Source organism: Poeciliopsis prolifica, unplaced genomic scaffold (assembly GCF_027474105.1).
Source record: "Poeciliopsis prolifica strain line A6 unplaced genomic scaffold, Auburn_PproV2 SCAFFOLD015, whole genome shotgun sequence".
NCBI classification, from domain to species: Eukaryota; Metazoa; Chordata; class Actinopteri; order Cyprinodontiformes; family Poeciliidae; genus Poeciliopsis; species Poeciliopsis prolifica.
In genome coordinates, this window is record NW_026562390.1 from 7162331 (window position 1) to 7306509 (window position 144179).

Here is a 144179-nt window from a genome sequence, read left to right on the forward strand (position 1 = left end):
AAGTAATGTGGAGTATTGGAGTATTGTGGTTAAACATTTTCAGTACATGGTGTAATCAGTATTTTCTCCAATATGCCATGAGGCTGGAGTTTCTTCTTTCTTTGAAAACAAATATTGTGGTTGGGAAGCGACTTTGTGAATTACTGTCAGCTTGTGGTATCAATATCTTATGACCAGATCCTGGTGATCTAAATACATTGTTACAAAAGCCATTTAGATTTATTTAGTTAGTATTTAAAAATCATTGCTTAATTCTGGTATTGAATGATGTTTTTTTATTTCTTTTTAATAGGGCAGACTTACTTTATACTGGCAAACATTGCAGACTGTGAATTATTTACTTAATTCTATATGAATATGTACAGTACATGGCTATGAAGCTATGTGAAAATTTCCAGACACAGTATATTGAAAGCATTATTTCTTGCAAGTTTTGTTTTTTCTGGTCACACTAAAACTTATCACAGATTTTCTGGGTATTTTTTGTACAGATCTGGATTGAATCCAAGCATTTAGGACAGACTCTTGGAATTGTGCATTACATTACATCATTGAATTTTCTTTCCAAACCTATAACTTCCATCAGTGGGTTGAAGCAGACAAACACAAATCTTGCATTTAATTGCTTTGGGATGCTTGTCTTTGTAAAATGTATGTTTTCAGATGAAAATAGAAAAAAACTGCAAAGCAAGAACAAAACAGAAAGTTGGCAGCACAGCAAATGATAACACCTTCAACCTTTCCAGCGTTTCCTTGCAGACCCCCAAAAACTCCCAGATCCCGAGCAGATAAAAGGATACACAATAAAACCACGTTCCAGGATTACCCTTTTCCTTTTTGTGACTTCATACTGTATGTGGAAATTTATGGTCTCAGTGTGCGATTGGGAAGAGAACGTGTGCATCTGAGACTTCTGCTGGCTCAGCTGCCTCACTTCCTGCAGATTACTCACACACATGAAAGAGGAATAAAATCATCAGGACCCATATGGATGCTTTTGACTTTCCAAGTGAAAAAAGAACTGTGCAAATTAGAATAACTAAACCTGGGATTTATTAGCTGTACACTCAGAAATTTGAATTCAAGTTGCCTGTTTCAGACAGTTTTTAGGACATGAAGAAAATATTTCCAAACAACCAAATTAGTAAATGTTTCTGCCAGCTGATTCCCAGCATGTAGCAGGAGATGTGGAAGGAATTGTTCTGTTGCTTCCCTGGCTGATAATTAAAAATATTTTGTACTTTTAAAGTACTTTGTACTTTTAATTATCAGATGTTTTATAATTTTAAAGGTCTTGAAATGGTAATTTCTTAAAACCTTGGTGTCCCTTGATCCTATTAACCATTCGATGAAAAGTTCATGTGTATGAACTTGTTACGGTTCGTAATCAATTATAATTAATAGTTAACGTCGATTATGAATCAACCATTCACAAATCATTTGTTTATATGTTTGTTTCTTATTAACAAATATTTGTTCATATTTGCTAATATGAACTCATTTGTTCATATAAACAACTGAATACACATTTGTTTATATGAAAATCAGACCATCCCAAGACCAAAATTATTGTTCTTGCACATATTCTTGCAAATTTTGGGGAATGAAAAAAATCTTTCAAAATATCAGTCATTTGCATCGGGGTGTGGAGTTAGCCTTTCAAGCGCTTAGAGGATATTTCATATCCAAACATAGACTTGCTGTTTGCCTATAATAACTTCCTCAGAAGTAAAGGCAGCTCACTCTTGAGCTTTTAAGACCAGAAAGCGTTTAAGGACAGGGGCTTTTCCTTTCTTCAAACTCTCCCTCCCTCCTTACCTTCTTTCACTTCTCTTAGTCATTAATAAAATGATATTGCCCCATATTTTTGGGGGGGGGGGAGTTGGTGCAGAGCACGTGTTTCTATTTAGGCTCATCAGAACCTGATGTGCAGAGGTCGGAGCAAATCAGAAACAGGGAAGCCTGCCCTTGAGTTGCAAAGAAAATGTAATTAAATCACAGGGTATTTCTGCGCATAGGTATACACTTACATGATCATTTGTAAAAATCCTTTACATATTAAATCAACCATTAACATAATAGATAAAACAATATATATATGTTGTCTTTTTGCCAAGGTTTCCCATTACTGGTTTCAAATTATAGGCATATTTGGTTGAAGTTTCAGTGAAGGACAGGAGCAGGAAGAAAGGCTGATCAGCTGGCTGATGCTGCTTACTGATGTCACTTCTCCTCCAGACTATGTTGGAGCAATCATTCAGTGCCAAATAAGATTCAGAAATAAACATATCAAAGCATTGGATTTGTGGCCAAAGACTCTTTCACATCAAGGATCTCTTTCAACTATTTTGCGTTCATTACAGAAGAAAATATTCTTGATCTGTGATGCAGGACTTTGATTCTATATTACTGGCTGGCAGTCTCAAACTTTTTCCCATTCCTAAGTGGTCCGTGACATACGTCCTCAAAGACTTTGTTGAGATTACATCAAAATAGGTCTTATGCCCTTTTTTGCAGTTTTTCTGGTGCTATCTTTATTGTGATGTTTTGGAGTTCTCCAAAGTCATAAGTGAAAAGAACACTTCTGGCCTTTGACAGCCACACATTGAACCAGTTAAATCCTGCCAGGTTTCACTTTTTAACAAAGGAAGTTTGTGATTTTTCCTTTGTAAAATTTTTTTATTGAAATTTCTATGAGAGGAAATGAGTGGACACCCCACACTAAAGCAGTGCAAGAATGGCTTTTATTGACAGCAGCTGGATTTCAAAATCTCAGTTTTATTCTAAATCAGCAGTCTGAATAGGTTCAAATTCTGTAATCTACTGCAGCAATAAATAGGAAATAGAGGATGTGCAGAAAGGTTTTGCAGTCCATGGTGTGGAGTCTAATAAACACCATAAAAACAACCACCAGGCATTAAAAATGATCTTTAAATGACCTCGTTTAAGGTTATTAAAAGCAATGACCTCATTGTTTGACTCTACTTTTTGTTGCAAAGGCACATCAGAAAGTTGCAGGACACTCGAGTTCTGGATTTGAATATCTCTGGTCTAGATGCTCAATAACTTTATTTATAAGTTTGTCAAATGTCACTTTTGAATCTAATCAAACTGTGTTTGACACCTGGTCTAGCATTTGGGATTTTTCCATTAATCGTATGTCCCACTGCGACACCAATGCAGAGGTATGTCTCAATAACCGATTTATTTATTTCTGCACATCCCCAATAAGTTTCAAGTAACCTTTGAACCTGCCCTTCATATTCCCCTCTGTGTTAGTCATTTTCTAGTTTCTAATGGCTTTATCCAACATCTTAACTGTTTAGTGTCCTGCCTTTGGTTTTCTTGCTCAGTGCGTCTTGTGGGTAGCAGTGTCCTTTTCTAGGACAAAGTTACAAATAGAACAATTTGATGGACTGCTTTGTGGCATGGTGTGGGAACAATCGTCTCATCTTGAATGTGAACAAAACAAAAAGATGATTGTGGATTTGAGTAGAAGGGTTTCTTTCCATTCTCACCTAATGCTTGCTTATGAAGTGGGATTGCTGCAAACTCAACATCTTGAGTTTGCAGCAATCCCAAAAAGTGGTCGGATCTCAAACCACTTTTTGAGATCCGATCTCAAAAAGATCCAATCAGATGAGCTTCCTTAGATAACTTTGTTCTAAACCCAATAACAAGATGACATTAATTTTATTTTCATATGGAATGAGATTAATTGACGTTGAATCTGATTGTATGATTTCATTGTATTTGAATAAGTTTGATTTAATTGGACAGGGACCAAATTAATTGGACTCTTCATTACCTTAAGGCTCTTACAATTAAAACTTATACATTTTGAATCGGCTTGATTTTGTATGACACCATTTTCTTCAAAGACCGACTTTTACATATTTCCATCAAATTAGAGACTTGTGGTAAGAAAATAAGATCTTGTTTTTCACCAATAAACAAACAAAAATAGATCTGAAAATCATCCAACCATGCTTTAATTTAGTAACACACTGGGAAAACTCTGTTTTCTTTTCTGTGCGCAATATGTGTTCACAAGTTGGTTCATTTGCACCCATTTGAAGTGTATGCATGTGCACGTGGAAATTCGTCTGCCGACCACAGCCGGCCGCAGGCGGCGTTACATCTTGCAGCAATTAAACTGCATGCGTCTCTTACGCCCCTCCGTTCGTCTACTGCAGGCTCTTATTTCAAGGCCCGCCAGCATTAGACAAACTGAGAACATTTGATGGCTTGGTGGCTGAACAGAACAACAACATGTTGCACTCATCAGTTAATTACTCGACAATAAAATGTGGTTGCTCTGGAGTGGAATGTGAGCATGTTTACAATGTTGACAAACCAAAAAGATCTACATGAGAAGAGAAAATGGAGCATAATATAGAAGATGTACAAGGGAGATAAAGTAAGATCAATTTGTCCATATTTAAGTCATCTTTTATTTCAGAAATCTCAATAAAATACATTTCTGAACCCCCACGTGGTCTGAAGCGCAACCAAATAGAAAGCAGCAGATAAAAATTCTCAATGATGACAACAGGAGATTAGAACATGCATGAAGTCATTAGTTGATATGTCAATAAGATCCAGGACTTTAAAAAAAATCATTTTTGGAATAGTTGAGAGGCTACGACTGTACATGACTAGACATCGAAAATATTTCTTACAGTAAATCAAAAGAGAAAGTGGCCCTTTTTTGCTAATAAAATGCAGGTGAAACAATATTTAACAATTTCTGCTCTTTCTCAAAATGTAAGTGTTGTAGATTAGACCTATTCACTCATCAAGCAACAGCTTCAGTTTTGCTTTAATTTTAATCATCTTAAAATCAGATAGACTAAAAAAATTTCTGACCAAAATATGTCAGCGTATTTATATATATATTCAGTACACAGCAAAACAAAAATATCATCTCAGCTAGTTTATAAAGCAAATTTATGTCCTGTCCTTTTTTCAATACAATTCAGCCAAAATTCAGTTCAGATTGATTCAGATAATTACACTGGAACCAAAACCAAATACAGATTAATTTCTAAGCACAAACACTTAATTTCAGTCCAAAATATAACACAGTACATTTAAGCTGAGTTGATTATTTCATGCCTGTTGAGGCAGAAATGAGGAACATTGGACTCCCACCATCTCCAGGTGGTAGGTACCATGATCGCATAATTAGCTGAAATCTGTGAATAATTACTACTTCTAAAAATGCATACAACTGCCTGTGTTAATAGTCCAAACCTATACCCTGTTTTGCATCAATGTGCGGTGTAAATCATCTTTGCACTACCACAAAATCAAATTTCTACAGTCTTCTTTATTTCCACTCATGGTGGTACAGTCAAACATCGCCAAGGAAAAAGGAATGGTCCTCCTGCATTGGCTGCTTTGTAAACGTCAGCCAGTGGCATGTCAGGCAGTATTTCAACTTCCCATCCTCCATAAAATATTTTTGATATGCTGTGTGGTGTCAAGAAAAGAGATGGTGAACTGTGAAGTTTACACGGTTGCCTATATCAAAACGTACCAACTAAAATGATCAATCCACCACTCTAACAAATGCACCCTGTGATTTATTTCTTCCCATTAGGAATATAATCAATTATTGCTAAAGTTGAAAAATTTACTTTGTAAAAATGTACGTCAGTTGTGCTTTTCTGGTTAACGATGACTGATGACTAATCAGAGCAGCTGCACCAAATCTGAAAGGCAAGACAGAAAAAAAAGAGCAATCACTTAAAATAATCAGATAAAGACACCAAAACTTTGACATAGTAAAACAATTATTCATTTTAATAATTGAAAACATACAGTTAAGATTTAAAGGATCATGTTCTTAATTTTTTTATATTACATGCAAAATGCCCAAATGTTTGCATTTGACTACAGCATCAGAAGTTGGTTTCAAGCATTAAATATATTCTCTTCATTTATATATTAAATATATTTCTCATGTTCTTATTACTATGAAGAGTGAAGACTTCGCCATTCAACTCCTTTAACTTTTCCACTTCAGCTTGTGTTGCACTAGAGAGTCAAATAAAACTATCTCATAGATTTTGTTTCTGTGGATATTTTCAAGGCAGCATCAAGGGGGGTTCTTTGGGATCTGACAAACAGAAGAGTGGAGGTGACAGCAGCGTGTATCTGGGTTAAGGTGAGTGTTCCGGGTCACTAAAACGTTTTGGTCAAAAGTTAGTAAAGGTTTTATTCACAGCATACAAAAAAATTGGCAAAATTCAAAATATTCTCACATAGTTTTTATTTACTCAATAAATAACTTTAAAATCTAGACTACTTTCAAAAATTATGAACAAAAAATATCCTGAAAGACAATGAGTCTGGCCTATTTAGACACTCAACATCATGGCTTGAAAGCTACCTTATAATTTCAAGGAGGGGTACCCTATAAGTTCTGGAAAGGTAACCTCTTATTTTCAGAGGGTAAACTTTAAATTCAATGAAAACAGCAAATGGCTTCCTCCACGATTTGAAACCAGTAACTTGCAAATTCTGGTAGGTCATTTTGAGGTTAGGAAAAATTTACCAATAAGCTTTAAAAGTGACCTTTAACTTAATCAAAGTTCTGGGATAGGAGGAACCTTCAGTGTCTCAGAGATGTTTCAGAGAACATTAACAAACAATAATTCCAGCTTTCAAAATAAAAAAACAAAATAGAAGGATTGTTTCACAACTCTAAATCTAGCAGAACAAGGATGCCCACCTAGGGAGAGAATTAATGAGAGAAGCAATCACGAGGCTAATTGTAGCAAGAGGAGCTACAGTGATGCAGAGCTCAGATGGTTGGACCACAAAATTGGAAGATTTGCAAGAAGAAAATCATTATTAAGTTTGCTAAAGACGATGAAAGGGAAATGGCAAAAACCTGAAGGTGAATCAACTCTCGAAGACTCAAAGTAACATGGAAAAATGTTGTAAAGTTGAAGAGATATGAATACTTTTATCAGACACAGTGAGTCGACTGTTCAGTAAACCAATAATGTAATTCTGAATGAGATCTCTGCTAAGTAATTGTCAGGTTAGATTTCTAAATATGCGGTAAAAATATTCAGAAATGCTTAATTAACCTGAGCCATAAAATGTAACCACACAAGTAGCAAATGTAAATACCAGCCCTTAAATAGGTTTTTTAAGCCAACAGCACACATGGAGCAAGCACAAGGCCTATGACGCACGTTAGCAGGAGACTATTCAACAATATTTACCAAGCACACAAACCATAATCAGTCAGAGATATATGGCTTGCTAAAGTGTGCAAAAAGTAAAGAAAAGAATGTTTTCTAACAAGTGGCAGCTGGACAGCTTCTCTTCCTGCTGCTAATTTAACTCACTCCAAAGCCATAGGTTCTCCACTTTGTTGTTGTCCCCACATAATCCTGGAAACAGGAGCATGTTTACATACGCAGCTTCAAGAGTGTGTCAGTGGGGAATTAGTCACCCACGCAGTAATTTTAACCTATGCACTCTCTCTTCTCTTCTCATCAGCTACTTACGTTTCGATGTAGTATTTCTCTTGGCAACAACATTATCTCATGCTATGTAGGTCTTCTTTCCTTTGACTTAATCATTACGTCTTTGTCTTGTGTTTATGCTACTGATGTCTGACTATCGCATGTTCAGATGTTCAGATTACAAAGGAAGGGAATTCTCTCTTTGCACCCATTTAATTTATTTTTACTGGTGGGTCTGGCTTAATCCAGCCTATGATCTGCAGTTCTACAAATTATTTAGCTCATTGATTGGCAGTCATCATTAGTCATTATAAGACCAAAATCCAATAATATTCTAAACACTAAGAGAAGTAAGACATGTTTCATCTCAAATACTAAAAAGAAGGAAAGCATTGTATCTTTTTTTGATCATCTCTTAATTGTTTTTAAGAAGTAATAGATTAAAAAAAAAATTATACCTAACAAGTTGTGAGTTATTTAGACTGACCGTCTTGACACTCAGAATCCAGAATTGGATTTTTCTTTTAACCTCAGGATGTTTAGCAAATGTGGGCTGTTTCTGGATTATGATCACAGCATTGGTTTACCCTCCACTCGCCCCAGAGGTCCGAGGGCAGAATGTGGGAGAAAGCAAAGGTGGACAGGAAGTGGTTGACTAAAGGCTATCTGTGTTCTTGTGTGAATATCTGTATGTGTGTATTTGCCCAGCAGGCAAAACACACACAGCCAAGACAGGAAACAACGTGGTTGTGCCACTGGTTAGCAGGAAGCAGAGCGGAAGATAAATGACTCAAAACCAAGTTGGCAGCACTTCTGAGAGGCAACGCTGAGTGGACGCAGAGGGAGAACCAAGTGCTGACATGCGCTACGGTGAGCCTAACCAAACAGGAAAACAAACAATGCATGTGATTAGTTTTCTATCCAGAGTGTTTGAAACTCAGAAGGGCACATTTCTTCATTTCTTCCATCGCTTTTGGAAGATGATCAAGAAAATGTATGGGCAAAGGGACACATTTTTAAAAAACAGAGCGATGTTTACCTACCATGAGCTGCCAAAGCAAAATCACTGGAGTTTTTTATAAATCCGACATATTCTTATTTGGTGGTAATACAAATATCATCAAGTATTTTCTGACAGTTAAAGGTTTGCATCCAAAAGTCAGAGGTCACATTCATAGAACATGATGCTTAGTACCTAGAGATTATAAACTACTTGAAGCATTACTGGTCACTTTATGCTAGGATACTTTTCAAAACTTGCAAATTAATATTCCACAAATTGTAAAGTTACTCTCCTGGAACCTCCATTTGAAATTTAAAGAGTGCTATTTTTACTTTAGGGTACTTATAAGTTCACCCTTTAACACCCTTTACGTTGCAGAAATTATGAAGTTCCAATGTTACATCGTCTTTTTGCAACATAAAAGGTATCACAGAATGTAAATAGATTTATAGGTTTTATTCCCAGAAGGTAAATGTCCTTCCATAAGTTACAAGCTCTGATGACAGGACTTTGAAGAACTTCAAGGCTGATTTTGTGGATTTTAAAGTTTATTTTTATGGTTTTTACAGATTATTTTACAAGAAATTAAATGTAAACTTACTTCTTTTTACTTACATGTAACGTCTGGAAAAGTAATCAGGTAACCTCTAAGTTGTAGAAAGTGTTGAGATCACAGGTCACAAAATACAGCAATCTTATTTTATGCTGTGATTTGCAGAAAGTAACATAAATTTTGTACAATATATTTTTAATAAACTTCCTGAGGGAAGGAAATTCTACAACTCCAAGAATTATCACCCTATATTGTGTCTTACAGGCCATCTTTTCTCTGTTTTTTCAAGTCCATGAGCACAAACCTCATCATAAAGATCCATCCTGGTGTGTGCTGCCATCTGGTGGCATTTTACAGGCTGGGGCATTCTGCTGTATCAGGTTTAAGGTTTCATATACAGGGTACCACTCTGGACTAAAAGTGTTGTGAGTCCTTCAGTTTTGCTTAAGATTAATTTCACTTTGACTAAACTGAAAAGGCGGGTATCAATCTCTTCATTCTGATCTACAGACAGAATGAAGAATGTGGCAATCGTGGTAACGTTTCACTCAGAAAGCATCTCAAACTACTGAAAGACCACTTTGACAAGATTATTTTGCCTTTTAGAAAGACGTGTGTAGTAACCAGTTACATGTACTTAAGCAATTTATGGGGGTGGGGAGAAATCTACATGTATGAGAAGCTTTCCTGCAACGTAGTTTTAATTTTATTGAAGACACATAATTAGGAAATATTGCTAATCTTAGAGAGAAAGTGCTGTCTACTCAATCCACAGCAAATAATTTCACAAAATGATGATCATTCAGTGACAAACCAGCAAATTATCTTAAAGGAAGATTTCTGGTTTGTGTACAAGCTTTTGTGTTCTGTCTATTTTTATCTACTATTACTGGAAGTCCCTTACCCTGAAATATATTACCTACCGAAAGAATAAATTTCATAGGCATTAATTAATAAAAAACAATTTCATCTAAAAAAGTTTCTTCTCCCTGAATTTTATATCTTGTAGTAATGATGATATTATTATTTTTTATTTGTCTTTAAAACACCAATATTTGCACATAACTTTGTAATTTCTTTCTGTCGAGTTGTTACCATGTAGTTTCAAAAAAATGCATCACAATTCCAAGATTTAAATTCAGGATGAATGTTTAAGTTAATCACCTGTTCTTATATTTCTTTATATCAAGGTGTTGCTTTTTCAAACATTTATCCTTCTTCATCTTCTTCATGGGTGTAGCTATGACTACTTACAACTAATAAATGAAGAATATAGGTGGGAAATTAATTTATTTTCCACACGACCTAGTGCAGGGGTGCTACTGGATGTGGATGGCTTTTTGCCCCTTTATCAATGAAAGATTTTTTTTTCAATTCAGTATTTGCACTTTTAAATCTTTCAAAAAAGAATTAAGAGTGACAAAAAAAATAAAGAACAGAACAAATCTGAAAGGGAAATATCTAAATTTTCTTAAAATGTTATATATTTTAAGAAAGGGACACACACGGAGGGGTTTGTGTGTCGACAGTACACAAATGTTTTCATGTTTGAGAAAGTAATGACAGTGACTCAAAAAGTAGCCATGGTAATATAAGCTACATTTAGCTTGTATTAAATCCTGCATGTTCATGTTGCTTCCAAGTATCAGTTGACTAATCTGAACCATGACAGGTGGCAAATATAACAGACACAGAAAAATAACTCGGCTTATCTTTAAAATTTAATAAAGTGGATGGTAAACAATTTTTTTCTTGTCACTACAAAACCGTTAGTAAACCAAACAACAAAGTTTCTCGGATTTCCCTTTCCTGGTACAAAACGTGAGGGATAAAGCCAAGAAGTTTGTCTCCTACAATCTCAGATATAAGATCTGTCAAACATCTCAGTCAGGTGTAAAAGGTTACCTGAGAGACTCACCCAAACAAAATCATGTCAGTGCTAATCGGTCACTGAACAGACAAAACGCTTTTCAGTAGAAATGTGGCCTCCCTAAGATCAGTGCTAAGGCAAAGGAGTGCAGAATGAAAACAATGAACTTAATGTGTACCTACAGATGATCGTTGGTTCAAACAAGGGAACTGCAAAATAAAATTGGGTGAATGTCAATAAATAATTGAGATGTTAAAAAGAAGTTTGATGATTTACAGGCACATGGCAGAACTCAGCCAATCATTTCCAGCCAACATGCTTTCAATGGTTTTCAAGTAAAAAAAAAAAAGTCTGCAAACAAGACAAAACAGTATGGAAACTAAACCAAGATAAAAACATATAAATATCAAATGCGCAGTTGAGCATTTGTCACAAGTGAAATGTTTTTCTTTCCTACAACAGTTAAAGTCTATTATATGAATGACAATAGAAAGATCTACAGTTTAGAAACAACTACAACAAATAGTGCTTTGTTACAAATAAAATCAGTCACGTGAAAAACTCATAAGTACAACCCTCATACAGTTACAGTACAGTAACTTGGGAAGTATTTCATTTTTTTGTCACTATTTTGGGAAGAATTGAGCTTTTTCTGTAGGTAAGTACTGAAACAGGGTACACATGCTTTCATTTTCACTCTTTTCAGTGTAGCTCCATTAATTGTTCAGGCTGCCTAATAATGTAAATTCTGCAATTTGGACAGATATGAGCAAATTATTTTATAAAAACGTGGGACTTCTGATAGTAAAAATGTCAGTGAGGCTGTTTCTACATTCTAGCATTGTTTGTGTCACACTGAAGACACATTTAAAAACCCAAATCGATGGTTTTAGCACAACCAGACCCTTTCTGTATCTATTATTATTGCTCAAAATCCTTATTCATGCTTTTATTTGGCAGCTTTGAAGATCAGTTTGTAAACAGCAGTTTACACAGTTTTTCTTCCACATCTGTGTTTACAACCTTAATGCTACTATTTGCACCTGCTTTGAACCGGTCTGCATATGGGGGCTGCTCCATCCAGTTTTACTTTTGTATACAATTGGGATTCAAAAGAAATCTTTCTAAATGCGGGAACCTGGCAGAATAAATTTTAAAAGACATCAAGGGTTGCTTGGAAAAAATAGTTGAATACTTTATTTTTGCAACTGATGCCTATTCTTTACAGACTAACACCTGGCTGAATTCCTTTCACATGTGGCTTCTGATGGGTGTGCTTTCCCAGGCGAGTCATCCATTGACAGAAAAAACTTTCATGTATGTGGAGCAGAGGGCTTTAAAGGTTCAAAATGACCTTAGCAAAGGCAATAAACACATACTTGTAAACCAACTCCTTATAAGCAAATACTCTGGGCTTATAAACAGGCACAATGTGTGTTCAAACTAAAAATAAATGTGCTTTTGTGGAGACTCCCAGCTGACTCTTAGCAGGCCTCCTTGGCTTGACTTGGCGCCTTGCACATCTTCAATATCTGCTTCAAAGCTTTCTGGACGTCCTCGTCCATCTGACCCTGAGAGAGACAGCACAAGCTCCGTTGTTAACTGGTTAACTTATTTTAAAGTTTTAAAGTATCAAAACTCCAAAGAATCGTGTGACCTTTTCTACAATACTGCAGCTTAACAACCTTTTGAGGTCTAAATGTTACCACAAATATTTCTTCACAGTTTTCATGTAAAAAATTCCAGGTTAAAATTTCTCAATGCCTTTTCCCTAACTATTAATTTAAATAAATTATGGATGTAAGTAAGCTAAGTAGCCAACTAATTTCCATACTCAAATGCATTTCAATATTTCAATCAAATTCTACATTATGCCAAAATGTCAACATTGTTTAATGGATATTGAATAATCCAGATTTTTGAAAACTGATTTGAAAGATTGCAGGCACTGGGTGCAATTATTAAAAATTAAAAATATTAACTGATTTACCTGAACCGCATAGAGAAGATGCATCCTGTAGACTGACACTATTTCATCATGCTGCTTCTTTGATTCCTTCAGAGGCAACACAAGGTAAAAACGTAGGTCAGCTACGCCACAGGAACAAATATTAGGATTGATGGTGACTTGATACGTATGATTTAAAATGAATCTTACAGCTAGCTGGTACTGAAGTTGCTTTAGCTGTTGCTGAAGCGTCTCCATCTGCTGGTTTTGCTGTTGCCTCTTGGACGGGGAGCAGGAAGTGTAGGAGAGCTGTGATAGGCTGTTCAGGGCTTCCTTTAGTTTGCCTACTTCACGAGACAAGTCATCTATCTGAAGATGGAAAAAAAGCAAAAACTTATATAACAATAAACATTATAAAGCAACAAAGAAGCTAAAAAGTGTTCTGATTGAGCTTTGTTTAACTACATATGCAGCTAAAGGAAATCTAGCATAAGATAACAGAAACTTCCAATAGTTAATTCTTACTTTTATAGTTTCTGATTAAGCTTTCTTTGAACTGATTTTCTGAAGCAGATGGTTCAGATAAACAGATAATTACTGACCCTCTTGTTCTTTTCTCTTTCTGATGCCACGTGATTTTCTACCAGCTGCTTGAGTTGACACACCGCATCCTGTGCCTCAGCAAGTTTGGAGGTCAGAGTCTGGTTCTCTTTCTCCCGTGACATCAAGAGCTCCTGCAGAGCTTCCCTCTCTGCACGATTATCTCGGGCCTAAAGGATGGAAGAAAGGGACAAGTTCAACATGAGAAGTTATATCAGGAAAGCATGGAGGCACAATGAATGCTCTCATGTGGATGTCTTTGTTTCTTTTCCTGCTACCTTCTGCCAGGCGTCCGCTGCTTCCAGAGCCATCTCATCCTGCTTCCTTAAGGCTGCCTGAAGGAGCTGTGTCAGATGGTTCACCTCACTCTCCAGCTGCTCCCGCATGGTCTCATGTTCCAGGCGGGGAACTGCATCTTCCGAAGTAACGTCTTGCTCTGCATTCAGCCTGTGTGACACAGAAATACAAGAAAATTAATCAGGCTTCATGTGCTTCTTCAGTTGGTAGATTATGCATAGCAATCAAAACCTTGTTTTGGAAGACCATCTTAAAGGGATAGTCTGATGTATTTCTAACTGGTTAGTGTGGCGCATAGCAGTTAAAATAATTTTTTACCTCCCCTCCTTTTTTTTAACGTTTCTCTCCGTACCTCTTTTGAAAAGCCTCCACTTGTGTTGTCTTTTGATGCAGCTGTTCTCTGAGGGTTTCCAAGTCACTTTCCAGCTCCTTGATGGCATTTCCCAGAGATGACACAACCTGTGTGTGGTCGGTGAGGGTCACAGAGCTCTGTGTCTGAGCCTCGGCCTCCTGCCTCAGCCGTGTGATGTCCTCTTGAGCAGCAGAAAGCTTCCTCTCAGTCTCAGCGAGCAAAGTCTGCAGCTCCTCCACTTTACTGCTCAGCATCTGGACTTGTTGCTCTGAAGAGTCGGCTGAGGCTGAGGGTTTCTCAGCTCGGGCTTCGGCCAGTTCTTTCTGAGCGGCAATCAGCTGGCTTTTGGTTTCACTGTAGGAGTGTGACAGCTCCAGCAAGCGCTGTTGCTGGCCAGCAATGACCTCATTTAAATCAGACTTCATCTCCTCAAAGTCTTTGGCTGCGGCTTCGACGGGGACCGTTCCCTTCAGGGCCTCCTATGCAACAGCAATTAGGAGATTGCAAACTGAGATAATGGCACAGTTTATGTAACTTGAAAAAAATTACATTAAAAATTAAAATAAGACAATTGACCTCTTTCTTTTTTCTACTTTGTAGATCTTGTTTTTACCTGGAGCACTCTGACTTCCTCTTGTGCCTCCTTGTAAAGCTCTTCGATCTGCGCCGATCTCTGTTCTTTTTCCTTTGCTGTCCGCCTCTCCTCCTCCGTCCTCTGCAGCGCTTCTTCCATCGGTCTGATTCGCTGAGCCGTTTCATCTTTTTCTGACTCCAACTGGACAAGCCGCCCTTCAGTTGTTTTATCTCGTGTTCCAGTTTCTTCACCTCTAGTTTCTCTGTGAACTCTTCTTCTCCCCTTCCCATCTGTGCTTTCAGATCCTCCACTTCCTCCATAGCTTGATGGTATCTCTCTTGAGTGTCTGTCAGTTTTGCCTGCAGCTCTGCTAAACTTTCCATCAACTCTTCCTCCCTTTTTTTCTCTCCAACACTTCCATCCTCATCTCTTTGTCTCTGTCTGTCAGAGTTCAGCTGAGCCTGAAGCAAGCAGTATTCTTTCTTGGTTTCAAGCAGCTTTATTTGAAGGCTTTCAAGTGCTTGTTTCAAAATCCTGATTTCCTCCTGGCTCCCACCTTCACCCCCCTCTTCCTGTAGTTTAATGGGATGCTCTCCCTCTTCCACCTGAGTTGTAGAGGCTACTTGTGCCGGTGAATGAAACTCATCCTGTGTGGAATGGAAGGAGGAGTTGGAGGCCATGCTGTCCGGACGACTGTTCTCCGTTAGCTCATTTCCTGGTAGGGAAGGAAGTCTCTGTGTGTTGAGAGAACATAAGAGTAAAAAGTTATGATTATTATTTATTCTAATCTCTTTGGGGAATTTTTTTTAATTATTATCATGGATTTTTAGATATATTGTTTTGTAAACTGAAAAGGAAAGTTAATAATTGTATTGCAAGTATTATCTGAAGCATTTTCAGGAATTACTTATTTATTTTGTATAACCAAAACTGTTAAACTTTAAGCAGAAAAGTTTGATTTTTGATTCAAATCAAAGTATATTGTAAAATAAAATGGCAAATGAATAAAATTTTAAAAAGTAAAAAAAACAAATAAACTAATAAATACTAATGCATAATGCATTGTTAAATGAACACATTACATGTTATGTAAAGCATTAAAAACAGTAGTGAAACCTGATTTGCTGAGTCTTCTCATGTTCAGAAGCAACACCAGGCTCGTGTAAACCATTAAAGTGTCTTTCAAAACCCATGCTAAAAAGACTAGATGGTGTTTTTTTATTTTTATTTTTAATGAACATCATTTCAAATTTCTTTAAAAATCTCCTTCAAATCACTCAGGTGAAGCACAGATCAAACTGTGCAGTTTCTTTGGGGGGATTTCAGTGACTGTGGAGTATTCAGATTCACCTCGGGTGTGCAACATTTTACTGTTTATCCCTTCTGAACAGTTTTTCCACAAACTCAAAAGAGTTTGTGGTTGTGGACTTTAGAGAATCACCAAATTGTGAAGTGGAAGGAAAATAATACATCTGCAGTGTAGATTTTATAATCAGCTCTTGTTGCTCATCAGGCTGAGTATCTAGTTGGTAAAATTCCACTCTGCATAATGTAAAATCAGAAACAATAGAGATGTTCAGTGAAAGCTATGGGGTTTTGCTGGGGAACATCAACGAACAAACAGAATCATTAACAAATTTCACACATTCAGCAGAACGTGGAGCTGTTTATGGGTTAGGTTACAATATCCAAAGCTTTGGACATCTACCAGAAATGTGTTCAATTCACCATCCAACACAGGAAAGATTATTGCAAGCCTAAACATGGCAACCTATTTAGAGTGACAAAGCAGACAAAGAAGCAGCCAAAAGGCCTAAGATAACTCTTGAAGAGATGTGAAACCATCAGGTGGGAGAATCTGTCAACAGGATATCTCCTAGTTTTACCCTTGGGCCTATGTGTGACAGAACAACAACACTGCACATCATCCTGATGAATAGAAATCCTGTAAGAAAATCTGTATGGCCAGAAAAACCTGACATATAGCCAAAACTACAATGGAATGGTTGTGTAGAGTAGAGTCTGAGTTTAGTGGTTCTAAATTGTATTAAACTCAGAAGGATCAATACAAATGCACAAAATGCTTTTTGAATATTCGGTTTTGTCAAAAACATTGAAAGTCTTGAGAAAGAAAAATTATACAAGACTTTTAATGTTATACATGTTTTTTTTTCCAAACTGGAAAGGTTCGATAAACATAAATAATTGAGTAGGGAAAAGTTTGAAAACACTTTTCAGAAATTGGGAAAAATAACTTGTTCAAACATTTCTTTCTAAGATGAACAAGCTGGGCAGTTTGCAAAAATGACAGAAGAAATTCCAGTTATTTCATAAATTTATTCAGAGAATAATTCAGAAAATGTGTCTCTCTTGAGGCCATCAAAAGTTATCAAAGTTTCCCTTTCAATTTAAATGTTTACCAACAAATGCTTACCTTAATCCTTACCCTAACTTTAAAGATATTTTGGCTCCATACATATACATATCCATTGCTTTTGATGGATTTAACATTTTTTCTATAACCTATAGGTATTTTAACAACCAAATCTTTCATGTTACAAAATTCCTTTTTAGGGCTGGTTTGAAGGATCTTGAGCAATTCGTTTGGTTATGCTACTTTGTGGCTGCTTTCGTTATTCTCTACCTATAAATACAGTGACATCATACACTTTAAAACTGAGTAAATTTGGTGAATCTATTCAGGCTTTACCACTTAAACATGGAAGTAAGCAACAAAGACACACATACCTTCAGTTTGTTTGCAAGCTCCTGGTTTTCCAAAGTAAGCGCAGTAATCCTGGCTTGCAGAGCAGAAACCAGAGCTGCAGACGCTGTGTGCTCGACCTGCCAACAAACACATATATTCACATGCCAAAGAGACGCATAAAGGTAGCATTAGGGACCTCCAGGTATCGTCAGGAAAACAACACAAGTTGTGACATGTTGTAAGCTTAGCTTAGACCTCCTTTTAAGAAGGCGGATAAGTCGGAAACATACTAAACTTAGAACAATAACTTCAAATGAAACAAAAATGACAAAAACAAATTAACTAGGATTGTTTTTTGAAGGTTATCTTTAAAACAGTTTATGTCAAAAAGTCATTTGATGTGGTGAATAATGTCAAAATATTCTTAAAACTCAATGAAAATTCTTGATCCAGTTAGAAGGCATTACGAGATATAGCTGCCAAGTGTATGGTTTAATAAACATTCAGTGTGTGTTTGTAGTTCTCTACACTGTGTATTATTGGAGCTGCAATGATGTCATTCTTTGTTTAGCTCTTACAGTCTCATTCACCCAACAAGCTGCCCAGAAGCAAAGTAAACTCGCCCCACACAGTCCGTTTGTTAATCATTATTACCCTCACCTCCATTTGAGGAACGGTCACCGTCTCCACCGTTTGCTTCAGGTCTTTGATTGTCTCCAGCAACATGTTTCTCTCTTCATGGAGCTTCTCAACCTCTTTCAGTGGTAATCCTGTAAACTCGTCCTCCTTTGCAATGTGGGGAGGAGACAGAAGTGAAGGGTTGTGGCAAAGAAGGGGAACAGACAAATGGAAAAACTTTTGCCAGGCTTAATTTCCTCCTGCTTCACAGATATCTGATACTTGGTGTTGATTTTTTACATAAATTTCAAATCAAATAGACTGAGAAAATGTGAAATGTTGAAGAGGTACAAATAACTTTGATGGCATTAAACAATAAATTAAAAAAACAGAAAGTTCTTAGCACAACCTTTTCAGTTTAGCCCTACCTTGTAGTTAAATCTCTTTGGAGTGTCACCTTTGTTGGAAGCAGGAGTGCTGGTAGGAGTAACAGCAGAAGGAGAGGAGGGTCCAGAACTCTGAAGGACGATCAGATACATACATTTAGGATTCATTTCTACTAACTGTATAAAACCATCTGAGTTTTAGAGAAGCTCTAAGCTGGGCTGAAAATTAATTTTCATCATTAATAACTAGTTTTTCTAATATGATGGGCAGTAGCAACACAAATAAAACAACAACAAGCTGGATTGCTTTGAGAAAACAGAAAGGGGGACAGAACAGGAAACACAACAACAAATCAATGACAGTAATTCATTATTTATTTTATTAATTCACTTCAGACATGCACAGAAAGACATGCATTTACCTGCAGTGGGCTATTAGGAGGTGGAGGTGCTTTTCGTTTTTTGGGAGTTGTGATCCGCTCATCACTTAGCTTAGCTACCTGATCATGCTAAGAAGCCAGTAGGAGAATCAGACAGATATTGACAAAAGGAGAAAGAAAAATCAGAGGTGGGATTCAGTGCTGGTTAGTAGAAGAATGGTCAAACACGTTTTAAGTTTCATTCTGAAAAATCAGGAGGCGATGCATTTTTTTTGTCACTCATTTCAGAAAGTGAAACTTACATATTTATAGGCGTAACTTCCTGAAGGACAGGTGTGGACATACCCACCAACCTTAGCCTGATGGGGGCAGTCCCCACCAATATTTCCTTCTTTTTATTCTTTATGTGTCTGCATCTGTGTGCAGACAGTAACTCGGCAGCAGCTGTGCGCTGTATTCAAAGCATTAACAAGCAGTTAATGCTTTGTAAAACGTAAATGGCAAGTTCGCTCACTGATCTAGTGGATTGGACTTACTGTGAGCGGCAGTGCCTTACATGCGCCATTGTTTTACATTCAATCAGGAATATCAGTGAGGTGGAAATGACACAATCAAGCAAAGAATCTGAAAAAGGAACGAGTAGTTTTGATATTGTCAATCCTGCTAGATAACGAGGTCCAAAGGGATCACATTTGACAGGTCAGTAAAAAGATTTAATTATAAAGGAAGTGGGGAGTCGGTTATCTATGCTAGCTTAACATGTGCTGCTGCTGTGCAGTTCGGAGTATTTCGGTTCAATTAACACAAAAATAAGGTAACCTACATTTTCTGGCACTGCAGGTATTTAAGTTAACTTTTCAACCATTGTGAGTGTTCCTTCCTAATGATCGCAAAATGAAAATTAAAAAACATAAATCTCTGTTTGGTGCTTTTACTTTTTTTGTGTGGGAAATGTTTTTGTGTTGTTTTTTTTTTTAGTTTTAATTCCTCGTGCACTTGAACGTAATCTTTGCTCTGGGCTTACAGGGCTGTGTATTGGCTGCCATGGCAACGGGTTATGCACGGTGACCTTAACATTAAGCTCACCTTAATGACTGAGAAGAAAAATAATGGAGCCGCCTGTTTTTCTACATTTTCCCAGAACATCATTGCATCATTTCTTTGTAGAACATGGCAATATTCAGAGCAATCATCAAATAGGAAGTAGCATAACCATTAGAAACCTCCACGCTCCTCCTCCTCCCCACCAGCTTGCAACACAAAGTTACACCCTTAATTCAGATGTAAATATAAGCTCTACAATCGCACAACAATTCTGTAAGCTTTAAAATTTCATTTATAAGAAAGTCATAATCAGTGTAGCACTGAAGTGTTTCGAGGTAGGTTAGAGCAAGCAGATTATCACTTGTGCTTGATAATTATGCACGTTCAAATATTTTAGTAGCTTTGTAGTGTAGCTGAGCAGACGTTAAATGTCACAGATATTTTACCTGAGGACTTCTTGGAGACTTGGAATCTGTCAGGGGGGTCAATAAAAACAACAAATGAGCATTTTGAAAACATGAGCAGAAAGTGCAGTATGTAGAGAAGTCACAAAGCATAGGACAGTGAGATCCTCTACAGATGAGGATGTTTTTGTCGACATTATGCCCATGTATACTTGGCTTATTAAAAATGCTTATTTGCGTAACCAGGGGCTGGGGTCAAAAATTTCAGAGTTCTGGCATCCAGAGCTAAAAGTTTAAGCGAACACTTCAATAAATCATACTAGAAACACTAACAGTAACAACAGTATAACAGTAGATGGCAGTGTTACTATATTGTTGAAACCTTTGCAAAAATCTGTTTCCTGATCTTGCTTGAAACCTAAATTTTGGTTTTATTTAAAGTAAAATACCAATTAAGGCAGGTTAAATTAAAAATTGTAGTTGAAATACTGTATTTACACTGCCTGTGTATTTTTCTGTGAAAAGTCGATTTAATTTTAAGTCTTACCCAAAAGTGGATGTCTGTTCAGAGCAGCCAAGAGGGCAGTCTTGGCTTCAGAGCTGCCCAACATCTTGGTATAGTGTACAACATCATGGCCATCTGAATCTACAGCGGACAGGTCTGCTCCCTTCTGAGCTAAAACCTCTACCGCAGCTACTGCGTTGGATTCAGCTGCAAGCATCAAAGCAGTCCTACAACATGGACAGACCTTGTAAATACAAATGAAAACATCCAGCTATGTCCAAGAAAATGGACATAGCTGCTTCCAAGTGAGTGTTATTATTTCTTTACCTGCCACAGTTGTCAGGAGTGTTGATTTCAGCACCACAGTCTACCAGAGTGCTGCACACCTCAGGATGACCGTGTTTGGCTGACAGCATCAAGGGAGTGAGGCCATCCTTCGATACAGACAAACATTGTAAACATTGAACCTTGTTGTACTCAACATATTATAGATTTCAACTGCTAAACACAGACATCTATAAACCACTGTGCACAACGCAAAGCTGTGATCTTTGTCATGAGCATGTCAACTGTCTGTGTGGTGAGAAAACTTAGAGCTATGTGAAAAAGAATCAATGTGACCTATTGTTGTAAATGAATATCACAGAAATTGCATGTCAAATGTTCTGTTTTCTTTAATGGTCTGGACATTGTTCAACCTTAAATTTTGACACCTTAAACTTTTGTGTTATTATTTGAATTAGCATATCCTGAAATTATTAGAACAAAGACTAGTTCATAAGCTCAGGAATGTACATATTTTTCACAAAACAAAGAGTAATTTTTCTATTATTTTGTCTAGCAAAGGACAGAAAAGAGTTGTACTAAATAGTAAATAGTTAGGTGTATTAAACTTTTAATTAGTCCTCTATGTGGTTGTATAGAAATAGTAATTTAGTCATTAGCTGCTGGGTATTTTTCAATGAATACCATATGTCTCTCAATAACATGTCAATCCTTGTAGGGAGAAACTTCCAAAATGGCAAAGCTGCAACTTTAATGAGTGGGTTCTGCAGAATTTAACACACAGCTGTCAGAGCTGACTAACAGCAGCAGTATTTCATAAATTGTAGCACCTTTTTCACCTGGACTGACAGATTCTAACCCCAATCTACCATTTAAATATAGCCCTGTGCTGAATGGTTGTTTTTACTCACACGTAGAGGCCAACATGGTTAAAAGAGGCAAGATTTCTGACATATTTGAATATCTCAACAATTTTTTCTGGCTATCTTCAACAGACTAGATTGTGGAAGATAGCGCCCACTTTGGATTGGATACATATTTTATTTATCAACACTACAAAATTTGAAGAAAGCTGGTTTCCTATGTTTGTAAAATGGAGTCTAGAATCACAAATGTTTCACCAAGTTCTATTTAAAAACAACAACAAAAAAAAAACTCTTATCCACACATGAAGAGTTCCAAAACCAAAATATCTGAATAACTATCCTTCCAATGGCAATTTCTAATAACCCTGAAACATGATTTTCAAAAAGAGGCCCAGACCAACAAGCAAAGGAACTACATGAAACAGCAAACCACGTCAGCATAGTTGGGTGTTTTATATTACAAGGCTGCTGCTGTTTCCACAAACCAAAGAGGACAAAACTATGTTCGGGTTTTTTTGGAGCTCTGTTAAAGACTTTAGCAGGCCTGTCGGCTCTGCCCAGATTGTGTTGCAGCTACTTTGGAAACCAAACGGCAAAAATTATTTTGTCCTTTTCTGGGCAACAGATTAAGTGTGTGTGTGTGCGTGTGTGTGTGTATGACTATACAGGTGTGTTATTTGGCCTAGATGTGTAAGTTTAGTTATGTTCATAACTTGGAGGCATTCTCTCTGACAAATTACCCACATTTGGGCAAAAGTGTAAAGCTTAAGGAAGCCGATGAGAGAAATAGAGGCAGTAACTGAACACTGGATCAGTTTCTGAGGCTTTAAAAATGCTTACCTCAAAGCTTAACTTGATCTGGATTCAGGACAACTATTAAAATGATTTTTATGCTGTGCTATTCCCTCAAGAAATGCTATGAACATTTTGGCGTTTGATCATTTTAACGGAATCTAATTTGTAAGAGTTTCAGACTTCTTAAAAGGTTTCTTTTTTCTGTTTCTCACATGAAGTTAGGCTTTCATAAATCCAGTAAGAGATAATCTGTTTTTTTTAAATTGCAGAATATCCCTTTAACATATTTCCATAAGTCAGTAATGTTTTATTTAGTTTGCCACTCTGTCATTCAACCCCCAAATTGACAAGACCTTTAACCTCACACTGAATCATTGCTAGATAGTAAATACCAATAAACTACAAAGTACTGGCAGTAAAAAAACATTCTGCACTATTCCACGAGGAATATCATTTACAATACTGACCATGTGACACATGATTAGCATACATTAAATGAGTACTCCATATGTTTCTAATTAGAAACTATAGGTTCCTATCCTATGAACAGCAATTATACCTGAAAAAGGGTTTTGGATGAGAGGAAAAATGTCTTCAAGAAACACAAAAACATAGGCCATCATACATAAAAACTAGTTGTGCAAATGAAGGTAGTACAGCTTAGTGCAGGTGCAACATAAAATCCCAAACACAGATTGCGTTTTTCATACTAATGCTGAGGTTTATAAATTACCTCTAAAGGCAAACTAGATGTTATTATACACTCTATTAAAAAGCTATAAAGCTAAAGAAGCCTTAAAATATAGTTTCATCAACTGAATTTGACAAAGAACGATTAATGTTTCTGTTTGTTTAACTTATGCAGTTGCTTTTCAAATATGTATGACTGGCCAGATGTTTCTCTGTTTCATTTCACTTTGCACTGTGTGTTCATTAAAGTCAAATCCAGGTACAGCAATATGATACAGCTGTGACGTATGCCCCAGGCCAAAGAGCTGGCATGTTCTGTTCAGCATTAAAAACTTTGTATTCCAGATGACCGGTTCACCAGCACTAACAGCAGACAGGGAGGCTCAAACTGCTCATACACATTTGCAGATAATTATGGCTGGAAAAGTAAATGATCTTCAGCGAACATGACGTTATGATTTCTCTTGGTTTTTAACAGAAGACAGAAGTAGAAATATGGCTGCCTTCGAAAAACAAATTTTAGTGAAGGCTAATGATTAATTGCTAGCAGTTTTACTAGACTTACGTCTGCATGTAATCCTTATAGCAAGATTACAGTTCTATTTAAAAATACCTGCTATGAATTCACCTCAAAGTCCTGAATCGTTGTGACAAAGAGAGGAACTATGTTTTTTTTATAAAACTTAGAACTTTTATGTATAAAACCATGGCTAACATCTGCTTTAACCGGACATAAATGATCAAATTTACATTTAAATTCAATGACAGATAAGTGGGTGTCATAATATACTATGAGTTTATGTCAAACAAACCAGAAAAGAGCATAATAAAATGGAAATCAACTTGTTTTCCCCCCATCTCTCATTTAAACACATACACAAACACACATGCCATTTCATGGTTTCACTTCCCAGCTGGATAAAAACCACAGACATGGTCTGTCACTGCAATGGAGACCACATGTCTGCACCATAAGTTCCCACAGAACTCTGACCTTCTACCTTAAGCACACACACAGAAATTAATCTTCAAACAGATGACAAATGAGAGGAAATGTTGGCTGACGAGGCTCCCTTCTAGTGAAGCACACTGCAGCTAATTTACATATGTCAATGTTTTCTTTCTCTGAACATAGTCTAGAAATGAACAAAGAGGCGCACCGTAGGAGAGCGCCTGTTAGCACTACCGAGGTATGCACCAAAGTTTTTCACCAGTTGCAGTTTCAGAACTATGCATTTTCCTGCCCCGTCACATTGCCCCTAGGGATCCAATTCCTTTGATGAGACACAAAGCAAAGATGGATTTCCATTTTTTGGTTTGATCAACTGTTAAAATACAAATATGTTCTAGGTTTTCCAGACCTATTTTCATTTAATTAAAGGGAATTGGATCCAATGCACTTACTAAGATCTTAAACCATTCTCTAGCTAGAAAGTAGCAAATGTGATGACAGTGTCACATCACATTTTAATTCTGTTGGAAAGAAAAAGAAAGTGAGGGTTAGATAGAGCAGAGGAGGTCATAAAATACATACTATATCTTTTTGGTTGATGGAGGTTTTGAGTTCACACAGCAGCTGAACAATCTGGACGTTCCCACCAGCAGCTGAGGATCAAATGAAAAGAAACTCTGTATCATTTAATTCCAATTATGGAGGATGAATTTTATCCAAATGAAATTACAGCTTAAAGTTAATCCTCCAAGAAACATTCCCACATTCAGACCAAGTCTATATAAAGGTTCCTCTGTATAATTAACTCTCAGGCTGCTGAGTTACCTACCAGCATGATGCAGAGCAGTTCTTCCTGAGTTATCCACTGGATCAACAGGACATTTACTCTGGAGTGAGAAGAGGGAGCCATTTAGCAAATGCAAAATTTCAAAGTGGACATGCTGCGTTTTTAGCTATTGTTTCTTCCTAAAACACTGAAAAATATCAACAACAAAAAAATGTGCCTTGTTTTTTGTTACATTTGGCCTTTCATTTAGTTAACTGTTTTTATAAATTGTGAACAGCAAGTAGTTGGTAGTTTACAAAATCTGACAGAAAGAGCATTCAAGACATCTGCTATGCAGCAGACTCTAGTTTGAGCAAGGAGGCAGGGTAGTGTGTGCTGAGGTGATGCTGCAGACTGTCATGAGGTAGTCAAGTCAGCAGATGAGAGTGGGAATAATGTGTGTTACTGCCTTTCTGTCCTCCTGACCTACTGATCTGTACACACATTCAGCAGGATAAAGAAATTAAGCCCTGAAACTGTCTGGTTTCAAGCACCATGGCAGCAAAATGACAATTCAGACAAAAGGCTTCATTTGGTTCAGATCTTTCATACATTTTGTTATGTTCTTAGACTGCAATGCAGAATTGATGTTAGAAAATGTCAGATGATGCTTATATTTGCTGACATTAAACCTAGAATTAACAGTGCATTCAGAAGTATTCATCACACTCAAATTCTCTAACATTACAATTAGAAAATGCATGCACTTTTGGGTATTTTATGTGATGGACCAACTAAAAAATAGCATAAGTAGAAGGAAAATTATGATACTTTGTCTACAGCTTTTCTGTAACATATATATATATATTAGCTGGTTCAAAGTGTTGTTTTGGTCTGAATGCAAATACATGCAACCTTATTTTTTGTTGTACAAATAGTTGTAAAACCATGCTTCACTTATTATACTTTATAAATATGCACCACTTTGTGTTGAAAATTTGAATAAAATAAACAGAAATTTGATTCTATAATATGAAAAAAGGGTAAACAGTTGGTTCGAATACTTTTGCAAAGTGTTATAAAGCTCAATTTGTTTTTAAGCACACACCAAACACCCATTGACAAATCTGAAATTGTTCTGACACAATGTTTTAAAGGGTTTATTACATAAATTTAGTCTAGGTCATAAACATTATTATTCTACGACAAACTATGTTTTCTTAAAAGCAAAAAAAAACCTTGGCTTTTAAACATTACCTGAATAAGCCTCCTGCAACATTCCAGATGATTGTTTTTGGCAACCAGGTGTAAGGGAGTAAAACCTTAACAAAGAGTCATGAAAATGTTTTAGTTAAGACAGAATTAATTAATTATAGAGATAATAATGTGAATTCTTTCTAAGAGTTTTCTTCTACAGTTACAAGAATGTAACTTGTGACTACAGTACATACCAGCAGCATCTGTGACTGAGAGGTCAGCTCCATGAGCCAACATCACAGCGAGGCATTCTGTTAGGCCACGAGCAGCTGCTACATGAAGTCTGTTCACAAATCCAACGCGAGGAACAAATTAGTTACAGAATTACAACAAGTATGTTTACATGACACCTCATTTGTAACACAAAAGTCTGATGTTCCGTAAGGAACATTGCGATTTTTATTTCTATTCGCGTCTAACAGAATCTACAGCAGCTGCACGTCTCAGCCACGGTACGGACCACATTACAGCCACGTGCCGGTGAGCAATGCAGCTTGGTGCCGGTTTTACACACATGAGGTAAGCGTCAGGGAAGCGGCTGTCAGTAGAAACAGAACCAAAACATTTCTCAGTCATCATATGGAAATCATATCGACTGCAGTACTCTGGTTACTGTAGATTCAGTGTAAAGAGAATAAGGAATTCTTAAAAACATGCATATTGCCTGACTTAATTTAAAAATATACAAATTGTAATTAGTTTTATATATATATATATATATATGACATCTTGTCTTCAGTCTGTGGCTTTATTTGATAGAGAAAATGAATCAGTAATTCTTTGAACTTTAAAGTATCATCTTGCTTTTTCCAACTTGTCTAAATTAGAAACCCACTCTTTAGCTTTTAGAACAAAGATTTTTCATCCTGTTTCTTACAATAAGATATCTTATTGCTAGTCCATGAAGCCATGAAGCCAAATTTAATAAATTAAGATACTGACATTTACTAAAAAACACAACAACAAAAACAAGAGAAAAACACAATTATTGAATGGTTTCTTGAAATCAAGGTAATGAGGAATACCCAAATAATAGCATTCATTCAGAATGTATTGAGAATTTATGCTGAGATGCAACATGTTTTTTATGAAAAGAACGTTAACACAGTTGTGTGGCTGTAAGGATGAGCCACAGATCAGGGACGCTAATACACCTAGCAACGTCACAATACAGTGGATGGAGAAGACACCGTGAATGGATTTTAACCAGTAAAAAAAATACTGTCATGTATGGCTCTTTGTTATGAAAAATGTTGGCCTAAAAGGAATAGATTTGGTAGGTCTGTTCATTTTCTATGCGAAGTGATTAATAGAAGCCTATGAAATAGGGATCTCTATGGTGATTGCTCTTACTGCTGGAAAAGTCTTATTTTGTGCCACCCTGGACAAAACTGCAGATGTTCAGTGTTTTTAACTGACATTGGAAACAATGGTGTGTTGAAGATAAAAGATGTCTCAATATGGAGGAGGCGGAGTCACCTGGCCAGCTGCTGCAGGTTTATTTATGATGTGTCACTGGCTGGGCCATGCAACTCCTAGCAGATTTCACAACAAACTCGCTCCAACCTAATTCCTGTTTATTTTTGTTTCATTGACAGCAGCATAGATCGTTCACAACTGCCAGCTCATACAAACCAAGTAGACCCATAAGTGGGACAAAGCTGGGCTTCTGCTTTTGACAGACTAGAAAGAAACCTCACTAGCTCAGTACACAGATAAGCAGGCTGGCAGTCCTGGCAGCAAAGATAAAATGATAAAGCAGTGGCTCAGCTGCATTAATGTCTTAGAAGAGCTCAGTTAACAAGAAAAGCCTAAAATCATCAGCGCTTAATGCCTCTCAGATGTTATGCCATTTTCTCCATGTTAACAGACGTGAATACCCCTCTGATGAATCTCCAGTGCATTTTCCTCAACTTTAGAGATTTTGTAGAACACCTTCAAGAACCAGATTTCATTTTTTAATTGAAGGTTATTTAAAAGAAAACACATGTGAGTACCTCTCACATTACAACATTAAATCTTTAGGTTTAAATAAGTGGATTAAGTTTCACTAGTGTGTTGCATCAATAAGTACTTTCACTGTTTTAGGAAATACAAAGGAGAGGTATTTGTAACAATATGGAAACATTCTACTAACAATTTCTGTGTACCTACAGTTTTGACGGTCTGGTTCCACTGGGTTTCTTTGGACCAATGATAGTTTTAAAATACTGCCTCGTGCCCATGAATGATAACTGTCAAGCAATATGTGAGGCATACATATGCAGAGGTCAATCAATACAATTCCCTTCCACCTCTGTGAGCAAAATGAAATAAACAACCAGTGTGCATGCCCTGCCTCGCCTTAGGATGTGCACACACACAAAGAAGCACACAACAAGCTCTGCTTGCCTTACAAATAGGTTCTATTACCATAGAGATGCTGTTTATGTGATCTGTAAAGAAGTTCAGTTCAAAACCATCGCAATCAATGTTGATGTATCAAAATTGTGAGTGTACATCCGTTTGAGCGGATATAGACAAAAGGTCAAGGATTAGTGCTGGCCATGAAATGAAAAGGCTGTGTGTTTGCAGCGGCTCATGAAAATCTGCATATTTGTTTCTCACTGCATCTGATCCTGTTTCCATGCACCTAGCTCTGTGTGAACTGCTCAGCACGCTGCAGGAAAGAAAAAAAAAAGAGGTCAAATATGAACACCTCGGCTCTGTGTCATCAACAAACTCAAGTGCCGAGGCAACAAGCTTCCCTGATACTGCAATGTAAGCTGGATGAAGGCCGATGTTTCAAGACATATTTTTAGAGATGCTCATTCATTTTTCATGTTGTGTGTTGGAGCATGAAAGCGGTTTCATAAGCTAGTGACCTTGGAAATGCAGATTTCTGTTGACTCCTTAATTAAAAAGAAAAACACACAAAAAAAAAAAAAAAAAAACAGACTGAGAGTCTTGAGTCCAAAGGACTTCCAGATAGTTCTTCGAGGCTGAGTTCAGCATTGTATGCTCATTCTTCACAAATCCCTCCCTGTCTTTTATTATGTAAATGATTCCCTCTGAAGAATTCCTTTCTATGAGAAAAAAAATAGAATGGGATTCTTGTGCATTAATTAGACAGTCATTAAAACATAGCGGTATGTTTTTCCTGGTATAATGAGATTCCTGAGTTGATTTCTTAAAAGGACAAACAAAATCAAACCTAAGCAAATGATCAAAAGAAAGCTTACGCTGATTTCCCCTCGCCGTCCAGCTTCGCAGCATTGGCACCTTTCTTAGTGAGAAGGGACACAACTTTGTCCACCTCGCCATGCTCCACAGCAGCAAGCAGGCGCTCGTCGTTTTTGTTCCACTCGTTTACCTAAAGGACAATTTGAAAGAAAGACGATAAGCCACCAGAATAATACATAAAAATACAGTATTTACAAAATAAAATAAAAATACAAAAAACAGAATGTATTAAGTGGAAGAGAAAATGATGTAGGACTCCACATGACTAAGTTTGAGAAAACAAGAATTTCACAAAATAGGTCATGTTGACCTGGGAAATGAACAAGGATCAAAGTTGCTCAGAAAGTTTTTCAGAAGCTCATGTCACACTGTCGTTTATATTGCAGAAGAGCTTCCCAATTATTATTTTCACACAAATATTTTACCGTATATTTTCTACCTCAAATATCAACAAACATATGCCAATATTGAATGACATCTTTTCTTGTATTTTAAATAGGGTTAATGTTAAAGTTGGGAAATTCTGAACTTTATACTCTGATAAACTTTAAGAACTTCAATAAAAAAATGCTTCAGTTACAAGGAATGCTAATAACTGTGGCACTATCAAAACAATCTACAATTTAATTCCAATTCAAAATATTGCTTATGCATAAAATGCTATTATTATATGCCACTGTATTGAGAATTCATTAATTTGCAGGTTTTTAAGAAATAATGAGTAGGTTGCTGTATGACAATTGGGTTCTTTAATTCATTGGTTTTTTCCTACCTCTATTTTAACTTCCTTGGAAGCTCTGACAATCTGTCACTGTGATTTAAACATCTGAAAATCTAAATAAATCTGAAGAACATCTGAAAGGCTAAGAAATCCAAAACCCGAGGAATCATTCTTTGAGAGAACAAAATGTTATTTCGCTCTGCTTTTGCATGTACACACAAATACACACAATTTGTTTTCATATCGTGAGCACACACTAGGAAAAGTTCCAGAAAGAATGAGCTCTGAGCAACAACATACACAAACCAAATGGCCACATAATGCGTCACTGACAGGCCATTAACACTAAAACAAGTCATCGACTGGAAAGCTTTAAGAATGACCTCATTCACATCTCACACTCAAATGAAGTTTGTTGGAATAAAATACTACAGAGCAGAGATTTGGCATAGAAAACAGTATACAAAATAATTTGGAGACCTAAGTGAATAAAAGAGAAACTCAATTTGAAGTACTTTATGAAAGCAGGTTGGAAAAGAAGGAAAACTGAACCCTTGGCCCACACTGACTTGGCAACATAAGTTCATTAGTCAGCTCTCCCTGCAGCCACCTGTGCGTATTAGTCTGCAGTCCAGTCTTAGTATCTGACCTGATAGCCCACTGACCTACACATGGAAGCTGGTGGAGCTCTGGCTCCATTGATGCATGTGCTAAAGCTCATTTTAGAAATAGCAAAATGTAAAGTTATCACGAGAGGGTGTAACTAGCCTGTAGGGCAAACACCCAAGTGCGATCACTGCAGTACATTTTGCATAGCTGGTGGAAACTGGAGGGCTATAAAAATCCCCTCAATCACTGGGACAGCTGGGGTGACCACCACTGACCTCTGCTGCCAAAGACACAAAGTCACTAACATGGAAAAGTGACATGAATACTGGAATTAAAAATATGGCTTGCAGAGGAGAATTTTCAAGTTTTGAATATAAGAGTCTCAAGTTTAGAGAGCTATACAGCAACAATGGATATGGTGTAAAAAAAAAAAAAAAAAAAAAGCATAGATATATGGAAAAGTGTCCCATATCCACAGAGGAGGATCTGTGATGCTGTGGGCTTGTTTCTCCCAACAGTCTGTGTGAGCAAGCATCATTCTTCTCAAATTACAAAGGAAAACAGATACTTGAGTACATTTTCATAATCAATGAAAATGACTGCAGCTTTATCGCAATGACAAGCTGACTGGCCTCTCCCCAGGAAAAATCTCCACCAAAATAAAAGCATGAATTTCCATGCACAAATTAATCTGATAAATTTAGTATTTAGAGAGAAAGCAAGTGAACAGATGTAGCTTTTTTAAGGTCAATTGTCATTTTACGTATTACACTTAAATTAAAAGTGGGTATTCACTGTGTTTTTCATGTTGATGAACAACTTGACATAGAAATTATTTATTAGATATAAAAACAATCTTCTTCTGTCCTCATCTCAGTTTCTACACCTAAATGATACAGAAAATATGTGGGGTGAGTTTGAGGGAATAAAATACAGGAGGTGGCTGAGAAATCCAAAGAGATTTTGTACAAAGCTTTTTCTCTCTGTATGCTCTAACTTTGTGAAATTACACTAAAAGAGTAGACTGGTTGACGCCCTGTTGGCAAAAGCGGAGTTTCAATACCACCAAAAAACTAAGCTAGACCTCAACAGAAAAAAAACTTGCACTTTTCTAAATAACCCCCCCCCCAAAAGAAGGATCTGTAACAATGAATGGCAGGCAATGAAATGCAACACAGTGGGAAACATCCTTGCTACACCTCCTTAAGGAGTACAGGTTTCTTTTCTTCTTATTTTCTTACTCTGTCTGCTTGTAAAAATAAATAAATAAATAAATAAAGAGCCCCGTGATTTTTTCAGTCATGTGTTTTTCATTTACTACAGAGGGCATGTTTCACTAAAATAGTGAAAGTTTCTATAAGAATAAAGAAATCTGAATGAAATGTGGACATCTGAAGTATATCCTGTGGGACATAAATAAAGAAACATCAAAGGGACTTTGTTTACAATATTCATTTGCTCAAAATGAAAAATATGCAGCCTTTGTTCAACAGAAATCAACACCCCCTTATCTTGTTTTGTGGATACCAGGAAGGGCAGATCCAACGGCTGTAATTGAGTGGCTTTATGATCCGGAAATGGTGTCAAAATAAACACACCCCCATAAGCGACAGACTAATTAACACAGGGAGTTACATTAGGCATTGTCAATTTATACTCATTATTCCCTCAACCTAAAACTTGTCTAACATTTATTCCTTAATCCTAACTGGTGTGTGCCTTCATGGCTCAAACCAATAAACTGTACTGATATCCTTTAATACTACATCTGATCCTGTAATGTTTGCATAACCCTGTCAGGAATAAATCAATCTTAATCTTCTCATTTCCACAAGCGATCCCTTAAAATAAACTTTTCTTGCTTGTGAAGTTGATTTCAACCAATAAGTCATAAATCGTCAGCGCCCCTAGAGGTCCTCTGCTCAAATGGTCATTTTTGGGAAAAATTCAGTCATGCCTATTGAATTTCAAGTGATGTGAATTATATCGATTATGTTTAACAAGTAAAAATGGAGCTAAGTATGCCATTAGAACTTTAGTCTTATTATTTAAATCTCTTAAGCAGCAAAAATTGCTAACATAAAACAGTGATAATACTCTGACTTATTAATTTAAAGAGTGAGCCAAACACAAAATTGTGCAAGTACTTCAATGTTAATTAAAATCCAGTCTATTAGCAATACTACACTGGAAATATTACTTCATACATAAATAACACTAGCAGTACTATGTTCCTCAGCAACATTTGCTACCGTTTGCTGTCCATTCATAAGAATACACCTCTTCCAAACATCCATGATGACTTATATGGGGAGGTAGCAGTCCCTTTTTTTATGAAATTGATTTTTAATATCTACAAACAGTGTAAGATAATCTATAGAAAGGAAAACCAGCCTAATTTCCTAATGTGTGCTCTACAGTTCTACTTTTTATGTCATGTTTATATCGCATGTTTTCTCTTTCTATATTTTTAAGTATTAGTTTATTAGAAGCTGTGATAAATCAGAATAAGGTTTGGGCATCAAATTTATTTCCTTTAAAACTAGTTTGACATAAAAGTCAAAACCCTGATGAAATCCTCAACAGAAGCACTTACAGGGAAAAACTGAAGAACACAGTTGTATGACCACGTGACCTTCCTGAACAAAAGAAATAACGGACAGTCAGGTCGGAGCAGAATGACGTTGACAGCACCCAGCTACATTGCAGTGGACAGTTTTAAGTGGAGCGGAATGCACTGCTCCACTTTCGGCCACATACAAAGCAAGTGTCATCGCTGGGAGGCTGATGAAAAAATATATAATATGCTGGCACAGTTTTCAACTAAAAAAATGGGATTTAACAATAGTTATTTCTCAGTTGTCTATCCTTTAAACCTCATATCCTTAGAAGCTAACTTCAGATCAGAGTTTACCAGAAGGAAGTAAAATCCCCTTCCTCTGCTGCTGTCAGTTCTGTTTCCTCTTGTTCTTTCTTTCCCTCCTCGTGCCTCTATTTCAAGTTTATCCCTGTCTTTCTCCTTTTTGTACTCCAGAGTTTGTTTACATTAGAATCGGGTGTGTGTTCCCTTTCTGTCCTTAGCCTGATGCTCATTAGGACACACAAAGCGTGAGCTGATAACACTAAGTGTTTCCTGTTTGTCCAGGCCTGAGGGCTGTCTGCAAGGACAAGCGAGTGCAGAGCCACTGTGTAGAAGGAGTAAAAAGGCAGTTCAAGGGTTTGGAAAGACATACTGAGAGAGAAAGAGATAGCAGAGGGCTTTAATTCCCACTATTTGCAGTCTGTTTATTCTTCCTTAGCCTTCTTCTTCCTGTTTTGCACTGACCCTTTTAATTAGAAAATTAGCAATTCTTGGAAGATAAATAGAATTATGAAGTGGAACGAGAAAAAAATACATGTTTACATTTATTATATTACAAGAAAAATATGAGAAGTGTGGTGTACATTTTTATTCACAAAACCCAGTCAAATCAGAAGCCACCGAATTAATGCATTCATGACGTGTGTGATTTAATATCTGTATAATTAGAGCAGTTCTGTGAAGAGCTTTGAGGTTTGTTATTGATGAATAAACAAAATAACAAGCAGGTCATGGAACAAGCAGTTCAGAGAAAAAATGTGAAGATGTTAGATACGTAATATCCCAAGCTATAAATGCCTCAAGGTGCAATGTCCAGTCCATCATCGAAATCAAAAAGAGTAAGACGAACCTAACAAGACACAAACAGGCCGAGCAAGCAGTTGAACTGAACAAATCCACGCTCAGATTGGAAAATCTGTCAGCAGGACAATTATTAGTCGTTTACTTCACAAATCAGACATTTATGGAAAAAAGGTAGGGACCACAGCATGCATTATGTGGAAGATGAAGTTCAAACACCTTTCACACTGTGACACAATGTTGGCAGCTTTGTGGTGTTTCTTTCACAGATATAGGAAAGGTGAGAGGTGATGAGACACCTTTCAGTAGATATTAAATCACACAGCCAGAACTGCAACTCTGTGTCTTAGAACAAAGCCAGAATTAGAATGTCCCAGTCAAAGTCCAGCCCGAAATCCAACTTAAAAATTTATGTTTGCATAGGTTCTACAGCTATTTACATTGAAAGGTGTTTATGAATGACTTACTTTCAAGGTTATTTCTGAAAAGAAAATCTGGAAGTCATGTAACATTTTACTTCAATACTAAGAACAAAAACATTAGAAAGCATTCAGTGACTGAAAGAAAGAAACTATTCAGTGCTTTTAATGTGGGATAGTTATTAAGTAATATGACAAAAAAAAATAATTCTAATAATTAATTTAAGTCAAGTTAAGTCAAGCTTATTTTCCCCAATGGATTTATGTCCAGAAAATAAAACTAACACACAAAGCAAAGAAACTGGAGGGTTGATTTATAACTTATAAAAACATAAATTTTTGCTTGGGTAAAACTAAACTTCAAATTCTGAAAATTGTTTCTTGAAGGATAAAATAATTGGTCACCATGGCATTCGGTTTGTCTGTGTGTGTGTCTCTAACCAGACATAGCTTAGGAATAAAGAAGTATTAGCATAAAATTCAGAAAAAAGACTGCCTGGGTTAAAAAGAAAGAATGTCAAAAAAAAAGACTAACAGACCTCCCTAGATAAGAGCAAGAAAGTCAAAGCCATCCCAAATTACTTTGATAAATCCTTTCATCTTTTATCAGACGGTAGGAAAACAAAACACCATCCCTTTTTCTAAATCGTACACTAACCCACATTTGTCTTTTAGAGAAGTAAGAATTATGCAGTCTATGGGATTTAATGAGAATGTAAAGTAGGTTAGACAGGAGTTAAGACGCAGCCTTAAAAAGATTTACTTCCACAGAGGAGGAACATGGATGCAGGTTGAAAAAGCCTAAGAGACCAAGGAGTGAAGTACTAAGGGAAAACAGAAGTGAACAAAAAAATGTGAAAGCCATAAAGAATAAAACGGGAAAGTGATAAGAAGCCAGAGACTGACACATGTACAGTATCCCCCAGCCCCTCCCTTCATCAGTGGTTGCTGTTCACTTCAAACCCCTTATCTGCTGCAAAGCTGATGCTCAAATCTCCTGGAACAAAACATCCTTTCTGTCGGGCTACAGCTGAAACTCCTTACTGCTCTGTGTACTACAAACACCCACCCACCCACTCACACACACACACACACACACACACCGCGACAGTTTAGAGTCTGAAACCAAGAATAAAAGAGTAAGCACTCTGAAAAGTTAAACAAAGACCAGATGGTTGCTCTTAGAATGAAAGATGTTGCCATCTACTTCACAATGCTGGTCGATGCAGGCCTCACAGTTAGATGATGAAACAAATTCAGATCCTGGGAACATTGTTCCCCAGCTGAGAAATGGACAGTATGCCTACCTGAGGCTTCCTCATAAGTTGAACTAGTGAACCTCACATGAAACAACTCAAGGCTGTTTCTACTGTGGAATTCCCGATTGACAGCAAATAAAAAGAAGAAGCTGAAAAATCAATGCAGCCAAACCAAATAAGCTCTGGTTTTCATTCCAAGCATTCCCTCTCCTTGCCAGAACTTGGTCCTCACGTTACCCAAACTGCAACTCAACCACTAATAATCAGGTTAGCCATCTGAACGTGTCACACTCAATGCGGTTGTTGTAGCCACAAACCACTAGAATAAAGCTGATACAAGGAAAAATGATCACTTTTTTTTTTAAAGCTAATACATTCTTTTTCTACTAAATCGTGACTATTAACTTATGTAATTCACAGAACCATATTTCATCCTCTGTGTTTTGAAGCCAGCATCCAAATGATTGTTTGATTGTTTTCCAGAACAGCACTCATCTTTGCCAAGTGTGTTTACCTGAAACTTCCAAATAGAATATTTAGGGTTGTTTTCCCACTGTACTGAAAATTACATTAGTCTAAAAATGTATTTCTTTTTTGCAAAGTAATTTCAGTCTCTTACTATTTCATTTGACAGTCTCAACAAAAACATTTATTTAACAATAACTTCTTACACTGACAACACACACAAAGGAGGCTGTAAATTAAAGATTCAGCATATAATCACATTACATATTCATGTGAAGGTCTTTGCTCATTTGGAAATAGTACCAAAAATACATAAAGGCAAAAAAAAAAAAAAACATTTTGCAACAATAAAAAGATCTGTGTCATGAGGATCTCCCCTTCATTATAGAGTAAGTGTGCATATTCAGTGATGCATCGATCAGACTTTCTTCCTGGTCTATACTGATTTATACTTTTTTTTTGTCATTTGATCTGACAATTTCTATTTGAACAGTTCAAATAAGTTTTTTGGGTTTTTTTTCAAAGACAAAAAAAAACAAAGAAAAAAAGGTAGCAATTTTTTTCAGAACAAATATTCAGGAATTACTTATTAAAACCCACCAAGGGTTTTAATACAATCAGGCTGCGTTTTTGTGAAGCAGAAGATGCGTTTTTATGGGGGTTTTTTAATGTTCAACTCCCCAACTCCACCCCTCAAAAAAAAAAAAAATTTTTTGGGAACATGTCTCTAAAAACATGTTCCCTGTTCATGTTTTTAGAGACTAACAATGGCAGGAGATCTTAGCAGAAAGTCCTGTTTAACGAACAGAGGGGGGGAAAAATATTTTTCAGTATTTCAGTTGTTGATGCAAAAAAATTTTAAACAGAAAAGGTATCTAAAGAAAATGATGACTGAAAATGATTTTAAAAAACAGCAGGGCAGCTGTATACAGTCCTTTGTAATTAGATGCAGATAGGTATTTTATTTGAAACAGAAAACATCTCCCTCTGGATTTGTTCTGATGGATTATTCATCCATTCCTGCATACTTCCATCCATCCATCTGCGTAATCCTGTTAGGTTTTTGTCAGTAGGGACCAGAAAACATTTCCAGCAGTCAACATGCAAAAGTAAACCCCAGTCAGGTTGCCAGCCCATCACAGATACAACAGAGGAGAGGAAACATTAAAATCAAGCCACTATCCCTCAGCTAATTCTCTCAACTAAATAAATAACTCTTGAGAAACTCATAAATAAGATTTGTTGAGGGCTTGTAATACGTTTTACTCTTCTCACATATATTTGAGGTAGTGATTGTGCATAAATTATACATTCAACGTTGTCACTTCCATAGAAAATGGCAAAAGAGGCTTATAAATTACCTGCCTCGTAATTCCAGCCCACAGCTGAAGGATGCACATGTCCAATGTTACCATTAGGAGTGCGGTTAAAAAATAGCCACACACAAAACTTCCTCAAGATACAAATAGCCTTCCCGGCTCTATAAATAAACACTGCTGGGCTTGGAAAGCAACCAGTTTCATTATACTCGAGGGTTGATTATAAAGTCACTGGAGAAGGGGGAAAAAACGCTGCAGCGCTCATTTAAGTCAAGATAAGGCAGGAACTTTGAAAACACACACACACACGTACACACATACACACACACACACACACACACACACACACACACACACACACACACAGAGACATAGCAAAGCACTGGAGTCCAATTAAAACAAAGCACGTACAGACTCATTGGTCCTTGTGTCAATCTGAAAGGAAAACATTCAAAGAAAAATGAACTTGGCTTGCTAAACAGTTCCTGAGTTGTTTCCATAAACCTGCCTGTCACCTCTTACACCACAAAGAACTGAAAACTCCACTTTTAAGCATTTTCTGATAGTGTGTTTTACATAAAGAAAAGCTTTAGTTCTTCCAGTTGAAATGGGTCTCAGCATCCATCAATCCATCCCTCCCTTAATGTGACTGCAGGCTATGTTGCTCAAAACGCTCAAAGTCAGTCACCATCAGTAAATCGAACTTTGGCCTTTGAGTCTCACTGCTTTGCTTAGTTCAACAAGGTGTCTTGTTTATAGCCTTTCTTTCTTCATCATATTCATGTTCTCCACTGTTACAACTCTATAATAGGTTTTCATGTTACCCTCTAGAGCAGGGGTGTCAAACTCCAGTCCAATGAAAATTTGGCAAAATGTTAATAATCTGTTATGTTAGTCTTTCTTGGTTGCTTTAGTGCTGATCTTTCATTTTACTTTGGGTTAAAATGAATAAGCAATATGTCTCCCCTGCATCACCCCATGAAGTCGTTACAAATCTGTAACCACAATGAAAGGCAAATGGCAGCACCGAGTCTTTCGCTACCTTGCTCAAATAACTACATTGACGGCAGTGCTAGTATAAAGACATTGTACGTTTTGTACCATAAAATAAATCTTAGCAGACAAGTAATCTCGAAATAATTCTTCCACAAGTTAGCACAGTGGACTCTCAAGAAACACCCACAAACAAATCGACATGCAAATATAAGCAGACAGCAGCGGTACACCCATTTCCCACAGCATTGGCTATGTTTGCTGATGAGCAGGTTTCCTGGTTGAAGCTTTGGAGCTCATATAAATAGCTGATAAAAAAGATGTGCCACAGGCAGTTCCTGCTTTAATTGGATCCATGTTCAAGGACTCCCTGAGTCATTTTTACCATGTCTCCCCTTCCATTTCATTTAACATACAACTCACATCTGTATTTACAACATTCTTCAGGGATGTTAAAAGGGTAAATTCAAGTGAGTCCTTTGCATGTTAAGCAATTAATAAATTGGATCTACAAAGTGCAACATATTACAATACAAAACTAAGGCTTTCAACTTTTAAAAAAGGAAGGTACAAAAATGTTTGAAACCATGTCCCCTGTCAGATGTGGGAAAGACTAAAAGCACATTCCAAGGTTTTCCACCCTTTTCAAAGACTGTGCAGGAATCCTGACTGAATGAATCAAGGGTCATAAATATCCGTTGGGCTGCTGTATTTCTGTTGACGATTGATGATGACATGGACACACACCCTTCCTCCACTTCCTCTACCAGATTAATACAATGTTGCACCAGAGGTTTCACTGTCACTAATGCCCTTCCAATGCCCCGAGACAGAATAAATCATTTCATGCCAACTGAAGTCAGATTTGGCCAACCAAGCACACTTATGTCAGAACAATACAAGTTGAACGCGCAAGAAAAAGAAAAATCTAACTAGATGAATCTGAAATTGTAATGGATGGTGTTTCCCCACCCCCCATGTTTTGCTTTATCTCAGTTTTGAGTTAAAGCAGATTGAAACATTTTTCTCTCATGATTCCTTGATGTGCCGAACAGAGAATCCTGAGAAACTGAGGCTCAATGTTTTTTATCCAAACATTACACAAGGCGCTGTATTTTTTTCTTTTGAGAAATGTTTTCAGATGATCAGCATGTGATGTTCTCCTCTGTTCTGCTCCAGTTCACAACAGACACATTTCATAACTCCTGATAAGGAGGACTCCATTCCTCAGATGTTCACATAAACACATCGATAGCCTTTACAATTTTAAGATGCCTGAAATTGAGCTACACAGTGAATACACAGTTTAGGGTTTATTGTCTTGATTAACTGAAACCATAAAGCAGCTGTGGGGCGTGAGAGGAGACAGCATAATCCACACATCGATTAGACACAGAGGAGGTGATAAAGGGGAGGGTGTGTGTGTGTGTCTGCTGTGGTTACTAATCTTTGCATGAGTGTGTCTGTATGTAAGCCTTGAGTAATCCTGCTAAGTCTAGCAGCTGGGGGAGCAGGTTCAGCAGTATGATAGGATGGACTGCAGGTTGAGTATGTATACAAACCACAATGCAGACAAAAGCAAAATGACGATTCAGTAGATTTCTAGTGTGGACATGTTTCTTCTCATCAGCACAGCTAATCATGTTTACATAATGGCCACAAGGGAATGGAATAAGAATGTTGTATCACATTTTTTAGCTCATCACACTTAAGTCATTCAGCAAACAGTTGTGAAACAGATTTTGGTAAGATTACCATGATTTTTTAAATTAAAATCCACAAATTCTACACACTAAAAATGATGTGTAAAAAGCATGAAAATAGCTTCCTTTTTTTTATAAAATGGCATTTTTAATTTCAGTACATTTGTAGTGTGTAATGTTGCCAATAAAATATATGCAACAATAGAGTTTTGCTCTAATTTATACATATTTTACATTTCTAGAAGTGGTTTTCGAAAACCAGGGTACAAAATGTAATTTTTCTATAAATAATGCAATGTGTGTGTGTGTGTGTGTGTGGTGTGTGTGTGTGTGTGTGTGTGTGTGTGGTGTGTGTGTGTGTGTGTGTGTGTGTGTGTGTGTGTGTGTGTGTGTGTGTGTGCATGTGTGGGTGTGTGTGTGTGTTTTGTTGATTATCAGTAACAGGAGCAGGATATGGGTCACTTGATCTAGCAGCAAAACTTGCTTGGATGTTTGGAATTCCCCTCACTATGAAATTAAAATTAAATCTAAAAACGTGATTAATGAAAGATGTCCATTTTGTGTTGAAATTAACATTTTCAAGAAGATTTTAGTTTATCAGAGAAAATCTGGCATTTCAATTGAAGCAAATGTGTGTATCTTCAATGGTCAAGAAATGGCTACAAAAAAATAGATATTTTGCCAGAGCAAAATATGAACTGGAACAACAAACATGCTAAAACATAACTTAACTGTGGTTTATCACTCCTGAGTTCACTTTCTCACTCATTCCTGGGTGTGACTACTGCCACACCTGATCTCAATCAAAACACTTCTTAAATGGGACTTTTTTTACACTTTTTCACTAAGTTATCCATCTTGTACAATTGTGTTCAAATGAAAAAACTTAATGCTGACTAAACTGTTAATCATTTATAAGTTCACATTCCATAGTGATTTAAAAAAATAAACCTTAGAAAAAAAGTTACATGCACCCCTGCAAAAAGTTTGTCTGAACCACTGAGGCAATATTTATTACTGCTCCTAAACTGCAACAAGATGCAGGAAACTGTAGAGGGTCCATAAGAGAGGGTCTTTTATATGCATAACCATACTACTTGATTTCCGACTGTGGTCACTCTTGCAGTTCCAAGAATAAGAGAGTCGTGAAAGTGCAGGTCATATTACTTTCATTACTTTTGATTGAAGCAGCAGATAAAATATACTGTAATGTAGGACTGGAATAAATTTTCATTTTGTTTGCAAAGGGATATCTTTTAATACAAATGTACTTAATTATTCTTCCACTCTTCAGATAATTTATGGATAAATTCTGTGCTGGACAGAGCAAGAATGTCTGCAAGTCTCACTATGGCTATTTGCCAAACTGATTCCCAGAGTCCAGATTATACTGTCTGTGTCTGTTAAACACTGCTCCATTTCCACCAGACTCACAGAGGCAGACACAAACAGAGAAGCTCATTTCACTGTTTGTTTGCCTTTGTATAGTAATCCAAAATAACACACAAATCTACAAACGAGAGCAAATTCAGAACAACGAAAAATGTAACAAAAAAAAAAACACTTTTGTATGGAAATTACTTAACAGAACTGACTAACAGAAGACATTCACTGAGACACACTGAAGAATTCCTCTGATCCACTTTGCCCTTGCATAACAACACACCTGCTCAAAGTTTCTGATAAACCAACCTCCCTAATAGTTCTGGTATGCACAGACTTGGGAAAATACGTTTAGTCAAAGGTCAGTCCACAAGCCCACAAGATGTGTATGATGGCTGTGGGACCGTGCTCACACAGCCAGCTGTCTTCTCACTTAATCTGGGCAGAAAAAAAAATTAATTGGACAATGCTGCCTACCTAAAGCGTAGGCAGCCTTTTCACACTCTGTAACTGAACAGCACAGAGTCCAGCATTAGTGAAAGCTGATTTACTAATTCTGCTCAATGTTTACAGCAACTGTGCATTGTTTTTACATTAAATGTACTATCTCAAAATCAAACATATTGCTAGGCAGAAATATGAAATTTATAACATTAATGCAGGTAAATTGAAAATTGAGAAAACAATAAAATATAATTTTGTTTTTCTCTTAAGCTTGTTCAACCTTGACAAGGTATAAAAAGTAAAATCTTTTATCATTACTGATACACTCCACCTGCTGTGGAAGTTAAAGCCAGAGTTGGAGTTAGCCATTTTCGCCATCAGTGAGAAGTCATTAAAGTGAAATCAGAGGAAACCCAGAGATTTTAAAAGGCACATAAAAACCAAAGCTGTATTTTCTCTAATATGTTGTGAGAAACAGAGAGGGAGAGAGAGACTCATAGAAAGAGAAGGGCAGGGAGCGAGAGAGAAGCTGCATTTTCAAATTCTGCTAAATCTTTGTCTAGAATTTTGCAATTGCTGTATTTACATTAAATAAGAAATCTGATTAAAATTATGTGTTCACACTTTACGTCATTAAAGTCATCAGGTTTTCCTCCAGTGCTTAGTAAGCCTGGTGTTCCAATCGACCAAATACCAAGCAAGTCATATTTCACTGATGATTGCAATTAAATATATTTTGCAGCTTTATTGGTATATGGGTGTGGACAACAGCCGTAGAGATTTTGCATGATGCACTAATAATGTCCCCAATGTGGAGGTAAAACAACAAAATTAATTGAAATTAAATGTTTAATATCAATATACATCTATTTAAAAAACCTTAAAAGATAAGTCTATTCCATAATACAAGTCTATCAGTTCATGTTTTGAACCCCAAATGTGCAAAAAATCAATTGGTTTATTTAGGCCTCCAAAAAAATATGGTCTTCATGACGTTAAAATAGCAAAACTCTTAATTTTTAATGCAAAACATGTGATATGCATCAATAAAAAGTTTTGTTTGCGCTTTTGTAGCAATTTACATTTTCCACTGAAAAACTCATTTGACTGAAATCACCAGGCCTCTGGCTTTATAGCTGCCTGGACCCGGAGTCGTCCAACTGTGAATTAATGAATGACTCCAGAACATTTGCTGATACAAGTAGAAATCTATTCTAATCAGTCGTCTGATATGCAAGTAGTCTTGAATTATGTTGTGCTCTCCCTGGTAGTCATTTAAAAAAAAACAATGTTATTTTCTACTGTTATCGCTGCGCCCTTATCCGTCCATATCGCTTACAAAAATAACACATTTTGTTCTCTCCCACAGTCTCCTGCTTTCTAAATGTCTGCTCCGCTTGGACCTCATGTTGTGGAGGTGTTCAAGTGAAGCCTTGAAAGCTTGTTTGACTCAGTTCACTGTGTTGGAGTGAAACATTTCATTAATTTCTAAATCTCAGCTACAGACTCCAGCGCCAGTTATCTAGCTGGGAATAGTGTTTACTTAATCAAAAGGCTATTTACAGTGGTACTGGGTTTCTATTATTTAGAAAAAGGAAATAAATAAAGGGATTGTTTTAGGTGGTAGTGGAGGTCGGGAGAGGGATAAATTCCTAAGTAATCTGTCATTGACACACAAAACCTAAAATAGAACCCATGGGATGTTTTCTTTCTATTAAAGTGGCTCTGGTTCTCTATAAAAAGCTGTGGAATGACTATTGGCTAGGATAAACACATTACCCTGTAAAACCTTTTTGTCTCTATAAATACCCAGTCATTTAAATTATGCAAGAGTGGACCACATAACTGGCAAGATTTTACTCCAATAAAAAGATTGATCTTCGATGAAAAACAATGTCTTCTTTGATGTTTTATCTAAAAACTGATGACTGGATGTTTGTCAGTGTAGAAGCAGATGGATGTATTTTCTGAACATCAAGTGGATTTTGAAAGTTTACAGACAACTGCTGCAAGACAATTTTATTTTTTTTTTATTTTTTTTTTTACATAACTCACGTTGAAGCAATTCTTTTGTTGATTTAAAATATGCTTGGACTCACAATGTATGAAAAATTTAACCCCTTTTCATTTTTAACAGGCAGTTGCAAATTTCATCCCTTTTACAAAATTCCCAGTTCCAGCACCAGAAAAGTAACCCAGAGCAAGAAGCTGCCATCACCGTGTTTCAGTGAGGGTATAATCTGCACCGTGATGTTTTTGTCAAAAAATACCTTTTGGGGAGAGGGGAAATAAAATCATCTTGGGTTGAATCAACACATTTCCCTCTGGGTTTTGAAAGATTTTCAGACCTGGATGTTTTTTTTTAGAGAAAATACACACTGGTTGAAATTTTATTTCTTAGTTCAGACAAAGGGGCATTCAACCAGTATATGAGGAAATCCTGCAGCTCCTCCAGAGTTGCTGTAGCCATGCTGGCCACCTTTCTGACTAAGGTCTAACAGATGTTTTGATATAATGGCCTTCTCCTGACAGATAGGATAGGAAAACTCCATTGTTTCTCTGTGACCTATAAAAAGCTAAGTCTCTAGGTAAAGGATGTAAATGTGAAAGAAATCCTACCAGGACAGCTGAATTTTACTTCCTTTCATCAAGTTCTCTTCTTTTTTTATTTCTTGTATTATTCTGACCTTATGAGTTACTTCATTTTTAAGTCGCATAATGTAACTTATGTGAACTATTGCATAAACACAGTGAAAACCATCACCATGCTTAACCTGAAATCACAACACTGACTTGTTTTTTTTCCTTAAAAGATTAAAATATGCTCCAATAAACCTATCGAAACACCACAGGTTCTATTTTAGTTTTCTCTGGCAACTACTATCCGCATTGTATCATGTTAATGGTTGGATATAAAAATGATATGTTACAAAAAGCAGCATCAACAATTCTCTGAGCAAATGCGACAATGTACAAGTGGGTGGTCTGCAAAGGCATGCCTAACGTGGCATCAGTTTCCAAGCAACATCAACATCCACAGGTCTTCCTGTTCGCCTCTTCTGCCGCCTACGACTGACTGCTTTCATGAGGACGAGTGTTTTGCTTCAGCATCAGCTCAGCCTACTGAGAACTGCAACCCAGATTATAGCAGTAAAACGGTTAAGTAGTAAAAGTGGAAGAATTAATTTTACTGGTTCAGAGGGAACTATTTGACCTTGCCATCATGCATTCGACATTTGTGAAAACAATGGCCACTATTGTACTCCTCCGCAAAGCTGACTCGATTTGCAAAAAGTTTACAAATTTCAAGCAGTGGCTGCACAGTGATTCCAACACGTGGAGCCGCAGGCTTTTTCCCTCAAACAGCAATCAAGGCTCTACTAATGCTTTGCTGTGTGTTTTGGGGATAACTATGAAAGGAAGGGTGTACTCCATCTAATTCCTGTTCTGAACAGTTTCTCCCACATGCCATTTAACCAGAGCGCCCCACACACTTCTAATCTCCTGGAAACTGTCTACATAAACCAAATGTGCCATTTACTCCTCGACAACTGACACACCTTCCATCCCCCACAATAATTTTTTTTTTATTTTTTATTTTTTTTCTGTCAGGATCACAGACTTTTCCTGTTGGCTGTTTGGCTCTGTGTCATGAGGGGTCAACATGACAACAGATGATTCAGACGGTGTGGAGACGCCTCACTTCCTGTGGCTGTAAGAGCATGTCAAACCCAGACCAAATGAATGACTGTACCGACAGGGAGAAATTCCTCCCTAAAGACTGATTCATAGCGTACGGGATAAGATCCTGGCCTGGAATAGTGAGCAGTTTTAAGGAGTTGTTGTGAACTTTGTGGGACAAGCCTGATGTATAAGTCTGTATCCTGCACCATAAATAATAGCTTTGCCTTGCCAGGATATCAAAACTTCTAATGACATGCACCGTATGAACTGAAAAGCTGCTACACAAAAAAGAAATCAATCATAGCAAACTTTCTTCGGTTTATAAAAGCTCTACAGGGAGCTCCAAATGAAATACACAGACTTCATCAATAAAGAGTATTTATTTCCCCTTCTACCTCAGTTTGCTTTTTCTACCAATAAGCCATAGGTTGCTGTTGGCCTTAAAGCTGAGAGATTCTGCCAGAAAAATTCTTCACGATTTTCTTCAGCCAAACATACACAGACAGTGAGTCAAACAAGTCACAGACTTATACATGTGCACACACACGCACAGTATATACAGTCAGGAACATATGTCTGAATACTTACATCAGTTTTTCTAAACTTGGCTTTAAGGCTCTTCATGTTAAGTCTGATCCATGCAGTCAGTCACTCAAATTGTTTCGCTGATCTCCTGCAAAGAACAAAACACAGATGTTTAAACACAGCCTCAGTGACGTTTCCTCCTATTTTAACTGTGACGCTGAAGATTTCTGACTCAATGTGCTTTGGATGTTTCTTGCACAAGGTAACGGTGAATATGAGTTGAAAGTATAACATGCTTCAGCGGTGAGCCATGAGTTTCACATTGTGAGTAAATCAACACAGTTTTTACAACATTACAATGTCTAAAAACGACAGTTTCATTAACAAAAAGCTCAGCAGGCATTAAACCTGTTTAATATCCAACTATTTCACCTCAGTTAATAAGAAACTGTGGCTGAAAATGCCATTTGTTCCAAAAAGGATGTTATAAATCACAAAAGAATCCCCAGGGAACCAAAGTTTTGTTTCCTAAGTGCCTCAAGCAGTTTTCAGTTCTTTAAGCATCCAAGCATGTTAATTACTTCAGCAACACAGTTTATTTCTACTACGTAGCAAAAATGCAGTGCAAAAGCACTCTAACTCCTTGTGCTTTTCCTTATTTAAAAAAGCACATTAAAAACCAAAAACATCGACTTCAGTATAGGGCACATTGAAGTCTATTCTGAATAGACTTCAATATATTTTAAATGGATGTTTTGTTTTGAAACAACATTACAAAATAATCCATAATTATACAATGGATCAAAGGAGGGGGTTTTTTTGTTCTTGTTTTTTTATGTTTTCTGAAAAAAAAATATTCAAAAAGTGTGGCATGCATGCACACCACTCAAGACATGTTTGCCAATTTCTCTTTGCAAAAAAGCACAAGTTTAGTCGGGGTTGAAGGAGAGTGTGTGTGAGCATCACTTTGAAAGTCTTGTCCCAGATTCTTAACTGGACTTAGATCTGAACTTTGACTGGATCACTCAGACATAAATATGATTTACTAAATCATTCCACTGAGAGTCTTCCATCAGACTCTCAAGGTTTTTCCTGTCCTGTACTGAACTGCACCATCCATATTCCCATCAACCTGTCTCTGCTAATGAACAGGATGCCCACAGCATGATACTGCCACCACTGTAACTCACTGTGAAGGCTTAGCAGGCTAAAGGTATTGTGCTGCAGGGTCACCTTTTCCACATGTTTTGTGTGTAGGACAAGAAGACCATATCACTGCACCTTTCTCTATACTTTCCATGTCTCATTTATATCTATATGCATGTCATAAAGAGTGAAAGTCTTGTTGAACAAGAAAGAGCAAATCTATCCACCAACACAACTCATATCAAGAACAGGCAGCAGAATAAACGCAAAACATAACAGACTTGAGGTCAAATGTGTCAAGAAGGGAGAAATGTGGCTCTCTTATCAAAGTTTAAGAGACAACAAGCAACGAGGATTACAGTGTTCAAAGCTGCAACTCGTCTCCCTCTGCACACATCAATATATCCTCATGCAGCCAGTGTATGAGGCGTGCATCCCTGTACAGCACCGAGCTAGATCAGGTTAAACGCCGTGGGATTGAACAGGAGCTTCTTTAAGGCTCCGCTGAGATTTACTTGCAATTAGTTATGAGCGGTTTGGTGAAAGCAATGTCCGCAACTCCAACTAAATCACCCAACGTGATTAGGAAGCTATTAGACACTTACCGTACTGTGTTGGACTCGCACGGGCAAATAAAAAGAGACAACAGCTTTCTCTCTTTCTTTCTTCCTTCCTTTCTTTTCTCTTTTCAGGGCAAAAACTGATCATCTATTGAACAACACAGACAGCAAGCAGCGAGCAGCGGTGAAGCCAAATCAACGCGGAAGACGCATTTAAAAGCTACAAAGAAATAGTCCGAGACAACACGGCGGTTCGCCTCGGCCCGCATACATTAAAAGTTGGGTCGTTGGTGGACTCCGTCCCTCCTCTGGCTCCGGACTGAACTCAAAGGCTGCCTCAGCCTGAAGCCCGGTTTAGGAAAGTGACGTCACGCCCCTGGTCTCCATTGTGCCCCATTCATTGCTGTTAAAGGAGCATTCCGCCAATTTTTTTTTTTGAAAAATCCCACATGACCAATAAAGGCGACAAATTCAATTCCTGCAGGACAATAGCGATTTACAAGACTTATGTATTTTTTTTCCCAAGCTGTTAGTTTAGATATTATTCAGTTTCAACAACACATAAAAATAGTGCAGTATATTTGTAGGATCACCATTTTCTTTCTCTTTCTCTTAAACTTTTTTCTAAAAATTGTCTTTGTTACAGTTTCTTTTAGTCCAGTCACTGTTTAATTGTTTCCTGTTCACCAGGGCTAGAAAGTTGTCAAATGGGTGACCAGATGGACACCACTATTAATTTGGTGATGTAAAATAAAATAAAATAAAGAGAGAGAGAAAAAAAAAAGATCAATGTTAGAGATTGTTCACTTAGGGCAAGCAAATTCAAACATAGGATGGATATCCCTCTTTTCACTTATCCTTTTACCACTGGAAGTTCATCCAAACAAACTTATTCTCACTCTTTTCTATAATTGTTTTCTTAGATCAGTTTGGTGACTTTTTAGTTAATGCCCTGAATCTGATGGTTTGGAATTACAATTCGGCTTGGGTCCAACTGTACTTTGTTTTTGGATTAAATCTGACCAGGTCTAATTGAATAAATGTCACAAGGTTTGTAGAATATCCAAAGTTATACAGATTTCAATTGTTATTTAGCATTGACCAAACATGCATTCCCAACATGGGCCAATTTCTATTTATTGTCTGTTCACATTTTGTGCAATGTGTCACATGACTGAGCTTGTTCATCCATAAAAAAATAAATATATTGTGCTTTTTGGCTTTTGCAGTGTAATATGTCTCAACGTGTAAGCTGAAAAGCTTTCCTATTTGCACAAGTCACAGTCATTTTACAGCCCCCTGTTGAAACAGTACTGCACTGAAACTTAATAATGCAAGCACAAACATGTTAGTACTGTTAGTCAACATTACAAAAATGTTGTTATCGTCTGGAAAGATGAGATAATGTATCCAAGGTAACTCAGTAACTGAGCATTACATCAAAGTCAACACCAAAGAAATAACATCTGTGAACTCATATTTGTATGTGCTGGAAGTTTAACTTTTTTTTTTTTACAAGCGTGAATTGTGTCGATCCAAAAAATTTTGTTATAATCAGTGAAAGCAAGTGAAAGACATTGTCAGACTAAGATGGATGGAACAATTCCTCATTGGTTAAACTGATTACCTGATGTGGTGTCAGTTTCATAAGGAACCTTGATTTAAAAAACTACAATAATTCCAGTAAACTAACAAACTAGAAACAAAGAAAGAAGGTCGAGAAAAAAATGGGACAGTGACATCTAGTGGAGGGATGGTTTAATGTTGCTTATTAGCTGGTAAAGATGACATCAAAGCTGTTCATTCCTTATTTCAGTCATTTACTGTTTATGTACTAGTTTGTATTTTTTTACAAATCAAAAAATGAAAAGAATTTGTCTTCTTTCTCAACATTGTATTGTGCCTTGAACATTTTCACACCTTCTCAGCTACACAGTTGTTCATCAACTTAGAATAGAATAGAATAGAATAGAATAGAATAGAATAGAATAGAATAGAATAGAATGAATAGAATAGAATAGAATAGCATTTATTGTCATTGAACAGGATTCAACGAAATTTCTATTGCAACTCCCGTGCAAAAAGTCAAAATATACAATATTAAATAAACAAACAGACAATAATAATAAATATACAACTAAAATTAACTAAAGGCACTCAACCACACCAAAGAAGAAGCAGCAGGTCTAATTATGGTAAAGTGCAGATGATGTGACAAAGGTCAAAGTGCAGAACAATATGGCTGTGTGGGGTGGGGGGTATGTGAGGTTATGATATGTGTGGGAGGGGGCGGCAGGGAGTAATGGCTCTGACGGCTGTGGGGAAGAAACTGTTTTCTCAGTCTGTTTGTTGTAGTCCGTATATTCCTGTACCGCTTGCCTGATGGCAGCGGCACAAACAGTCTGTGGCCCGGGTGGCTGGAATCCATGGCTATGGATCCAGCTCTCTTCTTGACCCGGCCCATGTAAATAGAGTCCAGGTCCGGGAGGGGGCATCCCACAATGCCTTGTGCTGTTCTCACCACCCGTGTCAGTTGTTTCCTCTCCAGTGCTGTGCAGCCACCATACCACACAGTCACGTTGTGGCAGAGGACGCTCTAGATCGTCGCCCTGTAAAAGTTCACGAGCAGCCGTGAGGAAAGTCCAGCCCGTCTCAGTTTCCTGAGGAAGAAGAGCCTTTGTTTGTGCTTTCTTCACCAGGTGGGAGGTGTTGGTATTCCAGGAGAGGTCAGACGTGATGTGGAGGCCCAGGAACTTGATGTTGTCCACACGCTCCACCTCTTCTCCATCTATGAGAAGGGGAGTGACCCGTCCTCCTGGACCTTCTGTAGTCCACAATGACCTCCTTGGTCTTCCCTGTGTTCAGCACCAAGTTATTGGCTGAACACCACTGAGTGAGCTGCTGAATTTCCTCTCTGTAGTGGTCTCGTTGTTGTCTGAAATGAGACCCACTACTGTTGTGTCGTCCGCGAACTTGACGACTGTGTTGGTGGGGTGGATGGCAACGCAGTCGTGTGTGAACAGGGTGAAGAGAGCTGGGCTGAGCACACAGCCCTGCGGTGTGCCTGTGTTGAGGACCAGTGGGGACGATGTTGATCCACCTATTCTCACCACCTGAGGCCTGTTGGTGAGGAAGTCTCTGATCCAGTGGCACAGTGAAGCAGGCAGCCCCACCTTGAGTAGCTTCAGCACCAGCTTGTCTGGGATGACGGTGTTAAATGCTGAGCTGAAGTCTACAAATAGCATCCTGACGTAGGTGTTGGGATGCTGCAGATGGGTCAGGGCTGTGTGCAGAGTGATGGAGACAGCATCCTCTGTTGACCGGTTCGCTCTGTAGGCGAACTGGAGGCTGTCCAGGTCTGCAGGGATGAAGTGTCTGATGTACCTCAGAAGAATCCTCTCAAAGCACTTCATGATCACCGGGGTCAGAGCGATGGGCCGGTCGTTCAGGCTGGTGATGGTCGTCTTCTTCGGTACAGGGATGATGGTGGAAGACTTGAGACACTCAGGAACCATGGTGAACTGCAGGGACAAATTGAAAATGTCCAGAAACACTCCTGCCAGCTGGTCGGCGCACGTTTTCAGCGTCTGGCCTGACACCTTGTCCGGTCCTGTAGCTTTGCGGGTGTTGATCCTCCTCAGGGTGGACGTCACCTGGTGCTGCTGCAGGACGAGAGGCTGGTACTGCTCTTCCAGTCGGGGTAGATGTACAGCTTCTCTGCTGCCCACCGTGTCAAAGCGGGCAAAGAAGCTGTTTAAGGTGTCAGGCAGGGTGGGTCGCGGCTGGTCAGCTGAATGCTGTGTTTGTAGTCTGTCATGGTCCTGATGCCTCTCCACATGCTTCGGGGGTTGTTGTTGATGAAGTCAACTCTCAATTAATTTGTGCAGGATATTATGTGATAGGCCAACATAAAATGTTTAGTCGTTGCAAATAATATGCTTTTGTAACATAAAAAGCTGAAAAACGTGGCAAAATGTACTGCTACACAAAAAAATCTTTCAGAAGTCACCATGTACTCCTGAAGTCCTTTTAAAAAGGTTTAAGTTTATTTTCAAAGAACATGAAGCTTTGTCTCAGGGAATGCTGCACAATCCAAACTTTTACCACCGTTAAGGCGCAACAGTGGAAAAATAGCCTTCCGGCTAACATGGCATTTTTGCAGAAATGTTATTAATATAACCCTGTAATAAAAATAAACAAATAAAAAAAATCATCTAAAATTAGAAAGTGTGGCTCAATGCAATGTATGGAATTGGAGTCAAATACAGGACAGTTTAGGGGGAATGCATGTTAGAGGTTTTTTTTTGCCATAAAACATGACAAATGTCATTAAACATGTCAAATCGAAGAATAAAGGTGTGGTCGGGATTGGAAACAAAGAGTGCTCGTACTCAAGATGGTTACTGACCTTCTGTTTTGTTTCTACAGTCAGCAATTACTTAGAAAGGATAAAGTTTTTTCCTTCCCTAAAAACCTCAACAAATATTACATCTTTTGTTAAAATGTGCAATCAATGGATCAAACACATTTAATGGAGTTGCTGCAGTGCGTTAATGATGAATGATTAAAAGGAACGAGCGACTGTCGACGAAACCGGAAATGGTAATCGGAACAACTTTCATTCCGGATGTGAAGCTGTGCTTGATCGAGCAAGTTCCTACTGGGAAAGGAGCTCGTTCCGAGCCAAAACAAAAACAGCTCCGTCACCGGCTTCTCTTCTCCCTTTCTGATCAGTCGCTGCCGCAATATGCCGCTGAAACCATGTTTCACCTACATCATCGGGGCATCCTCTTTACTGATGCTGATCGTGGGGATATCTTTAGTTTTATCCAATGTGTTTCCAAATTTTCTACAGTCCAAGGTTAAAACGGTAAGGAGTTGAAATAGGCTAAATGACTAATGTTAATTTTTAGCTTAACATTAGACCGGGGGTTGACTAAATCCCGCATGTTTTTGACTAAATCACGCATGTCTTTGTAAACAGTAGATTTGCGAGCATGACTGTTAGTTTTTTTGTGCTTTAGCTCATTTATACCGCAATACTTTTAAAAACTAAGGTTAGATGTGTTACGGCTAATGCTGCACGCACTTCGTCAGTTTTATTTAGTAGCGTGTAAACTTTGTTAATAAGACTGATTATGTAAGCCGTTCTAATGTTGGTGAACGACAGCATCGCAGCTCACGTGAATAACCGCAACAATTCACGTGCAGTTTCAACAGGATTCAGTATTTCTCGCCATGCTACTCTGCTTGCAGACTTGATTGACTCCACAACTGATGGTGATAAGGATACTTTCACTCTTTCCTGGTCATGTGACGAGAGACAATTCATCATGTGCAGATGATTCATCCGTAGTCTGATCATTTAATCCACTGCCCTTTGTCCCGCTTAGGAAGTAGTCCTGAGAAATGGGACAGAGGCTTTTGAGGTTTGGCTTGATCCCCCTGCTCCGATCTACATGCAGTTTTACTTCTTCAATCTGACGAACCCAGAGGAGGTCTTGATTGGGGAAAGACCAGCTGTGATGGAGATTGGACCTTACACATATAGGTGCGAAGATGGCTCATTTTCGTTATTTATTTTACCAGGGTATGGTATAAATGTTGAGAAACGGTAATAAAACATTAAACACAAATACCCAAAGCAGAGTTTTATCTCTAGCTATAGATGGAGGAAATGGAGCAATGATTTTATAAGTCCCTTGTTAAACTGGAAAATAAGTTCTATTTGATTTGTTGACCAAAATGAAAGTCTTTTATAAGCAGGTGCTTTCCACGAAGACAAGTTGAAAGCAAAGAGGTGCCAGAAAACGGAAAGCAACAAGCGATTAAGTGAAAGAAAGTTCACTGCAGTCTGTAACCTTTTGTTTCACTTCCTTTAGATTCAGTAATGCCTACCAATCGCTGCAGCAAAATTCAAAGAAACCTATCAAGGGAAACAGTGTTTACTTCCAGTCAGTGTTTTATTTGCTTTCTAAGTGTGTCTGGTTTAATGCAGAAACGTACTAAAAAACATGCAAGTGACTACAGTGAAAAGTAGTTCTACAAAATATTGGCTAAGGCAACTTTATACCTCTGCACTACTTTCTGTTAATCTAACACAAAAATACTGGAAAATGTGTGTAAGTACAAGCAATATGAATATTTTGCATAACACTATAGCTAAAGTTTAGAATGCAGCCTGAAGGTATTACCATTTAATTGGCCTCAAACTACAGCCGTAATGCGATTTGTCAAATTTTTCATAACACAGAGAATATCGGCCCATGGAGGAAGTGGTCTTCCAGGACAATGGCACAAGAGTTGCGTCAGTCAATCGTAAAACTTACATTTTTGAGCGCAACATGTCCCGAGGTCCTGAAAGTGACCTAATCAGGACGGTTAACATCCCTGCTGTGGTGAGTTCTACAAATCCCCTCTTTTAAAAAAATATACTAGGAATATTTTGTTTGTGCAGTAATTTGGTTACATGAAAATATCTGCAGATTGTATTTATTTTTTAAATTAGAGTAAAACACCTAACTTCAGAAACAACAAATCACTTATGTAAAAAATAAGTCTTTTTTTTATAAACTTTATTATACAGCTGGTTTTTACCTGTAGTGAAAATGTTACTTTTTCTTTCCTTTACAAGTGTGCTGAAGGGAATATTCAAAGAGGTTGTCACTAATTTTTCTACTTTTTTCTAATAGACAGTAATGGAAAAATTTAAGGATAGTGTGATTGCAGCCAATTTGATCTCCGCCTACATGCGATCCTCTGGTATCGGCCTGTTCACCACCCGCACTGTGGGAGAGCTACTATGGGGATATGAAGATGGCCTTCTCAAAGCTCTCAAATTGTTTGATCCTGAGCTGGACAAGTTTTTTGGACTTTTCTATAAGAATAATGCTTCAAATGATGGCGAATATACATTCTTTACTGGCCAGGAAAACTACAAGGACTTTGCTAGAGTGGACACATGGAATGGGAAAAGGTAGAGACTTTGTTTTTTTTTTTTAATTCTAGTTCAGCAATTATTCATCTATCAGTAAATCAATGAATCCACTGAGGTTTAAATAAGTTATTGGATCAGTATTTATTGATTCAATAATATTTATCCAGCTGTTTTTTCCACATTGTCTCCATAGTTAATCCATCATTAATCTAGAGGTTGCTGATTGTATTAAACAAAGTGGGTCATACGAATGAAAATAGCTATTATTGCTTTGTTTGACCCCCCTCCTCTTTTGCCAGCAGGCAGTCTTAAGTCTTCTATATCATTGCACAATTTTTAAACATACAGACAGAAAGAGGGAGAGAGCTTTGACTAATTTATTTGAAAAATATGTCTGAATTGTTCAGAGTCTTTGGTGCTTTCTTATGCAATCCTCTCACCAGCTCAGCCCATTATTTAGCATTTTTTCAGAGGATTTAGGTCTGGTGACTGAAAGGGCCATGGAAGACAGTTAATTTTATGTTTGGTATTGATTTTGGTGGTTTTTTTTAGTTTAGTATTGTGCTGAAATCTCAAACATTGATTTATTTTAAATGTTCTGTCAGAAACCACATAATTTATGCATAAAAAGTTCTAAAATGTCAGATCCTAGCAAGGTTTCCAGGATCAGAAAAGGAAGAGACCCACAGATTCTTACAATGCTTTACATTTCATAATGAAGATTATTTTCCACATTCATCCTTTGTTTTATACATACCCTTTACGCATACATTGGAAGACATAATAATAATATAACACTCAAGTATCTCCTAAAACCCATTTAAGCTTGAATGTAATTTTGAGTACACAATTTAATCTCCAGAATATCTTCCACATGAGCGCCCTAGCTCTTTCATCGAAATCCCACATATCCATTATTTTAAAATCAACACATTAGTAACTTAATTTCACACCACACTGCAGATGCTTCACTCAAAAAATGCAATAGTTTAAGCTGTTAATTTGACCCGTATGGTGAAAAAAAAATAAATATATAAAATTAGATGCTGATGGCACGGAAAAATGACGAACCCAGTCATAGTGTAGCAAGACACCTTCAACCTCTGCCCTTTTTCACTAGTATTAATCAGCTTTGCACAACTGGAGTAGATCAGAATCATTACATAAATATTTGTGCCTCCTTTATCACCTTTCTTACTTGCATAATAGCAACAAAAAAAAACATACAGCCTTGTTTGTAAGGTCCCAGTAGTGTTAATACACATTGCTGTTGCTCCTTTTATAGGTCAGTACTTTTTTTAAATAATGAAAAAAAAAAACTTGCTAAGAGAAACTGGCCCATCACATTATATTTATCCCATGGACTACATGTTAAATGTTTCTGAATGCTGATCACCTTTAAAAATAAATACTTCGGTCACATTTATTTTACTAGAATTGGAATTTTGCCGCCATAAAATATTAATTCATGTAGATGTGGTTCATACATCTTTGCTAGTTGTGCCAGTTATAGCAAAAAGCGCTGCATGTATGTTAACCCTTTTTAGTGTAGTTACCAGGCTGTCTAAGAGCTCCAAGCTGTTTTTAACCTCTGAAAATAATACAAATAAATGTTTGGATTGTGACTGCAGCTCTTTGAATTGGTGGACGTCTGACGAGTGCAATATGATCAATGGTACCAACGGAGCGTCTTTCCACCCAATCATCAATAAGAATGAAGTCCTCTACATGTTCTCCTCTGACCTGTGCAGGTGAGGTGCTGATGCAGAAAATATATTTAAAATGTATATATATAAAAAATTTACAGATATTTTTTAAACAATTAATTGTGCATCTTTAAGTAATTTTCTTTTTTATGTTTCCATTTCTGTATAGAAAATAGCTTCTTCTTTCCCTCATGACCCGTTCTACTCATGCAGCATATCTGGTTTTAACCTCTGACCCCATTGTTGGCTGAAGACATTTAGTAAAATGTTTCCCTCTTTAGACATCCTAAGCCTTATCCACAGTGTTATCTTGGTGTAAGGACTGGATTAAGAATTAAGAATATTACTTCATCTTGAGTTAGTTCAGATCTACAGTAGGATCTGAATTACAGCACCTGTTGGAGCCCCAACAGGTGCAACATGTGGGTCTACAACTTGCTTAACTTGTTTACTAAAACAATAGGTGCCAAGATGCATGTGAACTTCTGAGCACTTATTGTAAAACCTGTTGTACTCTAAACTGATTTCCTGAAAACCTGAGCGTGCAAAATAAATGCAGTTGCTTTGTGCTGCATATTAGTTTTATATAACTATCTCTGCCACCAAAGACGACTTGGTGTGTGATTTTTGTTTTCAAGGTCGTTGTATGCCGTGTACACCAAAGATGTGATTGTGAAGGAGATCCCTGGCTATCGCTTCGTTCCCCCCTTCGAAGTTTTCGCCAATCACACCGTGAACCCAGCCAACGCAGGCTTCTGTGTTCCTTCTGGAAACTGCCTCAGCTCAGGCCTGCTCAATGTCAGCATGTGTAAACAGGGTGTGTAATGCAGTTTTGCCATCAATTATATGGAGTCTCTGTTCTTAATTAAATTTGGTTAATTATAATCTGCGTCCATAATCTTATCTTGGTGGCGTTTAGGGGCTCCCATCATCATGTCCTCACCGCACTTCTACCAGGCTGATGAGAAATTTGTTGAAGATGTGTTTGGGATGAGGCCCAATAAGGACGAGCATCAGACTGCCATCGATATCAATCCAGTACGATTTAACTTTATTTAACTGAGCATAAGGCACACTGTATTTTTTACTTACCGCTTACGTACAATATACATACAATACAGTGTTTAATAGATTGTCTTTCTTTAATAAATTTGTTTTTAATATGTGCTGACAGGGGCAGTAGCTCAGGGCAAGCAGGTGTTTGTTTTTTATATTTTTTATTTATTATTTTTTTCAATAAATGTGTTTTGAAGACATTGTGTTGTATATAAGAGTCATAAGCCCATGACAGGTGACTTGTAATAATTTATAGGGGATTTAGGGATTTTTCAGAATATAGCAGTTCTCAAAAATTTAAGAAAATAGTCTAGTTGTATTTTTATTTTTGGGAACAACATGGAACTACTGGCCAAGGGACATATTAAACCTACCTTCATCAGTTAGTATTATTAGTTCATACATATATAGGATTACCTTTTAATCTGACACAATCTGCCTTTTCTTAGTGAATATGGCAGTAAAACTGTCTCCAGCTCAGGGGCCCACATCCTTTTAAACTTGGCCCTGTGTGCAGTACAAAATGATAACACTAGGTGGTGAAATATCTCAGTTTTGCATCTTCTTTAACCAGCCTTGAAACTGGTTAAAAATTAAAGAAGTGGTACTTGGTACTAACCTGTCACCAAAGATAAATTCTGATAGGTGATGTCAGCTTTTTGTACTGTAATAACCTGGTTGGTCTTGGGGTAGAAAAACAGTTGTAGACCAAGAAAATATACCTTGTTGTAATCTCTGGGACTTCATAAATTTTGTGGGTATTGCATGTAAATGAAGCAGGAAACATTGCAGGTATACAGACCTGCACAGAAGTACTTGTATTATTACGTCATGCTCCAAATGCAAATTCAATGTGTTTTAATAGGATTTTATCTGAGCCCTTTGCAAAGTTCTTATTAAAGATGGTGAGATGGAAGAACAGGGATAAACAGTTTTCAGTTTTTTGAAAATCTTTGGAAAAATGATTGCCATATAGCACATTGGTTTTTTTTTTCATTCTTTCTAACTGTATTCTGCATCATTTCTGTTGTTTCATTGCATGAAACCTTGATATATTTAACTAAATATGACATTTGTCAGGCGTAATCCATTAGTACAAAGTTCTGCAAACAGTTTTAGTTACAAAGCCATCAGAGGACATTGACCAATATTTCTTAAAAATAGAAGCATTGACTTCTAAAAATAGAAGCGTGACCTCTAAAATGTGAACTTTTGTCTGGTTACACAACCAAACTACGTGACAAAAAATTGGTCTGATTTTAGTTTTTTTTGGCATGTTGTGTAGCTTCCTTTTTCTCACTACTGCTTTTCATTTTCAGTTTTTAGAGAGTTATGATTTAATTGTATTCATTTCTGCATTGATGCAAAGTTTCAGATCTGCAAAATGAAAAATACATATTCATGCACATGCATAAAGCAAAGGAAACTTGCACGTAACTGTGACATAAGGTTTTATAGTGTGAGATACACGTTTGAACTCTGTAAACAACTGTTTATCCCCTGTTTGGCCTCCTTTCTGTACTTGAATCTTTGTTCAAAGTCCACTGAACATTCAGAGCCATGAAGCTGTTTTTCCTATGAAAGACTGAAGCATTGAGATGTATGATGGTTGTCATTTTATCACAAGGTTGGTGGTTTGAGTCTCAACTTATTATAATTAGAGAAATCTAATATCGGATGGTTTTACTTCTCTTTTCTATCAACCCTCATAATGCAAACAAAAACTCTCTGGAGAACAGTTGGTAGAAATAGTGAATATTAAGAAGAAATAGTTCATCTATTCTTTCTTCCCTTCTTCCTGCTCACTCCATTTTTTACCTGTTGTAGTATTTTCAGATTCTCAGTTGAAGCATGATTTCTGGCATAAATTTGTAGTGAACCTTTGTATTTATACTTTAAAAGACTGATATTTCTGGGAAACTGAGTCTGGAAAAATGTTGAATTTTGATATAAAAAGGCATCTTCACCCTGTAGGTATTATAATAAGCATTAATTGTCTCTTCCATGTCCTCCTGACAAATTCTGATTATGTTTTTACAGCTGACAGGAACCATCCTACAGGCAGCCAAACGTCTCCAGATCAATGTCTATGTGGAGAAAATCCCAAGGTTCAGGTAATCCACTCACTTCCTTTTAGCTGTCTGTCACTTATGACTAACTGGATGTTGAATTAATACAATGTTCTTCATGTTGACTTTTGATAAAATCATCACACCTGAATGGTTATTCATCGCTGGGAGGGGCCGTCTGCCAGTAAGATAAAAAGCACTTTTGCCACCATCATCATGATGAGTGGACTTTTGGACAGACTTTTCTCACTTGTTTATGAGTCCATATGACATCTGATAGAAGCAGCTCTGGGATCATTTCCAAACTTTTGCCACTTTTTCTGTTTCAGCTGTTCAACATAAAAATATTATATTTAAATATGTATAAGTCCTCTGTTTAGAATTGATGCTGTGCAAATCTTTTAACCCTTTAACTGTCACCCTCAAAAACTCTCCCTGCTTAGACAGCAGCCTATGGGTCCATGATGTGTTTTGGGAACACATTTGTGTGTTGGCAGACTCAGAACATTGTTGTTGACCAATATTTTGACTCTTTATTGCTCCATGGAAGAGAAATAAGAACCTATTTCTGTGTCTACCTCAATCTTTTCTAGTTACTGAACAAATATTGATGTAAATCTTTGTTGGTTGGAACTGAGCTTAAGTATCACTACCTTTATCTCGGGTAGGCATTGTGTTAAGGAATATTGCTCCATAAGTTTGAGCTTCCATAAGTAATATTATGTTGGTAACATTTGCCACTTGGCTATCTTTTACTTAACTGTTACATTTTCTATCTTTTTTTTATACTTTGTACATGAGAACAAAAATTACCCTCATTACTTCTGTATGCATATATATTTTTTCCTTCTCTTTCAGTGAAATAGGAAACGTGAGGACAGTGGTTTTCCCTGTGGTGTATCTTAATGAGGTAAAAACACTTTTTGAAGCAGTCACTGAATAGAAATCTAGTTTAATTAATATTATTTTAGGAACTATTTGAAAGACAATTACTCTGTTTTATAATGTACCGCGTTTTGAGGTTGTATTTAATTACTTTGATTATCAACCTTGAACTTGTAAAAAGTATTCATGATTATAATAATCTCATCATCGATGAGCGGCGTTTGCCGCTGAGTTCCTAAGAATTGAAGTCTTGAACGGCTCCTTTCATTTTTGAAATAACCAAACATAAAACAGCTCCGACTATGAGATTTACTTCCAAAACTTAATTTCTTTTGAATCCAATGTGGAAAAGTAATTTGAAATTTAATTTTAACTTTTGAAAGAAGAAAAATTCCATTAGTCAGTATTTCTAGTGTCGTAAAGAATACACCTCAAGACAATTTTCTGCTTAATTGTAGTTGTTTTTACTTTGCGTGGACTTTAAACATGTGCTTTTTTTAAAAAATTAACTTAATTTATTCATTTTATTCTCTGAATAATTTCTTTACTTTTATGTAAATGTAAAGATTTTCTGTTGTTTTACTTTTAACTGACCACCAGAGCGTTCTTATTGACGACGCCTCAGCCAAGAAGCTGCAGAGGGTTGATGTCCAGAAGAACGTGGTGGAGAATATTCCATTTCTTGTCATTGGTCTTGGCATCATCCTGGGAGGAATCTTTATGTTCTTGATGTGTCGACAGAAAGTCCCCGAGGTGAGTTTGCACTGCGAAAAATTAACACATTTCTGTCATTGCAAGAGGTGATTCAATGGTCTTGTTTAAATTTATTTATATGATGAAATAAATCACAAATCTAGACATCAGGCATAGTAGAGTTGGGTGCAAAAACTCCCGTCTTGTGGTTTACAATTAAAAAAATAAACAAAATGGTAGCAATTAAGAAACACCAGAATACTTATTTAGCAGTCATCACAATTATCAAATGTTGAATAACTAATTCTGTATGTTAAAAATTCTGTAACGTGTGCTGTTTTTCAGAGCACTGAAGCAGAACGTCAGCCCCTGATCTCATCGTAGCACCAATCAAAATTCATGAGGACGATCACGGGTTACTGACATAATGTTAGAATAAAATTATCTGACATCTAGACTCCTAACCTTTAGGCAGCCACTCATAACCAGAATCTCATCTTTTCAATGTTGTAATGCTTTCAGGAATTTTGTGTGTTTACAACAAGCACTTAAGTTGATTGTTTTCATGCTGTAATGTTGCTCAAACCTCTCTTTAATGTAGTCTTATTTTTCTAACCACTAATTATGGGATTGCAAATGAAACCAAGCAGAACTGAGCAGTATTAAACCTAGTTATTATCCTTCATTGCAAATAAATGCAATGGGTAGTTGCATTTATTTGTGCAGCTACCCACAGTAGTTGCGCCACTATTTTGCTACTTTCATGTGTCAACAAATCAACTGCCTCCTACGAGATGCTGTTTTCAGAAAAAAAAAAATCAGTTTTATGGTTTTGTTAACTAAAACCATGTGCAAATACACTGATCACTGAAAGGTTAAAGTGATGAGTATGTTTTTATAAATAAAACGTGTTTTATTAAAAAGCTTCAAAAGTCATTTATTGTTTATTTAATGACAATGCCCGAATTTCTTAGCTTCTTGAAGAGTAATCAGAATGGGGATTTACTTGCTTTAAAACGATGCCAACCCACTGAACCTGATAATGAAAAAATGTGTGAAATAAACCCCAAACAGTATTGCTTCTCAAGGCTTTTATCTGCTGTGAATGTGTTGGAATGGACAGAAAAGTTTTTTGTTTTTGTTTTTATCCTGCTCAATTCCACACTATTTCTTGATTTTTATTTTATGATGCTTCTTGGGGATTTTGCTAAAAGGAGTGTAGAAAATGTTTTATGGAAGTGTTATATCTGATACTTTTTTAAGTTTTTCTATATGAAATGGTAAGTTGTTTGAGAATTGTTGTAGTCCAAAGGGGCCGAGGCTTTCAAAGTTGCTTATTTGTTTAAAAAATCTGTTGATTCTATTCAACATCATAAACTTATTGTGAAATTTCTTTAATAGAAATGTCACCATTTACTAACAGGTTGGTGTTTTGTGCTGTTTATGTAAGAACTGTTTGCACTACTCCTTAACAGTCTAAACATAATATGTAATCACTGATTAAATTCACAGAAAAGGTTGTATATGTTATTGGCATCTTGTCTTGTTGTTCGTCTTGACCAATAAACTGATTCACACATTGGCAATTTATGTCGACTATATTGTTTGATAAATTGTTCGATGACATGGAAAAGAGAAGTGGTAACTTGAAGTGAAAAGTATATGAATTGCTAAATATAAGTTGTCATAAGATCTATGGTCCATCAAGAGCAATTTAAAACTTCAAGAGAATCAATTCTTGTATATTGAAAACTCCGGGCTCTGAGTAACAGTAGATTAGCTGTTTTGTTATTCTTCCTTTTTGCATGCTTAGCTAAGCTGAAGTAGATATTAAGCTAGATATTATCTGAAAAAAAATACTCATACGTTTCTGGAAATTTTTCATAAAATCTACTTGGCAGAAACTGTGCAGCACCTTTAAGGTTTATATTGCCTCTGACGTGGACTCGTCCTACATTACCAGATTAAAGTGTACTTTGGATGCTTCTAGATACACTTTGACTTTGGTTGTCATAAAAACTGATAAGTGCTTGAGGATCACTGACTCTGACTCAGGCCACCGGTCATGCCAAACGTCCACCTTTACAGTAACAAATGTATTGAGTGAATTACTTCGAGGTTAACTCCTCCCCGGCCCAATTAAAGCATTTAATACAAGGAACAGGAGACGGCAAAGGAAGCCTGGAAAGCAGCATCTTCCACAAGCTTCATCTGCAAACAGCATGAAGGCGCTTCAGAAAAAGATCATCATCGTTTCTGTTTTTCTGTTCCTTATATGTCTCACTCAGGTGGGTTGAAATGCATGTTATTATTTTTTAATAACATGCAGACAATGAAAAATTTTTGTCTTGGTTTTTTTTTTAAATAAATTAATAAAAGAGCTTCTAAATGGTCAAATATTTACTTTTGCAGGTCAACTCAGGACCTGTTCCTGACAACTGGGACAGTCTGATCCAGAGGACAAAGCGATCGCTGCTGTGGCGGTGGAACAGTCTGAAACCTGTTGGAGCCAGCTGCAGAGATCCTTCAGAGTGTGGCACAAACCACTGCAGGTAAAACTGAATTGTGAAGTTCAGTAATCCTCTATTTGAATGATTTTTATTCACCACTTTGATGGCACCCGACAATACTGAATGTGTGCGTTCCGTTTCCAGCTATTTTTGAAAGCAAATACGAGATTTAAAGGAGAAAGGAATCCTTAATGTGATTTATACATCTGAATGTGATCACGTGTCTGTGAGGGTTTTATGATGTGTCCACATGCGCTTTGCATGGCATGACAAAGGTCCAAGTCAGAGTTCAAGTTGCAATTACGTTTCTGCTTATCTTTGCAGGAGAAACATTTGTTCCTTCTGACACTCCATCTCCACAACAGACCCACAAACACAACGCTGAAACAAATGGAGCCACCCATGTGAAATTCCTCCTCTGTTAATATGGTCAAACTAAAAGATGTGAAGGAAGTTTCTTTTGATTGTTTTGTTTTTATTTTAAATAGGAGCCTTTATGTAGGAACCTTTGCCACCATCAGCCTCAGCACTGGACTGATTGTGTAATCCAAATGTATGTTTGATAAGAAAATACAAACGTTCACCCTCAGTCTGTGAGCTCTGAATTTATTAGCACATGTTGTTCCTAATATATTTATTTGTATATTTTGTAAACATTGTAAATATTCAAATATACTACCTTTTTCAAGAGCTTGTACATTTTTTTCCAATGTTACAACAAATTAAAATACTCCCCACAGTTCTTGTCAGTTTTTAAATAAAAAGAACAAGCAAATTGTTCTTTGATACAAATCTACCTCTATGAATTTCATAATACATGTTTCCAGATTGTGTTAGATAGCTCCTTTCTACCATGTGTGAACTTTAGAATAGAATAAAACAAAAATATCAGAAAACTATATCTAAAAAAACAAGACTAAGAATATCATATTTTTGAGGATTATAACTTAAAAATACTGTGCAGCTGTCAAACAGTGCAACAAAAAAATCATAATGTGCATGTAAATATAATGTGCATTAAAAATTCAACATTCTAATTGTAATTTGTGAAACATGAAAACTATGCAGAAAAACAAATGTAGAATACAAGCGGAAATGTTTATGAGTAAAATTATGTAAACACTTATTGAGGGTTTGTGTGGCATTATGGAGAAGTAGGCTGTGTTTTCTGAAACTACTTTCATTGCTGAGACATGTGTAAAGACACTTTTTCTGCTGGTTGAGTTTATTGGCCTCTATCTCATGCCTTTACCAGTAGAGGGTGACATAGATCAATAAAAAAAATGAGTGGTGGAACATACTGGACTGTCAACTGAAGCAGTGGTCCCCAACAAGGGTCGTCAGAGTCCACAGCCCTGGAGGTCTTACATGTTTCTCCACTCAGTTTCCCATTTAGAACTGTCTGTCTGCCTGCCTGCCTGTCTGTCTGTCTGTCTGTCTGCCTGTCTGTCTGTCTGTCTGCCTGCCTGCCTGCCTGTCTGTCTGTCTGCCTGCCTGTCTGTCTGTCTGCCTGCCTGCCTGCCTGTCTGTCTGTCTGCCTGCCTGTCTGTCTGTCTGTCTGCCTGCCTGTCTGTCTGTCTGTCTGTCTGTCTGTCTGTCTGCCTGCCTGTCTGTCTGTCTGTCTGTCTGTCTGTCTGTCTGTCTGCCTGCCTGCCTGCCTGCCTGCCTGCCTGTCTGTCTGTCTGTCTGTCTGTCTGCCTGCCTGCCTGTCTGTCTGTCTGTCTGTCTGTCTGTCTGTCTGTCTGTCTGTCTGCCTGCCTTTCTGTCTGCCCGTCCTTCATCCCCCATTTATTGATTTTTGAAAAGGATTTCTATTGGCAGGTTTTTCTGCTTCACATAGTTAAGATAATAAGCAGTAAATGCAATAACATTTCAAGCTGACGGTTAAATGACGCTTGTTTTTGAACAAGGTGGCTACTGTATTGTATCGTATTGTATTGTATTTATATAAAGAACGTGTTGCCATTTATCCTACCTTGTGTCCTGGATGCTTTTAGTAGCAGTCTTTCTTCTCTCTTCTAATTGGCTGAAGACCCAGTGACGTAACACCTCCGGCAGTCCGAGCGGTGCTGATGATGATCGGCGTGTGTCCGCATCTACATGCCGGACCGGGTTCATGTGGGTCTCCAACACAGTTAGCATGGATAGATTTTAAAAGTGGATGCTCTTTCTTCATTATTAAGAAACCATACAGTTTTGTGTAAACCTGGAAGAAACACAAGCTTGTAAAATGTTTTCATGAGGAATCTGCTATTGGAAGACGCACATCTACTGTGACTGACGGCTCTTTTCAAGTAGGTTTTTTTTTTTTTTTGTTAATGCATCGGTGCATAAGTGCTGCGATCCGCTTCTTTTTGTCAAAAATCCTTTTATTTTCCAATGCGAGTAAATTGCTGTGCATCCGAGCTGCTTCGGAAATGGTGCTGCTGCCATGGATGCTTTGGTTATGCATGTGTGCACAGACGCTCTTTTATCTATCATGTTGCCCTACTTATAATTTCCTGATGAAAAACACACACAACTTATTTCAAGAGTCAGCTTTTCGAATCAGGGCAGAATAACGGAGGAATATATCTTTTATGATCAATGCCTCAAGACATGTTTGCAGAGTATCATATTTTATTAAAACTCAAGAAGAAAAATACTAAGAGGAAGCTCATCCTTAGTGCATTTAAAGGAATTATGTGACTTACCACTGATAGCTACTCAGCAAATGTATGTGAACAACAGCTCATCAAGTGGAAGTTACTATTTCAAAAGACTCGCTTTGGCATTTTGCCATTTTGAGACATTATTCTGTACATTAAGACAGTTCTAAGAAATTACATTAACCGTGGTGTTAGAGAAGCAACACCTCACTCCTGCATTTTCTCACCGCAGGAGTGAGAAAATGTAATTGGTGCACAGAATTTTCCGATTTTAAAAATACAGGATATTTCCAAGTGAAGAGCAAAAGGAAGCTGCTAACCTCCCAGACTGTTCTATTTCAGAAAACAAGCTAAATGTGCTGCTTTCTTCTAATGTTGTTTTATTGAAAGTGCAATTAGAAAAAGGTTAAATAAAGCTGTGTAATGAAAATAATTAAGGTTGAGATGTCAAACCTGGCTAAAATGTCCTTGCAAGATGGGACATTTTAGAGTGAGCTGGGCATTAAAAACCCAAGCAAACCTTTATAACTCCAAACTTCCAGCATCATACTGTGGAAATGATTTTCTTCATTTCCACAGGAAAACTATTCATACCTTTGAAAAATCCTGGTAGAAAATATTTTAGATGCTGCAAAAGACGTCAGACTGGGGAAAAAGCTCACCTTTCAAGTCTAACATTATGATTTGTGATTATAATATGACAAAATATCCAAGGAACATTTTTGCAAAGTATTGCAGACGTTACTTTCCACTACATGTCAGACAAATGTCTCTCCAGACAAATAATTGTTCATAGTCCACTCTTATCCTCTTCAACATGACACAGTAAATGCAAACCATTTTGATTTGTGATTATATTGTCTCATTAGAGGTTAGAATCAGAGATAACAAGCCACATTATAATCACAGCAGGCTTCAGCCTGTGCTGCCATTTTCTGTGACTTCGATCTTTTGTAAATGGCTGGCATGAAGCGACAGGCATTCAGAGTCCAGTTAATCACAACAATCTCTGTGCAACCCCATGAAGGCGGGACTAATCCACTTGGATCTTGAAATTCTGCAGTCCTCCTCAGTAGCTGGCCTACTTCTTTCTAATTGAATCAAACTCTATTGCAAATTGGCAAGGATAGGATAAATCCATCCATTTTCATATAACAAATATGTATGAGCAAATGTAAATGATCTTAAAATGAAGCAGAGGTCGGTAGTAACCAGTTACATTTAGTTGAGTAAAAGAAAAAGTATTTTTAATACTGCATCGTACTTTTTACTTCATTATATTATTGACCTATTGCTACTCTTACTTGAGTAAACATTTTGACACTCTATTGACCAGAAGTAACTTCACCGAATCACGAACAAATATGTTTTAACCAAAAATGCAACAGAAATGCACCTTCAGTATGTTAAAGTGAGGCTTCTTGTTTCTACACAAGCTTCATTATTCTGACATTATTTTATGTTTACTGAGAAGCATTTGGAATACACTTTATCTACTGTAAGTATAAATTTCAAAAGTTATAAATTGCTTGTAAGTCTCCTTTGCTTAAAATATGTTAATTTGTAATTATGTTATTTGTGTTTTTTAGTTTTTAAAAATACTAGAATTTACACATAACTTAAGATTTTTTTTGTCTTATGACATTTTTAACTTAATATTTAGTCTTTAGATACAACCTTGTAAACATAAATCTATTTTTCTCAAGCTTTTGATGATCAGCATCACATTCCTGCTGAATCCCTATGGAAGCCGCAATGCATTTTAGATAATTTAAGTCCATTTTTCTTTAATTAACAGTGACAGTGTGTAATTTGTTGTGTATTTTGTACACTTGATTATATAGTTAATCAACTCAAGAACCTGGTAAGAACAGTGCTTTTTGTTATATCCTGCAAAAATTCGTAAACAGCCGAGCAGATGTGAAGGTGCATTTACTTTTCAGCAGTGTCGGCGGAGCATCTCTGCATTGCAGCTGCCCTAGTTACAGAGCAGCTGACTAACTCTGTATGACTGTGGTTGGCCCAAGCAGAGAGGAAAAAAAGGAGGGGTTTGTTAGTGGTCGACTGAATTATGGAGCGCAACACTCGGCTGAGACCCAGAGGCACAGATCACAGAGGGAGTTTGAGGTCTGATGGTGCAGACTGTGATAGCAGCATCCTGTAGTTCTGCTTATTGTTCATCTCTCGCCTTGTTTATTCAGCTTGCTTTGAACAATGCTTTCTTGTTTTTTTTTTTTTATCCAGCTGTCAACGCACCTGAATAAATCTCAGATCTGGTAAAAGATCTGAGGTTTGGGAAGAAAAACAACTGCAAAATTATTTTCCTTCTGATCTCCTACATGTGGTGAACCACAAATGAAAATTTAAAAGGCTGATCCAAAGCTTTTGTTTTTGTTCAAGTAGAGATGCAAACATTCTGTACAAGCTATTCAAAGATAACATGTTTGGCTTAAAAGTGTGCATAACCTCAGCATTTTTTCAAATTGAATCCCTTATGTGATTTACTTCTGCAGGATAGTTTTAGGAACATGGGGACACCATGATCGGAGCATCCACTCTCCCGGGTCACACCTTACTAGCATGCCACTTCCCAGTGGTGCAGCTTCCCACCTGGCAGCTTCCGGTCCAGGCCCTGTGCAGCTCCGCCAAGAAGCCCAGCCGGCTTTGCTCGTCCGGACTGACCCGGGCGGTGTCCCTCCCAGAGCAGGACACACTCACTCGAGAACACTGCTTTACGGGTGGACGGAGGCCCTTTTCCAGCAGCTACGGCAGTCTCCGTGAGGATCGGGTGGAGGAAGAGGGGACCAGCGACAGCAGTGGCAGGTACGATTCCAACTCATCGCCAGAAGAGACGGGCTCCATCAACAAGGAGGAAAGCTGCGGAGCTGCAACCACCCAGCGCTCACACAACTCGTTCCTTCCCAACCCAGATCTAGATGAGGACGAGGAAGACGAAGACAGTGATGGAGACAATCTCCACAGATATCGCGAAGATTCATCTTTCGTGTTGCATGGAAACTCCAACTGGTCGCTGAACAACGGTGGTAATGACGCATTGCTTCATGAGGACCTGGGCAGTGAATGGATGAATGAAGGATTAATGCTGGGAATGGGAAGGAACCAACACTGGCTGTCTAACCAGATGGACTCGCTGCAGTCAGGATGCCAGGGCTGTGCTGTGAACAGATCTGGCATCACTCTTCTGTCTTGTTTGGAGCAGGACTCAGACAGACTGCAAGAGAATATTTACAGGGAGCACAAATGTTCTCCAGAGCTGCTGCCCAACATTCACACAGAAGATGTGAGTGACTCCTCCTGTAACAGCTCAGACGGTGTCCTGGTTAACTTCTGTACCATCTACAACAAAAGCAACAATCCTGCCACACCTCAGGATCTCAGCAGCCCTGCTGTTGACCCCTGTCGGTCGTCTGAGGGGTCGGTGTTCCTCAGTCTCCAACCTGTTCCTCAACAGGCTCAGAGAGAAGAAGCTGAGTCGACACCGTCCGGCCTAGATTCAAACTGCAACCTTTACTCCCAAGAGCCGACGGCTCCTGGTCTTTCTGCGCTGGAGGTTACATGCATACGAAGTCAGGACATGCTGGCCATGGGAACAAACCAGAAGTATTACAAGCTGGTGACCTGTGACCTCTCATCCCAGTCGCCAAGCCCCGCCTGGTCTAGCCTCACCAGCTGTCTCGAAGGGCCTGACAGAAGCAGCGCCGTTCTGGCCCCTCTTGACTCTAAAAAGGAAAGACCAACCAATGAAAACATGGAGGTTGGTGTGTAAAAATATATTTAGATTCAAAATTACAAAGTGAAACACAGATCAACATAAAAGCACACTTTATTCATGTCAGACTCACTACGTTAGCTTAGCAAATACTCAATAAATATAAATTTCCAGAAGATCATATCAAAGCAAACTGTTAAACTGCAAGTAAAGAAAATCAAATTAAGAACATTTTTTTGCACTAATAAAATAACACATTAGATGCAGTTATGCTTTTAGAAATCTGCAGTCGCTGGGTAATTCATCTGTGACAACCTTGAGCTGAAAACAGGTAACGCAAAAATGGTAACCTTGACAGTGAACACTTGCTACAAAAATATTTTTTAAGAAAAATAATTATTACAGGCAAACTGATGTAAAAACAGGATTCTCTGTGAAAACATGTCGAGAACATGTCAATAAAGACAATTAACACACTGTAAGTATGAAGTAAAATAAATAAATAAATAAATAATTACAGCAGGTAAATTGCTAAGTTAAGACAAAAACTTGCTTAGTAAAAAAAATATATATTCTTTTTTTTAAGGCAAGCGACTACCAGGTTGCCACCACCTCCACTGCCCCCTGCAGGAAGCAACATTTGCAGGGCACCCAGAGCTTCTCCCACATGCCTTGCGGCAGCCAGCGTAGCCCACATAGTAGTAAATGCCAAGAAACAGGAGCTGAATCCACCCAGCCATCTGTGATTCAAGAGCGGAATTACAATGATGTAGACACTGACATGGGTAAGGAGAGAAAGCTTGTCATATTTCTTCTTTCTGTGGGAGAAACAATAAAAAAAAGTTCTAAAAAAAATCTAATTTTGCTGATGATAATGTCTAATTTTTCTCAGGTGTGTGGTGCTGCAAAAAGGAAATGGGACGCTACAGCAAGCTACGAAGGCCGACTTCTTTGCCCATCCAGCCATTCGTTCTGCTCCCCGCTGAAAAGCCACAGTATCAGCCTCAAAACCTCGGAGGCCTGCTTGAGCAGTACTTAAACCGAAAGAGCAGCAAGCCTGCTAGCTCCCCGAATGGACTCAAGTGCAAGGAGAAAAGAAGCGGGTGTTTGTCCGAACTCCAGCCATCTCCAGTGGAGAGCCTTTGCCCAGTATTGTTGGAGGCTGCATCCAGCTCGGATACCTGCTCCACCTGCACTCCGAGTCCAAAATGTTTCAGCCGCAGACACATGTGGAGTCCAAGGTCCCAAAGAACATCACAAGAGGCTAATCTACAACTGATGGTCGAGTCTCAGGAAAGCTCACGCTTAAACTCTGGCACAACGAACAATCAACCCAACATTGTTAGGATTCCCACCTGTCAGGACCTGATCACCCTGCAGCCAGAACCAAACCAAGTTACTTCTGGATCCAAAAATACTAACGAGGATCCAAAAAAAACTGCTTTCCACTCAAAACCCTCCCACATAACACCTGGAAAACCTGACTTGAACCTGAGAGTATCCTTGTTGTCTCCCCAAACCTCACAATCACAGCTGACGCTCCAGCAGCATCAGCCCCTCATTGCTGCAGCTCGCCTCTCCTCTTTAAGCACTTTCCTCTCCTCAGACCTGCATCCCAAGCAAAACGATGAGCCAGAGAGGCTCAGCCCAAAGCCAGCTAAGAGTCAGCACAGCCAGTCTCTGATCCTGAACGACAGGCCGCCTGCAGAGTTCTGCCTCTCGCCGGATACATCGTATGAGTCCATGTCTATCAGTCATCTGCAGAGAAAAGGTGAGGGTCACAACAGAGGCACAAACAAGCATCAATAATATGTTTTGATTAGAGGCTATTGCTAAATTTCAATCAGGAAGATATAAAAACGAACAATTATTGGTGTAACAAAATGTGTCCAATGTTGGTATCATCTTGCCAGGGATAAACTGCTAAAAAAAGCATAAAACCTCAACGTGCTGCAGCAGTGCCTTCAATACCCTGAAGGGGCTTCCTCTCAAATATGACCTATTTTTAACCATCCCTGCTCAGGATTGGTTGAGCTCTCTGGTCCCCAGCCTGAATGTGTGTGTGAAAGAAAAAAAAACAGAGAGAGACTGCAGACTCCAAGATGAGACAAAATCTGATGGAGCAGTGATAAATATTTAAATCATACCTAATCATTTTTTTCCCCAGTGCCACCAAAAGGGCTACTTAATGCAAAGTTAATCAGATACATTGGATTCTTTCACAGCATTTATTCATAGTCAGAGGCATCTGCAGCAGCAGCAGCAAAAAGTAAGCGTGGTTGCGGCGCTGCAGGCAGCTTCAACACACATAAAGAATTTACCGTGACATTTGCATGGGCTACTCTGCATTAGATGAAAGAGGAGCAGCAGAGCAAAGCACAGAAAAGAGGAATGCTACTGAAAACTGACTATCCTGTGTTCAGATAGAGTTCACATTTAAAATGATTAAGAACATTATTGAACCCTAAAGGCAGTTTGTCAGGTTTAAATACAGGATTCCTATGCAGACTAGATAAGTCAGGAATTGGTTAAGTACTTTCTAGTTCTCAATAAATATGGAAAAGAGCAAAGGAGTGAAAAAAGAAATATTGATGTTTTCAAACCTCAATCACTGTCACTGATTGAAAGTGACAGTGATTCACTGTTTAAGTGTTTCATCCATTTATGTGTTGCTCCATCATCAATCTGTTTCTCTACCAATCATCCACTTACTGTTTTTGAAAGTTCAATATTTAAAGAATGACCTCAAACTAAATTTATAAAGAAATGAAGGTAGAAGAAAAGAAAACAAGCACTACAATCTTTTGTCTTTCTTCTAAAATTAAGTTGTATTTGCCTAAATAGGGATAACACTCAAATGTTTCTTATATGTTTTAATCAATAATTGGAAAATATTTAAAATATTTGTGTCAGAACCTTGTTGGGTTTATCTCAGAAACCAGTAGTGGCTTTTAGAAACAAAGGGAAAAATACTTGAAGAAGTTTGAATAAATTTTTTTTTTACCAGAAATAGGAAACTGTAACGAAGTCTAGATTTGTGTTTCTTCTACATTGTGTCCAGGTTTGCTGAGAGCTGTGAGCAGTGCAGTGGATCTGATCATGGCTCATTTTGGAAGTAGCAGAGACCCAGAAGAAAAGGTGAGTCAGCAGAACTAAGCACTAAGAACGACATGTCCCAAGAGAAAGCATGACACCGATAATTCAGCACAAGAGTCAAATAACTTGTGTCAGCAGCAGGACACACATTACAGCAGCCTGTGTCCCTTTTTTTTGTCTGGTGGTACAGATGCGTCTGGGTAACAGCTCTTACAGTCCCACCATAGCTGGCCTTGTCCTAGAACATTTGTGTCCTGCAATCCAGAACATTTTAGAGGATGGACTGAGGGACCACAAGCTGGATTTCATAATTGGGCAGCGCCGCAATCACTTCTGGAGTGTGGTGGAAATCTCCACAAGAATGGGTATTTGCAGTTTCGCTTCCCAGTGCTTCGATTGTAGATGCTTACGGGATAAATTGACAGATGTTGTTATCTCTGCTGTAGGTTCGTCCACCAAGGTCCTCCACAGCCTCGTTTCCAAAATAAAGCGGTGCTCCGAGTTCACCAGCCACTGTATGAGACTGAGAGCCTTCCTCATGGGCCTTCTCAAGTAAGAGCTGGAGTCACTTATGCTCTTTCTGGTGAACCATATGGAAAGTTGGACTACAGCCTGTACTTTCTGTGGTTATTTCTTGTCTTCCAGCTTGAGAGCTTTGGAATTCTGGCTTAGTCACCTGCAGAGTCAAAAAGGTGAGCCAATGAACTGGGACAGCACCATAATGTAACACTCACTGCTTACCAGTCTACAGAATCAATTCTATTTTCACTATGGGGCAGACCAGTAAGCAGGCGTCAGTCATTTGGTTAGAGATGTTGTCCTGAGGCTGGCATGGAGAATCACATATGACACTAAGTTTAGAATCTCTATAGCAAGACATACATGCAACAAAAAAAGATAATAAAGGAATGATTGAAATACTTTTGCAAGACACTTTGAGATTAAGCATGAATCAATCTTGAGTTTTACAAAAAAAACTGAACATAATTGTAAGATATTGCATTTAAACAAACTCTATTTATGATGAATGTGTGGAATCTGGTTGACAATCCTTGTAATTTGGGGGTTTAGAAGTAAACTCTGAATCTTCCTTGAAACTTCTTTCAGCGCCATTGGAATGTCTGTGGGTTTTTTTTTCTTTCAGGTGTCATTACTGCGTACTACCACACCTGGGGGTTCCTGTTTACGTCACTGAGTCGCTGTCAGTCTCTGTTCCAGGAGCTGCTTCTTCTCCTTCAGCCGCTCTCAGTGCTGCCCTTTGACCTAAATCTTTTCCTGGAGCCACGACTGTTAAGTCAAAGACAGCTGTGTTCGGAGGAGCGCGATGCTCTCCCACCTCAGCCATGCTCTGCTCTGCTTGTGACCAGTTGGCCGAAGCTAAAAGCCGACAGAAAGTCAGAATACGGCAGGCGAAACAGTCAATCACACTGGAGAGAGCAGGAGTTTCTACGGTCTCAGAGTTCAAGTTGCTGCAAGCAGGATTATGGGGCCATGCAAAGCAACAGGAATCCACTTCTGGCTTCTTTGTCAAGCAAGCCAGATTTAGTGCAAAGTGTAGCAAAAGCTGTGAACGCCAGCCTAGATTATAGAAGTACTTTGTTTCAAACCAGTGTGGACGGTAGGCAGAATGAGAGAGAACTGGAAAAAGACCGCAGTGGCCAAAACGCAACAGCTTCCGTCCAGGAAGACAGTCCCTGTCAGAGCGGCCTGCGGTGGGCCAAGCTGTTTGGAGCAGCTGGTGTTTCTAGCAGAGCTGAGAAAAGGTCCCACCCTCACACTGCAGCACAAAAACGAAGGTAATGAGAAGTAATGAACGAAAAACCACATTTTAAACAAGGCTGGGCAATAAATCCATTTTATTAATCAAATTTTCTATTTTTGAGAATTTCATTTTTGGAAAATGTGATTTTTCTAACCGAAGCTGCAACAGGTTTCTATAGTTCAGGGAGACGACAGCCCAATCAAAGTTTACCTTCTTGTTTGATGAGTGTGTTTTACAGCTTCTGTTTATTCGGACATTGAATTCAAGTCAAATGCAAGCCGGGTTTTGAGAATATTTTATGTCCTTTGTAATTCATTTTAAGGAAAAGAAAGGGAGGGAAAAAGGTAATTTAATTTGAAGATTGGATTTGGTCTGCAATTTCATTTTTCAGCAATATTGCCCAGCCTTTAATTAATTAATTAATTTTCAACTGTATTTTTTTTTCAGTAGCTTCTGTCATTTTTCCTTCTCTGATTAACTTCCTTCTATGCTTTTCTTTTCCAAATGCACAGGCTACCATCTCAGTGGTTACACTTGGACAGATCTCAGATTGGACTTTTGGCTCAATCCATTAGATCCATAAAGCTGGGACCACCTCAGACTGGCTTGGGCACTGAAAACTAAATCATACGTGTGTGACTATTTACTCTAATGACACAACGTGTTAAGTGCAGAACAACTTCTACAAAGCCCAATTAAACTTTTTATTCTGCAACAAAAAAAAGCACAAGTGTAGGATAATTACCCCAGAAATAGGAGAAGACTAAATGTTGTCCAGCAGGAATACCAATATTTTGTTCCATTAGGGATTTTATGAAAAGATTATTTGTAAGGTAAGGATGTTTTTCTAAATGTTTTCCAGTTTAAAAGTTGGATGTTTCAAAAAATTTTAGTGTAAAATTTATGAAAATTTAATTGTGCAAGTTTTAAAGTTACATGCAATAGAACAATCTGACAGGTTAATTCTATAATACAGAAATAAAATATACATTTTATTCTAAGTTCTCTGAATCACAAAATATGATTAAACACACATCTGAGTGTTTTCTCCTTTCTTCTGCACAGTTTCTGATAATGGTTTGATAAAATAAATAATAATAACAATGTTCTAATGAATAAAGTTCAATGAGGTGCAATCTGGATTATCAGGATTTGGTGCTATCTGTTCTTTATATTTGCTTGTATTTCTTTAAGCCACAACACAAATTAGGTTTTTATTTCTAATGTAGTTAAAACAAACAAACTAAAATATTCATGTCAGTGCCAAAAATATCAAACCCAGCAACTTTTATTCTAACCAGCATCCTTTCCTGTTATATTAGCAGCATGAACTCATCATAGGTGCATGAACTAAAAAACATGCATTAGATGCTCTTCTCCTTCAGTGATCTAAAGCTTAGTTGTACATTTGGTTTTAGAAATTTTCTGTTTATTTTTTTTTCTATTGTTGTTTTACTGCACTACAGTAAGCCCCCTGGTGGCTGATTCATGTATGTGTGCCAGGTATGTTTTATCAGTGTTCATACATTTTATTAAGGGAAGAAAAATAAAGTTTTTTCTTTATAGCATTTGGCAAATGGAGGATTTTAATGTGAAACTTTTTTTCACATAGTCTTCTTTTTCACATCTTCAGTGTTTTTGTTATTTCATGGTTGCTTCCTCTAATGCCTTGTGACAATCAGTCTCTCAATAAAGACCTAAAACACTTTAAACTGTAATCAGTTTTATTTTTCTAGGAGGTTGCTCATGGTACAGAATTGTTGTGCTTTCTGGAGGGGAAGCGGGAGGCTTTCATGGATCGGTGATTTTACTGAAGGTCTTTCCATATGCGATCTCAGAGAGCCGACCGAGCGTACCTCCAACCATGAACTTGTATCCTGTGGGGGTTTTGCAGAAACATACATAATGTCCTAAGCTCACCAATGAGTTTCATTGGCTTCTACATCTAGGTCATAAAATTAACCTTAAGACCTTGATGTAGAAGAAGGTTTTGCAGCACATACCTGGTACATGCCCCGTGAATCCTGGGATCACGCCTTTTTTGGATGAATAGAACGTGGGCAGGTGTGTTCGTTCCCTTTCATCTGCCTTCAAGCGTCTCTGATGTTTCCCATACTCTATTAGTGCCTGATTGGTGGTGATGGAAAATCCTTTGCCATAGAAGTTGTGGGCAAATGGCACATGCCCTGTAAACCCTGTGAAAAGACATCACTCTGTAAGTAAGAGGAGAATGGCTCCTTATCTTTTGTCCAGTGAACCCTATTGAGCAAGTTTGAAGCAATGCCCTAAGCAGTTTGGTTTTTAAGTGGAGGATGACTGTTTAGGTCAAAAGGTTGAAACTTGGATAGAATAGCAAGTTCCCATAGAACCCAAATACACATCAAAATTGAACCCAGGTCACAAATCAGATATTTGGTGTGGCCTTTTAAAAGCCCTACCTAAAATCCTACTGATAATTGTTGAATTTGGCTTAAGAGCCAATTTAAGTCCAGGAAACCAATTAATTTAAATTTACTATTGTATGTCAATTTTGCAAAGAAGACAAGTCAAATATAATGTCAGTACAATGTCAGAAGCTTCCTGCAAAGAGAAAATAAACGGCATGGTCACATATATCCTGTTTTTAAAACTCATTGAAGTTACGTGATGTATGATTATTGCATTATGAAAACAAAACATTAAAAACATATTTAATTGCATACACACAGGCCCCAAAATTATTTGATATTAATGTCTGTGAATGCTGCTTCAAATCTTCATAGCTATATGTAATTTTGAAATGAAAAAAAAATCAACTTAATGTTTTGTAATGTTGTGTTCAACTACTTTAATGTTAAAATATAGATGTGTGCTAATGTGAGTTGCTAATATTGAGAAATTATTATTTGGTTGACAGAGTTTTACCTTTTGTTATAAAATAATTATTCATAAGTGATAATAATAACTGTTGTTGCATTTTTCAAAATACCCTTTTTTATGCCTTTACTAACAGGCTGGTTTTTGGATGTCGAACAGCACCCATTTATCCAAAGGAAATGTCCAGAATATTGTGCAACTTCCTCAGCAGTACATTTTCTAGAGAGAAACCAGGGACAGTACTTATATAAATAGCCTCCTGGTCAAACTCATGTCCTCTATTTAAAACAGACGTGGAAATAAAAAATTGTTCCCAGTCACTCAGACATTTTACCAGTCATTGATTTTTTTTTTCCTTCTTTTGATTATAAAATGTAGAAAATGTATGATTTATTCTTAACTCTATGAAAACCAATTTACTGACGATATGTTTACCATACAGATGAACATATACAGAATAATTTAACATAAAGCATAACATAACTGTTATGTTATGCTTAATAGGGTTGTAGTGCAAGAAGTAATTACTAACGGCAAACTTTAACTATGCAACCCAAACATTCTTGCAATCACATGTTGAACATTTCCAAATTTTGGCAAGAACTCTCCCTGATGGTAATTACTAAAGATGTGTCTAGTCATTTTTAAATTGTATCAATAACTGTTTTCTAACTGTTTCATTTGTTTTTCCTTAAAACAATTATGTGCATAAATGTTTTGTTTTTGTTATTTAAAAAAGAAATTAGCCTAGAATTTAAAGGATTGGCATCAGCCATAAAAAAGAAAGAAAACAATCAAACTCTAAGATTGTGAAGAGCTTCTCTTCCGAATAATTATAAAGTGTCATCAAATTCTTCTGTCTTCTGTACCTGGGATGAAGTACTTCTTGGGGTTATCATCTTTCATTGCGTATGGACTTCCTTGAGGTATGAAAGGCTTTAAGGACTTGTAGACAAACACCTTGTCCAACGCTGCTGTCACCGGAGAGTTGGCTCTCTGGGTGAAAATTAAAGGAAAATTAACAACTTACATGACGTTTCAAATGTACTGATTTCTTTGTGCCAGGTACCACAGCACACCTTCAGGGGTCTGATGGAGTCTATGCTTTGATTGATGTGAGCTGTTTTGGCACCAAATCTAGGCTGCTAGTGCACTATCAGATTGGTAGTCATAATGTTACACCTGATCGGTGTATGCTTTTTAAAAATTTCTGAAAAGGTGGTGGCAAAAATGTAAAAAAGTGAAAAAGATCTATCTTGTGAACCATTAAATCCAAATGTAGTGCTGGGATGACAAACTAAATGGATCAGACCAATAATCCTTTTGAAATGCAATTATCACCAAAGGGATAATTGCATTGACCTGGACAGGTCATCTAGTTCAACATAGATGCAATTCAGTACCAATGCAGATCTGCAAAATGTATGAAAATTATTCAGTTTGCAGGGAGCTGCTATGACTAAAACAGGGACCAGAGAGCAAGTGAGGTAGATCTATGTTGTAATCAGGCAGTTGCTGGAGCTTCAGACAGTCAAGTCCAATGCAATAAAAGACTCATGGATACATAAGACTACATTATGAGTAAGTTTTTTGGGTTGCATTGTGGGTTAAATAAAACACATTTTTTTCCAACATTATTGTGAGACAGGAAGAGAGAGGTGAAGCGAAAGATTTGTGTGTAAGCGAGATAATTCATTTACTTCATGTTGTTGGCTGCCGTAGATGTTGATGGTAGGAAGAGCCTTTGATCGTTGCTGTTTCTTCACCTGCTCTGCCAGATAAACTTCACTCTGTGCTTTCTTACAGGTCAGGTTATAGTTGCAGCCATAGTAGTTCCGACTTCTTGGAATGAAACCTAGAAAACATCAACATTGAGGGTTCAGTTTTCAACTATTTCAACAGAAGTTTTGTTAAAATTAGGAATTTGTGTATATGAACTCTGATACCAGTTCTAAAATATTGTTGAATATTGAGAACATGCAAACTCCATGCAAACATACTGCAGTCTGGGATTAAAACCCACAACCTTCTTGCTGCAAGGCAGTAGTGCTACTCCACCACAGTGCAGCCTTAGAACATGACCTTATTTCAGAAATTTAATTCAAAAAGTGAAAATGACATCCATCATTCCATTTTCTTACACCCTTGTAGGGACAAGGATCAGGAGCTGCTGGTGCCTATCTCCACCTAACATTCCAGGCAAGAGGCGGCGTACATCCTGGACAGGTCGCTAGTCTATTGCAGGGAAACACAGAGACCAACCATACACACACACTCACACCTAGGGAGAATTTAGAAAGACCAATTAAACACTCCATGCAGAAAGTCCCTGCGCCGGGAATTGAACCCAGGACCTTCTTGCTGGAAGAAAGTCCTGGGTTCGAAAGTGCTGCCAACTGTGCCACTGTGCATATTTCTAATATATTTGTGTTAATTTCTATTATTATGGTTTTCTGCAACTGTTAAAATATATTCCTAAAAAAAATTTGAATAGCTTCCAATTAAGCATATTATTTTTGACAAAAAGAGCTTCCTGAATAGTAATGTCAGTCTCCTTTTTCATGAAATACTGCATCGGTGCAAGAGATGATGACCCTGTGGCTTTCTGAGCAGCTAAGGAAGCTCTGGTTGTTTTAACGGTGGCCTTCAGCTCATCTGGATTAGTGGATCTGGTCTTTCTCTAGAACTAAACACGACGGATTCACTGAGGGGTTCCTACAGGGCAAGTTTGGCAGTATTAGTAATTTTTTTACAGGGGGAAAAAAAAACAAAATGAGCATTTAAAGAAAGCTTGTTAGCAAAAGGCAGCATGCAGTGTGAGGAATATTGTTTTGATGCATAACCATGGCAACAAGGTACCAACTTGGAGCAGATAATCAGCGTCTCATGAGCTCAAATGATACCTGAACTATGAATCTCAATCCTATAGGGGTTAAAAAGGATACAGAGCACAGAGAAGGTCAAGCCTTCACCTCCACTGATCATATCCCCAACTCCAACTCAATTAAGTGGGAGCAGCAAAAGCAAATGAGGAATAGTTCTTCCTAACTAAGACATAATTGAAATACACGCAGTGACAGGAATTTTTGAATTAAATTTCTGAAAAACATAGAAATAAATAAATAGCTTGATAAAGAAATTTAAGTGCCAAATATTGCATCCAACAAATAAAAAACAAGAACTTTCCCAGGTTTTTTTTATGACACATAAATTCTTATTTGTAAATAATTTTCAACAGTATTAATTTAACATGATGTTTAATTTTTTCATTTTATTTCAAATATTATTATTAGTTTCCTTTTTGTTTCACTTTATTTATTTATGCTTCTGTATAACAGGAATAAATATAGTATTTTTGAATTCAATGAAATTCAAATGTTATATTTTCTATGTTGTTTTGATTTAAAATCAGAACTTTGGCAACAAAAAAGGACAATATAAAGAATATGAGTCCACTCAGTCGACAGTATCTGAGAAATTGAAAGACTTTTGGATGCTGCAGACATGTTTTCTATTGCTTTATCATAATGATTCACCTCCATTAGCAGGTTTTGTTAACCTCCTGCGTGTGACCTTTTTAATCCCCTCTGCTGTATCACTATTTCACTTCACTTGTCGCCTCTCCTGAATAATTAAACAGTTTAGAGATGTCCACTTTGGTCTCATGTTCCTGTTCACAACTCAAAGACTTATCGCAAGAATAAGAGAAACACGTTCTACTGTTTGTGCAGTTTAACCACCAATATCATTACATTCCGCAGGGCAAATTGGCCAACTTGTTCTCTGAGTTGGTGTGTGTGTGACACATTCAGTACCTGTGAATCCTGGTATTGACTTCCGCCACACGTCATCAGGGATGTTTTCTGGCAGAGGAGCTATGTCACACTCTGGATGCCATGTCCTCTGAGACAAAAGTTCGGCTGTAAGCATTCCATAAGGTTTGCCCATGCTGAACCTGAGTCCAGGGCAGTGCCCTGTGTACCTAATTAATAACACAAACAAACAAACAACTTATGGCATCTTTCTGTCAGGGAATTTATTCTTAGATCCCTTCAAGTGTTTTGAACTAGGTTCTGACAGGTCAGTTGGGGCAATTGTCAAAGCACAACTTTGGACAAACAGGTTATTCAACAAGCAGATGAGGTTCAGATTCCTTTTTGTGTCAGAATTTTGCAGAAGGCCAGCTGTTTTTATCGCCCCAACAATAGGAGAATCCCTCCTAAAATGCACAGAAGAGCATTTAGATTGTTCTGAAGAGTATTTAAATCAAGGCAGAAGACGTGATTTTCATCACTAAAATGTATCAACTGTGAACTCATGCCTTCAGACAAACAAAGTCTTGCACGTACTTTACACCCCCCAAGGAAATTTGGATGGGTAAATCTTTGAACTACCCTGAAATAATCTAAAGCAGAACTCAGTCTGTGGAGACACCTGAAACATTTGTACTTTGACATCTCATCAATGAAGGGAATGAGCAAAAGGTTGTAGGATCAATCCCAACACCAATGAAATAAAGGTCAAAGTACAATAAATACATTTGTTGTAGCCTATTTATTAAATACCGTCCAGTGATTGTTTTTATTTATTTTTTTGCAAATTATTGAGATAAAAAAAATAAATAAATAAAAAAATAAAAAGTTGCAAACTTTCCATTTCAAATTAACTGCCTTCAGTCCTATCGCTGCGCGTTGTTCTGATGGTGGTAACCAAATAATATCCTTGGAGTCTAGTTTTATTTGTAAGGGGACATTTACTCACCCAGGGATGTAGCAGGGACCAGGTGTCAGCAAAGACTTGACTTCACGGACATATTCAGACATGTTGGAGCAGCAGGTGTTTGGATCCCAGCCTTTCTGCGCTGTTTACTAGTTGCTACAGAGGAATTTAAACCCAAACACACGGATGGACCCGTGGCTCACGGAACCAACTGACGTGAGCTACGAGAACGGAACAAAACAAATTCAAATGAAGCAAACGCGGCCTATTTAGTGTTTCGGGAATGTGACAAACCCGAAGTAATGTTTTAATACACATTTTATCCACTAAAATTAAGGTTGTTAGTTTCTTATTCTTTGGGATGTATTCGGATGTATTAGCAAATCGTTCTAAAACAAAGCTTCAATTTTCTAATAATCTAATAATCTAATATTTTTATGCAAACTTTAAACGGACAGCACCAACAGGAAACCAGTTTGGAAAGAAATGTCTGAAAATTGCTCAACTACGACCCCTGGTGGACTTCGGCTTCAAACAGCAAATAAAGAAAATACATCTGCCTCAAGAATTGAGAATCATATTAGTATTTTTACAAACATTACATTCCGCAGGGCAAATTGGCCAACTTGTTCTCTGAGTTGGTGTGTGTGTGACATATTCAGTACCTGTGAATCCTGGTATTGACTTCCACCACACGTCATCTCTGTTTTCTAGCAGAGGAGCTATGTCAGTGATGTAGTTAAAAATAAAAAAGTTCAAATGACAACTTCTTGTTTTTGAGCAAATTCCCAATTCTTAGTGAACATGTTTGAATTGATGACTTATGCTCTGAATAGTGTTTTAGACCAAATAAAAATGTACAAAATTGGTACATTTAGTACACCAGTAAGTATTCACATGACAAATGAACAAACAACGAGGTTTCATCCAAAGTTTTATCAAACCTTATAGTCCTTCTGGAAAGTAAACTTCTACTTGAATCTCACATTTTTTGCAGTCTGAAATATATATCTACATATATATATATTTCCAAGGATTGCCGAGCTTTTCTGTCTCTGCTTGATAAAAGTAAACACACAGAATTATGCTGCTGCCATCAGAGAAATGGAATGTTCAGGAAAATGTGCAGTGCACATTTTAAAAAAATAATCCCCTTGTGATTCTCTTACCTGGACTGTAAGAGAATCACAGCCCCTCCCCAAACCCAAAGTTACCATAGCTGTCGTAACTGCATCTCAGATTGTAATTTGTCTTGTCCAGCATGTTAGTTTTGGAAGAAAGCCTTTGTACGTTAACAGTTGTTTTCTACTACTGCCTATTGTTTTATGACCAATCACTTCTTTAATCTTCTCCATAACCTTGTCCCTGTTTGCTTTGTTCTTTAAGTTCTTTCAGTAATATTCTCAAACAAACCTCCAATACCTTCATAAAACTGTGATATGTTTAGTGAACTTAAATAAAATATTAAAGAAGTATGGCAATTGGTTACACCACTTCATGGTAATCAGTTTAAAAGGGACCCGGCAAAACATAAGCTGCTCTTTCCAGAATATTGTGTGTTTACAAAAAACTTACTTACTTCACAGTTATGTAGTACTTTGTGTTTGTCTTTCACATAAGACCCACCCATTAAAGTTTGTAGTTTGTTAAATGATGATATGTGCTAAATTTCAAGTGGTCTCAATACTTTTACGAATGAAAATAGCTGGCAAATATGTCCCTCACAAACAGAAACTCGTTTCCTCCATTTAACAATAAAAAACGTTCTTTTTGTTTGTTTTAACAGAATATGAATGAGTCTCTGCGTTGGACCGGATGACGTAACAAGAGTTTAACCTGAGGAATGTCAGTCATGTCAGTGGACAAGAGGGTCAGTTCAGCACATTCCTACAGTTTCTGATAAATCCTGCTTTGTTTACTTTGTAGATTTGACAAAATAGTTTGAACGTTTTCTTTCCCTTGCATGCGACAACGATGTGCTGCCCAGAGAAAAGTATTCAGGATTCTGTAATGCTGTCTAGCTTTTGAGGTACAGATAAGTGACAGATCTCCACAATCTGGTTTCTGTTTGATGTTAGCATTCCTTCTTACAGGCTTCCATGAATACAAAAACTTCCCAGAACCCTGTAAACGGGCTGAGGCTTGTTCATGTTGCATTCTTACAGTTGAAGGGATAAATTAGTCTTCAATTATAGATACAGCTGAATTTCCTTCCTTATTTCTAGTGACGGGTCGTAGCAGGTATCTACATGTAGTGATGTTAAGAGGCGTGGTGAAACAACAGAGGTAGGTCATAGGGAATTTTTTTAACCCTACATTACCGCCTTACCTCTTCAGATTTCCTCACTGTGAGCCTTGCTCACTTTCCATTTGCTTTAAGGAACGACTTGAGGGACAAAGCTGGAACCTTTTCAGAGATGAATTTATACACGAGCTTTAGTAACCTTATGGAGGCTTACGTATATGAGGAGAGAACTCGTCCGGAGTCCCAGTGGAGACGGGATAATACTGATGGGCCTCATGCACCTGTCTCCAACATCGTGGTAAACCCTCGCTCAGAATCTGTTGACTCTGGAGTGGAGTCAGCCACCTGTGAAACACCAAATCCTGCCACAGCTGGTTCTGTGTCAACAGACAACACTGAAATGGATTCATTCCTCCGACAAAGTGACAATTTCGCTCCTGCTTCAACGCCTCAGCCACCTGTTTTCTTGTCTACTTTGTCTTCCTCGTCGTCTTCCTCTCCAAACCTCCGTCTCAGCAGAGCAGAAGAGGCCCCCACAACCTTGAATCTGAAAGGAGAACCAGAACTACAAAGGACTGACTCCAAGAGGTGGAAGCAAGTCTATGAGGTGCTTAGCCAACAGCCTAAAGCGTCTTCCCTACCCAGACAACACACATCTGAGTTAAAAAGGTGTATAAGGTCAGCGAGTTTTAATTTGAGGAGGAGGTTCGACCCACTTGTCCCCAACGGGCAAATGTCAGAAATGGAGAGAAAACCATTTTTAGTAGGCTCTGACAAGCAGATCTCACAGGTACGATTCTTTCAAACTCATGATTCAAACTGTTGTAATCCCTTGGAGTTTAGTTTTAATGCTGGGCAGACTGTGTCACAGTTAAACACAACCTCTTAAATTTGTTTGTGGTGTAGTTTTGGGATTACACACTCATCAGTGTGAATCAGCCTCATGTACCGTCTTGCATTGCTCAAGTTTGACAATGTTACGGGAAAGTCTTCAGTTGAAACGATTGCAACACCTATTCACAAAGTCGCTCCCAAACTTAAGGCAAGCATGTTATTACCAATGCAGGACCTCTTTTATGTTCACGACCTGTCATAGTCCGTGACGGTGGAATGGATGCGAAACCAGTCTAACTAGGTGGGAGCAGACGTGCGCGTAATGAAAACAAGGCGAAGGAAGCTGAAGAGTTTGTCGGGCATGTCTGAACCAGCAGCCAGAGAAAATCAACTGTGATTTGGAATTTGATTCAGAGCTGAGTTAAAATTGGTAACATCAGGAAGTTGTGCTGAAACTATGGGAATAAGTTTTTTTATTTATTTATATGTTAATATTTCAGTCGTAGGGTGTGCGCTTGCAGAGGTTTCCCTTCTGTTGTTGCTGCCTGGCTAAAATAATTGCTCAGCATGAAAAGCAGGAAGATTGCAGAGTGTAGTTCTGTCTTTTATGCTCTTCTGTTGAAGTTATGTTAGCCGATGGCGGTAAACCCAGAAACTTTGTAACTGTATAACTCGATCTCATTCACACTAAAACAAACATGTTTGAAGTTTTTTAAGGAACGCAATCAGATAGTGTGAACCGATAACCGACCTAACTGTGAAAACCTGTTGCTGACACCCTAACTCATGATTCAACTCTGGGAACCAACATGAATGTCTACATTGACCGGTTATGTGAAATGGTCCTTTGCACATTATACAAGCAAATAAAACCTGTCCTGACAGTGAAAACAGAAGTAAATACAAACAAACTACAAACTGGGAAGTTTATTTCGGTCTATTAGATGTTGTCTAATTCATTTTAATTTAATTTAGGAGATAGTGCCAACTCACTTTCTAGACAAATCGATCCAGTTAATATCCAATTAATTAGTCGTCAGCAACAGTGACTTGTTTTGAAGAATCTTACAGAAGGGAAATTATAGACCTTATTCCAGATTCCTCCCTGATATCTGTTTTTGTACTGGTGTATGAATGTATGGTTATTTGTGTGAATGGTTCTGTGAATGAGACTTGTAACTATAATAGCAATATGACTGTTCAGTAGAACCAAAGTGGTTTATAAATATAAAGCCACTTGAAATCCTGCAGATTAATTTTGTGTCAGTAGTTTCAGGCTCCAATTAGATGCTGTTCCTTTCACAATGATTTCTATTACAGTACTGTCAGATTCACTTAATCATTTAATGCCAATTGGTAAGACGTTAGCTATCGAACAAAACCCAGGCATTGCTGCAAGTATTTGATCAAAACTTGGTTCAATCTCTTCTCTTGAGGTGAAATCTGTGGGCATTAAAGACAGTAAGCAAACAAAAATAATAACACAGAACGACTTGGTCAAGGAACCATTAAAGAGAAAAAAAAAGTAAATAATACAATTGTTCTCTAAATAGCACAGTTTGACTCTAAGTGTCTATGCCAGCATTGCTTTCAATTGGAAAGAAAAATACAGAGCAAAATTTTCCGTCTTAGCTTCTGTCTTTCTACATAGAAAGACGGAAGCAACAACAGAATTAAATTATGTTCCTCCAAATTCTTGTTCATTGGTATGTTGTTTTGTCAGTTTTGCTCACTGCTTGTTCTTTACCTTTTCTACTGAAAGCGTTCTTAGACTTAAGTATTTGAATTAGTGCTAAGTGTAATGGCCAAACGGTTTTAGCATAGATAACAGAGCCATCAGATTTTGATGTTTATTCTATAACTGGTTAGAAAACATAAAAATGATTTACAACATAAATCATCTAATTTTCTAAAGGTATTTTTCACCCATTTTGAAACTGGCATCAATATGAATACTGACGGTAGATGTATACAGTCAGCTTTCACGAGATTTATAGTTATCTTTCTATGTTTTTTCCCCCATGGATTTATTTATGCAGAGCTCTGTTGTTGAGGGAAAGGAACTCAGTCCTGGTCTGTGCTACTTGGAATGGGTCTGCCAAAAGATGGAGCTGTATGCCAAACATCAAATGCAAAACCAAGCGATGCAGCCACAGACAGATACTCCCCAGAAACACAAAGAGCAAAAGGTGAGACTTCCAAGGAATTCATATGATAGTCTTTATTTCATAATATGCATTGATTCAGTTCTATATTTAACATAGCAAACTACAACCTTACTTTCTTAAAGCTGTTCTTGTTTTTCAGCATGATGCAGCAGATGCTCAGGCGGACCACCCCAGGCTTGAAAATGCGCAGGAAATTCCCAGTGAACCTCAGCAGCAAAAACCTCACCATTTCCGACAGAGATCAGCCTCGGACTCAACTTTTTCCAAGATGCATTTAAGTAAGGCATCTTTTGCTTCAGTGGTAATATCGTAGTTGTTCTTGTCTGGAAATGAACTGCTGGTTAAGTCAGGGTTTGTGCTTGGTGCAGAAAAGTTTAACTTAAGCTCCAGAGTGAAGCGACAGAGTACGAGTGATCTACGAGAGATAGAGGAGGAAGACGTTTTGCCGATGGTGAGATGTTTGCATAAGCAGCTACTGAAGACAGTGCAGGTGGACTCTACTTCTTGCACTGTATTTCAATTTTCTGCTGTGCTGTAACTCAAGCTTTTGGTACCTTTACAGGAATCCGTAAAAGAAGAATCAAGCAAGAAAAATATAATCCAGAGGCTAAAACTTGGGTCTTTGAGAAGAGTGGCGTCTGCTGTATCAGACAGTAGGAGGTGAGACATTAAACTTTTAAATCGAGATTATTCATGAAATACTGTGAAGAAATACATCCATTGTGATGCAGATGTTGAAACAGAAGTTCTGCTGAGAGCTTTAGCTTATTTATATTTTCATCTCAAGTTTTTATTTTTTTCTTTGGCTTGGTATTTCCAGTGCATGCTGTCAAACTAATGAATGTTTTATCTGTGAAGCACACAGTCGCAGTCTTCAGAGAAAATCACAACCCGCCGACGGCTGAGCCAACTGTTCAGGAGGACAAGGAAAGTGTCGCCTGATTGAATTAACAGTGTCAGTTTCCATTAGCTGATATTTTGTTTTTCTTGCAGAGAAAACAGCCTCAGCATCGAGGTGCTCTGTAAATGACTTCCTAATCTTTCATTATTCAGCAAAATAATGTGTTTTGTATATTAGGCATTTTTGTTTGCTCATAGATCACGTTGAATGCATTACCTTTTAAATTGTTATTTTCAAAATATAAAAACTGTAAATAACTGTTGTGCAGTTATTTTTGTACATTTACAGCTGTGGGATTTATAGAATAATGTTCATTAACACTACTGTTTATTCTGTGAAATAAAAATATCTTTTCCCACAACATAAAGTGTTAAGATTGCTTAACCACATATATATTAGTATTAAATAGGAGGGAAAATAACTTTGATTAGTTGTTTTTTGCAGTGAGATAAAAAAAAATTCAGAAATCAAGATGGGGTTGTGAGAGCACCACAAAATGGTAGTTAGTAGGAAATGTCAGAATATGTACTTTCATTATTTATTTACAGCCTTTGTACTGAGAAGAAACCAAAGAGAATATGCTTAAAAATGACATCCAGGAAGGTTTCCTTATGTATATCCTTGTCGTTAAACATGTATTATACAGTTTCCTTAACGTTCAATATTAGAAACAGGTATTATCTTGTGAAACATGAGATATTAAAAACATGGCAGCATTACCTAGTAGCAAAAATGCCCTGGGTTCAATCTTAGTCTGGGGTTTTGCTATACAGAGTCTGCATGTTTCCCTGTTCAAGCATGGATTCTATCTGGGTACTCCTGGTTCCTCCCAGAGTCCAAAAACAGGTTATGTTTGTTAGGTTAAACGGTTCCTCTAATCTGTCAGTAGGTATGAGGGTGTGCATGCATTGTTGTTTGTTTTGTCTGTCTCTGTGTTGTCCTGTGAATGACTGATGACTTGTTCAGGGTGTTCACCATCTCGCTGGGTATGGCACAGAGAACCGCCTATCTTTAGTTGCCTGTAAATATTAGCAGGAACTGACAATGAATGAATGTACATTGCCATCTTATTATATAATAAAATGCCTCCGAGGTCAAAGAAGGTTAAAGGATTGGCACAAAACCTCCTGTGGGAGACAACTATTTTTTGTGCGCAAAGAAATTAAGTACAAAACAATGAAAGCTGTGGTAGGAGAAAAATGACAAGCACCCAAATAATTCATGGACTTGAATTAGTTAAATTCAGTGTCATAAAATCACCCAAACCCATTTGTTGTCCAAATAAGTCATACTTCCCATTGGACTTTGATTAAAAATAATTCAGGAAAATGTAGATTGAGCTCATATAACACCAATTCTGGAATTAAATGCAATTATTCAGACACCTGACAAGGAAGCCTCAAAAGTCCCTTTTGGAGGAGTTGGAAAATGTTGCAGGTGGTGCAGCACGGTAGGGTTTCCATCCAAGAGCTCACGTTTCAGTAAAAGTAACTATAAAACAAAGATCTCAGGTTACACAGACTATAGTAACATATTTAAGTGGCTCTTTATGAACTTACATTTCCTTTAAATGCCCACAAGTGCATTATTAGAAGTATTTGATAGTTTTGTTCTACAGCTTTCTGCAATTAATATATTTCAGAGCACTGAAAAAAAAGGCCACTCGCAGATATTTTTGTCATTTATTTAATTTTTATTCTCCTAGGTTGGGGGGACATACCTCCCCTGGCATTCCCATGTAAAGAGATGTCATGACAAACACATCCAACCAAATGAGAGACAGTGAATATTTTTCCAGTCCATACATAAAATACATTTATTTACTTCGTACTGGATCACCAGCATCCATAAGTCCCACACAGTATTCATCTGTATTAGTAAATATAGAGCGATAACATCTATGAAGGGATTTATTTACTGTACATGTGAGAGAGAGGGGCTTGGCAGAAAGGGTTTAGCTTATAGATGAAAAGAGTGGTGTTGGTGGGGAGCAGCATCAAGTCTTATCTGCAGTGTCCTCACCTCCTCCCTCTTGTCTACATGATGCCACAGGAGGACAACGGGTTGGCAATCTGGCAGGTGCAGGCTGACTGGCAGTATTGACGCACAGTCTGGTAGCAGCTGCGGTCGGCCTCCCCGCCCCACTGCACGGGCCCATTGGGGTCGGAGGGCAAGCGGCTCAGAATGCTGGTGTTGATGGCCAGAGCAGCGAGGCCATAGTCAGTGAACAGCACCGTTTCGCGTCGACATGTGGGGCAGGAGATGAACTTGTACTTGGGACATGATTCGTAGAGGATTTGCAGGCACTCCTCACACACCGAATGCAGGCAGGAGAGGATCCGCGGACGCTTCCCCGCAAAGTTGTATGTGTGACCACAGGTGGGGCATTCCAGGGGCTCACACGGCATGACGGGGCCTGAAGATGAGGACGAGGAAGTGGAGGAAGAAGTGGAGGAGGAACGGAGCACGTACTGGTTGACTATGACGTCTTCCATCTTGTAGTGGAACTGGTGGTAGCAGATTTCATTGGCACTGGTTTTGCGCTGCGCCAGGAAGCTATGTTCCCTGCGCATCAGTGGGGCCGGAGGGGACACCATTGGCCTGGGAGATGGTGCTATGTCCAGTGTCAGGTCACTGCAGGCCTGGTTGACAATAATTTCACCCTCACCACCACCATCCCACGCCACTCTCGGAGCAGGGGCATACCGAGGTTGGGTGACTGGAACAGGGCACTCTCTGGGAAACTTCTCTGATTGGATGATCTTGACCGTGTCCATGGGGATGGCCAGCGGCTGACGCCTGAGGCAGGACATTCGCAAGGCTTTGGAGTTCTGAGATAGATGGGCTGTAGCTCTAATCAGCGCTGGACACTCCTTGCTCTTGTACAAGGGGAAGAAGATTAATATCCTCCTTTGAAGTCAGCCAGTAGACGGGACATGGGGACGGATGGATGCCTCCATGTTCCCTTCAAAGATTTCCCCTTCAAGGTGCTTCTGTCAGTCTGAGTGTCAATGAATGAAAGAACTCAGCCAACACTACATGTACCTCAAATTCTGCAACAGCAAACCTATTACAATATAAATTATTGTGTATTATTTAACAGTCTAGTTCACAGAACTTGATAAATATTGACTATATGCAGTCAGATTTTTGTGATTTAACAGTACATAGGTTGGTGTTCCTGTGTTCTCTCTGATATCTACAAAGTACACAGGAGTTGTAAATACTTCAGCACTAAGATATGTTTTCAGTTACTGCACCAAGATGGTCAATACACATACATACACAACACAGGTTAAGAATTTTTAAATTCACTCAGTATGTTGACTACAAGCAGTTCATAAAGGTCCAAAAGTATTTCCTGGCATTTTATCCTGTGACTTGCAAAAGGAAACCCATTTTTCCTCACTTAAACAACTTTTGAACTTTGTGTTTTTGGCTATGTCAGATGTTGACTTGAGTGCTTAAGAAATATAAAAAACAAAAAACAAAAAGAAAGAATGCCTGTCTGTCTGTCTCTCTGCTGTTGGTCCAGTTGGATCAGAATGCCTTGTTTTACCCCTTTTCTTAGTTTCTTGAGAGCAGTAGGGAGGAGGTCTTTTTTGGAAGTGTTGTATAATGCTCCAGAGATGTGTTGGAATGGCTCTTTGAATTTTTCAGAGGTGGGATTGACAAACGTCTTTGTATTTGAACTCTCAGACAGTCATCATAACAATGGAGAAGGGAAAATAGCAGTTTTACAGATTCCTCTATGGTGTGTTGTTTCCTTTTTCAGTGTGACAGATTCCTTTGGTCCCTTTATCTGTAAAAAGTGAAAAGTGAAAAAGTGTTAGTTCTAGTTTTTTTTAAAAAACAACATATTGACAAAGTGTTTTAAACCTTTTTGAAAGATATTATGTTGCAATTCCAAAAATTACTGTATTTTGCATGACCAATAAATTAGTTCGTAATTGTAAAGAGGAGGGAAAAATAATAAATGTAATTTATTACATGAATAAAATCAAAAAAGTCCGGCTCTCTTTCCTTTGATTCCTCTACATAAAATTTAGTTCAATCAATAACTTTCAGAAACCACATAAAATGTTCCAAGTTTTAACTCCACAAAGCACCAAAATTATAGAAAAGTGTTTGATTTTACAAATTTTTCCTTCTTTCTTTGAAATTTAAATTTTTGGAAGATGAAACCGTCATGATCAATAAAAATTGTGACAATTTTGAAATGGTTTGTAGTAACTTAATATGGTTTGTTTTTGATTTTACAACTCACACCTGCTTTTTGACATATCCACATTGTACCATATTTAGTAGTTAAAATAGGGTAAATAGCGTCCCTAACTAAAAAAAAACTGCAATTCAATTTCGTCTTCTCCTGTTCAGCCACAAAAACACATGAGTGCTTTCAATTATTTTTTGTCAAAAAATAAAAAAAGTAAAATAAGATAAAAATAAAGGCTCTAAAGATCAAAATATTTAATTTTTAATAATTTGTATTAAGCTTGGGATTCTCTATTCTTTACTTGATAACTCCATGGTTTATAGATTTCGAAGTATCGTTGGCCTAAGTTATTCCAGAAGCCACAAAACAACAGTGAGACAACACTATTCCACACTCCACAAAAGATACTCCAGACCTGACAACTTTTCAGGCACATTCAAGATGAATAATTTGCAATTAAGACTCAAAACTGGAAAGTTTTGTTTGAAAAAATACAGACTCTTTCAATAAGAACTAAATCAGACCCCTGCCTATATCTGGAGGAGTGGACATCACTGGACATCTTTTTTAAATCTTCCTTCCACTTGAAAATTATGGGTTACTTTGTTGTTGGTTTTGCTCATGAAAACATGAAAATGTGACTGCTATACAAGCAACTGTAAATACATTGAATTTCCTGATTGACTGAACTTCTTTGTTTTATTGCCTCATACTGTAGGTATCCAGCAACATTTAATTAATTAGGGGAAAAGCTTTTGTCCCATTTCCTGTTCCATCTTGGCCTCTGCTCAGGTTTGCCTCTTTAAATATGAGAGATAATAACCATGGAGCTACACTCTGGGAGGCAGTCCTAGGGAGCATGCCGATCTATTGACACGGCACGTGACATTAATTTGCTGCCAAGTCTGAAGATTATAATCACAAACTGGCCAGGGTTGATCTGAAGTAGTGTTAAAGGGTAATTGCTTTGTGTATTTCCTTCTTCTGTCAACAAAACGGAAACAAGTAGAATGAAAACAAAAGACATTTTCCTATGACGAAATGTCCAGTGACTATTGTAAGCATGTGTATCAAGGCACAGCAAGCTCTGAGATGAGATAATTTTACTATTTAATTTGACTCTATAGGATAAATTATAAAGCAGCGCTTCATCTTCTGGTTGCAAGAGGTTTCTTGCACAACACAGACAAAGTTTGTCATATGTCCGTTACAGAACTGACGAATGCCTGGCTACCTCAGCATACAACCCCACAAATTAACCAGAAAACAACATCTTTTTATACTTCAGCTACATATACACAATATTTCTCAGTTTTAGTTTTTTATGTGTATAATACACTTTTAAATAAATCGGATTTCAGAGATTTTATTTCTCTTGAAAACATTTTGGTCTATTAATTTTTTGTTCCTTTAGAAACCCATAATAAAAAACACATGTATATTTTATTGAATGAGTCATTAACTTGAAATAAAAAACCCCAAAAAACTAAATGTTTCCTTTTTGGAGGGTGTTGAGAACAAATTGGTAGATTAATATATTATGGTATAGTCATTTGAAAAATCAGCAGTCCTGTTGTTTGTCAGTTCAAAATGTAGCATCCAGGGCTAGAAAAAGATGTGTTTTTAATACATGCTCCATTTCATCTGTTTGTGATGAATTAGTACATGGAACAGCAACTTGAGAATGTTGAGAAGAAACATCGCCTCCTTTTACCTTTTTGTTTCTCTTTCTTTGACCACAAAGAAAGACATTTTATTTACATTTTTTTTTTATTATTTTGTATTTAGAAGTGTAATTCAAACGTCCATTTATTGCTCTTGCTTTTCTCTACTGAGAAAATTCAGGAATTAAACATGGTTATGAACCCAGACGTTTACTTTTTATCTTACTATTCTAATAAGTAAGGTCTGTGAAGATGCAGTTGATGTATTTTTCCACACTGTGTTGAAAGGGCTGGTAATTGTGACATAGTTGTGGTCCTACACTTGCATTTCTTCCTGTTTGTTGTCAACATCCAGCCATCTCATACAAACTGCTCTGGTTTTGCTTGTGACATGCGTGGGAAGAGGTCACAATCTGTGCGGAGTGTTTGTGTCATACTCTGAGTGGGCAAGTGAAAAAATAACGAACGTTCAGATGAACATTTTTGACTTGACCAAAACAATGACTGCCGGATAGCGAATGACACGATTCCCATTCTATGCTCAGCTGTCGACAGCGATGATTCATTATGCAAAAAAAGAGACACGCAGTGAGCAGAGGAGGTAACCTACATAGTGACGAAGAGAGACAAAAAAGACAGTAGAGATGAAAACCAGCGCAGGTCCTGCCGTCTATTTATGGTTTGTTTAGCTGCACACTTCTCTGTGGTTTCCTGCCCCCAACCTTTGCTGAAAAGTCACACTGAGCGAGAAAGATGTCCCCCTTTCTCAACAGACAGAAGTGCTTTGTGATGAAGTAAGCCACATTTGACAGCTTCTCCTTTCCCCCTCATTTCTTCATTAGTCTGTTGACATATTTGTTCACTCAGGCATAAACTGCTGTTTGCAAGCTCCACTCGGAATTTCACCAATCATTGTCGCTCACAAAATGCAACCAAGCAGCAGTCCAGTGCTGGAACGCTTCCCCAAAATAGCCTGTTTCCCTCTCATCCTCTGGTGCACACCGTGTGCAGGGCACACAGAGGAAGCTTTCATGCACATTTTATGAGGCTGAGCAGAATATCTAAGCATGTAACATGACTTTTCTGTGGCTTTACCATCTTGTATGTGTTTAGGATGAAGATAAAGTGATACAGTACAAGTGAAGTTATCTTTTTTAATCATGAATAAAACGTGATGTCTACGAGAGATTCATTGATCGGTTCTTTTTTATCAAATTGTTTCAGTTTTTGTCCTACTGACTGGAGTTGATCAATGAAAAACTGGCCAATTCATGAATTGAATACATAATGTTGTTATGCATGCCAATAACAATATTGGCACTGAATGCTAATGTTGTTATTAGCTGTTAACATTTAAAACATTTTGACAAGAAAGACTGGTAAATTGCTTTGAGGTTTGATTCCATTTGAGGCAGAAAACTCTTCAAATTTAAAGCTTTGATTAGATTTATTGATCAGTATGGCTTTATACAAACTTAAGTGTGGCTATAGCTCCTCTTTATGTCTGAATTTCCATTTGACTTGAATCTAAAATCTGTACTAAAACTAGATGCTGGATTAAATTTGAGGTCATTTGTCATGTGGGTGTTAATTTGACACACAACTCCCACCTTCAGGATGGAGAAAACAGATTCGCCCACAAGGCAAGAAAAACTCAGGATCATATTTACAAATACAAGTGAGAGTTGCAGGCCCCTCACATTGTTCTGCAAACCCAAAAGTTAATACTCAAATATTCCCGCAGGATGCTCAGGCGACAAATTCAGTTTTCAGAGGCCGCACCCCATAATAGCAAAGGTTTTACTCTCTGTCGTACCTTCAGAGGGATTTGAAACATGGGTTTTGATGTTATTGATGAGTATTAAAGAATTTGTAAAACTGAAAAATTACCAGAACTCTGAACTAAATTAAGAATTTGGATTTATTTCAATTGAGTTGCAGAAATTAAAACTTTGTGGCTAATTTTGTCCATTTTTCTGAGCTCCCATTTTTATTATATGTGACTGATTTTAGCTTGATTTGAACTTCTCTTTTTTAAAAATAGAATTAAAAAATATAGGAACAGCAATACAATGATTACTTTAGAACAAAGACAGCATGACCATGAAAGTGACATTTTAACTTTCACCATTTCACATTAGCAATTAGAATCAATAGCATTACTAAAACAGCAGTCTTCCCCATTTTTCTTTCAAAACTCTGAAGTATAAAAAAAACTTCCAAATCTAGTATGTTTCTCATCAGGAATTAAAACCTCAAAATTCTAAGTTATAAAACACATTTTTTGCATTTGATGTAGCCTTCCTGTTGTCTGTTGAAGGCTTAGTTTTATCTTACAATCTCTTCTTACAGTCTGAGATCTTCAAGTCTGAAGAATTGTTGTTGGTTCCTCAGAGACATCTTAAGATCAGAGGTGATAAATCTTTCAGAGTTGTGGTCCTTGGATTGTAGATTGGTTTGCCTTCATCTTTGCAACATCTTAATTCAGTTGAGACTTTTACAAACCACTTGAAAACTCATTTATTCTGACTTTTAAATATTTCTTTGCTGTGTAACGTCAAAGCTATTCTTTATTTTGATTTCTCATCATTTGTTATTTGTTTTCATTTTGAACCACTTTGAGGTTTTTGTCCTATGACAGGAGTTGTGTAGAAAAACAAGTTTACTTACTCACTTAGTAATATCTCCAAATCTGAAAAGAATATCTTCTCTTAATTAGCTTCTTACGTTTCTGTGTCTCCTGATTTGATTTCAAAAGACCTCACTGATTCTGCAATTAGCTATCTTTGAGTTTTCTTACGTAACTGCGCCAACACTGAAGAGTATTGTTTGTTGTATGAAGCAATCAGTGACTGGAAGAATATCAGATTTTTGTGTTTTGTTACTATTATTATTATTGAGGTCAGATGGGATCAAATGGTTGCATGTCTACATGTTAAATAGATGAATACAAACAGTTTGTTAAAATAAATTGTTTGTAATTATGCCTAATATTTTGTTAATAAAGCCAGCAGACAGCTTGGGAACCCATTGAGTCTGAGAGAAGCAAAGCAGCTAAAATTTCCCAATAATTTGGTCATGGTGGGGGGTTAGGGTTAGGATTAGGCTTTCTGATGGGTCAGCTTCAGTGCTGCTTCCTCCTAGTCGATGAAGGATTATATAAAGAGCTCATCTCTGTACATCCTGTAAATGGCCGCAGCTCTCCACAGCGTTTTACTGGGTCCACACCATCGTAGGTCATCTTCCAGCAAGAGGAATTATTACTAATGAAATCACTTCAGGCATTTGACCTCGACAAGAAGGAGGAGGAACTGACCACATGGATGTCGGAGGAGTCAGTCTCAGCTGCAGATTCCTTATACAATTAAAGACACACAGAGTTGCATTCACACATGCACACACACATCCGCCCTAGAACATTCTTACCCTCAGACAACTCCATCATGTACAGAGCACCACCCTTTTACATTCCTCTAGAGACACACAATCTGATAGCAAACTGATGGGAGACAATAAAAAATGAATATTTTTAAATGCGCCAGCATGCGAGGGAGCAGGGGGAAAGAAACGCCAAGCAGCATTCTTTTTGATAAAGAAAACACCACACACGTTCCCTCGAGACTTTCACACACATTCATTCACATCCATAGCTCTGCCCCAGTCAGCTCTATCACACAAGACGGAGCCCACCTGTGTGGATGGGAGCCTGTGTCAGGGCACCATGTTCTGAATGAGTCATCGATAGGAGTGCGCATGAGTATGTCGTCTCCCTATCAATCAATTATCCACAGAAAACTGTGTTGTTTTTTTTGTTTGTTTTTTTATCACAGTGTCATCCTGGACGGAGCAGAGGATATGGGTATTCATGCCCCTGATGCAAGATGCCTGCAGTATGCCATGTATCTTAGCTATGAGGACATTTGAATTTGTTCTCAAACAATTTTCTGGGGAAGAAAAAAATGTCAACAAATCTCTTCCCTGACCTATGTGAGCTATAATGCTGCGTGTCGGCATTATGTAACATGTAATGACCTGAGCAGGATAAATCTCATGATTTACTTCATGTTTTCCCATCACTGGATATTATTAAATTCCGATGATGAGCAGGACTGACGTTATGCTAAAGGTGTATCACCCTTTGCCCTCTTGGCGATTTTTCATACTTCCACTGTATAATGGCGTCCAATGTTTATGTTTTTATCTTGCAGAGGTGTTGATTTGAATAACAGTCTGCTGTCATTCATGGCAGCAGACATCGGCCATTTTGCTTCCAATTCATTACAGCCAATTGCTCTTTGTTCTCGCCTGTGTTGCTCCCACACCGACATGGCAGAGCTGCACATGCTGCTAAAAAAAAAATAAAAGCATGAACAACGCATCCCTCTTCCTGACACAGAGCTCATTGAAGATTTATGAGGCAAAGTGCCCAGGCTTTTCAATAACGGCTGCGGCTTGATCGATGAGGGGAAATAATTAAGGATGTCTCGACACAATTTTAAAGTGGACGGCATTTGTGAGACTTTGCAGAGGCAAACTGCTCGAGTCTTCATGCAACGAAGCAGCTGCTGTCGCACACGGCTTTGCACAAATGGGAGGGGTGCAGTTTAGATGAAGCAGCAGTTATGCAATCACAGCGTGGTGCACAGGACGCTCTCACTGCAGCGCCGATGCTTGGCCATTATCGAGATGTGGCTGCTGAAAAATACAGAAAAGACCATTGCTTCCCCCTCAGCCTTTCTATCTGCCTGGGCAGACATCTGGCAAATGTCACAGAAACCCATAGGAAACTCTCTTGCCACTATCTACAACCACACTCACACATGAGCCATCTCAAGTCATCGTTTCCGTCTGATAGGTTTTTCATCTCTGCCGACAAGAAGCTGTGGCTTGGTGGGCGTGAATGGTTTGTCTTCACTTTTACATCAGCGTGAGCATAATGCCTTCGTCCCAGATCGACATGATGAAACATCTGAACAAAACATGGCAATGACAAACCAAAACAGAACACAGAAAGCCTCCTTCTTTCCCATGTTTGTACTCATCTTCACATTGAAAGAGATGTAAAGCTTTGCCTCATTCTCACCTGTCCGCTTTATGTGGTTGTCATAGTCCAGTTGTTTGCTGCCTCAACAAGCTGTTTGTGTTGGATGACAAACTGCTTTGCCTTCTTTGTTGCCTGGGTGAGGATGCTTTCTTCCACTCTCCTGTCCGTCTCTGTTCTCAGAGCACCAACAACATGGAGGAAATGTTAAGATGGAGGAAGCTGTTGCAAGGTGGACACATCAGTCTGCTTTCATCAAGCTCAGCATCATCGGCTCTTTGGTCTCGTTCTTCACTCTTCCAGTCTTTTTCCTTGGAGTTGGCGCTGAAATCTCTCTTCCCGTGTCCTTTTCTCCATCCCAGTTTGTCTGCTTCTAATCACACATCATTTATCTTATTTTGAGCTAGGACCCAAGCTTCTTCTAACTCTCAATTGTCGCCCCACTATGTCCTCCTTTCTTATCACTGCCTCCTTCTTCTCGTCTTCAGGTGAGCCTCTGTCTTCTCCTTCTCTCTCTCCCCTGCTGTCATCCCTCAGCTGCCGTTCATTACTGCTCTTTCTCCTGCACAGTCCGCTCAGTCACACATGCGCAGTGTTCTCACAAATGCATACATGCGCACACACACACAGACACACACATAGCGCTCTGTCTCCTCTGTGCTTCTGGCTCAGTCCTTATTCATGTAGTTTATTCTGCCTGCCTGCCTGCCCCCTCCTGCCTGCCTCTCTCTTTTTCTCACTGCAGCACTCACTGCAGTGCCTCTGCAGGCGGGATCACGTTTGCTCGTTGCCAGAGAAAATACTTCAGCCAATCAGGATGGTACTACCCACCCCCATCTAAATACACAAATGCATACACACACACACACACACACACACAAACCCTTTCTGAGATGCAAAAAGAAAACAAAAGCAATGAATCATACTTTATATGCTGGCATATGGTAAAGCAGCACCAGCCAGGCACGTGGAGAGCTTCAGATAGGAGACACACAAGCTTACCACCAAACGGGGTTTGTATCAGACTGGACAGATTGGAAAACAGACCCAGCATCTCCATCACATACAGCATTTATCCTTCCCAAAACATGAAACAAAATTTCTCAAAAACCTCAAACCAGCACCCTAAGCTCTTCTCGCAGATCCAAACATGCGGGGATGTTGCATAACGAGGATTTTGTTACGTTTTGTATCCGCTCAAGAAGCTTTAACACCGACAAAACAAATAATCCCGAGATCAAAGCGTAATAAAAAACGCACCAGAATTAAAATATGTGAACATCGGTTGCATAATTTCATGAGCGACTGGAAAACTGAACATCAGTTCAGAGTTTCAGCAGTCAGTACAATGAATTGGTTCTATAAGTTGCTCAGATGTTATGGGGGAAGGGACACAGCACACACCCATCATTGCTGTAGCATGCAGAAGGGCTCTCAAATGATTTTTAGTGAGAACTATCCCTAACCTCAACCCTTTTTTCTGTTTTTAGAAATGTGGTTGTTCTTATTATTATCAGAACAACCACATCAAATACAGCATGTCTCCTGTATCAGTGTTGGGCAATAGTTACAGAGAAACAGGAAAGCAATACCACAAAAACAACTTTTTGACAGACTCATGGTTGCAACACTTTACTTGATCATTAAATGTTTTGTGGGAGGAATTTTACTCTCAGTTGTAGTTGTAGGATATATTGATCCTGCTTGGATAAATTGCTGTTGTCAGGGCTTTCTGATGGACATTCCTTTACATTGCGCATTTGACAGACCAAATTCAGCCAAAGCTTTAACTTCCTAAATTACATGAGTTACACCAATACTACCTCAAGTATAACATCAAATTTTGTGTCATTAGGCCACTAAATATGTGTCCAGAATTAAGGACATTAGTGCTGAGTGCGTTTGTAAAGTGTAATCTGGCTTTCTATATTAGTTTTTTGGATAATCTGGAGTTTCACCCCACATTGTTTCAGGACTCTTTTAATTGTCTGTAAAGACACATTCGCACCAGCTTTTTTACCACATGAAATTGGGCCAAAAATATCATTCTTCAGCCAGAAAGAATTAGGTTTAGAAGTATTTTTTTATTCAACCAAGAAGTTTGTTTCTGTGAAAATCAGACTGACAGAAAAGTACCAGATGTTTTGCACAAATACAAATATGTGTACACCCACGACACCTACATAGTTGCTTTGTGGTGACTACAATCAAGATGGCAGCAAAGTTAAAGCTAATCCTGTCTAGGAGCGTAGTGTTGGGTGTAACAGCAGGAAATGTGGTTTTATTTGTAATTATTCTTACACAGCAAAATTATTTATGTCTTCAAATCAACTCAGCTGATAATAGTTTTGTTATCTTGATGTGCCTGAACATATAATCTGTGATGGCCTCAGAAGTTTAAGAATAGCTCCTGAACTGGAACAAAATGATGCTGAATAATGCTGATCAGTGGATGGATATTACAGAGAGGGCAATATGGATGCCCTGTAGTGAGATTTAGTTACCAGTAGGAGGTGCTGGTGTGTCAGTTCTCTTTGTCATGCAATTCTGTACGTATAATGTAAACCTTTAATTGCTCTGGGCTATTTATCAACATTTTTACAGTAGCTTCATTCAGGCGTTCACTGTACTGTAGCATAGCCTGTGGCATTTTATAAACAACTGTGAACATTTTAACTAAATGTCCCTGCACATTTATGGATGTGTTTTAATTTTTATAAATGTTTTAAAGTCTAGAAAATGCTTCATATTCATCAAATGTGCTAAATATAAAAACAGACATATTACAGGCTACAAGACTGGCTGCAAATTATGCAGGTGTGACAACATTTTTCTCACAGGAAAACAAAGAAAATATGTATTTGTTCTTTTACGATTGAGTTCCAGAAAACAAGACATTCCTGGTTAATTAATTTAGTTAGCCATAATAAAAGCAGAGTTTTACCTGTTGTCAAGAATACTTTTTGAAGCTCACCTTTACCATTTTGAGAGTGCAATCTATTTTCTCTGTACAGTGGTTACAAATTAAGAAAAGTGACTAAGTAGTTTGGATTCCTGTTGAACAAGTGTTTCTTAACTTCCTGACAGCACACAAAAGCGTTGCGGGACACAAAAAGGTTCCTGTCAAGTTTTAAATCTTCTTCCTCTGAAACTGCATAAATAAGTCAAATGGTTAATTGCTGAATTGATAAAAACTTTTTATTACTATATTTCTTTTAGCCTCTGGCAATGTAACTATACTAAAAAAGTGACATTAAATAAGATTCTTAGATTCATACTTACCCTGAGCTTTGAAGCGATGTCATTCAGTTTGTTCGTTCAAGTCACCATTTTTATCGACTTCATCTCTTTGTCATACCTGCTCCTGAAAAACCAGTCTGTCATTCATTGTTTTATTGTCGGCTTTTTCTCCATATTACACAATGCCTCTTATTTTAGTGGATGATAATCAAACGACTGGTGTTTGAGAAGATATTGCATTAAGTCAAGAGTTCTCTAATTTACGTAAAAATTGAGGTTGATACTTGCAGAAAATGCATTGCAGGATCTGTAATACAGATTAGTAAAAATACATTTAAAGATAATTTCTGAGTCTCTGTCACACTATTTTGGAACATATGTACATGCTCAGAAATGTTGTGTGCTGAGAGTTTTTTATTATTTTAAAGGAACAATATTATGTATTTCAAGAAACTAGGTCACCATAAATTGTTATAAAAATGCTGCAAATGTTAAAACATGACTTAAAAGTGATTTGACTTCATAATATGACACCTAGAAATTGGCCCCTTGTTTCTTGAAGAAGCTACTTCTCTTTCCAACACTGCCTTCAAATCATTCTGCAAACACAGCAATGCCTTTCTGTTATGTTGTTTATAACCATAAGCTGAATGTTTGCTGATTCCTGCTGCTGCTAGTCTGGTGGAGCTGTGTAGGGAAGGGGTGCTTTGTGAGGAGGAAGCTCAACATTTCCAAGGCTAAGCAAAATTAAAATGTAACCTTGGTCTCTTTATGGCTTCATTAGTTATATTTAGAAAATCTGTTGAGCTGATAAATACCATTTGATTTATTGGTAAAAAAAAAAAAAAAAAAAAAAAAAGTCCTGTCCGATAAGTAGTAATTACCAACCTTTGACTTGCTAATTCTTGGATAACACAATCTTATTGATAGTCTTATCAGTTGTGGAGTCATTAACAGTTCCTGGATCAGGAGGTGTTGATTGAGGAAATCTTATGGAAGAAGGTGACCAATGTCAAGGCAATAATAATAAATCATTTGATAACAGCATGCTGGTTGCATTGAATAAATGTACAGAGTTAGCTAAAAAAACAAAACAAAAAAAAAAAGATAATGCAGTAAATGATATTTTAAGAACCATAAAACATCATTTAGGCAATTAAAAGGAGGCAACTCAGTATTTATGTTTCTTTGGTGAATAAAAGCACTTGTGGTTTGACAGTTAGAAAAAAAATTAAGTGTCCAAAACAAACAACGGTGAAAATCTACTTTACATTTTATTTACTTACAAATCATTTTACACCACTAGGTGGAAGCAAAGAGAGTGTCTGACTGCTTTCCAATAATTCCTAACTCTATCTCCCTGAGATAGCTTTACTCATTAACACCTAAAACAACACACACTGTGAGGTTTATGGAAGTTAGAAGTGACAGTACTTGTGGACTTTGAGCACACATTATAAGAAAACCCAGCAGAAGTCGATGAATGAGGTAGCACACATACATTCTGAGGGAATTTGTAATCATCTTGTTTGTCCTGGACTGGTTAAATATTACTAACTTCTTCCAGGTAAATGGTTTTTGTCATGTTGTCCCTCTTTTACAATGACTTAATGTAGCATCTGGTGATATAAACAGCAATTTTCTGTAAACTTAAGAAAATTAAAAGGAGTTTATGTTTTCAGTCACAAAAGACAAGGAACTGCAGATAAAACGAATTATCGTCTAACGTGTGCAGAAAAATACATTTTCTAACTCTATGGGAAAATAAAAAGAAGCCAGTTTGATGCGACATAGATAAGCTGTTCTCAATTACAGAACTGCTCTCTTTCCACCACAACAAAGATATGTACAAATACAATAAGATGATATCGAAAAAAACAAATATGTGAGAATTTGGACATCCTAACAAGTTTGATGTGTTAATATGTTACAACATCATTTACTGGTTCACTCCAGGTGACAAATACCAGGAAAAAGTTTTCCTGAAAAGGAAGGTGCTTTTATAAAAATATGTGAGATCAGTTGGAAGAATGAAAACATTAACGGGATCAGTGTCAATGGTTTTGTTATCATTTAAATCCAAGCAAAAATAAATTACAGTATCCAGGGACCATTTAATGTTTATGGGGTTTGACTAACCAAAGTATGCGTGAAAAAACACTGCGACACCCAGGAGGATGACAGCATTTACATTGACAATGTTCCTCCAGAGAGGCTTCTCTGTTGTATCTGTTAGCTGCCTCTTCAGTTCTGCTTCCTCCTCTGGAGTAAGTTTTGGTGCTTTTTTGCTCTCTTCCAGTCCGCAGAAGCACATTAGAGCTTTCTTGAAGAAATTTGGTTTTTCCTCAGGTTCTGAAATAAAGGCAGAGAGATTTTTGTATCAAAATAAAGTAATGCAAAAAAAAATGCAGCTATTTTTAAAGCAACTTCAATCTTAAGAAGTGTAAACTACATGTGTTCTGCATACCTTCTAGATCCATTTTACTCCCATCGTCTTCGTCCTGATCCTCAATCCAGTCATCTGGATCAATGTCCACTCTTTCTTCTGTATTGTTCCTCAGACTCCAGCACAATCGGTACAGCTAGGAAAATAACACAACATATTATGTGAGAAAAACTTTTCAGAGCTCAGAAAAATGTCCAACTGTTGCAGCACAAATCATATACGCTTAAATCATACATGCTTAAACACATCCTGCTTTTTGAAACAGCAGGATGTGACTTTTACAAAACAGTATGATTTTTATTCTTGCCTGTTGACCGCAAAAGTTAGGCAGCAGCACCCCTCATGACCCCACAAGGACAGACATATTGAATAATATGTTTATCAATTACATGTTCAATGGGTAGACGGATGTTCGTTTTTTGTTATTTTTTTTACATATTTGTTAAAACTATCACTATGTTGTGACAGTGATGATTGTATGAGACACATAATATCTGAAAAAAGATTGAGTTCCTCTTTCTTCTCCCTAAGGACCTGAACAAATCTGAACAAATGCTCTGCTCTGTCAGAAGGAACTTCTTAGAGCCAAGAGGAGGGTCTTAATGCTGTCAATCACCTTGTGTACCCGCCCCTAACACACTTCCCCTTTCTCTGTGATGCACTACAGCTGGTTCACCACAACAGAGACTGCATGAATGCTCGGGCTAGTTAGCATGGCCATCAAAGATGGCAGATCAATGGTTTTCATAAAACAGGAAGCTGTTGCACATTGCGCACCAGGTACGTGAGGATGACTGACAGTGCTTAGCCCCTCCTCTTTGGTTGTTTCTGACTGGAAGAGGTTAATTTCTCTTCCAGTCAGAGAAATTACAAATGGAGTTTGATCTTTTCACAGATTGCCTGTCTCATATTTTACTGTCACAACATGGTGACTATTTTAACAAATATAAAAAACGTACTTCTATAAAAGTTACATACTGCAGCCGTAAGTGAATAAAGTCAACAAAGTAAGTGAAGTGTGTTTTAGCAACTGGAGATTGCTCAAATTGATATGAACATGAATTCTTCTCCAAATGCATTTTGTTTTTCTGATTGGTGCAATAAAGTCAAGCTTGAAGCTGAAGGAGACACTATAAATTACAACAAAAAAAGTATTCAAAGAACAGAATAGTCAGCTGCTAACTTTGTCACCATCTTAAACTTCACTCAAAAACTGCATACTAAGATTTTATTTTATTTCTTTAACATCTGAAAGTACCTGTAACTTTAACAAGAATTTGGATATAATTAATCATCAGCAGAAATTTAAAAATAAAAAAGTTTGTGCAGAAAGTTCATATTTCCTTTCTGCTGAATGAGGTTCACAGTGGATAGTCTTCCTGTGAGCAATTACAGATTTGGAAAGTTATAGATTAAGCTACTCTTATCACAAAACTGTCACGTACATGCTTATCATCGATGGGCTTGGTCATTAGGGAGATTCCATACATGAGGATGCAAGAGATGGCAAACAGGATCATCCCAAAGTAGAGGTAGTGCACTCCACAGATGATGGCAGGACAGTTACTCGGGTTAACACAGCTCCCTGTCCCGTAGATAAACTCTGTAATCATCCTGGATAATCCTATTGCTAGCCCAATTGTGAGTCCGTAAAAGGCACCCTGTAAAAAGAAGAGAAAAAGAAGGGAAGAAAGAAAGAAGGGAAGAAGCATTAATAGTGTTTTAATAGTATTAAAACAATAATCCACCCAGTGACGTCTAGCTTAAATCAATACAACTCTGATATCTGGGAATGGCATGCTGCAGCAATAAATTTGGCTTGACACAGAAGCTAAAACAGGTAAATTATCTTATTCTGTCAAAAGATAACAAAAATCCTCCTTCATCATAACCTTCCCAATGTTACATCATCTTTGGTTGATGTGACAGAAACTAAAAATACTTTTTCCAGAGGTGTGTGCTCATAAATTACACTATCCACAAAGTATATTTGTGTTAAGTTTCATCAGGGAATAGTTACGTCTGGATGCCTGGTGTGGATCCACAGCCTTAAAGCTCAGTAAATAACAAACCCAGAGGGCCTATAGTTCTTCACCTGATGGCTACTTTGCAAAGAAAATGACCATTTTTTTTCCTTGTTCTATATGAGGAGGCTAAAAAGAGTGATTCATTGGTTTTCTCTCTTAAAGACAAGAACCACTACCCAGGTCTGTTTCACCACAACTACAATTCTTCTCACAGCATTAAACAGGCATTTCAACCACTGCAGGTCCACAATGTGCAGAGCCTTTCGAATAAGAAGCTTTTTAACAACCTCAGTCATGGTGACTGACTGTTCTTGTCCAAGTCTCAAGACTGCCTTTTGAGACTGAAAGGCAGTCTCAAAAGACTGCCTTTTTTGTGCAGATGACTAAATTAAAGGGATCAATAAAGTGCTTTTTCTATCACATGGCAATATCCTCAGTTCAGGTCTGTCTGCCTCTGATGGCCCCCGCATTTGCTGTTTATGCTACTAAAGACACATTTATGTTGCAACTATAACAGCAACCGTAAACTAAAAGGAAACTCACACTTTCAGTAATTCGTTTACAGAACATGCCGAGCATGAAGACAGCGGCCACAGGTGGAGTGAGGTAGCTGGTGATTGACTGGATGTAGTCAAAGAGCTGACCACTCTGGGCTGACTGCACCACAGGGATCCAGGCAATGCTTATTCCAATAAGAATCACAATGAACACCCTGAAAGGTAGAATAGACAAAGATTCATGGGTAAAGTCAAGCAAACAAACAATAATCATATTAAAATCAATCCAAAACGGTTTTACCTGCCAGCAATCATCAGTTCCCTCTCTTTGGCATGACGACGGACCTTAGTATAAATGTCCATGGTGAAGAGAGTACTAGCACTGTTAAATATTGAAGTGAGGGAGCTCATTAGAGAGGCCAACATCACTGCCAGCATCAAACCCCTCAGACCTGAAGAGAGATAGACAAAGGTGAAGGAAAACATAAAGAAACAAAAGTGTTGATTCAAATTTCAAATTCAAAGACAATGTTGTTGATCCACTCACCATTTGGCATAATATCCACAACCAGTTTGGGATAAGCAATGTTGCTGCATCCAACGCTCGCTCCACAATACTTCTGACATTCTTCCGGGATCACACACGCCACCACATCTGAATGTTTCAAGAAATTGTTTACACTTTATTGTCTTACACCAAGTTTTGCCCTCAAGATAACAGAACTTGAAAACATCAAAACACGCACCAGGATACAAGATTCTGCTTATCATCCCAGGAAAAACCATGAGAAACATGGGGAGCAGCTTCAGGTAACCACACAAAAGGCAACCTGCTTTCACATGAGAGAGATTCTTGGCAGAGAGGCAACGCTGGACAATCACCTGCATAAAAAGATGGAGCATTCAAAGGCAGATGAAGGTGTTAAATATTTAATGCTTCTACTATATCAAGAAAAATGTTAGGATGTTTTTTTTTTAGCAGAGCTGCTGTTGCTTTATGTAATTTAAAGTTCCTCACTCAGAAAACTCTAAAGTAATTTCAAAAAATTACTTTAGAAATTGGTTGTGCTGAATGTGCCTGTAAATGAGTCACTATTTCTGTGCATGCAACTCAAAGCACAAACATATTGATGATTTCAATTTAAGGCAAATGGAGCTTTTGAGATGAATCATTTGAACTGAGCCATAAATTAATAAATGGCAATGTTGGAAAACAAAAGCTAATTAGAAGCATGACTCATAGTAATATTAGGGTAACGACTATTACATGCACTGGACATTTCTTATCTTTTGTTAAAAAAAACAACATGGCAGATGTGACTATTGACACTCTTTAGATCATACAGTATGTCCATTTACCTACTCATTTAGCATAGCTTGTCGTGCACATTACATAGCAACAGAACATAAACATCATTCACTATGACTAACATTATTTCAATAAAAGCTAACCAACAGAGAAACGCATAAGTACTTTATGCGTTTGAAAATGGGTCAAACTTGGTCTGTATTACATGTATTGTTGGTGTTAAAGTAAAAAAAAAGAAAGAAAAAAAAAGGATGCCAGTATTTATTTGTGAACTGAAGAATTTGTGTCCAGGCAACTATAGGTTTAAGAAATCTCAGGAGGTTAGTAAAATATTTGTAAAGTAATTGCAATTCAACTCATGGATCACCCTTTTACTCCAAAGGGCTGTTATATGACATGGCTCTTCACTATCAGCTGGCAACCTTAGACCGCCTCAGTGATTCTGTCCAAAACAGGCGAGATAAAAGAGCGCGAATGCGCATATGGTTATGTAAAAATCAACTGGATGAGTTTATGGCCTGAGATTGTTTCTGGTATGCAGTAAAACATGTTACTGAGTCAGTGGAAATGAAGCATCCACACAGTTAAAGGTACTGATTGTATTTTCACTGACCTGATCAGTGCACCAGTACCAGGTGGCCTGGATGGTGAGTCCAAATACCAGGCCAGGCCAAGGCAGGTCTCCTGTTATTGGATCTCTGAAAATATGGAAGGCGTCTGACCGAGGCTCGTAGCACTCTGCGCTGATATTAGAGATGTTTTTGGGAACTGCGGTCATGTAGCTACTCTCGAAATTTTCATAGCCCCCCACTTTATTGAAGGCTGAGGATAGACAGGGAGAGATGGTTAGACTAAGGCTCACTCTCCCATTTCTTAATGATGTCACAATAAAACAAATCAATAGTGCAAGACGAAAAAAAAAAAAAAAGAATCATTGCTCATTACCAAAACCCATGAGAATGAAGGATCCAATAACCATAATGATGGTCTGCAAGGTGTCTGTATATATCACTGCAGCCAGTCCACCTGAGATGAAACATGGCGTTAGCAATCTGTAACATTTATTATTCAGAAGTGTAGACAGTAATATGTGCACTAGAGCGAATAGGATTATCTTGTTTTTACGTAAGTGTTCTTTTCCCACTTGTCTTGTAAAAGTTATGTGAAGGTGTTTGGATTGTTGCAGAGCAGCAACTATTAGAGGGCAATGTGAGGCTTATCATAGTCCATGGTCAATTAACCACAAACACACCACATATGTACAAGCCAGGAAAGGAGGAGTTTTCTTTTTATATGTGTTTTTGATCTACCCCAGGACATTCAGCTTTGAGAAGACTTTACCCTCACTTAGGGTGTCATTTACATAGATAAGACTTTTTTGTAGGCTAGGTTTATGAGGAAAATGTTGATCTCCAAAAAGGAAGTGAATTTCTTCCTGTGGATGCACCTGTGATGGTGTACAGCGCAGTAATTGCCAGTAGAGCGATAACAGCAACGTAGATGTTCAGTCCAAGAGCCTGCTGGATGAAAATGGCTCCAGAAAACATGTCGGCCTGGGAGAAGACAGAAAGGATCTTTTACTTTAATTTGTTTAATGCATTGTTGAAAGTTTCAAAGGTTAGAAAGAAAGAAAGAACATACAGAAATCTTTGTGAAAATGTAGAGGAAGAGGGAGAGCACAGAAAGATAAATACGGATGCGCTGTCCTCCGAATCTCTTCTTCAGGTACTCAGGCATGGTGACCACCTAGACAAATTTGATGATATTTTGCTTTATCAAGGCATAATGACTGTAATGGGTGCACTTTTCTGCAGAAAATACACATTATGTTTACCCCAGCTTTGATGTAGATTGGTACAAAGATCCATCCCAGAATGACGACAACAATAAGAGCCTGGAACAAACAAAACATGGCAAATTGTTGAAAATATGAAACATAAAACGGATTTTTACTTTTCAGTTTTTTTCTTTTTTTGCATCATGAGATTTTGAATTTCCTATTTGGAAAACAGACCACAAATACTCACATTCCACTCAAATCCACCAATGGCAATTCCAGAAGCTGCAGCAGTACCAGCAATCCCTACAAAGTGGCCACTGCCAATGTTGCTAGCAAAGAGTGAAGCTCCGATCTGTAAGAAAAAAATGTTTCATTACAATGAAACAATCCCCATACAATCAATACATACAAGATGATTTGCTCTGCTGATATTTGGAGCATTTTCTGTCTTTAAGGCCCACACAAGATAATATGACTTCTCATTCAGGACAGGCTTAATGCAAGGAATGCAAAAGCTGTGGTTAATGCCCTGGACGTGTGGAAGCTCTTGAGACTCTAACTCTGACCACAGCCCACATCTTATGAATCTCAACAACAACAAAAAAAAAAAAAGATTGAAAGGGCTCTGCTTGTCAGTCTTGTTGTTGTGGATTTTACAGTTGCAGAAAAACTTTTTTCTATCTCACTTTTTCCTTCCAGTCAATTTTCTATTGACCTGTTTGGAAACAGCCCTCTGTGAATACTCAGCTTCTTAAGCATTGACTTTTTCAATGCTTAAGTCAATGCTTAAGATTGACTTAAGCATCTTAAGTCAATCTTAAGATGTAACTTTCCTCACTGATATTGTGCTTGACAACTGTCAAATCAGCAATCCTCCATAAGATTGTGTAGGCCTTAACTTGGCCACACCATTTCTTATTGGTGATTTTTCTTTCTTATTTTGTGGGGGATATAGGTTACTTGAATCAAAAATCATCATAATGAACCCTATGCATTAATAAATATATACAGTATGCAGTAAGTTTTTAAATTTGATTATTGAATACAATTAACTTTTTGATTATGTTGTAAGACATTCAACTCCTCTAAACTGTGACAATAAATAACTTCACCTTATTATGTCTTATAGATGGGAGATTATTGACTTTCTTATGACGTTAAAAGTTAACTCAGGAGCAGATAAGATCGACAGACCCACCTCATTTACAGCTTTGTTTAATTTTGTTATGTTTGGAGGAATGTATTTTTTTTCTGATGTCTTTGTCAAACATTAGGAAAGGTTTGGTTTCATCTCTCCATTTTCACAAAAGTCTCATGGTTTCTCTCTTCTTACCACTTTGCAAACCTGGTTTTCAGTCTTCAGCTTTCTCCTGCAAACCTGTTCTAACAAGCAAAGCTTCTGTAACTGTTTGTGTTTTATATATATATATATATATATATATATATATATATAGTTTTCCTTTTTTATTATTTTTTCTGGCTAATTTTTCTATTAAAGGCCTCAATTTGTATTTACGATGCTGGGGGCTGTGAAGCCACAGATTAAGCTTCATTTCAACAGTTTCTAGCACATTTTGAACAAAAACAAAAACCTGGATTTTTGCTGCTTCTCAGCCATTCAATTCAGTCTAACTTGTATGTGACCAACATGTCACCCCTGTTAAGGAGAGTGTACTTTTTCAAAAAATTGTACCTCTTTTCCATCACAACTGTGATGGAAACTAAGTACTAGTTCTCAAGGCTGTTACAAAAAATAGCAAAAGAACAAAAAAATTGTTTCTTATTTGTTTTCAGACACTCACAGGCCACCACACCATGCTCCTCCCTGCAAGGAAAAAGCCACCCACAGTGGATCGATTGGTCCGGACCATAGCCTGCAACAGGACAAAGAAATACATAAAACTTTGCAAAACAAGCTTATTATATATTTTAGCTCTATGTTAGTGCTCTACACACTGAGCAGCACAGAACACCAGGAATAGTATACAACTCAGTCATGACACTCCTTTATGATTCATTATTGTGCAAAAAACATAGTTTAATCTGGTTTACCTAAAGCAGCAGCAACAACAACAAAAGCATTACATTTTTGTAGCAATTTGCCTAAGTAATTTACAACTCAAAGCTACACAATTGTAAATAAATTATACAAACAGACTTTCAACAAGTTGACAGCTTGCAACACTTACAATAACTCCCACAGCCAAGACAACCAGAAAGTAGATGATAATAACAGAGATGTCAGCTGCATTTTTGATGCTGGTGGTGGAAGATGGACTCTTCTGGTTTTCTGCGGAGCGGAAAAATCCAAAATAATCCCAAGCCATTTTGCTCAGAGTGGAAGAGTGGAAGTTTGTTTTCAAAATTCCACTCTGTTTGGAAACGACCAGGGTTTGTTTTCAAACTCGATTTGAAAACAAACAACCAGACTCGTCTTCCGGTCGTCAGCCTTCGTCTCGTCAAAAGCCTCGTTAAGCTTGAATTTGTCCTCGCCCTTTTGGAAGGCTGCAGCAATGAGTCCACTACGACTGGAGCGCACTCTCAACACTTTGCTTTATATCTTCTGTTTGTGTGTGGGATAGAAAGAGGGAGGAGAGAGGGCTGGTTAATAGTGTACGTTGAGGAAGAGAGAAAGGTGGAAAGGTGAAAACAAGCTTTATTTTCGGGGTGTTTTGTTATAAATATTAATGCGGCAAAATGTTTAAACCTTTTGGAAATGATAAGGTTAATCATCAATCTTCAAGGAAGGAAAAGCCACTGTAGTTCCTGCAACAATCTCATTTTTAGTTTTTAGTTTTTCCTCATTCTGTTTCTCATTAAATCACTGCTGTCATTCTTTAACATAAAACATATATACAGTATAAGTTTAGTTAACGTTAACTTTAACTTTTCTGTGTAAAACAACCAAAAAGGAGCATGAAGTAGTGATTCATAGGCATTCACTCTACAAATCTTGTAACTTTCTACTCAGACAGATGCAGATGTATAATTTTTCACTCCATTTAATTTCTTTATGATTACATGATTTCTTACAGTGCTGAGTGTGGAGACAGTCTTTTTGTAATTTTTAGCTGATTGTGTAAGTTTTTTTCACATCATAAAATTCTCCAGAAAATTTATGAAAGGAATCTTCAGGTGATCCAACTCAATATATAAAGTTGTACATGATTACACTATTGACATAATTCACTGACCCACTGTAACAATTTGGCATCTGTATAGAAAGGTGAATGAAGAAATGTGCCAAAGACAAACTATTACATTGAAATAAAAATATTTCAAAACTCTTATTTATGGTTCAAAGAAAGATTTTGTCCATAACTAAAAAATTCTTAGTTATATAAAATATTTATTACTCCCTGAAACCGCTAGGCTCTGCCAAAAAAGATTGTAGATTTTATTGTGGAAGTATATAACAAATAGCACCTAGTCTCACCTTCAACCCATAGTATGAACATTAAATGTTCTTGATAATCATTTGTTTTTATCTGTGTGTTAATAATTAGCTTGTAGAAAATAAGAGATAGCTAAGATCCAAAAAGAAAAAGAAAGAGAAAACCCTTCCAGCCAATAAGCATAATGGGATACTAAATATTTCATTTATATTGCTGTTTTTTTTTTTTTTCATTAAATGTATTGAGACTTTTAATACTTTTAATTAAAGTAAAACAGCAATGCAAATATTTGTCTGGTTTTGTATTATGATAATAAATTTAATATCACCCTTTTATTTGTTCAGTTTCTAAATAATTACAATTAGAAAATTTTCATTTTTAAAAAAGTGGATTATGTTCATTAAATGGCCATTATGATCCTCATCTCCTTAGAGACAATGCTAAAGACAATAAGACATGTCAACCAATTATATGGTTATAAAGTGAAGTGTTTGCAACTCATGAGAAAAGCTTCTAAATCTCATCCTCTCTTATTAAACTTGTTTTGGTCCCTCTTTCTCGAAAGTTGTTTTATTGTGTCATTAAAAGAATTTTTATGATCTGAACTATAAAAAATCAAAGGTTATATCAGAATAATCTTATCAACTTCTTTCATATGTTATTCTTGATGTGTTCAATCTTCAACTAAAGTGCATTTCAAACTGCTTTTCAGGTTCTCATTTAACTTTTTAAGCTGTTATTTGGAGTCACAGTAAATAATTACTCCAGATTTATTAACCTACTCAAATATTTCACAGTTGACTTTTTAAGATTGTGCTGGATTTTAATTTTGCTAAGAACGAACTAAATATGCATGCCACATTTTTCAGATTTTTAGGCGCTTTGCTCAGATCAACTCTTATGAGAGATTTTAGTGACTTTGGCCTCAGACATAGAGGGACTCCATGCAGAAAATAATTCAGTGTTTCAGGTGGAGGGAGGATCAGAGAACCCTGAAGAACCCAGAAATAAAGGAATGAGCCAAAGTTTTTGTGTCTCTCATCTTTCTCTCAGCCTAGAAAAAAATGTGCTTTTTAAACAAATAAAGAACTTGAGCATGGTTTTGTGTTTGTCCTTTGCCCTAACTCAACTTGTCATTGTGATTGTTTGTTATTTATGCAAATTCTGGAATGTGGAACTCTTATAAATATTAGCTATAGGCTATCTCATCTACAAAATAAGACATCTGCTTTGAATCCTGATTAGGGCGTTTTTGAACTGAGCTTCCATGTTCTCCCTGTGCATGCCCGTGTTCATTCCAGCTTCCTTCCACTGTCCAAAAATACGTACGTTAATCTTATTTCCATTATAAATGAATGTGTGACTGCATTAATTTGGCTCACATCTTTCCCAAATAGTTTTAAGCTACGGATGGATATTTTCTTTAACTTTAAAATTGTCTCAGTAGGAGATAAAATTTGCTAAATAAAGATTAAAAGTTGCCTGATTAAATTAATTTAGAAGAGAAATACTACATTTACTTTTATTCAGAGGATGTTTTCTGGGAAGTAAGGCTTACTTTTATCTTATATTTGTGTTCAGAACATAGATTATACAAATGTATGAGTAAAAGATGGCCGTAAAGCACAGCCCTTCACCATAAAAGCAAAAAAAAAAAAGAAAAAATAGAAGCTAATTTCTAAAAAAAATCTTATTCAAAGTAGTTTGAGATATTTTTAGACAAATTTGTGTATAGTTGGTGGTCAGATGAGGACTTTAAAAAAACAGCCTTTGAAAGGATGCAAAAAAGTGTCAACTAGTGACATCTGGTGGTCAAACCCAAGATGAAATCCATTGGTTTGGAAAGTATGAAGACCTTGGTTAAACATAGTCTTGTAGAAGATCATAGCTTATAGACTTGAGCATCTTTATTATTTGAAGAATAAAGATAATTACAAAAAAAAATGTATCCCTTCTACTTGGCAAATTTCTATTCAGCCTCTAGTACATGCTGCCGCAAACATGGTCAGTACGTCCAGTCCATGTTTATCTATTTTCCTGTTGTAGTTTCATCTCAAACACAAAAAAAGTATAAAAATTAAAAATGTATCAGATTATGTATGAAATTATTACAGGTATGTTGGGCAAATATGCTATCATAATTCCTAAAAATGAATCACTTTGTGAATCATAACTAGTAAAATGATTTTGGTCAGTGGGTAATTTGCACTGATCTGGAGGGATTTTGTGTCTCTCTTGTTGGCAAAATTCCTGTGATTCAGCCAAATTGGAGGACTTTTAACATAAAAATATTTCTTACGCCACTGTACTATTCCATTGGGTTATAAGCTTGGAGTTTGATTAGGCTCTCCAAAAGTGTCTTTTCAGCTTTCGACATAAAAAAAAAAAAAAAAACATACATTTGCTTTAACGTGATTACTTTCAACCAGAAATCCCAAGTACACAAGCAGAAAAACATTTTTATTTGACATTTTGTTTACAAATCAATAAACACCAACATGGAGAACAGTTGAAAGAAATTTAGCTTCTCTCCTTTCACTCTCCTGCAGAGGTTTTCCCTTCCCAAAAATAAGAAAATAAAAGGACAAAAACACCAAACACGTGCTTTTAAATGCAAATAAATGTATTCCTGGCCTTTGAACACATCACTGAGAAAACTCTGATAAAGAAGAAAGAGGCACATCATCAATAGATTTCCAGTAAGTTTATAACCCTTTAAGTTGCTGATAAGCCAAGTTAATCAGTGCAGCTCAACATAACTACCTTAACATGTGAAATTGTCAAAATTACATTGCACCTTCAGCTGAAAAAATACATCAAAGTAGCAAAGCTACTTTCCTTTTTAAGAGACATCAACAAGACACAAATCACTTAGAACTTTCTACAGACATATAACGTCAGAGGATTCACGCATCGTTTTGACAAGTTAATTTGGTTTTACAATAAAGCTTACAGTACTGATTTATTCCTGGATACAAGGTTTTACGAAACACTTTTTATTTAGCTTGTTTTTATTTTGTTTCTTTTGTGCTTTGTCCTTCCTGGTATGAAGAACCAAATATATAATCATACTTACTGAGCACCCTGTTGTGAAGATGCCTTTAGTTGTAAGTTTAAAAATAGCATTTTACTGGCATTTTGGCCATCACTTATGTACATGTTATTCATAAATTATCCAGAAATAATTGACTCTCCATTTGTCTAACCAAAGTATCCATGTAAGAACACAGCAACACAAAGGAGAATGACGGCGTTTGTGTTGACAACCTTCCGCCAAAACGGATCCTCTGTCGTATCAGTGAGCTTCTTCTTCAGCTCTGCTTCCTCCTCTGGACTTAGTTTCACAGCTTTCTTCTGCTCCAGTCCGCAAAAACACGAGTGCTTTCTTACAGAAGTCAGGTTCCTCCTTCGATTCTACAAATCATGGAAGATTCTATTTTAAAACTTTTAATAAAACTTCAGAAACCCTCCTAATTTAAGTACTAAAAATATGCTGTTACTGAAATAAAACATATATGGATTAACATGCTTATTACCTTCTACTTCCACTTCATTCTCCTCATAATTAATCCAGTCATCTTTTTCAATTGCCACTCTCTCCTCTGTACTGTTTCTCAAGCTCCAACACAATCTATGCAACTAGTAAAGAAACACAACATACCAAAATTTACTGACAATTTAGAAAGAAATGTGTGATAATCATAGAACAGAGCCTAAATTTCTATTTTTGAGAACTAAAATAGACGTCGTCAGCCCTCTCTTCATAGCTGTCACTTACATGCATGTCATCAATGGGTTTGGTCATCAGAGACACTCCAACTATGACCGTACATGAGACGGCAAAGAGGATAATCCCAAAGTATAGGTAGTGAACACCACATATAATGGTGGGACAGTCACTTGGGTTGACACAGTTCCCTGTGCCATAGATCAACTCTGTAATCATCCTGGATAGTCCTATTGCCAGGCCAATGGTCATTCCGTAAAAGGCGCCCTGAAAAGAAAGAAGAAAGTTAATGTGATATGAAGTTAAACAGTAAATAGAGTATGTAGAAATGACATGGAGTCTGTGACATGAGCTGTTGTTAAAGTGAACAGCTCTGTTTAACAACTTTACAAGTTTAACAACTTTATTCTAACAACTAATGCAAAAATTAAAGGGTTACATTTTAGTTTCAAGAATGAAATACTTGTCCTACTTTGGGTCCCCTGTGTAAACCGCTTCTGTTTTGTGAAGATATAACATGCCATCCTGCTCTCTGTCTCTCATGACTGCGTTGTTTAAATTGTAATAAGACCAATAGAAAACTCACAGGCTCATTAACACGTTTACAAAAGATGGCGAGAAAGAAGACAGCTGCTATAGCTGATGATCGACTGGATGTAGTCAAAGAGCTGACCACTCTGGGCTGACTGCACCATAGGAATCCAAGCAATGCTCACACCAATTAGGAAGATGATAAACACCCTGTGCAGTTCAAACAACAATGCAATTATAATAAAGGTCAGGAAAGTAAATGATAATTATCAAGCTTAAACTACATTACCTGCCAGCAATCATTAGTTCCCTCTCTTTGGCACAGGGACGGACCTTAGTATAAATGTCCATGGTGAAGAGAGTACTAGCACTGTTAAATATTGAAGTGAGGGAGCTCATTAGAGAGGCCAGCATCACTGACAGCATCAAACCCCTCAGACCTGAAGAGAGATAGACAAAGGTGAGGGAAAACACAGAGAAGTTAAAATTTGGATTAAGATTGACAAAACTATTGATCCACTCACCATTGGGCATGAGATCCATAACCATTTTGGGATAAGCAATATTGGTGCATCCAACACTAGTCCCACAGTATTTTTTGCATTCATCCGGATCCACACACGCCACCACATCTGGATTAAATATATATATATATATATAAAACACTATTTTATGCATCACAGGATAATGTCTTTCTATGCCACTGAAGAAAAAGACAAATACACAATAACCAGATTGTGTTATGAAATATTTTTGGCACCTGGATAGAGAATCCTGCTTATCATCCCAGGAATAACCATGAGAAACATGGGCAATAACTTCAGGTATCCACATAAGATACAGCCTCCTTTAACATGAGAGAGATTCTTGGCTGAGAGGCAACGCTGGACAATCACCTAAAATTAAAAGAAGGTGCAACAGGGGTCTTGAACACAATAATTGGTTGGTGCCTTATATATTTACACATCAGGTAAAAACAAAAGAAATTATCAGTACATTTAACATAGAAACCAATCCAGCAAGAAAAATCGGCTGGACATCACTGTGAGCATGAATCAGTGTTCATTTATATGCAGATTTGGTTCAAATGTTGTGGTAATTCAATGCTTCAAATACATGAAAAGCTGCTAAGCAGCATCTGCATCAGATTGCATTAAATAAAATATTAACAGTTTACTATCATCTATTGACTGTAGTATTTCTACACGTGTGCTCTGTTCCCCTGCTGTGCCTGTATTTAACTACATCTCACTTATCCGACAATCATGTTTTACACTTTTATCTTATGGGAATTATGACTCTAACAGCTTGATAGGATGGATCAGAGGTCTATTAGCAGTGGTTGGCTTCAGTCATTAAAAACTTTCAGCTGACTGCAAGGCTTGCAGCACATTTGTGAATGATGGTTTTGAAGTCTGACCTGAAAGTGGAGTTTTATTGAATGTTTCTTTTCGGTAAATATGACTAAATGAAAATTTAAAAATTCCTTGTTCGAATACTACATTGATTATGTGCTCTGTTAAATAAAAGCAGCGTGGTCGATGTGGCTATTTCAAGTCTTTTGTGTTCCACAACATGCACACTTCACAGCATGTTTACCATGTGAATTAAATAACCATAAGTAATGAGTAACCTAGCCTCAATATGACCTTTTGCTGAGGTTACTATATTTTTAAAACAAAAGGATAAAACCAGGTTTTTTACCTGTTTTTGTGAGGTTTTTTTTATGTTTGTCAGATTGTATTTTGCATAAATAAATATACCAAGCATGAGCTCAAACTGCAGTTTCTCATTTTCCCAAGAACAAAACCGTCAAAGTAAAAAATAAGAATTTGCATGCAGACAACTTTACTATTATTAAATTGGAGATTATTTCCAAGGGAGTTGCACTTCGGATCAAAGATTATGAACCTTTAAAGGGTTCTTATGAAATTGATTTAAAAACTGGCAGGCTTAAGGCACAGTTATATAAAATCAACTAAATGAGTTTATGACTTTTCATTGTTTCTGTTATGTTGTAAAACCTGTTCCTGAGTTAGTGGAGTAACGTCTCCATGCTCAAAGCAGATGATCATGTTTCTTACCAACCTGATCAGTGCACCAGAACCAGGTGGCCTGGATGGTGAGTCCAAACACCATGCTAGGCCAAGGCAGGTCTCCTGTTACTGGATCTCTGAAAAGATGGAAGGCGTCTGACCGAGGCTGGTAGCACTCTGCGCTGATGTTTCCAGTGACTGATGGGATTGCAGTCCAGTAGAGATCCTGGAACCTCTCATAGCCCCCCACTTCAGCAAAAGCTGAAGGTGGGTTGAGATTTAACTAGTTTACACTTTTATTTATCATTATTGTATCATTAAAGCCAGGAGCTTCAAGTGAGACGATGAACAAGGAAAACATTATATTACCAAAACCCATGAGAATAAAGGATCCAGTGAGCATTATGATGGTCTGTAAGGTGTCTGTGTATATCACTGCAGCCAGTCCACCTGACGTAAAAACAAAATCTGATTCAAATTCAATAAAGATAACAACCTGGTATATTCTTATGTAACTGTTCCTTTGTCACAGATCTTGCAAAACTTATATTCATGTTGTGGCTTACGTGCAGCCTTGAAAGGAATACAAACTCTTTTACGGTGTAATTTACATAGATAAGAACTATTTGATTCTTATTTTATGATGGACACTTTTAAATCAGAGATGGAAGTGGTTTTCCTCTTTAGGACAGACCTGTGACGGTGTACAGTGCAGTTATTGCTAGTAGAGCGATAACGGCAACATAGATATTCAACCCAAGAGCCTGTTGGATGAAAATGGCACCGGAGAAAATATCGGCCTGAAACAAACAGAAACAACATGGTATGTGAAGAAGTCTTTCATTTTCTTCAAAATGAAGGGTTTTTGAGGCAGTCACACAATCTTACAGAGATCTGAGTGAAGGCGTACAAGAGGAGGGACAGCACAGAATGATAGATGCGAATGCGCTTTCCTCCGAACCTCTTCTTCAGGTATTCAGGCATGGTAATCACCTAGACAAATATAAAAATTAGACGTTGCCTTTTCAAGGCTCAATAATTGTGATAATTAGTGAGATCTGGTTCTTCTTCTTCACCCCGGCCTTGATGTAGATCGGTACAAAGACCCATCCCAGAATTACAACAAGAATAAGTGCCTGAAACACACAAAACAAGTTTCCAGCTTTAATTTCAGCTTCTGCAAACCACATCAACTATTTACTATGAGTTTATTTTTTATGCTACCACACTTAAACAATTACTCACATTCCATTCAAATCCAGCAATAGCTATCCCAGAAGCTGCTGCTGTTCCGGTAAGGCCTACAAAGTGGACGCTGCCGATGTTGCTGGCAAAGAGGGACGCTCCAATCTATGGACAGTTTAGAAAAATGTTATATTTTACAATAACTGAAAATGTCATTTAACACTGTAGATTCTGTTATTCAAGGAAACACCGGTGATAAGCAGAACAGGGGACTAAATTGAGTCACCTTGTTTTCTGCAATCTTATCTCAAAGGAAGTTGAGGGGTTCACTTTTCTTTGCCATCTTGAGTCCCTTTTGATGCTTCTGATCCTTTTCATCATACTTAATACATATCTATTTATACAGACGCCAAGCACACCTTTGCTAGTCACATCCTGTGCTTAGGGATTTGGCGACGCATGAAAAGCAACCGGCCTGTAGTTTTTGTGTTCTTGAACATTCTGACTGTTTTGTTTAAATGTTCACATACTGTATTTATTGAAAGACAGATTTTTGTGAATGGTTTAAACATAAGCTCATCAACTGCTCTGTCTGACAATAAAATAATTGGATTCTTATTACAAGATGAAAACATAAAACAAGTCAATGAGTGCAGGAATCACAACATGCTTGTTGCAAAGCAACTACAACAGTGATGAAACAGAAAACAAACTCAAGCTGCATGAAATAATAATTTGCTTTCTGATTTCTTCCATCTCTGACATTGCAGTAAATTAAGTTTTTGTCCAATCTTGTTCATGAATCAGTGTATTGAGCCTTAAGAGACATGAGATTGGTTGTAATGTTTAATAACCGCTGGACATGTAAGGAGTTAATTTAAATGTGTAAATGACTGATGGTGCTACTATGAGATGAGGAGTTTCATGTTTACTCTGCTGGTCTGTATGTGTACACAGTATTAGTATGTGGAAGATTGGAAGGCAGACATTTTCCATTACGCCCAGTGGCCCTGACTGTTCTTTGATTTCTTTCCCCATCCTGTTTAGCTTAAGGTGTAGTTGCTGCTTCCTGCCTGATGACTTCACTGTGGGAACTGGGGGCAGTAATGTTGAATGTAAAAACCTGACTGGAAAAAAAAAAGCAAAATTTATAATAGCATTTAGCAAATAGAAATAATTTTGCATCTCCTAGCTGACCTAAGACATAAAAAATTTGTCTGATTTAATCCAAAGTATTGAGAAAAAAACGTGCAAATAGTCTCAAATGTAAATATATTGACAGATGTAGAGAGAAGTGGATCTCTGTAAGTTAAGCAGTTTGCTTATTCTGAGTAAGATACCCACCGGCAACCATACCATGCGCCTCCCTGCAAAGAAGAACCCTCCCACAGTGGCTCGATTGGTGCGGACCATAGCCTGAAAGAAAAACAGAAAATATATAAATTGCTGCAAAATATTACATTGCTCTATGATAACCAAAGGTGTCTGTGTTTTACATTCAGCAGATAGACTGACAGGGAATATCAAATCTTTCTCACAACTCCTCAAAAACTGACTCAAATTGGGATGCTGTAATCTTAAATCACTGGTGTTTCTATTGCATGTCTGATTCCTGCTCTGCTCTGATGTTTCTAAATTTACACTTGTGTATTTTTTTTCCAGCCTAAATTGTCCTGATTCAAATGAAATTCAGTCGGATACAAAAACAGCCAAATATAGACTATTTTATATTTAATTTTCAAACAGGTACATCTTTTCATGTTTCTTAAACAATGCAAAATAATTATTTATCTTAAAAAAAAAAGAAGAAAAGAAAGTAGATCACAGCGACCAATACTGAAAAAGCTTAATTTGCAAAACTTACCCCTAGTCCCACAGCCAAGACAACCAAAAAGTATATGACAATAACAGAGATGTCTGCTGCATTGTTAATACCCCCTGTTTGGGTTTCATTTCTCTGCCTTTTTGTGACACTAGCGAATCCAAAATAATCCCAGGTCATTTTTCTTCAAATGAAAAATGGATGCCGCTGCCTGCTGACATCATTTCACTATGATTGAAACAATGGCACAGCACCTTTATATCTTTTGTGTTTGCATGTGAAACAGAAGGTGAGAGAGGGAGGGCAGGTCGTGTGATGTGGGTTAATGTGTGTGTTGTTCTCCACAAATAAACTCTGCTTCTAATGTGGATAATCATCAGTCTTCAACAAAAGCCACTGTAGGCTGCCATTGGTTTTGGTAAAGCTAATTTTTCTATTTTGACCTTGAAACAATTTCATACATTGTCCAGATTAAAAGTACATTAAGAGTACATAAAAAATGTTATGTAGAAAGGGGGTTGCACTATAAATGTAAAACTTCACAGCTTTCCCAGAAAGGAAGGAATAAAGACAAAAAAATGTATTAGATTTTTTAAATATATATATAACATCTGAAAGTTGGGACATGAAGTGAATGAAGAAGAGCAATAAAAAAATAGTCACATTAATAATCATTTTATTGAAGTTTATTGTTTGTGTTTTACTCTGAACATTGCCTTAAAGGACTGTGATACAAAAGTGTAAATAGGCAAATAGCTTTTAGCCTTTCCTTCACCCTGTTTTAGTAGGATTTAACACTACTGATAAACATCTATTTTTAGCAATCTGTTAATAAGTAGCTTCTGGGATGATGGGGGACATAGAGCAATAAAAGAAATACAAATCCTTTTATAGCTTCTAATCTACGTATCTAATTCAGACAGGAGATGCTGAAAATTTCCACATGAGACCAAATCATACGACCAGCAATGCAGAGTTTAGATTGTTTACAGACATGGACAATTGAGATGAAAAGAAAGCAGACCATGATACATCTTTTTGCTGTCATAATTGGTAATTATTTAAAGCCCAAATGCAGGAATGAGGTAGATTGAGGTTTACAAGAAACTGATATTGTTTGCACATGTTTGTGGGATTTCATGGTGCATCGGCGTAAGAATAAAATAGTTCTAAAAAGTAAATGGTAAAGCATATATTTGCATTTAGTAGAATATATTTATATCTACTATAAATATATCTTGCCCTACTATGATCAGATTTAAACAATTTAAAGTTCCCCACGGACAGTAATTTACTCTTCAGACCACTAGGTGGAAGCAAAGTAAGCGTTTTATTGCTTGGAGTATTTCCTAACTCTTTCTAAATGAATTGTTTTTATTTCATAAACACATCTCAGTGCATAGAAAAGAAGTGATTACATTCATGGACTTTGAACAAATAAAACGACAAACAGCTGGCATTTATTGAGGCAGCACAGGGGTACTTCCTGAGCACATTTACTATCATTTCGTTCGTCCTTCACTGGTTAAATATTACAGTTTTTTTCCTGTTTTTTTTTTTTTTGTTATGCTGTTTGTATTTTATTAAACCTTCATGCAGCGTCCAGTGTTACATAATCCATTCATATATACATGTGAGAGTTCTTGACAATAAAAAAAGCATTTATACATTCATTGATAAACACCTTGAGCATTTTTTTAAATAATGACAATTAAGAGTACATGTGCATTTTTAAAATGTTATTCTTAGTGCAACGTTGAACAATGTTAAGAAAATAAACAGGAGCCAACTTGAAGCTCATTATTATTTCTGAGCTTTTCTCAAAATCAGTCCAACTCTTTTGAACAAAACCAATAACAAAAACAAACATTGAGATGTGCAGTCATCTGGGAATATCTACAAATTTACAATAATCTTATATGTTCCTCTGGTCTGTCATGACAAAAAAAGGGCCGAGCCCAAAAAGTTCTTGATTTACCAGAAAGCCTAAATTTGAGCCCTCATCTATGACCAACATGTATAAATCATGACAGAAAGAACAACAGAAATTGGGTACCTTAGATTGTCAAAGTCACCCTCTGAAATAAAAAATAGACAAGCTCTGTCTCCAGAGATAATTACTTATGAAAAGTAGACAGCTGATTGTTCAACCATCTGATCAAGAGTCTTCTTAGAGGTTTTCCACACATGTCAAACAGGAAGGGGTGGATGTTGTGACAAATGTTTGAGTATTACATTTATATCCTTTTAACAAGTTTTATGTGTATGATATGACTTGATTCACTGGTTTACTAAAAATGATAAATATAGTAAAAATGCTTTTTTGTCTTGTGTGGTATCAGTACTCAACTTACAATGCAGTCTGAAATATAGAGTTCAGAGATTTGAAAGTACCTTAGGTTGTATCAGAGAGTTATTTTGGTCATACTTTATATTATGGTTTCCACTGTTACTAAAAATATAGTATATTTAGGAGTATTTAATGCTGAGCTTCTCTAACCAAAGTATCCATGGAAGAACACAGCCACAGCCAGGAGAATGATAGCATTTGCATTAACAACGTTCCTCCAGAGAGGTTCTTCTGTTGTATCCGTCAGCTTCCTCTTCATCTCTGCCTCCTCCTCTTTAGTCATTTTTGGTCCTTTTGTCTTCTCCAATCCACAGAAGCACATTATTGCTTTCTTGCAGAATCCTGGTTCCTCCTCAGGTTCTGGAATAAAGGTTAAAACATTTTGTTTTGTTTTTTTTAATAAAAAAAGAACAAAAAAAAAACAATAAAAGAATAGACTATTTACATTTTTCAAACATTTCTAAGCAAAATTCAGAAGATCCATTATTTCCAGAGCTTAAAAACCTTGCAATTTATAAACTAACAATACTTTAAACATAAATCTAACTTATCATCACCTTCCATCTTCTTTTCATCCTCCTCATAATTAACCCAGTCATCTTGTTCAAGGTCAACTCTCTCCTCAGTACTGTCCCTCAGACTCCAACACAGTCTATGCAACTGAAAAAATAAAAAATACATTATGTGTAGAAATTTTATAACTGCATATTTTGATCAGATTGAATAATAGCAATGATAGAAATGTTATCTGGTGATGTAAGCCAGGATAACAGTATCAACCACAAAACAAAAGCAAAATACATTGTGAAGATGCTGCTCGAAATTGATGACAAGTCCTATGACAAGACATTGCACCAAAAACAATATCATCCAGAATGATATTCAAGCAAATATCATTCTGGATGCACTCTACACTGTAGTACATGTGTAAAATTATAATAAAATGTTAAATTTTTAAATTAAATAACATGGCTATGAGAGTTATTTTTCAAGTCAGCAATTACCGATAGATCAAAACCGACTTTATCTTGCTTCGGTCACTTACATGCTTATCGTCGATGGGTTTGGTTATGAGAGAGACTCCAATTATGACGATGCAGGTGATAGTAAACAGGATAAGCCCAAAGTACAGGTAGTGCACGCCACATATGACAGTAGGACAATCGCTAGGGCTAACACAGTTCCCAGTCCCATAGGCAAACTCAGCTATCATCCTGGTCAGACCCACAATCAGACCAGCGATGAGTCCATAAAAGGCACCCTTTCAGGAAAAATAGAGAAAAAAATAAAGTTAGGAGGATCACACTTTGAAAATAAGACAAGAAATAATACAAACTTCTGTTTGAGATTTGACATGAAAAAATAAATATTGCTGTTGTTTGGGAATGATAAATTGTAGTTGCTCAGTGGATGTCCATAAAATTAGGTTGATTTTATTTGCATCGAATATTGTTTGATTCAATATTCTGCTGAAGGGTATTGTGAGTATCAAACACACTTGGGTTAAATAAACTGCTTGTTACCAGCCTATTGCAGAGCTGAATGAAAGTGAGAGAATTCAAGCATTCTGGAGCAGAGATGCTCCAAAAGTTGCAGGATGGTAGCCTTTCATGACTGGATTTGGGGACCAGGGGTTTAGATTATTCCACATCTATTTATCATAACGGCATAGAATAGCACTTGTGCTTTGATTTAGCAAAACATTGTAAGCTGGTTCCAAATAAGTCTCAAAATTCCCAAGACAAAGTTTATTATCAACAATAACTTTTCAAAATCAGAAGCAAACTCACAGCTTCGTTGACCCGCTTGCAAAAGATGGCGAGAAGGAAGACAGCAGAAATAGGTGGAGCGAGATAGCTGATGATTGACTGGATGTAGTCAAAGAGCTGACCACTCTGGGCTGACTGCACCACTGGGATCCAGGCTATGCTCACACCAATGAGGAACACAATAAACACCCTGCACAGTTGAGTACAAACACACAGTTATTATAAATGTCACAAATACAAACAGTATTCAAATTAAACACAGACTAAACAGTTTTACCTGCCAGCAATCATCAGTTCCCTCTCTTTGGCACGAGGACGGACCTTAGTATAAATGTCCATGGTGAAGAGAGTACTAGCACTGTTAAATATTGAAGTGAGGGAGCTCATTAGAGAGGCCAGCATCACTGACAGCATCAAACCCCTCAGGCCTGAAGAGAGATAGACAAAGGTGAAGGAAAACATAAAGAAACAAAAGTGTTGATTCAAATTCAAAGACAATGTTGTTGATCCACTCACCATTTGGCATAATTTCCACAACCAATTTGGGATAAGCAATGTTTGTGCATGCCACACTAGAGCCACAGTATTTTTGACATTCGTCTGGGTCCACACATGCCACCACATCTGGATTAAGTTAAAATTAAAGAGACGTAGGTTAGGTATTATGTATTATTTCTGACAGCAGGTTTGCATTATTCCAAACAAGAGACTTCAAAACCTCACACACCTGGATAGAGGATCCTGCTTATCATCCCAGGAAAGACCATGAGAAACATGGGCAACAGCTTCAGATAGGCACATAAAATGCAACCTGCTTTCACATGAGAGAGATTCTTGGCTGAAAGGCAACGTTGAACAATCACCTAGAGAAAAAGATACAGCTTTTGTCATAAGTGCAAAAGATTACAAGATTCAAATGTATTTACAATAAATGTCATTAGTGTTGCAACTGAAGCATCACATCCTATTTCAAATATCTTTGCTAAAGTCATAATAAAAGCCCATTGAAGTAATATATATTGTGGCTCTGCAATGAGGGGATGAGGGGTCCAACCAACATGTTGGTGTTTATAAATCACAATCCCTCACTTTAACTTTTACATTCAGTTCAAAGTGAAAAAAATAGCATGCAAACTTAAGCCAACTGTACCAAATTTATCAGATCAAATCAAGTTTGCAAAATATGTGTGAAGGATTTTCTTGACTATCAGCTGGCAACCTCTGACCTGCTCAGTAATTCTGTCTTAAAAAGGTAAGATAAAAAGAGTGTAAACAAATGAACTTTCAGATTTTATGGCCTTTTATAGTTTGTGCTATGCAGTAAAACCAGTTACTGAGTCAGAAGACGTAAAACTTCCACATAGTCAAAAGTGGTGATCATTACCAACCTGATCAGTGCACCAGTACCAGATGGTCTGAACGGTGAGTCCAAATGTAAGTGCAGGCCAGGGGAGGTCTCCATTTATTGGGTCCCTGAACAGGTGGAAGGCGTCTTCCCGAGGCTGGTAGCACTCTGCGCTGATGTTACCGGTGATTGAGGGAACTGAAGCCATGTACCTGTCCTTCATATTTTCATAGCCTCCCACTTTGTTGAAAGCTGAGGATGCATGAAGGTTAGACTGAAGTTTATACTTCAGGTTCTCAACAATATGACAATAAAACAAATATGGGAACAAAGTCAAATTTTAAATAATGATTACTATTTATTACCAAAACCCATGAGAATGAAGGATCCAATAAGCATGATGACGGTCTGTAAGGTGTCTGTGTACATCACTGCAGCCAGTCCACCTGAGATAAAACATGACGTTTGAAACCTGTCATTTTTTTCATAGTACTATTTGAGAGATTTTATTTTTATGGAGATGTTCTTAAACCGCTTGTCTTTTAAAAGAGATTCAGTTGCATTACATAGTGCAAATCAGCAACTGAGCACCATTTCAGTACTTGCTGTAGTCTATGAGTGTCTCACAGACACTTTAGAGAAATAAGCAGAAACTAGACAGGGGAGCTGGGTTAACGTGACTTTGTTTTTAAATCTCTGCAGTACATGTGGCCTTGAGAAGACTTTCTCCTCCGTATGCAATTTTGCTTTGATAAGACTTCTTTGTTGGCCAAGTTTATGAGGAAGATGATGATCCATAAAAAGGAAGTGAATTTCTTCCTGAGGATGCACCTGTGATGGTGTACAGCGCAGTAATTGCCAGTAGAGCGATAACAGCAACGTAGATGTTCAGACCAAGAGCCAGCTGGATGAAAATGGCTCCAGAGAACATGTCGGCCTGGAAGGAGACACACACACAGCATTTGACTTTGATTGTATTTCATTGTTGAAAACAGGAAGGTTTTAGTCAACAGCTACACAAACTTACAGAGATCTTAGTGAAAGCGTACAGCAAGAGGGAGAGCACGGAGAGATAAATACGAATACGCTGTCCTCCGAACCTCTTCTTCAGATACTCGGGCATGGTGACCACCTAGATACACACATAGCGATGATACTTTGCTTCTTATAGCCTCAAAGTTTGAAAATCATAACACTTTTATTGTAAATGGAAAATACACTCATGTGTCAACTTGTTAGGTATGCATCTATGCAACAGTAACTAAAAAACAACTATTTGTAGATACAACATATATATGTAGAGATTCTAGATATGACAAGGTATCAAGAATACCTTCTTTGAACGCACAGGATGTCAGTCCTTGAACCACATGGGCAACAACAACAGAGGAACACCCTGTGCACCACTGCTGTCTGCTAATAACTAGAAACTGAGGCTACATTTTACACATGGACACCAAAATATGAAAATAATACTGTGACTGACTAATCTAGATATTTAGCATGAACATTCAGATAGTATGGATCCCTTAAGACTTCTATTGAACTAGATGTGCTGGATATTTTCTTGGTAGACTATTGGTCCCCTTAAAAGCCACAGTCTTAGTATTGTGGTCTTTATGACTACAATAAGCCCATCTTCTGAAGGTTACTTCCAGCAGGATAGTGCAAAATGTTGCACAGCTCAAATGAAGTTAAGCTGGTCTCAGATTCACATAAACTGCATGAGGCAATTATATCACTTTCGACAAACATCAAGGAGGAATACTTCAGACATCTTTTTTGATCTATGCCAAAACAAAAATCCTTTTGAAGGCAAATGTTGCTCTGACCCTTGATAATTGTCAAGGCATACCAAACAAAGTGTTCATAGCTTACCCCTGCCTTGATGTAGATTGGTACAAACAGCCATCCGAGAATGACCATAAGAACGAGAGCCTGCAACACACAGAAATACAAGACACATTGAATACATTAGAACAAGAATTTGTACTTAACTTTTACAAATAGAAATTTGCATTGCCCTGTAAACTTTAAGGTCCCCTCTGAGGGGGAACTTCTGTACTTGTGTTAGTGACAAAGAAGGATTACTCACGTTCCATTCAAATCCACAGATGGCAATGCCAGCAGCAGCAGCAGTACCAGCAATCCCTACAAAGTGGACGCTGCCAATGTTGCTAGCAAAGAGTGAGGCGCCGATCTGTGCAGAACATCACAGAAAAAATACATTGAAAAACGATATACTGAAGTGAAAGCGTGAGATAAATTGGAGAGAACAATGTATTTTAGATCTATCAAAGGAACTAACAATAAATAAATTAGAATAATTTAGAATTAGATAATGCATGATGCTGTATCTTATCAATGTGCACAGTAGAAAACGCAAATACTTTTCTGTACTAACTTTATGAATCATAACAAAAATCTAATTCTAACAATTAGGTGAGAATAGAAGCAGATGAACAGATTTTAAAAACACTTTTCTCATTGCAACAGTTAAAAGTAGGGTTGATGGTTATATAGTAAGTTTTCAGGATAATCATGCTTCTTACCACTGAGTAAAGAGAGTTAAAACGTTTCTTTGGGAAAGGTGGAAACACTCTCAATCCATTTCAAAATCTGTGTTGGAAATCAGACAAGTGTATGCCGTGGTGGTTTCAGTATGAATGACTCTTGGGTAAAAGACTCAATCTGCTGGTTCACGAACAACTAAAATGCAAGATTTTGAAGCATGATGCAAAGTCCCATTGGAAAGAATATAATATAATCCCAATATTCTGAACCAACACAAAGCAGTGGCATTTATCAATTAATTTATACCTAAGTTAAATTAACAAAACTGATTAATAGGTTATACTTTATTGTCTTGTGCTTGGATGCCTCTCTTTCTCATACCTCCCTGTGCAATTGCCCATACAGCCTGTTTGCCTGACAACAAACCTTTCAAAGCTGATATATAAACTGATTTATGAGAATATTGCAATCTGATTGACAAAGAAAATTATTATTATTCAGTAAAGTTCATGTTGTTATTCAGAAAAAGAAAAAGTAGGGATCATCCAGCATTTGCCTTCACTCAATTTGAAATAAAGATGTATCAATATTTACATTAATATTTACCTGTTAAAAAGCAAATTTTGCATCATGTCTGTTTATAACAAACAGTGAACAGACAGAATATTGCCAATGAGAAGATATTCCTGTTTTGTATTAGCCTTATCTTTACAAAGACATGGATTCCTTTAGTTTCCTGACTCTGTATAAACAATCTGACTGGGATTTTATCCAGTAAGAGTAAACAGAGTGGTTCAGGGTGTTGTTCTGTTCATCTCAGGCTGTAGGTTATTAAATAAACAACCCAGTGAGGATCAGATACTTACTAACTATACCATTGGTAGGCATAATAAAAAAAGCACTTTGTCTGTGCAGATCTAATTTTAATCTTATCTTGTATTAAGATACCCACCGGCCACCACACCATACTCCTCCCTGCGAGGAAGAAGCCACCCACAGTGGATCGATTGGTGCGCACCATAGCCTGCAGCAAAAAAAAAAAGCAGAATAGCTTAGCCAATCCAAAAATCTGAGCAAGAGATGCCCTAGCTCTAGTTAAAATCAAATTGCTTCACAAAACTCTGTGCGTCTCAAGTTCTTTGCCTCCAAATTCTCTGATCTGACAAACATTTTTACTGCTTCAGCATGTGAAGTTGGATTCAGAATTTTTAAAAAACATATGTCCACTGGCTAGAGATATTTGTTTTACAAATTTCTCTAATATAAATAAAGTAAGTCTGACATGTAACACTCATAAATGTAGTTAAGGTGTAGAGAAGAATAACTAAAAGGTTTCTTTTTACTCAAATAAAACTGTAGAAAAGCCACATAAAATCATAACAATAACCCAACCATGAATACTTTATAAAACTCACCCATACTCCCACAAGCAGGACAACTGCAAAGTAAACAACAATAACGGAGATGTCTGCTGCATTATTGAGAGCCGATCCAGTTGAATTTTCCTTGTTTCTCTTGATGCGGGAAAATCCAAAATAATCCCAAGACATTTTGCTCAGAGTGGGTGTCCAATAAAGGTGTGTTACTGGAGTCTGTCCTCAGTGACTGCAACACGTGCATGACACTTACCTTTATATCTTTTATGTTTGTGTGTGTGACAGAAAGAGGGAGGGTTAATTGATAATGGGTTTATGTGTGTGTTCTGTGCTGCACAAAGTATCAATGTCATCTAAAAGTGAAACTCCAGTTTTTCCATCTTTTTGCTGTTGAGTCTTCCATAAGTTTTTGTGTGTGTTTTTATTATTATCTATCAAACCGATCAATTGATTGAACAAATTTGCATAGCGCTCCACTTTCTGATCTTTCTATGAAATCAATTACCCCAGTATAGATCCTACAAAATTCAGCTGCAAGAGGGGCAAGTATGACATTTGACATCACTCTGAGTATGAAGTTGCTTCACTGACTACTTGTACTCTTTAAATTGATTTTTTTTGTATTTTTATTTGATACTTTTAATACAAACTATTGATCTGATTACTTTACAATCTGTCTGAACTTCTAAGGTCTTCAGAGAAAAGTAATCTGTCCCTACACGTGGTGAAAACTAAACAGATGCTGAGGCATCATTAATTAATCACGACTCTCTCTTTTGTAGTAGTCTGTCTGAGCACCTGGGGGCAGCTTAGAGCGTTGATGTTTCTGAAAGTAAACTAGAAACCAAAGTTTTGAAGCATGTTTTTTTTTCTCTTTTTATTGATTGATTTTTTTGCAGCTCAGGAATTCAAGTTTTTGTTTTAGTCTAAGTCTCTATAAAATTTTAACTCTGGTTATTTATCCATGGATAATCATATTTTCAAATTGTTTTGGGTGCCTTAAATATTATTGAACTTTTTTTAAAAGAGTTTGTAGCATTTGTAGCCTTTATTTGCAACAGGAAGCAGTGCAGAGACAGAGGAGGTGGACAGGAATCAAATCTTGGTCAGCTGCATTAGGCACCATAGCCTCTGTAAGCGGTGATCCACCACTAAGACAATTTTTAGTTATTAATTTGTATTATTTTTTTATTTTTATGTGCCTCATGGTTAACAATTTTCTATTGTTGTATGTAATTTCAGATTTATTCTTTTACTGTTTCGTCATTCACACCTGAGATTCGATTTGCTCAGATTTTATATAATCTTTTAATCTAGTTGATTTATTGTTATTATTCTATTACTATTTTTTTTGTCTGTTTTATTATTGATTCCTGTTTGTATGCTTGTTTTTTGTGTTACACCTGTAAAGCTCTCTCTGTTGTTGAATATATAAAATGTTTTTTTTATGAATTTAATTAATTTGTTGATTTATGATAAGTGTCAATTTTTCTTGGCTGGAGCTATAATCCCCAATCAAAAGTAGTTACATAACCTGACCTTGATTAAATGTACATTTTCTTTATATCAAATGAAATTTTGAACAGGTATAGTAAATAATTACCTTTATCTCCAAAAACCTTAGAGATAATGTGCTGAAAAATGATTAAAATGTACATTTTTGCAGCTTAATTAACACAAAGTTGCATGGTTTCTTTTTTTATTATTATTTTACTTGTTCCAGAATTGTATTTCATATGTAATGAGGTTCTCACAATTTCTCCATCAAAAATAGCCAAGTCAAGATTTTGTCTTGCTGTCTGTCATGTTTGTGAAATTTGACTTATCGAATTGCAAAAGGTAAACTGAATAACTTTGTGAAAACTGTTTTTGATCTACACGTTTGCTAAAGAAAGCTCGACTTTATCTCAAACAGTAAGACAAACAAAAAGCACTTAAATTAATTTTCACTCCGCTACACAAACAGTTTATGTTCCTAATAATAATGTATTTCTTATCAGCTTGTTAATAATTACTCTTAGGAAGAATGATACAGGGCCAAATCAAAGAAAAGTAACCCTTGCCTGCAATAATTCATGAAATTATGAGACAGTTGGAGACCCTGGAGTATTTCAAGGCTGTTGTTAATTTAACCTTAAAAATCAATTGAAATACATATATGGAATAATATAAAAACAACATTAAATTAAGCAACAAAACAGACTCATTTTCTGTACATGTTAATAAAGGTTACAGCCGTAATCAGAACTTATAAAATAGTACTTTTGTCATGTAAATGTATTTTGTAGATGTTGCATAAACCAGCCTCTAGATGTCTCTGCTGTACCACAAACCCACTCTGACTCTAAACCAGGCGTGCCCATGTCCAGTCCATGTACTCATCCCTTCTCCATCAAACCTGAAACAAATCCTCAACCTTTCTTTAATGTCTTCTGATGCAGCACTTTATGAACAACCAGCTTCTTCAATAACTTGTGGATTACCATTCCGATGCAGTGACTGCAGTCAGGGTAGCAGTTTTTGTGTTGGCTGTAAGATGATTTCTGAATTAAGAATATTTTTTTTATTGGTTGGAGTAATGTGCATTTTTTTTCTTAGACTCATTTGCTTCAAGTCATGATCATCAAAATTACCAAAAATAAACAATTGAAATATATTAATATAATCTACATAATTTCACTTCAAAAATAGTCAACTTTGCTGAGATCTATGTCTACAATTCAAGCAGAAATCAAGTGAAACTAAAGCTATTTAATTAATTTTAATTAAGAAAAACCCTGATATATGGAGTAATTTTAAACATACATCAAATGCTTCAAGTCATGCAGAGCCAAAGGTTGCTTTTTTATATTTTCCAGGTCTGCAACACCAAAGAAAAACAAAATAAATGCCACAATACATCAGCCAGAGCTATGTGGACAGGAAGACTCAGACTGGGGAGTTATCTGACTGTTCTTGTTACAAATGGCCGCTTAAAATCTCTAAATGGGGACAATCAATATGCAGCTGAATGAGAATCAATCACTGGAATGAGGCCATACTCTTCGAGGATTAGTGCTTGGATGAATCTGTTGGATTTAATCCTGATTTCCAACCTAACAAGATCTTCCAGTAAGTGCTAATGGGAAATTATGTTGCCAATGGTTTGGTTTTTGTTTTGTTTTAGTTTTACTTTGTTAGAGATTCAAATCCAACCAAAAGAGTCACAAAAAGCACATTACAGAGCTGATCATTTCCCAGTAGTGGGACACAAAAGATAAACAAGTTGCATGGTCCATCTGGTTTTGGGTATCTTACGAGCATCTTTCTGTGTCTAATATTTGTCAGATAAAAAAATTGTGCAGATAACTTGGCACGATAGTGGAGTCTTCTAAGACAGACTGATAGGAGGGAGCCATTTTGTGACTGCATATTCTGTACTATAGGTTTATATTGCTTTATTTATACACTTGAGTTGAATGAAAGAAAACAATTTCCTAATAATATCTAACATAATGTAAAATCCTACAAATGTCACAAAGCCAGAACTTTGGTTTTGTCATGAATTTAAATATATATTTTTTCAATTATAATTTTATTTTTAACCTGTTTGATTAGATCTAGGATGCTTCCTTAAAGTGTTCACACAGTTTCTGTCGTGTCATGTCCTCAGTGTCTCATTTAATACCCCCATTAGCTTAAAAATGTATCACAGGGGCTTAAACTGCATGATAAAAGAACTTCATGGCTTTTTAATCTTTCAGTGGCTCTGGTATAAATAAATCAAGAAGTGTCTTCATGCTCACACAGTCTTAGGCTGGACATGAACATTTTCTGAACACAGAAGTCAAGTTTTAATAAATTAAAAATGTGACTCTTACTGGAGTCGGGATGGGCAAAGAAGAATAAGACTTTTAATTCTTAAACCTTCTTACATTATGTCACATTACAGTGTTTTGGTCTGTCTTCATGTGATAGATATGTTTGATAGTTATTTTTTTAACATTCTTAAAATATGAAAAATGTAGGGTGCATGTGAGTCCCATCTTTGTTGATAGGATGATAGTAAGCGGAATAACTCTTGAGACCTTTCAATTGAAAACCCCAATTTGAGAGCTGAGCATCATGAATCATATTTGTTATCGTCTATTTGCTGAAGCACTTTGAGATTTTTATCTTAAAAAATGTAATATAAATAAAGTTTTACTTACATATTTGAAAGGATTGTTTAGCCGAGGTCAGTGGTAAAATATAAAAGATGTTTTCTGTCAGCATAACGAATTGTGACAAGATTGCAGAGGGCCAAGAGTTTAAAAGCCTGTGAACTGGAGTTGAATTTCCTTTCTGAAACCATATAGTTCTAATGTAATTGAAGAAATGGTGTCAAATGGATATTGAGGAGGAAGGAATCATGTTTTAAGTGAAATTAGGGAAGGTTCATAAAGATAAATCTGAGATTACCATCCTGACAAGCCATTATCAGAAAATTAACTTTATATAAATGTAGAAATGAAGATTGCTAAGTAAGGACTCATACTCTCTTGTAATGATTTGATGACTCTTAACTTCAGATTTTAAGTTAGAACTGCAAACTTCAATGTACTTTTCTCTGATTTTACATGAAAAAGTCATGCTTGTTTGAGAAATAAAATATCTTCACATGATTTTACAAATAAACATTTTTAGCTTGCAGTTCCATGCAGCTCATTTTTAGCTTATTTCTCAGTTTATTTAACTTAACATCATAAATGTCAGTACTACATCAGAATAACAAGCTCATACCTGTGATTTGATTCCTTACAGATACATACTGATATGCCCATTAGTCATGAATATGAATTAGTAGAAAACCATTTATAATCAGTTGCTTAGACTAACTTTTTTTTTTTTTTTGCCAATTTTTGTTTGTCAGTTATTCTCAGTATATTTTTCAACTGAAGCGGCACAAAAAAATGGCAGCACACAAATGCAAGTCTGCTTACTCAGCCTAATATTCCCAGCAGGCCTTTGTATCAACCTCTAAGCACCTAAAATGTGTTATAGGATACAGTAATTGCTACAGTCTAGACACAAATTACTTCTCTAATGGACGGCCAAATTAAGAAAAAGTAAACAGACTGCATGTTCCCAAACAGCACTTTGGGTAAGTATTGCAATTCAGTCCAGAGTATGTCTTAGAAAACCACAGTGACATGGAACCTTGTCGAAAAAAAAAAAAAAAAACGTGATGGAACAAGTGTGGACATAGCATTTTTGTTTTTACTTTAACTTCTCTTCTGATGAAAAATCACTTTTCCATATTTGACTGAAGTGCTTATGAATCTTAGTCTTAATTATTTAATATTTGAAATGTGTATCTTCAAGAAATGATCTTCCAAAAGACAATGGCAATGATTAAAAAAAATTGTTGCTAGGGTTTGAATTTATTGTGGATTAAATGTGTCATCGTCTAGATTTGTGGTTAAAAAAAAATGTGCCTCTGTGTGACGTCGTACTTGTGAAGGAAGACAAAGAGTGCCTGTCAGAAATGACTAATGGGCACTTTTAGAAGGAATCTTTTTGGATTCCTGCAGAATTTAAAAAGTAAGAAATAAAATGAAAAAAAGCATGCTTTAGTTCTATTTATGATGAAAATCTGACAGATGCCACTAAGTGGTGAGCACTGTGTGACATTTAGCGTCTTCTCATCCCCTTCCAGGAGACTATTGCACGAGGTCGCTCGCCCTTTTTGGCTAACGTCTTCGTTGGCATGTTATGCTTGACAGCAAAATGCTTTTCCATCAGCAGAGCTAAGATGAAGATTTGCTTTTAAAGTGGTTTCATATCCCACAATGCTCTTGCAGCCCAGGAGCAAAAACTGCCCAGATTCTGCAGGGTTGCTTTGATTTCAGCGACTTAGAATATAATCACATACTATAGGTAAAATATTAACAACACTTCATGGTGGATCCTGGACTTCTTAAAAAAAACTCTTGAACACAAGTGTCTTTAGAACCTTCTGGTTTTCAAAAGATCAACCTTTCTCAAGAGTGGTTGAGTGCTAGCTGAAAGCATATTCTTGCTTTCTTTTTCCAGAGAAGATTGCTTGAGCAGTTTTTGCACTTTGCTGTCCATTACTGCCAAAAAATAGCAAAACCTCTAAATATGACTTATAAACCCACTTTCAATATCCAAGGGTGCAAATGCATTTAGATGCAACCTGTGAAACTGACTATATAAAGAAAATGAGAAATGCTGCATTTGTTCCAACAGTTCATATAGAAGTGTGTTCCTGTAAATTTCAAATATTTCAAGAAAGTAACAAAAGATATATCTCACCATTTTGAACATTTAGGAAACAGATATAATTTAACTATCCTACCTGCCCTAGAACAGAAAGAACTCTAGACTGAATTAAAGGCACAGTATAATGTAAAATGTTTTATTCCTCACTCAAAAACATACCTGGAGGTGTTGCCTTGATTCTTTCATGCGAAACCGAGCTGCAGTTTCCCAGCTTCCATCTCACAGAGCAGCACCTCTCCCACTCAGCTCCTTCAGACTAGCCAGCAGCAATTAGCAAACACTTGGTGGAACTGTGAACTTGCCAAATTTGTCATACAAGCTACTTCTTAGTGCAATGAAAGAAAAAAAATGTTGTTGAAAGATTAATAGGGGAGCGATGTTGTGATGACTTCCTGAGCGTCTGAAAAAGCAGGAGTTTTAAGCAGACAGAGGCCCAATTTTATGGAGTCAATTTACTAAGTCAAACTTCTTTTAAGTGATAGTTTAACATATAGAAACGTAATTTGTATAACAGCTGATTTTAGCATAGTTACTTGATTGTGCTTTAAAATAGCTCTATGTGCCTGGAAAATATAAACTACAGTCCCTTTAATGTGACAGTAAGGGAAGAATGGTTGTCTTTTATAGTGAATGTAAATGCACAGTACTAAGACTTTTATGTTCTCATCTTTACATTTTAAATGCAGGACAGATCCATAATGGTGTGACTGAGTGACTTTTGGCCAGTTCTGTCAATTTGTGGAGAGTATTTTTATATTTCTTATATTTTCTTTTAACTTAATCCATACTGCTTTCTGAACTGTAGCAATGGGCGTTTTCAATTCAAAACTTAACCCTAAAACAAGGCAACAATATTAACATTTGAAAAAATGCTGCCTTTAAAATATATTTTAACCTAACATATTAAGTACACTATTTACCAAAACCAAGGACAGAAACTGTGGTTTGTGTATCTATGAATTTTCTTGAACAACTGCTTGAACTCAACTGTCTTTTAGACTTTTTTTATTTTAAAACAAGTTAGAGACCCTATTGCCTTATTGTCTATTTTAAATTAATTAAAGCCTTAGATTTTGAAAATTTATCTGATGTGAATTCTGTACAAGTTACTTGTCTTGACTGTGTATGGTACTGCCAGGAGAAGTTTTCTCAACTGGTCAAAAAATGGTTTTGAGAGGAAACAGCGACTCTCTCATATTGAACAGATGGTGCATAGCCAGATGTCACTGAGCTGGAAAATATAAATTGGACTGCATTGGTCCCGGGCATGGAGTTAGTTCAAGAGGGCAGATGTTAAGTCTTCTCATTTTATTTTCAAAGACGTAATTTAAGAATAGCTCAGGATCAGATAGAAGGCTCACGCTGCAGGGGTCAGTGGAGGGAAAAGCAAGTCAAGTTTGGGCTGAAGGGCCTGGAGGACGAGCGTCGGCCGTCATCACTCTTTCTGTGACGCGAACAGAGGAGGGCAGAGAGGTAAGATCAATCTCTGTGGGTCAGAAGGAGAAGACTGGATTCATGGGATAATTGCCAGTAAATAGGAGTAGAGATAGGAGGAGATGAAGTACTAAACTGCTTACAAGAAAGCCAGACGTGGAATTTTTATCCAGCAGCCTGAAGGGCTGTCTGTTCGATTCACATGAAAGTTTTAAACCCAGAGAGCAGGTGGGGGCAGATAGGGGAGAAAAGCTGCAGGAGGGAGGAATAAAGAGCACAGAAAGGGATGTGAATGAACAGGATAGAGAGTTGAGCTGAGGACAGAAGCAAGCAGGGGGAAAATGAAGCAGTGGAAAAACAGACCAGAAAAACTTTGAAAAAGAGCTTCTGATGAAAATGGAAAGAAGCAGGAGAAGCTGCAGCAGTACAGTGTTTTTTTTTTTTTTTTAACACATTTCTCTGTTTTCTAAACTAAAAATGTCTGGAACATCCAGGAGGCCTGCACAGGACTTCCATGGATTACAGATATGCTGTGTTTGAAAGCCAAGAACTTCTCTTGGTGCCAGTACATTGGACGCTGCTATTTTAGAAACACATTCCATTCTTCTCTTGTTTGGATGTCTTCATGTTAATGAGACATCATCCATTCATGAGAATGACACTCTAGCCTTCATCAACAAACCTTTAATTTGCATTTTTAATATCTAAGTCCAAAGTTTCTGTATTTTTAATAATATTTTTAGATCAAGGGTGGCAGAGGAATCTTCTTTCATGTTTCCTCTGTTTTATCTTTTCAGTCACATTTAAATATTTCTCATCATTAAACAAATTTTAGGATAAGAGAAAATCTAAAAAGTTTTTTTCATGTCATCATTTTACTTATTAAGGGAATAAGTTATCAAAACCAGACTGGCCTCATGTGCAAATATAATTGGTGGTAGAAAAACAACAGTCTAGTCCTGAGTTGGTGCTTCAGGATCTAAACAACTTGCCATATTAGATGGAGCCACAAATTTTGCTCCAAACTTAATAAAATCTTGAAGGAGAAAGTCCAGCTTTCTGCCCTTGACTTGAGCTCAAGGAGACTTGGCTCAGGTGCCATGACAGTGATCTAAAACACACCGGCAGGTCCACCTCTGAGTGGCTCGAGAAACAGAGACAAGGCTTTGGGGTGGCCTACTAAAAGTCTGGATTTAAATCCAATTAAAATCCTATTTAAAGTCCTCAAGCAGGCCACCTATGCTCAAAAACTCTCCAGTGTGATTTAGTTAGTTAATTAAAAGCAGTTCTGCAAAGACAGGGAGAAAACTCCCACAGTTTAAAGACTCATTACTGTCAGTTATTAGATTTAGGGAGCAAAATACTTGTTCACATAGGGCCACATTGATTCTGAGCATTTCCCTTTGATAGATAAAATCATCCTTCAGAAAATCCACTTTGGTCTGACGGATGTTAAAAATTGATGATCAAAAAAAATAGAAGTAGGACAAAAACACAGTTCAAGGTTTTTTTTCACAGGCTTGTATACTAATTTCTATTCTTTCCAATATAATCTGAGAATTGGTTCTGCAGATATCAACAAATCAATAGCTGTGACTATTAGAAGAAATGTATTCAGTATTTAATGTAAAACTCTATTCATGAAAACAATACCATAAGCCTTTTCCACCTTAAATATAGCTTGCTGCTCCCGTGGGTTGAGCATGGCATAAGATAGTGTGATAGAGTGATAAAGCACTATGTGAGGGGAACATTATTAAATTCTTCAGATCGCCACAGTTGCACAAATTGCACACACAATACTTGTGATTTACAGCGTTGTAAGAAAAATGTCCCGTCGCCATCAAGAGCAACAAAACCTGTGCTGGGAAAACATACTGGTCCCATCCGGGCCAGAATACAAACTGCTATAAATTCAAATGTAAGTAATGAAATCTATTTTTGTGGTACTTTGTTTATTTGCACATATAAAGATGAATTTCAACATACAATGGACATTCTTTGAGGTTTTTTTATGTGTTTTTTTTTCCAGAATTGGTCAGGCAAATACCTCGCTGTCTCCACAGCAATCTCTTGTGATAATAAACTGTTGACTATATTCCATTGTTTTATGGAGTTTACTCCTAATGTCTTTGAACTAATAAATTAAAAACATCATCCTTTGAGTTTCTTTTTTGCATCCATTTAGTAGCTTTGTGGCTTTTATAGCCGCCCCAGGCCCTGACCACATGATGGTCACAAGACACAATTTCTGCAGAAAAAAAAAAAACACATTCTCGTACTCTTATTTTCTCATCAGCAAGCTATATTTATGTTCGGCCCTCAGAAAAATTCCCACTCTCTTGAATCAATCCCAGGAAGAACACTTGTGACCGATAGTTGCTCTTGACATACAAAAGTTGAGCAACTTGCCAACAGATAACATCCAAATTAAAGGGATAAGAGAATTTTGTGAAGGCTTTTGCGATCTGTGCTGTCGTCTGTGTGCGTGTGTGCAGTAAACTGCGTTTAAGCATGAAAATTGTCACATGGACATTAATGAAGTACACCAGATTAGTCACGAATGCGAACCATGGTTTGATCAAAGCACACTCTACAATTATTGGACCCCACGGTTAAAAAGAAAACAGCAAAACGTCTTAAAATAAATGAGTCTTCTTTCATTTTCTCAGCATCCTTCATAGAATAAACTTGAAATCTTGCACTGCACAGCTTTTACCAATTCTAGATTTTTTAAACTTTATAATTCTTGTTTTGGGGCTGGAAGATAGGGAAGCTGATGTCACCATTGTCTTGCATGAAGAAGAAGCTGAGTTAAAATCCTGCTCACTCTACATGCAGTGGGTTTCTTATTGGGTTTTCCAGTCCAAAAAGATGACTAGTAGGTTAGTTAGCATCTCTTAATTGAAATTATGTATGCATGTGTGGACTGTAAAACATTTGA

The 144179-nt window shown here is 37.2% G+C and overlaps 9 protein-coding genes and 1 pseudogene across 12 annotated transcripts; 4 read left to right on the forward strand and 6 right to left on the reverse strand.

Moving 5' to 3' along the window:
* Positions 1–10746: 10746 nt before the first annotated feature.
* rai14 (retinoic acid induced 14) lies at positions 10747–48757 on the reverse strand. Its single transcript, XM_055040383.1, is given in 22 exon segments — positions 10747–12484; positions 12904–12969; positions 13072–13230; positions 13464–13631; positions 13740–13908; positions 14111–14589; positions 14724–14896; positions 14899–15418; positions 17433–17528; positions 18052–18177; positions 18438–18527; positions 18818–18904; positions 20266–20291; positions 20771–20955; positions 21056–21162; positions 24899–24969; positions 25146–25203; positions 26340–26404; positions 26534–26622; positions 29561–29691; positions 46810–46894; positions 48498–48757. Coding segments are annotated over 21 exon segments (2988 nt in total). The 5' UTR covers positions 46846–46894; positions 48498–48757; the 3' UTR covers positions 10747–12397.
* Positions 48758–53094: 4337 nt separating this feature from the next.
* scarb2c (scavenger receptor class B, member 2c) lies at positions 53095–63388 on the forward strand. 2 transcript variants are annotated; one of them, XM_055040491.1, is made up of 11 exons: positions 53095–53322; positions 53846–54003; positions 54706–54850; positions 55145–55428; positions 57021–57140; positions 57734–57912; positions 58015–58133; positions 60192–60265; positions 61079–61130; positions 61706–61858; positions 62144–63388. In XM_055040491.1, exons 1-11 carry the CDS (start codon positions 53200–53202, stop codon positions 62180–62182), a joined length of 1446 nt encoding a protein of 481 aa, XP_054896466.1. In that variant the 5' UTR covers positions 53095–53199; the 3' UTR covers positions 62183–63388. The 2 variants fall into 2 exon arrangements, with proteins under 2 accessions (XP_054896466.1, XP_054896468.1); XM_055040493.1 differs by lacking the exon at positions 53846–54003 and having other exon boundaries at positions 53189–53322.
* A 457-nt stretch (positions 63389–63845) lies between these two features.
* Positions 63846–64897, forward strand: LOC129366548 (liver-expressed antimicrobial peptide 2). The gene is made up of 3 exons (XM_055040494.1): positions 63846–64086; positions 64211–64350; positions 64633–64897. The coding sequence occupies exons 1-3, from the start codon at positions 64021–64023 to the stop codon at positions 64652–64654; spliced, it is 228 nt and encodes a 75-aa protein (XP_054896469.1). The 5' UTR covers positions 63846–64020; the 3' UTR covers positions 64655–64897.
* A 1490-nt stretch (positions 64898–66387) lies between these two features.
* LOC129366596 (AP-4 complex accessory subunit RUSC2) lies at positions 66388–77256 on the forward strand. The gene is made up of 10 exons (XM_055040547.1): positions 66388–66602; positions 69470–70731; positions 71273–71471; positions 71579–72457; positions 73748–73824; positions 73973–74147; positions 74229–74334; positions 74428–74474; positions 74927–75578; positions 76057–77256. Exons 2-10 carry the CDS (start codon positions 69496–69498, stop codon positions 76166–76168), a joined length of 3483 nt encoding a protein of 1160 aa, XP_054896522.1. The 5' UTR covers positions 66388–66602; positions 69470–69495; the 3' UTR covers positions 76169–77256.
* Positions 77251–83311, reverse strand: fam166b (family with sequence similarity 166 member B). The gene is made up of 6 exons (XM_055040548.1): positions 83162–83311; positions 82216–82382; positions 80101–80255; positions 79270–79396; positions 77548–77739; positions 77251–77421 (listed from the first exon to the last, which is right to left on the reverse strand). The coding sequence occupies exons 1-6, from the start codon at positions 83221–83223 to the stop codon at positions 77336–77338; spliced, it is 789 nt and encodes a 262-aa protein (XP_054896523.1). The 5' UTR covers positions 83224–83311; the 3' UTR covers positions 77251–77335.
* Positions 83312–85361: 2050 nt separating this feature from the next.
* On the forward strand, positions 85362–89618 carry si:dkey-106l3.7 (uncharacterized). 3 transcript variants are annotated; one of them, XM_055040765.1, is made up of 7 exons: positions 85362–85405; positions 85500–86154; positions 88238–88387; positions 88506–88644; positions 88735–88856; positions 88929–89026; positions 89225–89618. In XM_055040765.1, the coding sequence occupies exons 1-7, from the start codon at positions 85377–85379 to the stop codon at positions 89310–89312; spliced, it is 1281 nt and encodes a 426-aa protein (XP_054896740.1). In that variant the 5' UTR covers positions 85362–85376; the 3' UTR covers positions 89313–89618. The 3 variants fall into 3 exon arrangements, with proteins under 3 accessions (XP_054896740.1, XP_054896741.1, XP_054896742.1); XM_055040766.1 differs by having other exon boundaries at positions 88735–88817; XM_055040767.1 differs by having other exon boundaries at positions 85500–85971.
* Positions 89619–90935: 1317 nt separating this feature from the next.
* On the reverse strand, positions 90936–100926 carry rnf208 (ring finger protein 208). The gene is made up of 2 exons (XM_055040537.1): positions 100231–100926; positions 90936–93069 (listed from the first exon to the last, which is right to left on the reverse strand). Exon 2 carries the CDS (start codon positions 92078–92080, stop codon positions 91304–91306), a length of 777 nt encoding a protein of 258 aa, XP_054896512.1. The 5' UTR covers positions 92081–93069; positions 100231–100926; the 3' UTR covers positions 90936–91303.
* A 3757-nt stretch (positions 100927–104683) lies between these two features.
* LOC129366431 (sodium/glucose cotransporter 1-like) lies at positions 104684–114027 on the reverse strand. The gene is made up of 15 exons (XM_055040262.1): positions 113677–114027; positions 113290–113361; positions 111735–111839; positions 111542–111601; positions 111349–111453; positions 111155–111260; positions 110653–110733; positions 110321–110529; positions 109145–109280; positions 108946–109053; positions 108700–108850; positions 108445–108613; positions 107320–107535; positions 105896–106010; positions 104684–105780 (listed from the first exon to the last, which is right to left on the reverse strand). The coding sequence occupies exons 1-15, from the start codon at positions 113812–113814 to the stop codon at positions 105563–105565; spliced, it is 1989 nt and encodes a 662-aa protein (XP_054896237.1). The 5' UTR covers positions 113815–114027; the 3' UTR covers positions 104684–105562.
* Positions 114028–118008: 3981 nt separating this feature from the next.
* On the reverse strand, positions 118009–124363 carry LOC129366427 (sodium/glucose cotransporter 1-like; annotated as a pseudogene).
* A 2227-nt stretch (positions 124364–126590) lies between these two features.
* LOC129366581 (sodium/glucose cotransporter 1-like) lies at positions 126591–133748 on the reverse strand. Its single transcript, XM_055040530.1, has 15 exons — positions 133577–133748; positions 133114–133185; positions 131743–131847; positions 131526–131585; positions 130675–130779; positions 130479–130584; positions 130013–130093; positions 129691–129899; positions 129030–129165; positions 128819–128926; positions 128580–128730; positions 128324–128492; positions 127579–127794; positions 127091–127193; positions 126591–126893 (listed from the first exon to the last, which is right to left on the reverse strand). The coding sequence occupies exons 1-15, from the start codon at positions 133709–133711 to the stop codon at positions 126679–126681; spliced, it is 1971 nt and encodes a 656-aa protein (XP_054896505.1). The 5' UTR covers positions 133712–133748; the 3' UTR covers positions 126591–126678.
* Positions 133749–144179: the final 10431 nt, after the last annotated feature.

Coding starts and splice junctions, on each gene's coding strand:
- scarb2c (XM_055040491.1), top strand. CDS start 53,200: ATGCCGCTGAAACCATGTTTCACCTACATCATCGGGGCATCCTCTTTA. Junction 57,141..57,733: donor TTCTCCTCTGACCTGTGCAG/GTGAGGTGCTGA, acceptor TTTGTTTTCAAG/GTCGTTGTATGCCGTGTACA. Junction 57,913..58,014: donor TGTCAGCATGTGTAAACAGG/GTGTGTAATGCA, acceptor GGTGGCGTTTAG/GGGCTCCCATCATCATGTCC.
- LOC129366548 (XM_055040494.1), top strand. CDS start 64,021: ATGAAGGCGCTTCAGAAAAAGATCATCATCGTTTCTGTTTTTCTGTTC. Junction 64,087..64,210: donor TCCTTATATGTCTCACTCAG/GTGGGTTGAAAT, acceptor TTACTTTTGCAG/GTCAACTCAGGACCTGTTCC. Junction 64,351..64,632: donor TGTGGCACAAACCACTGCAG/GTAAAACTGAAT, acceptor TTATCTTTGCAG/GAGAAACATTTGTTCCTTCT.
- LOC129366596 (XM_055040547.1), top strand. CDS start 69,496: ATGATCGGAGCATCCACTCTCCCGGGTCACACCTTACTAGCATGCCAC. Junction 72,458..73,747: donor CAGTCATCTGCAGAGAAAAG/GTGAGGGTCACA, acceptor CATTGTGTCCAG/GTTTGCTGAGAGCTGTGAGC. Junction 74,148..74,228: donor GGAAATCTCCACAAGAATGG/GTATTTGCAGTT, acceptor TCTCTGCTGTAG/GTTCGTCCACCAAGGTCCTC.
- fam166b (XM_055040548.1), bottom strand. CDS start 83,223: ATGTCTGAATATGTCCGTGAAGTCAAGTCTTTGCTGACACCTGGTCCC. Junction 80,256..82,215: donor GTCAATACCAGGATTCACAG/GTACTGAATGTG, acceptor GATGTTTTCTAG/GTTTCATTCCAAGAAGTCGG. Junction 77,740..79,269: donor CAAGAAGTACTTCATCCCAG/GTACAGAAGACA, acceptor GTCTTTTCACAG/GGTTTACAGGGCATGTGCCA.
- si:dkey-106l3.7 (XM_055040765.1), top strand. CDS start 85,377: ATGTTAAGAGGCGTGGTGAAACAACAGAG. Junction 85,406..85,499: donor GGCGTGGTGAAACAACAGAG/GTAGGTCATAGG, acceptor ATTTGCTTTAAG/GAACGACTTGAGGGACAAAG. Junction 88,645..88,734: donor TTTTTCCAAGATGCATTTAA/GTAAGGCATCTT, acceptor TGCTTGGTGCAG/AAAAGTTTAACTTAAGCTCC.
- rnf208 (XM_055040537.1), bottom strand. CDS start 92,080: ATGTCCTGCCTCAGGCGTCAGCCGCTGGCCATCCCCATGGACACGGTC.
- LOC129366431 (XM_055040262.1), bottom strand. CDS start 113,814: ATGGCTTGGGATTATTTTGGATTTTTCCGCTCCGCAGAAAACCAGAAG. Junction 109,281..110,320: donor GGTACTGGTGCACTGATCAG/GTCAGTGAAAAT, acceptor CTTTTTATGCAG/GTGATTGTCCAGCGTTGCCT. Junction 107,536..108,444: donor GTAAACGAATTACTGAAAGT/GTGAGTTTCCTT, acceptor TTCTTTTTACAG/GGTGCCTTTTACGGACTCAC.
- LOC129366581 (XM_055040530.1), bottom strand. CDS start 133,711: ATGTCTTGGGATTATTTTGGATTTTCCCGCATCAAGAGAAACAAGGAA. Junction 130,094..130,478: donor TGCGCTGTACACCATCACAG/GTGCATCCTCAG, acceptor GTTTTATCTCAG/GTGGACTGGCTGCAGTGATG. Junction 126,894..127,090: donor GGATGAAAAGAAGATGGAAG/GTGATGATAAGT, acceptor CCTTTATTCCAG/AACCTGAGGAGGAACCAGGA.